The sequence below is a fragment of the Epinephelus moara genome, chromosome 19, assembly GCF_006386435.1.
Source record: "Epinephelus moara isolate mb chromosome 19, YSFRI_EMoa_1.0, whole genome shotgun sequence".
NCBI classification, from domain to species: domain Eukaryota; kingdom Metazoa; phylum Chordata; class Actinopteri; order Perciformes; family Serranidae; genus Epinephelus; species Epinephelus moara.
Window position 1 is genome coordinate 11,015,603 of NC_065524.1, and position 108,831 is coordinate 11,124,433.

General features: G+C 40.3%; 1 protein-coding gene across 1 annotated transcript; it reads left to right on the plus strand.

The window, feature by feature from the left end:
* The first annotated feature begins 9,061 nt into the window (after positions 1–9,061).
* LOC126406624 (gamma-aminobutyric acid receptor subunit pi) lies at positions 9,062–74,688 on the plus strand. The gene is made up of 10 exons (XM_050071036.1): positions 9,062–9,226; positions 26,635–26,724; positions 55,737–55,849; positions 58,973–59,040; positions 60,548–60,765; positions 64,960–65,042; positions 71,198–71,335; positions 71,507–71,659; positions 72,844–73,034; positions 73,284–74,688. The coding sequence occupies exons 2-10, from the start codon at positions 26,672–26,674 to the stop codon at positions 73,644–73,646; spliced, it is 1,380 nt and encodes a 459-aa protein (XP_049926993.1). The 5' UTR covers positions 9,062–9,226; positions 26,635–26,671; the 3' UTR covers positions 73,647–74,688.
* The last annotated feature ends 34,143 nt before the right edge of the window (positions 74,689–108,831 follow it).

The window sequence follows — 108,831 nt, forward strand, 5'->3', positions numbered from 1 at the left end:
TTTGAGGCAAGTGAGGAGGGGGGGGGGGGGGGGGGGTGCTGCTGTATTTTTGTTGTTAAAATATTACTTTTCAACCAAGTACTGTATAGTTTTGACACTTTTCTAGCTTGTTAAAAAAGGACATACAGTAAAATAAATAAATAAATAAATAAAAAAATCTCTCAAATTTTAGGGGTGCTGGGATTCAATTTAGGGGTGCTTCAGCACTCCCAAAAATGGGCTAGAAATGCCTATGTAGTGTACAGTGAGTTTTTAGGGTGTTTGTTGTTGAAGACAGCTGCCTGCTTCACCCCAAAATTATGCTATTAGAGAGTAAACAAAAACACATCAAGTCCTGTAACCATACGACCACAGAGGTTGGTAAATGTTGTGAAATGGTCTCTGTCAGGTTTAGGCAACAAAAGTACTTGGTTAGTTTTAGGAATAGATCTTTGGGTTAAAATAGGTATGTTACGTAAGTTCAGCTATGTAACAACCTAGGTACATACTTTCAAGTGACGCACATGACATAAGCTAAGTATGTTGCGTAAGTTAACTTACGTGCATAAGTTAAAATAACTCAGTGTTGACTTTGGTTTCACATGGGACACAAACACCAATCTCCCGGGAGAAAGTCCTGTTTTTTGACCAATCCTCTGAAAGAGACTTCATCCCTACACAGACCTTGTCGCTCTTCATACTACATCACCTGACTTCCTCTTTTGCTCTTATCATAACCACTAGAGGTTGCTGCCTGACAAAAGACCTAAATATGGGTCGTAATCATGAACTGTATAAAAAAAAATGGACCATGACATCACCTATCGGTTTGTGGACTCCCGTTTTGGAGTTTGGCATTTCAGCCATAGCCATCATGTTTGTTTTTTTTTGAGATAGGAATGACCATATTTGGACAAGAGGGTAAAGCTGAGGAGGAGGGAAGGTGGAGCCGACTCATTTACTGTGTTGAGACCTTGCAGACAGCCTGTCACTCAAATCAGCCACACCCTTAATTATGCAGAACTTTAAGCCTTAATATAATGTAAACAGGTGAGTTATTAAAAATTAATTCCTGTACAGTTGTAATGAAGGGATAATTAGCAAAAGAAACGAAAATAGTTTTTGTACCAGGCTGTAAACATGCTTATTTCTACTGTAAAGTTGTGCATTTTAACATGGGTGTCGATAGGGATTGACTGGCTTTTGGAGCCATCCTCAAGTGGCCATTAGAGGAACTGCAGTTTTTGGCACTTCTAGGCCAAAAAAGGGTGAGGGGGCTGCTGGGTTGGAATAAGCTGCTTGTACAAATGACCAAGTTAGGGGAAGACAGTCTCCAAAAACAGTAAAGTTAAGTGTCTCTTCTGGTTGCCTCATAGTTATGACAAGACTTCTGGAAGTTCCTACGTCCAGCTGTTGTTTGCTAAAAGGTAATAGTAGTAGCTTACCCCCAGCCTCTGGTCTTTATGCTAAGCTATGCTAATCACCTCCTGGCTCTTCCGTACTTAACACACAGACATCAAAGTGGCACTGATCTTCTCTTCTGACTCTTGGCAAGAAAGTGAATACATGTTAAACTATTTCTTCAAGAGAATTCTGCAGAATTTACCCCATTAATTAGGTGTTTTTTCTTTTGGAATGCACAAAATGCACACCTCCTTCAAGAAAACACAGGTGTTGGTGGTTTAAGGTCAACAGGCTGAAGGTAAGACAAATGAAAACATCAGCAAACCGCAGTCTGGGCTGAAGCTCATGTTCAGCCATTTTCAATGCATTCTTAAGTAACCAGGGCGAACACCAGGGAAGAAGATCCCAGAAAAGACCAGATAGGATTGCATCATCTAGAATTACATTTGCTCTGGCAATATCTCTAACCTACAGGGACAACAAGTCACTAACTCTCAAACTACTTTTGAGCCCTTGTGACTGTTTTTGCAAGCACAGGGTCATTTGTAACTGAGCAGCTCTGGGTGAACGGTTTGGAGTGGAGAAAAAGAAACCGAAGGTGTGAGCGCTCAAAGTGGGATGGTCTCCAGTGGACTCGGATGACTCACATTTTAGTACAATAACTTCAGCATGATTCCATTGTAGGTGTAATGTTTGCTCTCATCTTTTTATAGTGTTTTGTTTACTTCAGTCTCTGCAAAGTTGGTTTGTCAAACGGCAGTACTGTACTGTTTTGACTTGATGGATTTTATATCTGTAGCAATTTTCGTTTGAAGGTAAAATCTAGAGTATCAAATTAACAAGCTGACAGACTGACAGGTGATGTAACCTCAAGGCTATTCTGACAGGAAATGAGATAAAAAGGGATGTTACTTTTACAACATAAAAGAAAGTTTTTTCATTTCTCCAGGTAGATGTGTCTATTAGTAGCAAATCCTTATATTTGATGCTTGCCAGTCTGAATGTGTCTGGATTCTCTTTCTGCCCAATAAGCAATGTCAAGCTTTTCCTGGATATGTGTGGGCAAATGTACGTGAGTAAAACAAAGGCAGAGAGAAAGACAAAGACAGGGAGCGGGGTTGAATGAGTGAGGGATCAAATGGGGAAAATATTTACACAGAGGAGTGAGAGATGAAGGATGTCACAGGAAGGGAGAAAGGGAAGAAAACAGGAAAATGTGTTGTGGGAACCAATTAAAGTTGTGCTTCTACCTGCTCCACAGATGCTTGAATTAGTAGTGTCTATGGGTAACTTTTACAAAAATGATCACCTTCTTATGTCCCTGTTTAAAATTCATTTCTTTAATAAAAAAAGTAAGAAAGTACGTACTTTTAATGACTCAAGATCCCTTCTAGCTATGCAAAATAAATGACATGCATAGTTTAACATTATTTAGCCGGAAAGTGACACGATTTTTTAGCAGTGTAATTACTTTCTCAGCTAATGACACACCATTGCAACATGCATGTTCTGATTTATTCATCAACCCAGCACGGCTGTTTTGTGACACATCATTCTTGCTTTGTACACCGGGTTATTCCAGTTATCACAGCGCCAGTGTCGGGGAACACTCGACACAAAAACAATTTAATATGAACACACCAGAAAAATGAAAGGATAGAAACCTCAGGTGGAATGACAAGGCAGTCAGCTCCCTCTCTGACATCTGTTCCTGTGAAAGGAAAGCAAGGACGCCACTAACAGTTTACCCCAGATACCACAGTCCCCTCTGGCAGCAGCATCTGTCTAATGAGGGTGCACAGTAGCTCCTGTGAAGCCAGACATAACGGCGCTTTGATATCACGGAGTTTCCAACTTTTCAAGAAGGCACGACGTAATGAGGATGAAAAAGCTCAAATGCTAAAATGTAAGATGTCTCAGAGATCCAATGTCAAAAAATCTAATTCCACCAATCTGTATCCAGATGCTTCATCTCGTATTGCATTTGCAAAAATCTATCCGAGACTTTGCACGGGGAACATCTTGACTGTGTGCTACTAGTCAATATTTCTTTGTCTAGTTTGCAGGGTACAAGCCGAGCGCCGGGCATATAATGAATTGGACGTGGTTAAAGTTTAATGTGGTGGTTTTTGCTGGCTGCCCGTCAGGGGCTCCAACCTGACAATAAATCTAGCAGGTGTGACTGACAGATAAATAAGGGAAACTGTGGTCTTACGCCATTAAAGATAATCAATACTTCAACACCTCTTAATAGGCTACACAAGATAGTAGATAGATAGAACAAATTGTAAATGATTAATAGTTATATTGTTTATTTACTGTAAATGAATGCCAAATAAACAACTTTAAATATTCTAATGTGTAAAAATATCAATAAAACGTGGAATACAGCCATGGACAAATTATGAAACGATGGATATCTGGATAGAGACTTGTAAAATACCCCAGACCCTTCGTACATATCATATGAACACCAACTAACGACAGTGTTTGTTTGTAATTATTTTGAGTGTCATTGTGGTAATTTTCTGTCCCTCTGTAGTCATTTACATCTCTCTGTAGTCATTCTGTGTCTCTTTGTGGTCGTTTCATAGTCTTTTGATTGCCTTTTCAACAAGAAATAACAGTCACCTCACACACAGGTTTCAATGGGGCCAGGAGCCCGAGGCCTGTGCCCGGTTGGCCACATCAGTAAAATATCTATGATACTGTTAAGCCAACTACCTATCACCTTCTGACCCTGCTCTATGGTAGGGTGCTCGACACTTTTGATGAGTGTTGTTCATCAGAAATTAAACAGTCATGCTTTGTTATCAGTTAATGCTTCAGCAAAATGTTTTAAGTCTTCTCCATGGTAACCAAAGACTCCCTGTGTTTTCTTGTGGTCTGAGTCTATTGCTGTCACGTTCAGTGAACCATCATCTGCACAGACAGCTGTTTAAAATCACACAAATATCAAGCTGTTTATGTTTTTAACTTACTAACCATATCTACGTTGGCTGATCAGCTCCCAGTCTGTGTGGGTGGCAGATTCCCCTCACTCACTACAGTAGGCTGGGAAATAACATCAATGAATCAGTAAATACAAACACTGTTGATTTCTTCCCGTGGTCGTGTCATGAAAAATATTTTGTTTGAGTAAATATCTGCTGTCAGTCAGCCTGGTGAAGGCAGTTTGACCTGCCTCTGTCCTCTCAGCTCGCCAGGAGCTGCTGCAGACATACGGCTGCTTCAGTGGAAGGAGACGCTGAATGCAGGTCAGAGTGGACACAAAACTACTATCTCTAAGGGGACAATAGTAACACTTGCAACTACAACGCGTGACAAAATATGATTTTGGCGACATAACAAAATTGTTCAAGTGCACAATGTGACACTTTGTTTCCATCGAAAATAAATCATTTCTGTTGAGCGACACCCTTCAAAAGTATCTAGCGCCCAAACATGGCTGTGTTCAGAAATACTAACTCTGGCACAAACTGGACTGTCAACAAATTTGGAAGTCTTTTGGAAAGTCCCACTCAGTTTTTCATAACGCCACACTCTTGGAGCTGCAGGGCAGACTCTGGGCACTCTGTCTGGGGGGATGGAGCAGCAAAGCACCAAGTGGAGGAAATGTGTAATTGACTCAGGTGTTCATTAATTCATGTAGAAATAGAATGCAAACAACAGGATTTACAAACACACACCCATATATCAGGCTTTATGGGGGCATTTAAGATAAGATAAGATAAGATAAGATAAGATAAGATAATACTTTATTGTCTGTTTGCACAGAAATTTGTCTTGCTTGGCTGGATGGCCAATCAGATTCTGGGGGCATGCCTCCCTTGAACACTCCCTTGTATGTGGCTGCAAATGCTACTAAACCAGCTGGCTAACTAGCTTGAAACAATTGTGAGCTTAGTTTATTACTCTTAATAGACAGTGTTAAGGGCAGCAGCCAACGTTTGCGGATTTATTCAGTTACTTCTGCCACTTTTTGAATGTTTGAATGTAAAAAAAAAAGTTGATCCTCACCTAGTGTGTTGGCTGGCTAGGTAGGTAGTATGCCTGCTAAGCTAGAGGTTAAACACTAAAGAGGTCTGATACTGTGTCTGTGTATTGTGTTTATTTACAGCAGCAGCATCAGTTGGTTCAAAATATGAATATGAAGTGACATCCAGTAAAGTTCATCAGGAAAATAAATTATGAAATAACATTTCACAAATTTAATTTTTAATAATTTCCTAAGTTTCAAATTGTTAAAAAAAAAAATCTAATTTATTTAGATTTTTATTTTATTCATTATTGAAATTATTCTTTCTTACATATAGGCCTATATGACACAGTGTTTTCATGTGATTATTTATGTATTATTTTTATTTTTTTTTTAATTCAATGATGAGCTGTTTGCTTGTCCATGGTTCTAAATTATTCCAAATATAAAGTCAAGATAAATCTTACATAAAATGATTGTCAGTTAAAAAATAATGATGCTATAATAGTACAGAGATTGTTGCCATATGGATATTGATCTTCACCTTTCCAAGTGAAGGGCGGCTGATGACAAGGAACCAGCTCTGCAGAGCCTACCCTCTTGTGCGTTTGATAAATTGCGGATGAGTGATTTCTGAGGCTTTGCACTGAAATCCATCACGCAGATGGAGAGGGCAAGGTCACCTTGCAGCTGAATGAAAATGCTTTTTCAAATAGATGAATTGTTTAAAGGTAAAGATTGTATTTGTTGGAATGTTGCATAATGCATGGCCATGCTAATATCCCAGCAAGCTCTACTTGTACTGTGGTCAAATGTTAAATGATTGGACATGACAGAGACTGTGGAGATTGAAACATTACAACGACTTACTTCACTGCCACACTGAAAAAAAAGTATCTTTAGTGCTACGTATCTGTAAATACAGTAGAACTCATTGAATATGAATAATGTATCACACAGTTGACCCCTTGAGAGCTCAAGAGATCATTTGACAAATGCATAAAAGCTTTTGGTTTCAGGGTGCACCTTTAATCTGAGCTCCTCTGGTGACCTGGGTCTAAGTGATGGAACTCGGAGAACACAGCCCACATAAATCATGCATAAAACATGCACATGGCCATATAACCCTTGGTAAAACGGTTCGGTGAGAGCAGCAGCAGATGAATGAGGGCTCAGGTGGATGTGGGGAAATACCAGGATTCAAATGTGACAGAGAAGATATAAGGGGGAGATTCATCACAAGCAGACCTGTCGTTTCAGCAAAAGGTTGAGAGCTGGGTGTCCTTCAAGTTAGAGGCCTCATCTTTTCACCTCTCACATGCATAAAGAATGACACGGGGACAGTCCCCGGTTGGAATTTCAAGGATATTCAGAAGCCTGTTACACACTACAAGGACAGCAAGTGAGGGCAGGCGGCAATCATTTCTGGATGTGAATTTTATGTCTTTGTTAATTGGCGGGATTGATGAATGGACAGAGCACTAACAAGATTTTAACAGTCATGACTATACTCTATTATCTTCTACTGTTCGACACAGAGTATGTTTGAAAAAGTGAATATTTTTGCAGCCAGTCTCACAAACTACTGGACCAATCAGCTTCATATTTTGTGTGCATGTTTATGACTGTATGCTCAAGGACCTCTTGTGGTTGTGGTGATTCACAATTGTTGAAAAACCTGCTTTATTAACCGTTTTATACCGCCATACCGACTCCTCACTCCGCTTAACCGTCTGCTGGGGGCTGCAGGTTTTCAAGATATCGGCTCAGCTAAAAACAACAAGCCTTACCTAGTCTGTTGCGTGCCACATTATGGCCTTTGTGTGGCTCAAAAACTGACATCCATAGAAAAATTTGGTCTCATTTTAAACCGATGCATCTACAGATTAATGGCGCAGTACCTTGACTGTAACAGAGCCTTCCCTGATTTATCGAGCTGTAGCATACAGACAAAGTTAATACTGCTAAAAGCCCAGTATATTTCACATACAGTGCCTGTTAGCAGGAGAACTCAATCTGCTCTGTGCAATGTGCCTCAGCTTTGTCATAAAAAGATAAGGTGCATATTTTTTTAGCTTCTGGGATGCCTCTGAAATGTGCCATGGTGCGTCTGCTGGAATAACAAGAATTGTCTGGACACAATCAGCTCAGGCAGCTGCCTGGTGGAGATCTGCACTGTACTGAGTGCACTTTTCTAGTTAATATAAAGTCATATCTTTATATGATGAACAAAAATCATGGTCATGTATTTTCTGATATTTTTTTTTCTTTGCAGTGTTTATGAAAACGTACCAGGCACATTCATTCCCTTATTTATTTTTTTTTAAATTCCCTAACACTCAAAATAGAGGTGGGAGAGGGCGGCATGTGGCAAAAGTGCTAGGCCAAATTCAAACTAATGATGTCACATCCACAGAGTCTGAGTTGCCAGGTCACAGCGCTTTTGACCTTTAGACTTTTCAGCACCCTCTGGCAAAAGTAAGTTTAAAGGAGTGTGAATGTTGCTAAAATGCCACTTCCCCTGACTGTAAAACTCTCTGTGGTCATTTTGCATAACGCAAAATATTGTTTTTGAGATTTTAAGTTTATTCACAAGTTCTTTGAATACCAAGACATTTGTATTCGATTGTTTTTTTCCCGTTTTTCTCTCACTGAACTCAACCAACAAAATGCATCCAGTAAATCTCTGCTTCTTTGAAAATACAATCTATAGTGTAGCTCCATTCTGCTAATGCTTCAAAGATCCCTACGGGGAACTCATCCTGTTTTCTCTTCCTTCCACAGTATGGTCAGGGATCAAGGATCAGCTAGAGAGCAGCCTCCCTGGAGGTTGAAGCTAATACATCAATGGGTGGAAGGGATTCTTTGTCCTACTTAAGCATGCTTCAGCTGAGTGGCTTGAACCCTCTCCCGCTTGAATGGTGGTCTCTAGCACTCTCCTGCCCTACCATGCAGCCACTGAGTGGCAACAGTTATGGCACACGTATGCTAAGATCGGATCAGCTGCTGCCTGACTGACCGCCCCTCACGCCCCTTGGGGTGTTTTGGATGGAAGTGTTCCCGGTATACCACGCAGAGGCAAAGAGGTGAGGCCTAAGGAAGGTTGTCGAGCTCCATCCATCAAGGGTCAACACCTTGGCACAAGGTCCTCCATCCTGACTTATAGCCCCTGAGCGTTCTGCCCTGAATTTTTAACCCAACTTATTTTTCTCTCTAAGGAGCAGATTAGAAAGTATAATAGCTTGAAGTGCTGCTGCGAAGCGTTAAACGTGCACTGACAGGATTAATGTCACTTGATTTCTTCAAAGTACCAAAATAGAGATGGAATGATAACATACAGCATGTGTTGTGTGTCATAATAGATTATTATTCCACTGTGATTCCTTTGATTTAAAATATGTGAATCGCTGTTGAGTGTTTCAGTCAAATACTCATTAAATTTCTGGTTGTCTCATGTGAAGGTGTTGATGGAAAAAAAAAGCCTTAGTTGTGGCTTAAAATATCGCTTCCCCCCTCATACTGTAATAGGAGGGCAATGCACAGCCGACATCATCATGACAGATATTTTTGGCATTCATCTTGGGCAGCTTTGGAGACTCCAAATCAGCCGCGAGTCCATGGCGTGCGTCATTGCGCAGCGGCGCGTCCAGCCCATAGTGGTTAATGGGAATCCGCTGACGGAGCACAACCAGTTGTTGGTGCGGGCATATGTATGCGCGGATCAGCAGGTGCTGTGTTTAACAAAACTGGATGGAAGTCACGGTTACAAGCACGCCGATCTGAGGGAACATTCTCACGGTACGGACTCTTATTTCCAGGATGCGCTGACATATATGACATGCTCACGGCGATCGGCAGTCACAGGTAAAGTTCGGATTTTAACTTTATTTTCCTGGATGTTTTTTTGTTGAAATGGTGGGCGGCATCCTGTTCATGTTTGCTGCGCCTCAAATTTTGGAGACGTTTGTTGTCTTGTCGTGCGCCTTTTTCCTCACCAGCGCGCCTTTGAATAGAGCGTGCCGTCTAATTCAGGCTGGATACAAAAGTCCGCTGATGATTTCAACTTTGAAGTATGGAGTGATCTTTTGTTTAAGTCCGAAAATATCCAAAAATATGTAAAAATCTTCATGCGTAGTCTACAATTTCAGGCGTATCTCGGTGTTACTTAACAGCCAAAGGCATGGTTTGCCTCTGTGTGTGCGTGTGTGTGTGTGTGTATCCATACGCACACACGCACGCTCCCTAAATCCTGCTGCTTTCAATTAATTCTGTCTGTGTAAGCCGTTGGTGCACCAGTGCATAGATGATGCTCTTTCTTGATGTGAATGAGGGTTAGGAGGTTAACAAGTTTTTGCTTAACCACGCAAGCCACTTTGATTGATTTTTCCCCATAGGGCCATTTTTTGGAGATTGTGCTCAGTTTATAATAGGAACAACATTCCAGTATTCCAGCTGTGGTCAAGCTCATCAAGCAAACTGTAACCTTTAGGTGAGCACTGGAGGGATTTTAAGAATGATGGTTATCAAAGTGACATGAAGGTGAAGACTTTTGGTATTAATTTACTACACACCCTCAGGGTGATGTGGAACCTGCCTTATAGCGGTGTCTTTATAGGAAGTGTGTGTTACCAGGAGACTAAATGGAGAATTTATCTGGGTTAAACACTACAGCCTGTAGACATTCACAAGCCAGTCTAACCTTGTGTATTAGATAGTTCTTATCAACGGTGGTGTCTACTTTGGCCAATCTTTACCCAGCAGCTCCACATCAGATAAAAACAGTTAAGCTGTCAAGTCAACAGACAAATGCTCCCAGCAATGCTATGATTCCACTCTGATAAAAACTAATTAAAATCAACGCTAACACTCCATGAAGCCTTGTGATGAGTTTCCCCAAGTCCTCTTCTAATTTCTGAAACTATATTTACCGCGATGATAATGCCTGTAATCAGCAGAGTAAGCACAGACTGTAAGACGTACTTAATTGGTGCAGATTTTTGTTCTCTCTCTGGGTATAAACTGCCAGCTGCCTTTCAGATTTAGCTCTCACAGTGCAGGCCAGTCAACACAACCAGGCACGGAAAGGGAGAGGAATGAGATTTACATAAATAGAGTTGTGTAGAGATAATGGAAAGGCTCTCTGTTATCATCAAAACCCCAGAGCTGGGGGTGTGCTTTCTATCTCAGATAGACAACATAGAAGAATCAAAATATGGCAGCCTTAAACAACATATTGAAGTATTGGAGTGGTTTCATTTTAAGTTTTCTCGTTCCGTATTGATTTATCCCCCTCTCCTGTTTGCTTCTGTTACCTGCTTATTGACTGCTTTCTGTGGTTTATTAAGCTAAATAGGAGCGTTGCCTTGTGGAGCACATCCCATATGACAGGTGCAGACCTTATGACCCCACTTTTTGTTCCGTTTGCTTTTTGGCACTGAATTCAAAACATTTTAGACTCACCAGGTTTGTTTGCAGTGCAGGTGCATCATGGCAGCAGTTGTGTCACTCTCTGCTTTTAGTCTCATGGGTTCTTGCCTTGGCTCAAGGGCACAGCGCCATGTGTCATCGGTAATACAATCTGATGGCCTAAGTCCTTCTGGTATTGTCCATTCTCGAGCTGTCACAGTGTCCACATGTGTCTTCAGATCAACTGGATTCCCCTCAGGCTTTTCTTTTCAAAGATTACACGTAATAACATGTGAAATGTGGCCAAAGCCCAGAGGGGTGGTCATACAGGACCAGAAGCTCTCAAACAGTTACATGCAGTGTGTGAATGGGTTATTTCTGAGAGGAAAAGTTTGACGTTATTGGTCAATATGCTTTTTCACTTTCGTTCAGAAATAGCATTCTATAGATTAATAATAGCCTCTTGGATAATGCTGGCATTTTTCTACCATGTGTATTTAGTAATTTGCAATGTCCCTTCTCAAATAAATTAAACTGCGTTGTTTAACATATCCTGATACAACATTTTGTATGTTACCAAACAAATCAGTTACTGGTTATTTTAGGTTTAGGAAGAGAAGCATGGTCAGATGTCGTCACATTACGTGCATGTCGTAAAGTTACATAGGTTAGGTTTCGGAAAAGAAACGTGGTTAGGATCATCATTAAGTACCTGAAGTTACGCACTAAATGTTAAGTTATGTAATGTGATGATGTGACGATGTACCTTAAATAACTCAGAATTCCCTTGTTTCAAACAGGGCATGAAAAGTAGTCTCCTGGGGTAAAGTCCTGTGTTTATGTGACCCACCCACCACCCCAACCTGTCTCCTTACTTGGACTTTGGCACTACTTCCTTCTTTACTTCCATCAGTGCATTGGTCACGTGATTGCAGCTTTCATGAGTACATGGGTTGTATATGAAATAGGGTACATTACTTCTGGCAGGTATACATACAAACAGTGCATGAAAACAGTCTGCAATGTTACCTAACATGGAAACACAGAATTCCTCTGTACAGTGACCCATGTTATAGCATGAAAATTAATTAATCTTTGTCTCTGAAAAATCACATTTTGGTTTGGTGTGTGGCTCTGAATACTACAGTTTTCATGACCCTTCGCTGCTGTTGCTATGAAGAAAATGCCAGATATAGAAGCACAAATCAGAGCTGTAGTAAATTCCAAACACTTTGTTGTTGCAGCTGGGAATTCATCCAAAACTGAGTCAGAATCCAAAAGTGAATGAACTTTATCTTAAGATTTTTATAGTTTTCTCCACAGTGAACTTTAAAGGGATAGTGCACCCAAAAATGAAAATTCAGCCATTATCTACTCACCCTCATCCTGAGGAAGGCTCCTTGCAACTTTGCAGCTCTATAACGATTAATTAGTTAGCGTAGGCTGACCAAACGTCCTCTTTTGCCCGGACATGTCCACTTTTCACGTCCCGTCCGGGGCGTCCGGGCAGTTTTTATAAACTGATGATAATGTCCGGTTTTCCGTGTGTTTGTGCGTGTGTGTGTGTGTGTGTGTGTGTGTGTGTGTGTGTGTGTGTGTGTGTGTGTGTGTGTGAGAGTGCGGCACGGGCCACATATTTGTCTATTCTGTCCGAACCCGAACCGAGCCCGACATTATTTAATGACCAAAGCATTGAGTTTGTGTCACACAGTTGTTACAGTTACAGGCTATTTAACAGGCCGGGCGTGTTCAGCGGAGAGTGAGACCTCCGTGTTTGAGACGGGAGGCGGGAGGTCTGACGCTTCCAGCGAGAGGAGAGGGAGAAATAAAACAAAATAAGATAAAATAGGAAAACCTGTCTCCCTCTTTTATTTTATTTTCAGCGTTTAATCAAGGCGGAGGCGGGCGGCTGGAGGTTCGAGACTTCCAGCGAGGAGAGAGGTAGAAACAAACAGCCAATGTGTGTCTGTGTGTGTTATGTTCAGGTGTTGTCATGTAAATAACTGTGCCCAAGCAATAAACAGGACAGACAATAGGATTTTATTTATTTTTACACTACATTTTCACTGAAAGCTGACCGAATACAATTTATAGCTACATTTTTGACCAAACCCGCCCGACCCGTCGGGACCCGTCAGGTACCGTCGGACTCGGATCGCCACACTCTAGTGTTATGTGTCCCCTATTGGGGCCTATCTGAATTTCTGTCTTTGAGAGATATTATTTTGTAATATAACTGAATTTTCTATCCATACATATACATTTTAAATATATTAAAATTATAAGGCATCTTTGAGTAAACTGCGAGTATCATTTAAGTAGGCTATGTCGTGGTCGGCCGAGTGTCCTCTTTTTTGGAAATCAAAATATGGTCACCCTAAGTTAGCGTTTTAGGTGGATCTTTGGACAAAGCCAGGCTAGCTGTTTCTCCTGTTTTCAGTCTTTGTGCTAAGCTATCCCTATCCAATAACATTCTTCTCCTCTAACTTTTGGCAAGAGGGCCAAAAAGTGTTTTTCCTGCGATTTGGAACAATCCTTTAAACACCATCCCTACTTCATCATTATAACATCCATTTTATAGCTTTTCCATCTCCTCTGATTCCTCCTCCTCATCATCTTCACCACTATCATCACTGCTCTAATTGCAAGCCCGCAAATTCCCTCCCCATACAATACGTTTGAGCGGCAACACTGCTGACTCATCCCAATAATAATGCAGAGCGATGGACACTAGAGACCTGTCTGAGATGATGAGAAGTAGAAGTCACTCAGAGCCTGAATCGACTCGAGACTTCTAAACCCACAGATGAAACAGGGGAGGAGAGGCCTCCGCCTAGTTGAAGTCCATAGAGTCCCTAATGTTTCTGTGAGACGTTGCCCTGGCGTGTTTGAAAGAGAGAAGGAGATAGAGCAAGAAAGAAAGCAAGAGTGAAAGGTCTCTGTTGGGCTGTGTGCTGAGGAGTACACAGAGTAAAGTCACTTTTATAAAATAAGAAGTGTTGGTGAGACTGTGGCAAGAACCTTAAAGACCCTACACTGACAACATCACTTAGATTTTTTGATGACAGATGAAATTATTCTACCACACAGTGAAATACTCCATTACTCTTTCCCATCACTCTCACATTAGGGATTCTTTAAGAGCTTTTTTTGTTCCAGTATAGTTGTGGAATTTCTAAAGAAATCTATGATAAGCGAACTAGACTGAAGTTTGAGTGCATGGAAGAGTACTTTCATGTTGTGTGTATGAAGCATATTGGCTGAAATGGTGTCAGAGTCAGATATTTTTATTTTTTTCCCCTTTTCTTAGATTATGGATGGATTGTGACAGAAGGCTGTATCAAGTTCATTAATTGTTGGCATATGTTTCACCATATCTTTAGTCACCTTTGTCTCATAATTTTTCTCCTAGATTGAATAGATCAGTTACATATCATAAACTCTGGTCAAAAACTGAAAAAATCAAACTAGAGGAGCTCAAGCTGTTAGAGCAGAGATGGTCTAATGTTGCCAAGGCTTAGAAATTACTGATGCTGGTAGGTGAGATAAGACAATAATGTGCCATCTCTGGCTGAAATGCGGTCAGAGCTGATCCCTATGAGAGCATTTGTGTCTGCTTGGTAGCCTACTCAGTAGCCTATTTGCTGGTTCCCTAAGTTGAGGTATCAAAATCAGTGTTGTAAACATGTGGATTTGTTCATGCTTTAAACCTGGACTAAAGGTTACAAAAACGAGCCATAAAAAACACATAGCCTAGCAAGGAACCCAAAATACTTTTCTTATTACTACCTATTAATGATGCACGGGTTGACCTACAGCCAGCACCGTGGATCAGCTGGTTTGGTTAAGCTTCAAAATATGATCTCTCTTCACTCATAATGTCCAGTAAAAACTTTTCCCTCTGGAAATATATGCCTAACACCATGTCCTAGCAGCAAGCATCACTCTCTGTCCACACTGAATCAGCACTTCTGTAACGTCATGTAAACAGACCACAATAGTTATCAGCTGTGTGATCGAGATCATAGGCTTAAAATGCAACCAATTAAAAGATGGGTCAATAGGCAACTTGCTGTCTCTCTGTTACTTTTTAAAAGGGAAAACACATATTTTGTGATAATTTCGGGAAATGATATCCATGGGTTCCATCCATCAATGATATCATGATATCCAACAGCAAGTTGGTCATTACCAGAAACGTTCAGCCCCAGTTGGCTCTCATATGGTTGGTTAGTGCGTGCTTTAAAAAACCCTGAACCATGAATGACTACCACCTTCAGTGAATTATATTTAATTTACCCCTATGCCTGAATTGTAAGTGAAATATTCACTTTATAGTGTAAAATAACATGGGAAAAATGTGCACATAGCATGCAGGCTACACAAATTTGGCTCAAAGCTCCCCCTTGCAATGTTTTGGGTTAAAAAAAAAAGTAGTGTAAATAGGTCTTTTTTCCATTGCAAAAAAAAAAGAAAAAAACTTGTCACATTAAGAATGAGCCTACTGGTGTCCCTGTAAGCTATGCTAATAGCAGCATCCACAGCAGCTCAGTGCTACTGGAATGCAGGCATAATCAATACAATTAATTACACCTGTGGGCATAATTATTACAGTACAGTAGACCTGTGCTTCTTCTGCTACATGTCACAATGTCTGCTTTGAAAAGTCCTGTTACAACTATGTAGCACTGCTGCTTGCCTACTCACCTAGACAAAACTACTCAGTGTTTGTTTTGTAACTATTAGTAAAAGAGGGAACAAGGAAGCCATTTTGGACATGATTTGGTTGACCTATTCGGTAAGTGTATTGTATTGTTTTTAGCATGGTTAGCTAGCTGGCTAGCTAAGAGGACCACTTGTGTTAACGCTGAGATAAAAAATAAAATGTTGGCAAATGAATACAGCTGTTTTAACATGTGTCATTCTAACAAGTAATTACTAGCTTTTAGCTAGCAGAGGATATGTTAGGGTTAGTACATTGTTTACATGTGCTCTTGTTTATAGAAGCAAAGCAAAACTTTATTTGTATAGCACAATTCATTCCAGGTGGAAACACAATGTGCTTCACAGAGCATATGCCACCATAGAGGTTGCAGTTAAAAAGTGTACAATGTACATGAGCACATAAGTAAGCACAGTTAAAAATAATAATAATAATAATAATAATAATGATGATAGCAACAATAAATGTGATTTAAAAAACCCACCAAAAGTGGAGATAAAATGAAATAAATAAACAAAGTTTATTATATTATAAATAAGTTTAAAACATTAAAACCATAAAAGTCAAAATAAAAATAATAAAAAACAAATATTATTAAGACACAAGTAAAAACCATAAAATACACATAAAAATAATAAAAACCAGTAAAACCAGACTACTGAAAGGCATGGCTAAAAAGGAATGTTTTGAGTGTTGATTTATAAGATAGAAATGTTGGAGCACACTTAATATGACTGGGTAGGCTGTTCCATAGTCTAGGAGCGTAGGAGCTAAACGCAGCCTCACCAATTTTTGTGGAGACCCTGGGAGTAACCAGACGGCCTGTCCCAGTTGACCTGAGGGGTCTACCTGGCTCATAGAATAAAAGCATGTCAGACAGATATTGAGGTGCCAGACCATGCAGAGCCTTAAAAACAAGTGCTAAAATTTTAAAATCAATCCTAAATTTTACTGGGAGCCAATGTAAGGACCTTAAAACAGGTGTTATATGCTCATACTTCCTTTTTCTCATTAAAACTCTAGCAGCAGCATTTTGGAGCAGCTGCAGTCGATGAAGATGCTTTTGAGGTATTCCCGTGAGCAGTGCGTTGGAGTAGTCTAGTCGACTGGAGATAAAAGCGTGGACAAGTTTTTCACTAGTCGACTGGAGATAAAAGCGTGGACAAGTTTTTCAGCGTCACTCTGGGATAAAAAGCTCCTGATCTTTTTAATATTTCTCAAATGATAAAAACCTATTTTAATTATGTTGCTAATATGGCTCTGGAAAGTTAAGTCAGCGTCCAGAATGACGCCAAGGTTTCTAACCTGTGTGACACTTTCCAGTGACAGTTGTGACAGTTTAAAAGATATTTCCTCTCTGTGTGCCTTTGCCCCGATAACCATTATTTCTGTTTTGTCACTGTTTCACTGTAAAAAATTACTGGACATCCAGCAATCGATATCCTTGATGCATTCATTAAGAGTATCAATAAGGCTCAGGTTATCGGGAGACAGGGAAATATATCATTGAGTGTCGTCGGCTGATGGCTAGAACAATGATGGCTAGCTAACCAGACACTATATCTTTAGCTTTGGTTCCAGCTGGTTACACTTAAGACAAAGAGCAGAAATTAGCCATGTATGAAAAGCTTTTCCATTATCATTTTGTCTTGTGTTTCATCAGAACCTTTGAATATTGGATGAAAAAGAAAAAAAACCTTTTACTTCATGGATAATTTTAATAGCTGCCTCAAGTGTAACCAGTGTGCATCAGAGCCACTAGGGGAGATCAGGGGCAGTTGTAACATCTCAAATTGCACCAGTCAGAAATGAGACAGAACCATGAATGAAACTCATTATGCATCTTAAGTCCAAAACACACTGGCGGCGTCACATGACGGCGGAATCATTGACACGAGTCAAGTGCTATTTTTTTTTACAACTGACCCTGGCTTCCCTACAACAGGAATCATTCTCTGTTATACTGTGGTGACTGGTTAGCTAGTTATCACCTGTTAACAATAGCATAAACAATGTTCTCTTACACGAGCTTGAAAATCACTGCCATCATTCAGTAAGTAATGGCTATTATGAAGAGAAGTGAAAATAACTGGGGTAAAGGGTGAATTTGAGTATGGACAAGCAGCTCAGAGGCCACAAAGGTTGACATGCTATTGATGTGACTCATCCAGTATGCCTAGAATAAGTACCTTGAAGAGCGACAAGAGAGAGAAAAGCCAGAGAATTAGATGAAGTGACTCAGTTCTGCCTGACACATCTTTTCATATTCGCTCCTGCCCTTTTCAAGTCAGCTTAAAATCAAATTGCCAGCAGTTGGAGTCACAGCTGAAAGACAGGCTTCACTTTGGAGGGCTGTTACCCATTCTCCCACGTTGGAGTGTCCTTCATCATGATGGTCACTGAGCCTGGGCGGATGCAAGAGCAGATTTGACAGACGAACATGGGCTGAAGAGTGGAGATATCTGTGCATTAGATGAAACACTGCCTAACCTGGGACGCTGATAAACCATGGTCTCATCTCCTAAAATAACAAGTAAGCAAATATTTAGTGCTTTGAAGATTAGGGTCAAAACTGCAGTCGTCAATAGCCAGCTTTCTTTGTGCACAGTTTTACGTCTGAGTGTGTTTATAAGTACATTCTATTCGGAAGTTTTGTATCGTGAATGTTAAACAAGGCCACAAAAGCTTGACTGAAATCTGTAATGTATTCACTTTATTTATAAATCAAAACGTTGTCGACAGACAGTGACAGATGAATTCAATTACAACTGATAGTGAGAAAACAAAAAATAAATTATTATGTGCTTTTCCCATTTACTGTTTGATCCATCCGCTCCACTCACTGAGTAACTGGGGCATATACAGACAATGATACAATCTTACGTCCAGTCATTCTAATGATGGAAGTCAAAAACTTTGTTACAAAAGGAGCACTGATGTGAATTTTGTCATTATTTTGCCACCTTATTTTGAATCCAGGGGTGTGCTTCATTATATTAACTTAGGGCCTGTGTCAGCATTGTGTTTTCTTCTGAGTGCCAGCATCTTTTTGCATCTGTGCCGGTGATAGCCATAGCTGGAGGCATTATGTTTAGGCTAGTCCGTCCATCTGTCCATCCCATTCTCGTGAATGCAATGTGTTAAGTTCACGTAAAGATAATTTCTTCAAATTTGACACAAACATCTACTACGACTCAAGGATCAACTGATTAGACTTTGGTGCTCAGGGGTTAAAGGTTGCGGTCACTGTGACCTTGCGTCTGTCTAATTTCATGAACCTGAACCTTTCCATTTGAGGGAATTCCCTCAAATTTGATGCAAACTTCCAGTTGGACTCAAAAATGAACTGATTGGAATTTGGTGGTCAAAAGTCAAAAGGTCAAGGTCACTGTGACCTCAGAAAACCCATAGTTCAGGAATTCATACACTAATGACAAAATTTCACTTAAAAGTCTAATAGGATAAAATGATAAAGTGATGACATTTTATATCCAAAAGGTCAAAGGTCAGCTTCACTGCAACATCGTAATGTTCTGCAAAACCACATTTCTGGCCATTATTCAGTGTCATAGCTCAAGCACAGAAGGGGAGATATTTGGTTGGATACTGAGTTGGTGACACTTGTGTATCCACCTTAAAACTTTGCTGATTGTGCAGATCTTCTGTGCTGCCATTTGCTAATTTGGGTACTGTCTATCCTGAGCTGTATGATATGTCAGTCAGACACTACAACAAATACAGAAAGTAGAGTCTTTTGCTTTAATCTCAGTACACTTTGTAAGCTTGTTGTTGACTGTGTAGTAAACCCTCAAAGTACATAGCTATGTGGACACCCAACTTTATGCCTCCTTACGTCCTCTCTACTCTACTAGAAAACGGGATCACACAACATCAGTGTAACACGTAATTTAAAGTTCTGCGTTAAATCGACGCGTAGGTTACGGCGTACTCTACTCTACTAGAAAACGGGATCACACAACATCAGTATAACACGTAATTTATAGTTCTGCGTTGAATCGTCGCATAGGTTACGGTGTAGACTCCACGACGATTTGGAGCCTACGCTGTAACCTACGCCGTAGCCTAATGTGCACCTCCCCAGAATTGTAACTATACGTGTTGCAGTGACGCAGACCTCTGGTCTGTTGTGGTATACTGAAACCATTTCCCTCAGGGAAAACAAAGCTTGTATTTACTTGTAGTTCACCGATAAGAAACAATAAATTGTGAAGACAGTAAAGCCTCCACTAAAATAGCATTGTAAGTCTTGTGTGACTTATCCTTCAGGAATTTATACTTCGGGATTTATCCAGGTTTCATATGAGAAGAGGGAAAGATCGCCGGCCGCTAGGCTAATCTATACAATGTAAAATGCTGTACACTTGTGCTAATAACGTTAGCATGTTGTATTTGCTTAAAAAACGTGTTTAGTACAGGACAGTTGTTTTGTCAATGAACTTTGTGAGTTGTAATGGAGCAAAACTGTGTAACCCTAACCCTTTGTTAAATGTTGCTGTTGTCCCTGGTTTTATATGAGAAGAGGGAAAGATTGCTAGTTGCTAGGCTAATTTATACAATGTAAAATGCCATAGGCTTGTGCTAATAATGTTAGCATGTTGTATTTATGGGGAAAATGTGTCCGGATTAACACAAGTGTTAATGCTGTGAGTTGTAGTGAAGCCAATTTGTGTACTTGTTTTTCAAACTGTCTCTATTAAGCCATGTTTATGTGTGTTTTGGGTGCGTTTTGAATCAACTAAACTTTACAGCACTTCACAGAAACCTCTGCTGCTGACTAGTGTTTTGGAGGTGTAACTGCAGAGTGACACAGACACACTACCGCAGAAGTAAAAATGCTCACAATGGAATAGGTGACGTGCGTAGGCGACGTAAGTAGGGTCTGCGCACAACCATAAATCTCCTTTAAGCCTGCCTTCACTGGCTTCCTGTCTGTTTTAGGATTGATTTTAAGATTTTATTGCTTGTTAATAAGGGTTTAAAGAGTCTGGTGCCACCTTATCTAGCAGAACTATTGTATTTTCATACTCCAGTTAGAGCACTGAGGTCGACCGATCAGATGCTCTAGGATGTTCCAAGAAAAGGCCCTAAATGCCTTATCCTCTGTTGTGCTGCAATTTTCTCTATTATATTTATTTTCTCTTCTGTTCCTTATTTTTGTTTGTTTCTGTATTTATCTGTTTTTATACTTGATGACTATTAAGCACTTTGGTCAATTGCGGTTGATTTTAAATGTGCTCTACAAATAAAATTTGATTTGACTTGACTTGACTCCCACCACCCGGTAATCATTCCCCCTGCGTTGCCATGGAGGATCTTCCAATCCCATAAATGTACCTTGAGGAGAAGAGGAGTGAGGAAACACAGGTGACACTTCCTCTCACCTCTCTATCACATCTTGCAAGGAGGAGATAAGATGCAAGTGAGGGAAGCGAGTGAGATACATAGGCATAATTAAAAGCACCTCAAGACTCTAGCTGGTTAAAAGTCTGTTGCTGTATTATGTTAGTGTCTTCTCACATGCAGTTAAGTTTTCCTTTTCTTGCACTGGGGTAAAAACTAATTTGGATCAATATGTGATGGGTGATGCTGTCATCTATGCACTGAAGCATGCAAATCGTCTTTTTGCAGGATGCTCTCCAGAGTTCAATAATCCACATTAACTGCACATACTGTATCATATCACGTTACACCTTCCATCTTTTTCATTCTGTTGGTTTGTATTTTGAATGTAAAACCACTCAGATGAGAAATATTTTTACTCTACAACTATCCTCTTGACATTCCTTCCTAAAATATAAAGTGATATCAGATGCAGTCAAGCATTTGCATTGAATGCCCAGTCTAAGTTTTAAAAGGGTATCCCTCATGCCATGAATAGTTCCCCTGGTTATGCGCTGCGATGCACTGACTGAATTGCTTCCATATGAGTGGGCGTCATTCAGCCCTTTTAATGCATTACCAGGCTGCATGTGTAATCATTTATAATGGCAGTCCACAGTAGGGGTCCAAGCATAAAGTGCTGATAAAAGAAACAGAATGTCTAATACATGTAATTGAAGTATTTAACATACAAAATGGCAACTTGTAATTAGTATTTGCTGGAGCAGGAGAAAAACTGAATGTGGTCCCTATCAAAATATTTTAGAGCTGTGGATTCTCACGCTTTTTAAATGCTGAAAATACATTCCCACTAATTCCCCTAACTCTGCTGCCCGCTGAGTGCGTTTCAGTTTATACTGTCTCTAGTGCATCAGTCCAAAAGTAACACTTTCATATTTGGTTTTTAATATCCTTCATTGAGCTTAAATCACTGTGAAGTGGTGCACCCTGGGGTGTAAGTGGAGCATTTGCTCAGTCTTCTGTGACTGACAGGTCAGCCAAGAGATTGACGCAGTGGAAATATGATGACTGACCTTTTTTCTTGCTAATGTACAGCATTGAAAAAATATTGCTTTCATAGCAGCTGTTAATTTGAAAGGAGTTTAAATGATTAGGCTATACACAATGGTAATATCCTTTATTATTCATTCAGCTCACTTCCCTGGACTACCACACACAGCGTGTACGATTGGGCTGCTTCCTCAAATGAGCAATGCATGGATTTTTTTAATGTTAACCTCTCACAAGGAAAACATAAAGTCAAGTTAAATTCATTGTGCACTAATTCTAAAGATAGTTAAGGGACTGTTTAACTTACTAATACTGTAGCTGAAGACATATCACCAAGAAACAAACAATAGCCCATGAGACATCAGTTTGTCACCTTGACTTCTTGTTTGTTGCGCGTTTGCTGCTCATTGACTACTGCTTTTGTTCTGTATTTTGTACTTTAGTACTTTTTGAAACACCAACACTTGGTATCATTTGTATTTTGAATGATAACCTTTCTTTCTTGCAACTAAATGTCAGCCCATCAAACTATTTGATCATGATTTTCAATCATGACACCACTCCTACTATGTTAAAGATTGTCCTGGTAACCCAGTCAGCAGAATAAATGTTGGCATTATCTGCAAACCATGGATATCTTACATTTATATGTGTCATGTGAAGCAAATATGTTAGACCTTTATGTTTCAATGTTCTGTTGTGACAACACTTTGGTTAATGTGCGGTTAGGTTTAGGCACAAAAACCATTTAGTTAGGGTTTGGACTTAAAATACCCTTTTTATTGTTGCCACAAACACAGCTGGAAATGTCCTGAACTGTCGTTACTGTGCTAAAAACAGGTGATAGACTCCTTTCCCATTGCCTCCTGATGAGAGGCAATCTGAGCGATGTTACACACATCAAACATACAGATATGACGTGGTTTACAGACAAGTACAGTGCCAACAGTTTTATTCTGGCGACTGGGCTGGTTCTGGCCAACCTCATCAGGCTGACATAAGAGGGTCGTTGCCTTGATTAAGCCCGCCTGGGCCTTCCAGGCTGTAAAAGCTGCCCCGTGTGTTAACTCTTTCTCTCCCTTCCTACAGTAGAAATCCACCCTGTATCATTGCCTTTTGCTTTTGCATCTTCAACACAGCTCACTTGACCAACATCCATGCATGGCTTTCATTACTGACTTTGCTAATCTACACAGTTCATAGTTCATTTCAATTAACCGTAGTTTACAATTATGTTTCTCTTAAGTACAACCTTGCATAGACTCCCTGTTTGTCACATTTCCGGAGCCAGTTTCTGAAAAATGAGGGCTCATCCAAGACAATACATTGACAGGCCAATGTAAGAAACGCAGGCTAGTTTTAAAACAATTGGTCACACATTACAGCAGCAATTGGAATTTAACAGTTGAGCCCAATTTAACAGGGTTTTCTTGTGGCTTGGAGTTGTTGTACAAAATGATTGATGAAATTGATGCAGATGTGATTCTTAGGCCGGGACATTTGTTGCACTGCCATCTCTCTCCCATCATCTCCTGTCAGCTCTTAACTGTCTCATAGTGTACCTGAAATAAAGGCAAATTACAGAAAATACCGCAATGTCACATGTGATTGCAGGATTTATTGTTGCAGGATTATTTCCATGACAAAATGTGTGCTGAATTTAGACTGCACACATCATTCACATTAACAGAGTTACTCATGAGTTGTAATGCATGGCTGTTGAAGGAGCTCATCAGCAGTGAGTGACAACTTTAAACATTCCTGAACCTCTTCAGGGACACACTTGTCATTAATTGCAGTCCGTTTGACTGTGACAAAGTTGGCAGCAAAGGGACAAACAGAAAATTGCTCAGTATGTAGATAAGTTTTAATTGTAGCTGTGTGCAGTGTGTTTTGGTAGATGACTGCCCACTTGGCTACCAGAATTGTAGCTGGTAAAGTGTAGCACTGAGAATCAATGTCAGGAATGTCAGAAAAATCTAGTTTTGAACAGATATATGTAAAATCAAAAATGGATATTGTATTTTGTTACTGTGATATGCATCTGTCCAAAGCAGACTACGTAAACTACCATGATTAATTAAAGGCATTACATAAATGGTAGTAAAGTCCAGTGTCAGTTGTACTGGTAACCCTAGCAGTGGTAATGCCATGTCCACTGTAAGGAAGTAACTAGTTACATATAACAGCATTACAATTGCTTACCAAAATGTTGGTGATTACAAAGGGGATTCAGCCATATATGTTCTTTTTGCTAAAAACGCTTATAAGTGGAATGTAACATTCATTCTGTTGTTTTGCATTTTTTGCCGTGCAGGAATGTCTCCTTCTGACATATTTGGTCCCGTTGGGACATATTTGAGTGCAACACCATCATGGGTAGGATGGCTTATGAGGAGTTGTCTCTACGTCCAGGCAGCCTCCATCCATTTGGCAGTATGCGCTCAAATTTTGAGAAATGTTTTTGATCAGTTTTCTTTTTGAAATTTGCATCACCTCTTATTTGCCAGTTAAAAAGTGCATTGTTCTTAAGCTAAGTTCCCTGTACTGTCCACATTACACAGCTTGTTGTCTTGAATTCCAACACATTCTCACTCCGACCTCATCACATATTGACATTTTGTCACAGACTTTCCACGTCCAGATATTACGTGCAACGTACCCTGAGTGCTCTGTATCTTGGTGTTCTGGGCGCTGTGTTGAGTTCTGCCTGTTACGTGCATTGTCGTCTTTCAAAACACACTTACGTTTTCAGATGAAAGTTACCATTTACATGCAGTCTCTTTCAAAATAAACACAGTATGTCAATACAACACCGAAAACTGACATTTTTTCTTTTGGGTTTAGGAAAAAAAGAAACTTTTGGCTTGGTTTGGCTTTATAATCTTACGGGATACGAACACTGCTCTCCCAGGTGAAAGTCGATGTTTGTTAGACCCTTCCCCACCCCTCACGCCCGCCCTATTTGAACTTTGCTTTGCTTTAACTTTCGTTCTTGTCCTGTTAAGGAACTTTTTTTTTCCGTTGGTATCTAACACCACAAGTCACTGCCCAAGTGCCAGATTTCAAAGACTTCAGAGTGAAACTGGCTTGTGTATTCCAGAGTCTTTAAGTGGTTTTCACACTATATGACTGACCACTACGGGATCCTTCACCAAGAGGAATCCCTGATGAGTATGTCATGTGATGCATGGGTTGACCCACAACTTGGTTGGACGGAGGTGCTTATGAAAAAATATCAAAGTCAAAACATGACAAAGCAGCATCCCGAGTAAGTTATTAGGCTAATAACTTACAGAAATATTGTGTGCAATAGTCCGCCGCCCACCTTCTCCCATCCCCTCTCTCAGTCACTCTCTCTGTCAAACACACACACACACACACACACACACACAGTGGAAAACACTGCTTGTCTGTGTCCTCAACATGTGTCTTGCGCTGTCACTGGCCATAGCTCGCTGATGAAGTCCCCAACAGGTCCAGATATTCAGTATGCAAAATATCTGGGGAGCATCTGCGATGCATCTGCAAGGCTCCCTGCTCGCACCTTTGAATAATTCACATATAGCAGCACATTGTCAGGGAACTCCAAAAACTGTTGGCGAGCAGAAAATCAGGGCTTAGGCTGTGAAGTGTGAACTAGATGTGAGCAGTCTGCGACCAGCTGACCATGCATATTTATGTTTTTAGGATTTTTCAGCTTTACTGCCCAGTTTGCTGTAAAACATTTGTTAGAAAAATGATCAGAAAATAATCAAATGTAATAAGTCATCTTACTTTAATTGAGTAATTAAAATAGATTCATTGCTTATTACATTTTGAACGGGCTAACTAATAATCTGTAACTATATTTCAAAAGCAACCTTCCCAACACAGGCCATGTCTTACCTGCTACAGAACCACACGCTGCGTATTATGTAACCAAAGCTGCAGCCAAAGATGTTACATTACCACCAAAGGGTGGTACTGTATTTCAAGCCTACTCCACTGTAAAGTCACTTCTAACACCACAGCCACGGAAGCTAACTTTCAACTTTACATTAAATATTTCCATAGCCCAGCATGCCGTCCACATTAGTCAGGTCTCAGTGGTTAAGTCATTCTGGTCTCTGAAGGGTTTCTGTCTGCTTTCATCTTAAAAGAGGCATGAGGGATGGAGGGAGAGAGAGAGAGAGAGAGCATGGAGATATAGGGGAGAAGACAACTCTCTTTGAAGGAGACTGCTTTATTACTTTTCACCCAAGTCTGGAGCTTACTGTGCCAGACTTGGAGTCAGGGGGTGTCAGCAACAAGAGGTCATTGTGCTGTTAAGAGAATGTCCCTCAGGCATCTCAGTGCTGAGGCTTGCTATTGTGTGATTTAGAAATACAACTTCAAAAATTGTCCTACATTACAGTGTCCATGAGAGAATTTGTGAAAGATAAGCAAGTAACACTGTTACCTGGGTGATAGATATCATCTCAGTAAAAAAAGTATTTGTGGAAGTGTGGACTGTAAAGATTAAAAATAGGGAAGGGGGCACAAACCATCTGTGATGTGTGCTAGCTGAAGACTGTAAAAAGAAAGTGTAGGAGTCACTTGAGCAGCACAAGAATCATCTTAAGTCCATGCTGAGATGCATCCATGGATCTTGGTTTTCGAAGCAAACACTATCCGTGTTTTCTGAATCTTCTATCATCACCTACATCTCTCTAAATTGCATGTTATTGACCTTTGTGTGCTCTTATTGCAGATAAACTCCACCTGGCATCTCCACTCCCTCGGTAGCCATGGCTTTCGCTATATCTGGAGGGACCGTGTTCACCATCCTTCTCATTAGCAGGTAAGACTGCTTACGGAAATATACAACCGCTGGGATCTGCAGCCACAAAGCTATCTTAACAGGCAGGGAGCATGTAATCAACTCATGTCAGTTTTTAATTTGTAACAACACCAGCACTTTGTATGCAGTGAGCTGAAGAGGAGATAGAGAGGTACTCAGTATTATCATTTTCTCATGAACCATCAACACCAAAATAACAACTCCACGTGCATCAGACAAGAAGCATTGAAATTCCATTGCCACGTTCACGGTGCTGCTGAGCGGAGATGATGCAGCAGGATCCAGCACCACATGTATCAGTCGTTGCATACAATTGGTGTTATAATCCCTGTAGAGGTCACACAGAGAGAATGATGGGATGTTTTGGTGCACATTTGTCTGTTACCGTGAAGAGATGCCTCTCCCTTTCTTACAGTGAATTTCCAGAGCTCAGAATGCACTTTGCACATTTTAGATAAGGCAAACCGTCTGGGTCTCGCTGAATCCTGCTATAAGATATTCTCTGTATAGTGCAACGCTTCTTTGTACAATCAGCTCTGGGATTAATGTGCTGTAGCAGGTTGCCTGCCACACGAGTATGTTGCCAAATGCATGCTTTTAGTGTACACACCATATGCCAGACTTTGACCACTCCAGCATTAAATTTATTAATTAATTACATGAATCTGTGAGCTTTCAGACATCCCATACAGATTTCTCCTTTGTGTAATGACACTGTAGTCACTGCACGGTGGATATTATAACACTGATGCATGCCAGTCAAGGCTGAGAGAGCCTTAAGAATATACAATTGTACAAGTCATCTCTGTTATTTAATAATTTGTAAAAAATAAATAAATGTTGTTTTATTGTGAAAATATCAATTTAAAATGTAATTGTAGCGGCCAATATTTGCATTTTTTTTATTAAAGGTATACTGAATTTACGCATATTGGTTAACTGAGGATATACTGTGTACATTGTTAATGAGTTGCTTATTTTTTATTCCGCTAAGCTAATGGTTTGCTACAGATTCAGTACCCACTTCCAAAACTTGATATTCACAAAGATCCTCATGGGAACTGAAACCCTGATCATGAGTCTGACCAGGTACAAAGTATGTATTCAGTCTAATCTGTAGGTTCCTGTTGTATTGCAGTGGGTTTTGGCTCTGTGTCTCAGTTTGACTGAAACCAATTTAAGCAGACTCGCTATCAGCACTGAAGACATTGATTGTATACTAAAACTGGTAATTCTGGATGGGGTTTTATTATCCTTGGGTCTAGTCAGACCGGGTCAGAGTGTCCTCAGTTCTCTTTTAGTTGGCTTTGCCTTTGAATGAGCATCTGCTTTGGCCTGAGTTCCTGCTTGCAACTGGAAAACTGAACAATGTAATTTTCTTTCTGTGTCTCAGTGCAGCGATGTGCAGCCCACCATAAAAAAGGGCTCTTTTGGAAAATTTGAATTAAATCTAGTGACGAGTGACCACTTAGACTTGTGCTTTGCAGCATTTCAGCCTCAAACTTTTGCATATATGGAGGAAAAACTTTGACTTTGACAACTTTTTGTCCGTAAATGACATCCCGGAGGAATTTTAGGAAAATTTGTGCTATTTAAGGAGAAAATCCTGCTCAGTATGCGCTCTAAAATTCTTTTAAATTCCAGAGCTATACATTAATGCAACAAATGCAACAATGCAATGAATCAGAATCTTGTTTTGCTTTTAACCTTTTTAATTTAGCGTTTGATAAACAAAAGCTAATCCTGTGTAATTTATGATGGAAATTCAATGATTACAAATGTTAACAAACAACTGTATGTCTGTAATATAACTGTTATGACCTCCATGAGATTGTGTGTATGAAGACCCTGGAAAGATGATTTACTGTGACCTGTAGCCAATCAGCAAACCCTGCCAGCATGAGCTGCTCAGCTCAGAGGCCTTGATAGCTCTGGTGATTTAATGATTAGAAAACACTGCTTGCCAGTGGAATACAAATGTGTCACAACCATTTTCACTATATGGCCACATTATTGACCTGAACAGCTTTATGATGCGATCCATGACCTTGACGATGTTGAAACTGCCAGGACCCTCACCTAACAGCAAAGGAAAGCTTATAGGGGTCATGAAAGTCTCACATTCATCTAGAAGAGCAGGCTCACAGGGACATAAACGACGTGCTTGAACTCTGTAGAAAGATTAATGTCTTGCTTTATGTTGAGGATACTGTACACCACCAACGCAGCTGGATTCCATGACACTTAGGCAAATACTTGAGTGTCAAACTGGCCTCGGAAAACTTCCTCCGCTCTTGTTCATGTGGCGCTCAGTGAAAACCCTGGCAGCGTTGGAGCTTTGTTTTACTCCCCGAGTCAAAAGAACAAAGCAAGAAATTCAAGAGGATCACAGCTGAGCTTGCTATTTAAAATAGAAAAAAAAAGCTGCTGCTTAAAAAAAATTGAGTCTTTGTCATCTGAGGCAGTCAGCTATGGATCTGGCTGGCACATGAAGTATTTACTGATTGTAAACATTCAATGGTGCGAACCACATATGCTTAAAGTAATTTTAAAGCATATCCTGTTAAGTTCTTGCATGTCTCGTATGCAGTTAACAATTATAGTGGTGGAAGATTCACCACTTTTAACTCTTAGTAATTTTCCTCAGAAAGAGGTAAACAAAAGCAGGTTGCTCATTTGTTACTGGTGACTGTCGACTGTCAGCTCAAAATGACAACTGTCACGTACAGATAGTGTTAGCAGTAGTTAGCTAGCAAATCAAACTAACACTAGCTCTATGAAAATTAGGTGAAAATTCCATCTCTGGCTGACTTTTTAATGTCTGCAGCTGACTTGTGTTAGAAAAAAGAACCTTGAAAAGCAGTCCTAAATAAGGCTTTGATGGCTACATACATGATATGTATGATGCCAAAATACTGAAGCTAACTTAAGGTGCAGTGCAAGCTCTGTTTGCCATCAACTGAGCTGCTTTCCCATCAAAAGATGGTGAGGTTAGCTGAGGCCCTGTCTACACATATACAGATATATATAGATATATGTTCTTCAATGTTTTGGCCTCTTGTCCACATGAAAACAGAGTTTTAGGTCACTACAATGGAGATTTTCTAAAATGCCTTTTAAGGTGTAGATTTTTCAAAACTTGGGTGGTGTTGCTTTGTGTAAAGAGCATGCAAAGGGACTATAACAACAACTACAGACTACTAGTTTGTTTCAGTTTTGTCAGCGCTGCTTGGTCTAATGACTACTTTATAACTCAGTATCGCTGCATCACTTTTCAGACAAATTGAGCCGTCTACTGCACCCAGTGTTATTTAGTCCACCAGATATGATCAGGCCTGGTTGAACCAGCAGATTGACAGACAATTTCGGGAGTGGGATTGTTGTCGGTGAGGAAGGGAAGGAAAACTTTCACTTCTCCAGAACATCACTTCTATCTAGTCATTGTTTTGAAAATGGTAGCATTACCTTGTGCACGTTGCTATCTTCACAATGATAGGAGACTGCAGGAGACAACTAACGCTGGCAAGTGTTTGAAGTTGTTTTTCTGTTGTACTGTGTTTGTGTGTTCATGAACTTGAGGCTTCCAGTCAACAGCTGTTATCAGTTAGAATAAAGTTAAACTGTTGCCATTGTGCCTTTAAATGTGAGGATTTATTCACTGTGAGCTAGCAACAAATTAGCTCTCCAGGTCATACATTTTTAGTATTTATAAGTCATACTGGTGATTTGTGGAACAAAATGCAACTAAATAGTTGTGGTGTGGAGCCCTACAGGTACAAAGACATGCGCTTTGTCTGCTCACACTATTGTTTAATTCATCAAGTTAAAGGGCTCTAGTTTTGCAGACCGGGCGCTTCACCAACTGGGTGTGGCCAGGCGGATTTTGTAAGTTTGGCACACCGTGCACCCTGGCACAGCTACTCCTCTATCCCACCTCCGTCCCTCCTACCAGCGCAAGTCGGAAAAAGGGAGGAGAGAAGGCGTGGAGTGGGTTTTACACACATCACACCAATCAAATGAGCCCCTCTCCTCGCCCTTAAATGCGCCGCGCGAAGGCGTAATGAGAGTTTACTCAATTCGCCATGGCAGAAGAGAGCAGCAGCGTCAGACGGCCAAACTTCTCCCAGGAGGAAACTGATGTTTTGGTCCGGGAGGTCCAAGCTCGCAGTGTCCGAATATACGGAACTGCGAGCAGACCTCCACGGGCTGATGATGCAAAGGTAGCCTGGGAGGAGGTCACCACAATTGTAAATCAATGTTGCGTTTCTCTCGTGCGCGCGCGCTCTCTCTTTCTCTCTCGCAGTCTCACTCTGTTTCTTTTCTTTTGACTTTTCTAAGATGACAGATGCTGAATATATACTCCCTATCTGATGCTGTGGCTGTTTGTGGTTGGCTGAGAGGGATGTGAACTCATTAGTTTGCAGCTGTGTTAATCAAATCAGGTTGGGTTTCCATTACGCGTGCCAAACGTGCCAAACGGTGCCAATCCCCTTTGATCTGACATCAGATGTGACGGGACAGTCGATATAGAGATACATTTATGTGCTGATTGCAGATAGTTGCATTGAATAGTGGTTTTTTGGGTATTTATTGCATCGTTAATGTGCCTGATATTCTGGAAACCTGCCTGTGAGGTTTTGGTGACGTGTGCGCAATGTCCGCCGGTCAGCCAAACTCTGGCTTACACCGGCTGCGCTCCCCCTGCGTTGACAGTAGACGTGGTTTCAGCTGGCGAGCTTTTAGCGGTTTCAGCTGGCGAGCTTTTAGCGCACCTTCGGCGAAGCCTTTTGGCACAAAACTGTCACTGCAGCAAGCTGGATCTGTCAACACCTCCCCCTGCTGTGCCGCCACACCCATCTCAGCGCACCTCGGTCTGCCAAACTACCAAACTGAGCGCGCCTCGGGTTGCGCTGCTCGAAACTAGCTCTGCTCGGGGTTCGCCACCCTGCGCTGCACCGGGAAACTAGAGCCCAAACTGTTGCTGTGGTGTCGTTAAACATGAGGATTTATTCAATGTAAGCTGGAAACAAACCAACAGCTCTCAGACCCATATATATAATTATATTTTCAAGTCACATTGGTGCTCCATGGTAGCAAAATGGTAGCAGACTATAGCTCAGGAGAAAGTAGTCTGGATGGGTGGAGAAGTGTGTGTGTGTGATGTATCATGTTCATGAGTCTTTCTTTGTGTGTGTGTCTGTGAGAGGGAGAGAGCCATAGGAGAAAGTGAGAGAACCGTAACGTCTCATGCAGGTGGCTTAACAAAACTGATGTGACAATTTAAAGTGGGTATTCCCAACATGGTCATTTTATACATCGCACCCCAAGTTGTAGTGTGTATGGAGATATTTTGTAAAATGAAGGTTGAATGGACAGATTTTTTTTAACAGGGGGAAAATATCCAGGTTTTTTTTTTAATATCTGTAGACGGGGCCTGATGCTGTGGAAATTTTAAAAAGGGTAAAGGAAAACTGAAGTCCTTTTCTCGGGTGGATGCTATTTTTCTTTAAACAGTATCAGCTGCAGGACAAAACATACCACATTCTGTTTTGTGTACTTGCATAACTTTTTCTCTTAAGACAGTAATAAGGTCATTCCCAAAAGCAAGTGTTAACTAAAGTAAGAGTGACCCAGAAAATGGGTTTAGCGAGACAGTTTTTAAATGGTCCAAAAATAATCCAAAGTATTCTTCATTCATTATCCGTAACCATTTATTCTATCCAAAGTATTAAAAATGTGTTCACTTAAGATTACTTAACTCAAGTAATCTAATGGGACATGTTACAGATTACATTTTTTAGGGCACGTATTGCGTAATTTGTAGTGGGATGCATTTTGATTTAACTCTCCCAACACTGATGAGGACTAAATGTGTTTAGCAAACATAACACTATTTCAGGTAGCTAGTAAAGTATAAACTTTACCAAATTCAGTAAAGAGCTGCTAATGCTAAGCTATCCACAACAGTGAAAATACCATACACATTGGATGTGCTAGTCATAAACAGGGCTTTTTCATGTGTTTCAGCGTGAGGATAAATCAAAAGCTTTTCATGCATGCCATGGTTAGTTATGGTTGTTAAACTATAATTAATCAATCACTGTTTGAGGGAGGGGTTTTGCCTTAATAGTATAATCCATAATTAAGTCAAAAAATAATCTAAATAAATGATTCTATATAGCCGTCCTTGGATTTACAATAATCTGTAAAAGTCATTGTTCCAACAGCCACAGGGTAGAAAGGACATATTTATCATTTTGTAGCCAAACATAACTGCATTCCTCTGCAAGGCATTTAGCAGCCCACATTTACAAACCAGGCTTGATTTTTCATTTAATCTCTTTCAATAGAGGCTTAACAATATGAAGTAACACCATAATACTGTATATAGGAAGCGATGGTTTCACGGCACTGGTTACAGAAAGCATGGATAAAATTTTACTGAAGCCTATTACGGGCAGATTAAAGGCTTACAGTATGCTTTTCTTGCCTTTACTGGAGAGACACGACTTATTCCTGTATAGAAATCCATTCCATGTCAGCTTTTTTATTGATTGTCACTGGAAGGATTAGTGTAGCCCTATGCTGAGATAATTACATGACTGAATTGTCTCAAACCACCACAAAAGGGAACATTTCAGTGGCACATGAGGGGGGAGATCATCGGTTTTAGAAACTTTTGTACAATAGACTTTGTTTTTCTATATTAAAGTAAAAATAAATAGTGTTTTAGAGTACCTTAGGGACTGTTTGTTATGTATGAGGGAAAAGGGAGAAGGGAGACATGTCAAATAACATTTTAAGCACTGGGGTGAGACTTAAATAAGTTTATATTTTTATATTGGCTTAGCAAAGTGACCTGCATATTCAAATGGTTGTGTATTGTATTTATTTTTAAAACCCTCTGAACCCCCAGCCCCTTGGCAAGTTTGAAAGGTATGTTTTCTTTAAAAATTGCCAAAAATAAAGCAATCATCATAGCCAGAAACATTGGCTCCAATGGCTACATTTGGTGTGAATATATAAAAAACTGAAATTACACCTCAGCCACCATCCTATCCTCTGATGACAGCCTGTTCTCATTCTAAACTCGTCAAAAACCGCAGCGTGGTCAATGATTTCAGCGTCAGACACCAACGCCAAAGGCCACCTTTTGCAGTGGTATGATACAAATGCCGGCTGGTCGGATGGCACCTGTAGTGGCTGTATGATACCTGGACGGGTAGCGTCACTTAATATCACAGCCAGATAGTACCTGTCGTGGCAGTATGATACACCACTAGACGGTGTCAGTTGGAAACACTTCTGGTAACGACATAATATAAGGAGCTGGAGGGTCCGTGTAGGGTCCAACAAACCCTGAGGGTGTAAACAAGGTGTTTCACTGACATTGTAACTTCATTTTTTACTGTGTGCAGAAACTATACATTTCCTGTGAAAACTGAAGTATATGTCACAATGCATTACACAGGCATAAAATGACGTCAACAACAAATGCAGGAGGATAGCTACTGTAGATGTGATCATGTCATATGTAGATGTAAACGACACTGATGAAGCTACAGTATTTGACGAGTTGGGATGAGAACATGTTGCTGATGAATAAAGAACAATATGTGTCTATGAGGAATTGTTAAGGTTTTTGATTCAAAGGATTAGACAATGTCAGACCATGTCTCTTCATGCGGTTTGAAGGTATGTTGAACTGCTTCCTGGAGATCATATAAAAAAAATTGAGATTGGACTCCAACAAGTGATTTGGCACATTGATTTGGAAGAGTGATCCTCAATTTTACTACTTCTGACAAGTTAATGCTGGAGGCTGCTCTCTGATCTCACTTGTCAAGGGTCACCAAAATATACCGCTGATGTTTCAGAGCTGATGCCATGGTCCATTTAAAGCTTGACTGAAAGACAAAATACACATAAGTTCAGATTTTAGCTTTTATACTGAGTGGCTTAAAACTGCAACCACAGTTGTTGCCATCATTGCAGCTGTTGCCATAGAAACGCGAGATAACCTATGTTACTATATCCATTTGTTTGTAAGTGATTTTACTGAAAGTTTCAGGTTGGTGATGGAGGTTTGTTAGAAATAAGTTTACAGTTATTGACGGCTGAAGAACTTCCTAGTCAGGTCAAGGAAAAAGTCTTAAATAGAGAATGTTTCAGCTTTTTTATTCAAAAAACCACAGTGCCTTTTCCTCAGAGTTAAATGAGGAGGCAATTGAGATTCTTTTAAATTTAACAAAATCCTCTTTTGTCTCTACTACAGCGGCTGTTAGAAATTCCCTTGCCTCGCCTATTTGAAATCCATCATTTATCACTTTGTGCAGCAGAGAGAACTGAAAACCAGTTTTTCATGTTCATTAAGTTTAATTGTAGGTCCCCTATCTGGAACAATATCTTCCCTCTGTTGGGTTCCTCTGCCATTTCCATTTTCACAGCGGTTTGTCATGGTACCATCGTCACATATATTTTCCCTCAGCAAGGCATTCTCTCACTAGAGACCTGATTATTCTATACCGCTAAACTTTCTGAACCTCATCGGCCTCTTTATTTTGATGAGAGAAACTTGTCGTCAACTCCTAACAGAACACTGGGGAACAATAAAAACGCTTACTACCACTATGATTTGTGAAAGAATATGAGCGTTTCTTGACAGGGTTAAACATATTCTTCTGAGCCGAGTCGTCTTTAACAAATGATATGATGTTAAATTTGCATGAGGAGTTGGTTTCAGTGCCTGCTGCAGATGACAAGTGACAGATGTTCCCCATTTAGAAGTGACACATTTTTGGGCACATGATTTGAAGTCTAACGTTTCAACCACAAAAGTCATTTGAATATTGTGAATTTCATTTGCAAAGTTAGAACATGCATACATTTATTCTGCTAATCCTGTTACTGACAATCCCTCCTGAGCTATGGTGCTCTGTCCATCCCAGTATCTCCAGGATTTATGTTCACATTGGAATATTCAGCACCTCACAATTTACATCCGGTGTCAATATAGGAAATAGTGTGCCCATTATGAAGCAAAATGAAAAGTTAGATAGCTGGGGTGAGTTGGCCAGTGACATGTTCAACTTTCTTTTTCTTGGAGTTTCAACCTGTTCTATCTGTCACAGCTGCTTTGTCACACCCCTCAGCATGTGATGTTGATGCCAAAAGCACCCTTAAGCATCTTAATGTGACGAACGGGGCTTTCAACTAACTCCAATGTAAAGGAGATTGCACTTCGTGTCCTGTGTGAAGCCAAAAGTCCATGTTGTTTAAATGTGACAGAATTTACATATAGTCGTGCACTGATGTCAATCACGTTACGTTTTACGTCACATCACATTACGTAACACACAGACTTATTTTAACCCAAAACATGATGTTTTTTCTAAACCTAACCAAGTGCTTTTGTTGCCTAAACCAAACCCCAGACGTTTCACAGTGACAATCACGTTAGAATGTGTTTCAGGTGTGAGTCACATAGATTCGTTAAAGGGTGGCCTATGCATCCCTATAAGATGCCAAGTGTTGGTATTTTACAACCTCAGAATGAGAACGGATTGAGAGTTTGCACCCAATTGTAGTCCTGCAGTTATCTTTTGCTTTTATTTCAACCTACCAGTAACCCACCAAACCTTACTCAGGTGTTTTCATTGCTGGTTGTTAGATAAACTTCACAATAACTTAACGTTAACTAGCTAATTTGCCACAACCACAACTTCTCTCTAATCGAAACCGTACCATTGCTCTGTACAAATAGTGTAGAAAGATGGACTTGAAGATTAAATAACACAACAGACATTTTAAACAGTCGCAGTCTCACTCTGTTTCTTTTCTTTTGACTTTTCTAAGATGACAGATGCTGAATATATACTCCCTATCTGATGCTGTGGCTGTTTGTGGTTGGCTGAGAGGGATGTGAACTCATTAGTTTGCAACTGTTTAATCAAATCAGGTTGGGTTTCCATTACGCGTGCCAAACGTGCCAAACGGTGCCAAACCCCCTTTNTGGATCTGTCAACACCTCCCCCTGCTGCGCCGCCACACCCATCTCAGCGCACCTCGGTCTGCCAAACTACCAAACTGAGTGCGCCTCGGGTTGCGCTGCTCGAAACTAGCTCTGCGCAGGGTTCGCCACCCTGCGCCACCCTGCGCTGCGCTGCGCTGGGAAACCAGAGCCCATTGTGTTTTATATCGACGTGTACATATCTTTTCTTAATTTTTAGTTTATTTTGCCTTGTTACCTCCAATATCACTTCACCTGTGAACTCCTCTCTTGAAACACTGTTCACAAATGACCAGATTTTCCTGACTGGCTCAGTCCCGTGGTTTGATTTCTTTATCTGTGACATATACACTGGAGCGGTCAGCACTGCATCTCCTGCACCCCTTTTTGACAGCCATTGGCTGGCTTGGTTTGGTTTGGGCCGTCAGCCAAGTGCGGCAGGGATTAGCATTTCCATTACAACAAGGCTACCCACTTCAAGGTGTATCTTTAAGTTATGCTGGCTTGTCTTGACTGATGATGTTTAAAAGCAGAGTGCTGATCCAAAATTCCCTGTTACTTTTGCTGCATGTGTTTTTCCATCACGCAGCAGGGCAGGTAAAAGAAGTTCACCTGTTGGAGGTGACTTGTTTTCAGAGGTGCAGTAAGAGCCTGATGTCTGCAGCTCTTCATCAACTCTCTCTTTTACTCTTCCTCCCTGCAGTAGCATTAGACTTGCATTTATTAAAGAAGAGCTGCTAACAAAGTTCGGCTAATTCAGTGATAAACACATTTCATTTGTCGTAGATTTTTTACAGCAAAAGTCCCTCGTTATTTTGCATGTGAAAACTTTTATTGTGAAGCAGCAAAATAAGGAAATGTAGAGTTTTTGAGCAGCAACTTCTAATACAGCTGATTGCAAACATAAAACATTAAAATAAAGCAGGTATCTAATATCAGGACGCAGGAGAGAAACTAAACTCCAAACCAGCGAGTTAGAAGTTACAAGATACAAAAGTAGCTGTCACCTGCAGACAGAGGTGAGTACAGTCTTGCAACACACGCGGCTTGTCTAAGGCGGAGAAGTGGGGTCGTCAACAGTAAACTGTGGTCCTCTACCTGCTTAAAGGGCAGGCGGCCCAGCTTTTGGACCTACTTTGAAGAGGGTCCATCTCTGGCAGCTTGGTGTGGCACAATGCCTCTAAATTGAAAAATGCAAATTGGCATGGCATGGCTTGACTCAGAGTGGACAAAATTTACAGTGAAAAAGGCCCATTAGACAGCATTAAATCAAAAAACTAAGGTGTCACTTACAGCCTGCAAGCTACCATGCCAGTGTGTGGATGTGATTTTTTTTTTTTTTATGAATTTATGAAGTCAGTATCCAATGAGAAAATTTAAATAGCTAAGCCCATACAGTATATACAGTATCTCTGCAACTCCTCCAAAGCTCCATTTCATATTACAAGACTACAAAGCTGGAGCTAGGGATAAGGCTCTTATTACCATGATAACACTTTGTAGTGTCATTTTAATTAATACTAACTGAGATCTTATTTTGGTCTTCCTTTGAGCTCCTAAAATCTCAGAGCTCATGTAAAAAAAAAAGAAGATTTAATAAAGAAAGCACATGCTCGCCTTAACAAGAATGTGACTGTAGCTGTTGACTTATCCCATAGGACAGGGACTCGGAACTCAAGATCACAGAGGTTTACTTTGTATCTCCCTCACCAATGGGACCCTCTTTCTCAAGGTTAGAAGCCACTTGCAAAGAGATTGTCATGCGACTGGATGTCTCATACACCAGAGCTTTACAGGCTTCACTTCCTGATGATCCCAGGATAAAGTTCAAGAGTAACAGTGTAATTGAATCATTGTCTGAGGGCACGGAAAGTGCAAGCTGAGAAACTTCAAAGATTTTCACAGATTGGATTTTTACAGTCTGCCTGTTAATGTAATTATGATGTATAATGTAATTATGTAACCCCCATGATGGATGGTGTTGAATACCAGTGATTTCAAGGTACATGAAAAAAATCAAAAATCAATTACTCATTACATAACATTACTCTTTACATTACTTTCAGCTCTGTCAAAACATCTGCAGTATTTACCTGTTATAGAATTAAAAAACATGACATTAAAACAAGCAGTCAGCCTATGGTTTAAGAGAATTTAACACCCCAGTTGCCAGAAAAAAGGTTGGCTATATGTGCCTGCAAAATATAGATATGTTTTATTTACACATTATTATGTAGTGGATTCGTTGAAACTTTACATTTCAACAATGCTGTGGTTAACATGTGGTTAGGTTTAGGCACAAAAACTACTTGTTTATGGTTAGGGTTAGGGTTAGGTTTAGGCACAAAAACTACTTGTTTATGGTTAGGTAAAGATCGTGTTTTGGCTTAAAATACAGTGCTGGGGACACAAAGCCAGCAATAAAGGCAGCAATATCTTGGTAAAAGCAATCACTTCTTGTGGCATGATTTCCACCACCAGGTGCCACAAAACACTTGTGTTTCAAGCCTAAAAAGCTGATTGAAATACACAGACATGCTGCAACACAACACCCGTATAAAACGTTTAAGACAGTGCAACTCTGGCAGCGGGCATGAGACGAGTGCAACCACAGCAGGTTCACAGGATAGTGCCTGCTTGTTGCTCTGCCTGTCAGAGAGCATGAGCCTCGCTACCTGCCCACTCACCTCTCATTGAAAATGAATGACGAGGCGTGTCAATCACTCCCCGTCTGACAAGACCTTAACACATAGCTACTGGAGGTCTGTCCAACACAGAGAGACCAAACTGATATCAATCATCCATCAACAGCATAGCTTCTGGTAAGATAGCAAACAATATGACATCCAAAATGACCATCCCAATAACACAGCCTTGTTATTACTAAAAAAAAAAAAAAAAAAAAAAAAATCATATTTCTGTGAGACATCACTGAGTAATTCTTCATTGTCCAACACTGTCGGGTATAAACTTTAGTGAACATGGACAAATATCCTCGAACTCGTGATAAGATTTGAGAAGATTCTATCAACAAAGGCTGGAGCGTATATACAATAAAAGGAAAAATGGAAGACAAAGTTCAGATGCCTTTGATAACTTTATTTAATCCTTCAGAATTTCTAGCTTCTGCTGTAGCTTAACAAGAAAACATGCTGTTGTCTCCACAATATCCCTCTTGTTGCTTTCAGTCCCTCGTATCTCACTATGCAGTACCTCTCGGGAGCTGTATGAACTTTTTACCTGATGGCGTCATGAATTTGAGTCTTCCATCTAGTTTTTAGTTTCTGCAGGCGTATTCTGACTAAACTCTGAAGGTGGCTGATTTAACTTATTAGCTTATCTGCTCAACGTTGTGATTTTGTAGTGAAAAGCTCCATGAAGAGGATCACAGTTTTTCAGATGGTATAGTGGGAATAACCTCCAGGTGTGCTGGTAAAGGTTTTGATGAATGCAATTGCCCTTTAACAGGAAAACCAAGAAAAGTCACATCTAATAAAAGTGATACTAATGATCTACACCTTCCAGCTCATTTACCAAAATAAAATGTAACAGGTGCATTCAGAGAGAAGAATTACTCTTGCGACCTGTTGTCACAGAGCACATGCTTCAGCTTTTCAAGCCAAAGTCCTCCCTTCAAGGTTTCTTTTGCAGAATATAAATGCTTCACAGATAGCTGAGTGTGTGTGCTTTGTGCAGCATGGAGACTTAATGCAGCATGTAACTGTGATGATAGTTCTTCCTCCATAATGAATCCATCCAAACTTTGAAAAAAAGCTATATTAAACAAAATTATGCATTACAAATCCCTGCCTTAAAAATTAATCTGCACAATGATACAGTAGTAGGTTGGTGGCTTTTGGAGAATATAATTAGACTCGTATTAAACTTGCCCTGCAGATATACTCATTCTCCATACCTACCTTAATGTTTCAGCTCGGCAAAAACTCTATTAAGCGTTGCTTGACTAACCCTGGAATACCCTGGGGATCTGATTTAATGTGCTCTCTTATGGATGTGACGAAACTGCTGCCAACTCTTCTCAACTGTTATGGTCTTTGACAGCAGCTCCACTCACTTTTGACAGCCTTTAATTAGAGAGTTGGGGGTGGTGGAGGAGGTGTTTCAACCTGGACAACTGTGAACTTCAGTGTGTGGTTGATCTTCAAATGTCTCTGGCTTGACAATAGTGATTTCAGCCCTTTAACACATACCCTTATGAGTTTGGAAATACACCTTTGTTATTCCACAATTCAGTCCTGAATACAGTGCTGGTGTGTTGTGCATCCAGATTTTGGTGCAGCAGCTCTTATTAGCTGTCTATTTTTATTATTTATCTGTATCCAAACACATTTCCCGATCCTGACATTAAACATTCAAAGATTTGTTTTTTTTCCAAGGTTGGATAAAAATGTCACACGAAACTTCATTGTTGTCAGTAACATGGTTGTTTACTACATGATAGTCCTGAATTCAGCATAAATTTGCATGTTATGTGTGAACAGGTTTGGTAGAGGCATCCATTAACATGCTTGTTACTCTGTTTCATCTGGCGCTGAAAAGAAAACAGTTAATTATCCTGCTGATGGGATTTTTCTGGATGGTTAAATATTTCTTCATAACTAATGACATTTTCCTCAGTAATGGCTTAACTCTGCATGTAATGGGCTGGGAGAAAATGCTAAGAGTACTTATAGATTACCCAGAGAGGCATAAAATGTATCTTATACGATTTCCCTTAATGAAAATCCAACTCTTGGTAGGATGACGTCTACAGTTTCTGTCCACTGAACATTAAGTTTCTGTGCAATATCTCAGTCCATTTCATTCGATTAGATTTATATTCTTTAAGCAAATATTTTCAGCAAATTTCAATTCTGTCAGTAGTTCAGCTTAAGTTAGTAAGACTTCAAAACACATACGTGACAAATCTTACTACCTTCTACCACCACCCCAACTTGTCTCCTTACAGACCACTTGGGACAGCATTCTAGTTTATTCCCATCGGCACACTGGTATTGTGATCACTGCCTTCCAAAATACATGGGTTTTGCATGAATTACTGGCTCATGATTATGTGGGATATATGCAAATTTGGGTGCATTACCTCTCTTAGGAAAACATACAAACAGTTTATGGGAACAGTCTGAATTTTGAATGCAGTGTCCTGGGAGAAAGTCCTGTAACAGAAAGTCTTGTGTTTGTACCGGTCTCCATATACGGACTACCTCCTTCTTCACCCCTGTGCATTAGTCACGTGATCGCAGCCTTTCCAGTGAGCCTTGGCTCATGATTACATGGGATATATTTGAACTGTGGTGCATTAATTAGTACTCTGCGCCCTGCGCTTTTTCTGAAACCAGAACACACTAAACTAAATTGAACTGCCAGGGTTTAGATGGATGCCATGATCACAAAACACAATAACAGCCCCTTAATGACCTGACAGATGCGGGGTGTTGGGAACACAACTGAACAACAGCTTCATCAATTGCTTGCCTTATCCTGCATAGTGTGTCTTAATAAAAGAAAAGCAGCGCAGCATTAGGGACACTTTATGATCTCCTGACTAACAGACAGCTAAAGGAAATATCATTAGTTTTGTAGGGAGGTTTGGTCATAAACCAGAGAATTAAAAATTTGACCCGATGGAAGCCGTAAAAGCTAAAAGGTAGCCAAAAGATCAAGAGATCACCAGAATAATTACACCTCATCCTGAGGGGAATGTGAATGTGTCCAGTAGTTGTTGAGACATTTCACCTTTTATTTACGTTTCACACAAAACAACTAATTGCTGGTCGTGCCACAGGAACTGTCAGGAGGTCACCAAAGTCTTTAGGGTGCATTAAGTACATTTCTGAAGTTTGAAAAAAAACTCGAAATGTCATAAAAATGTTTAGAGGCTTGGCAGGGGTGAAAAAGTTGATGTACTGATATAAACAAATGTGACAGAAGGCATTGGAAAGAGACTTGGTGAATATATCATGACAAAAATGGAGCATGTGCCTGAAATGTCAGTCAAGCTTCCACTGAAGAGACAAAAACATCAGATCTGTTTGACTGTAACCTTCATCAAATGAATACATGAAACAAACCCCAATATGTTTTTTTAACATCATGTTTTCTACATTGTTTTCCAGCATTTGAGATTTGACTTATGCCCTTTTAGCTACGTCTTCCCGTTGGGTTCTCTTCCTCTGCAATGGTCTAACGAAGATTTAACTGGAGATTTAGCAGCACAAGCTGTTTATCTCAATAATCCACTCCTAATATTTCCCCAACAGTGGATTGAAATGCACACTAAACTGACTGACAGACAGACCTTACCATCCTCAGAGCTGATAGCCTGGCAATAAGGAAACATTCTTCACATTAGTAGTGTTGTCCTTTGGATGCACTCACACCCATGCAGGCATATATTTTCAGACTTCCTTCATTTTTGCACCAAAGAAGAATGTGAAACTTGGATAAATTGCTTGGCTTCTTGTGAATCCTTTTTTCAAGTCTTATCAAGCACAGCCGTCCTGTGAGTGTGGCACTGTCTCTAATTAAAACAGACATAATTCAGTCTTCCAAACCGGTCAGTAAAAAATGCGCTCAGTCAGTTCATCAACATGATGCTATACCTATAAATTGTATGGCTCATGGCTCTTTGAAGTCTGAGTTACCTCACGTCAGTTAAACCATCTTCCTAAGAGCCATTCAAATTTGCATCAGTGTTTTGCAGTCAGAGGAAATTGCATTATCTTGCAGAACTGGCCTTCATTTTCTTTAGCATTGATGGAAAATAGTAAGGGACCCGCTCGCCTGCATGACAACCCACAACCCACTCAGGAGACCGTGCACACATTCAATCAATTACTCATGGCTGATTCTCAGGCCACTATCTCGCTGTAACTGCATAAAGAGAGGTGAGCAAGAGTTTGAATCTATAAACATCAGACTGAAAGCAGACCAGCAGTGTTGGCCACCGCCTGCTAGATTTGTCTCACAGCAGGCTCACAAAAGCTGTGTTCAATCACTCTGAAAAACATTTTGTTGAATTGCACTTGTCAAATCGTGCACCGCTTGTTGTTTAGACAGCCATATGTGTGTTTTATCCTTTTATGTGTTTGCTTTGTTATTTTCTCTTTGTTGAGATGCAGTTTTTCAGTACAATGACACATTCTTACTGTTGTTCACACGAATAATACACTTACACACACATGAACTTTCACATCTTTGCAGCCCCTCGGGTGACAAACTACCTGTGGAGAGCCATGTTCACTAAAAACAGCAGCTGATGTACATGAACAACACAATTAACACACGGACATGCTGTTAAGCTTACACAAGTAATCCAGTCAATTTACTGTATGATTCAGGATACTGGTTAATTTCTGATTGTGCTGTAATTGATTAAACACTGTGTAGATATAAGAGGGCATGACATGTTGATAGTGCAAAGTGAGCAATACTTCAGCTTAATTGGCTGGGGGTGATGGAGCAGAGCACTTCATTGACAAATCTCACTCTGGCCCTTCAATAATCAGCAGAGCAGAGTTTCCAGGCCTGCATGAAATGTTAATGAAAACGAGGTCAGAATAATATAATGAAATGAGCAAAGCGCCATCTATATCTGTAATGATTAAGAAATGGTAGTTTAACATTAAAGTAGAGCTATCAGGATTTTTAAGCACATGCAGCCTTGTAATCCGGGATGAATGTAAGACAGGAATGATAAAAATTTTCCTTCCTCTGGTTAACTACAACCAGTTTGCCAAGATTATTCTACAGCAGGCGTCTTCTTATTTTTCTCCAAGTTTTGAGGCTATGAGACTAAAGTAGCCAAACCCGTATAAAAGTGCGCCATCTGAGACTCGTTTTTTTACGTAACAACTCACATGTTTTTTCGTGAGATTCAGTCTTATGAAGACAGTAAATGTTCAGTATTTGTCAGGAGGGAGTTCTTCAATTCTCTTATGTGGAGGGGCTTAGGGGAGCTGCCTGGGATAGCATGAAAGGGAGAAACAGCTGCTTTTATCCACAAAAGCCTGCGACATGAACTCAGGAGGACTTTCTTCGTGCTGCCTGCTTGCCTGCCTCTGCATCTCCGAGCCTGGAGTGGCTGAGGGGTCTGAGGGAGCCTCGAAAGTCCCTGATGAGCGAGAGAATAATCTCTGTATATGAGAGCAGCAGCGACTTTCCTCAAATCCCATTTCACAGCGGCAAAAAATGAATATTCTCAGCAAAAGAAGAAAAGAAGACATTTAATGCAACTTGACAGGCGAAGCATCCAGTGTGGAGCCAATGTTTCTAGCACACCTTGAGGATTGAGCTAATGCCGTATGTTTTACCTGTTCTCTCCAGCAGCCTGTCACCAGACAATGGATGCCTCCTCTGACTTACGTAGCTACTGTACCAAGGAAGTCACGAGGGTACCTTTCATGCTGGGAAGCAGTGTCATTTCAGCCCTGTATGGAGGGAAAATGAACCAATTTCTATGGCTTACCATTTGATCTGGGGCTGTGAATGAAGTCGCAAATGTCATTAGTTGTCACTTGAATATGAATGGGCTTGATTCTCCAACCTTGAAGGTCAACTGAGGACCTGCCTCATTTCATACGCTGTGTTGAATAGCTAATCATCATACATCCATGACCTTATTTCAATCATGATGACATAACCAACATAATTGGAACCCTCAAATTGTACCATTTAGCACATCAAGTGTGATTAAGTGCTTTGTCTTACTAATTTGATTGATTGTAAAAGGGAGAATGGTAATTTATCCTACAGCAGAATCTATACAACTGATTGACTGCAACAAAGCAGGAAACTCAACTCAGGAAAAAGTATCAGGGGACCTGTGCGTGTGCCACTTTGAGGGAATGTGTAACAAAAAAGTGATGGAGCTGCACTCTCGTCTGATTAAATCCCACTCTTTTCAGCTGATTTGTACATGCCCCCGAATGGGAAATGGTTCAATCATAATACTCCCTGTACACATACAGAACACACATGTTGTGCGCCTTTGTAAAGCTCGAGCGTCATGTCATGCCAATGGCTGCAGGGATATCTACAGCAGAGAGGAGGCTAGCTGTGGGAGTTTGGGGAATAAGAAATGACATGAATGAAAGAGAGAGGAGTGAGAAGCGGGTTGGAGATGAACGTGCTGCCGAGTGGGAGAAGGAATGGAAAAGGGGGGTCCACAGAGAGCGTTACTCAGCTCTCTACAGGGGTTATGTTCAGCTGAATTAATCTGTTGTGAAATGTGCAAGTGCTGCCCGGACTGATGCCTTGAGAGATTGGTAAGAAGAGTAAGATTGGGGGGTTGGGGGTATGTCATGAAACAGGATCTGAAAAGGCAAATTTCCCCACAGGGTTTAAGTTCTCCAGTCCAAGCCACCCTGTCACCCCAGTATTACTCTGTCTGAACCTATTTCTCCACCCACGCATCCCCCATCAAAACACAAGACACATCGGCATAGCCTATAGGCCATCAAATGTAGAGTGTATAGAGGCCATCCTGTGGTGGTGGAGGTCGCTCATGGCTGTACCACATCAGCTGGCATAGGTCTTCCTTTATATAGAGGCTTCCCCTATACTCCCTTCAACTATGGGCTGCCCCATGTTACTGCCACAATACTTCCTCATGTTGTAAAGATTATTTTAATAAATGCTTTAGATTGGGTGCCTTGGAGAAGGCAAAATGTATGCAGCACCCTTTATTTTAAAGCAAGTGGTTTGGTTGGCTACGTGTCCATATTAAGAGAACAACAGATACTGTACAGGCAATTGCTAGCAGGCTAGGTAGCATAAAATGACTTGTGAAGTAAGTGAAATGTTCACACTGGTTTGATATTAACAGCCAGATCGGACTGGACTGGTGTGCCGAATCTTACAGACTTGACTCAGTAGTTTTGTTTTTTTTGAAGGTTTTCTTATATTCAGACAGAACAGGATGTAAGGAGATGTGTTTTACCTGCTTGAGACTCAAGTCTTCCTCAAAAGTGTCATCCGACGTGCTGCTGACGTGTCATATATTAGCTGGTAGGCCTGACAGACCAATCAGAGTCTGTCAGGCCAACCCCGCCTCACCGCCTCACCAGCAACATACAATTCACACACGAAGACGAAATAAACCTGACCATGTCATTTCTGGACATGAACATTCACCACAGGGAAGACGGCAGCATCAAGATCACAGTTTACAGGAAACCCACTCACACGGACCAGTACCTCCTCTGGACATCAGAACACCCCACAGCGCACAAACTCTCAGTTATCAGAACACTGTATGAACAGGCCAGCATCATAACCAAAGATAAAGACAGACAGGAGGAGGAAAAACACATACAACATGCACTCACACTCTGCCAATATCCCAGATGGCCATAAACAAAGGAAAACAAGTCAAAAACAAAGAAAAGAAGCAAAAAGAAAGGAAAACAAAACACACAAAGAAAACAGACGACAAAAACAAAAACACAATAACCATACCATATATCAGGGGGATAACAGAGCCAATACAACGGATCATAAAAAAACATCACATCAATACAGCCGTGAAACCACACACAAAACTCCGTCAGCTACTAGTACACCCAAAGGACAAAATAGAACCGGACAAGAAATGCAGCATCATATATGAAATACCATGCAAATCATGCACAAAACATACATCAGGGAAACAGGCAGATCATTCAACACAAGGAAAAAAGAACATCAAAAAGAATGCGAAAAAGAGACAGCGGGGAGATTCACAAGGACACAAAAAGACAAAGCAGAACAGGAAAACCTCAAATCAGCCATCACTGATCACTGCAGAAGAAATAACCACATTATGGACTGGGACAGGAGCAAAATAATCACATCAGAGACCAGTAAATTCAAACGGTGGATAAAAGAGGCCATTGAGATCAGGAAGCGGGAAAGCGTCACCATCAACCGGGACGAGGGGGCATACACCCTCTCGCATACCTGGGATTCCCTAGCCTCGCGTCACCAGGCTCTTCACGTAAGGCGAAGAGCCTGGTTTCTATTCACTCTGAATTTTGTCTGGATTCTGGTTCCGGTCTAGAGAGCGGATCCAGAATTCACCAAATTCACCAAAGTAAAAGTGTTCACCAAAGTAAAACTTTAAATTCTGGCGCACCATCGATTTGGGGTGATGAGGGGTGTAAGAAAATCGATTAACTTAATGGCTTGGGGCTTTTCTTGTAAATTATGTTCTTTAAATTAAAAAGTTTCACAGCATTTTTATTAGCTTGGTGCTTTTATTTTGACGGAAAGGCGCATCCATCGAATTCCGGATCCTGTCTCACTCGCCCTGGTTCTGGTTCCTTACCAAAACAGCCACTAACGGCCCCAGACTAGGGATTCCCTACTCCAGAAAACAAACGACGCAGCTAATATATGACATGTCAGCAGCACGTCGGATGATGCTTCTGAGGAAGACTGGAGTCTCAGTCGAAACTGTCAAGCAGGTAAAACACATCTCCTTACATCCTGTTCTGTCTGAATATAAGAAAACCTTCAAATATTCTAAATAAGAAGACAGTATGAACCTTATCAATCTGACTCAGTAGTTGGTCTCGAGTGGAACATGACACCACAAATAGCATTTGACCATTTTCACGTTGCATTGAATAACATATGAGCTCTCTGTCCACATTGAACACATAAAATTAGGCCTATCAGCTGTGTACTTCAGATCAGATTATAAACATAACCAATTAAACAACTGGTAATAATAATAAAGTAGCATACTTGCTATCTTCCTATGTTTGTAACATTACTTTTTGAAACAGAAAACACATGTTTTATACAGTGATATTTACTGGAAATGACATATAATACAGCCAACAGCAAGTAGCCTAGCTTGTTATTAGCGATGGTCATTTACCTTTCAGCTTGCTGGCAAACTATCTCAAGCCAGCCGCCATCCATGTTGTTTTTGTCGTGAAATATATATTTCTCTTTTCAATCTCAAGAAACAGCCATTTTTGTTAGCAATTGCGGCCTTTCAAAGCAAGTGACAGGAAGCCTATAAATAGGAACAGGGGGTGTGACAAAAGTTCAGCTCTAAACATCATGCCTCGTCACCTGCAGCCAGTCAGGATACCTCTTTCATCGACCTGAAATCCAAAATGTTGCCTTATTGCTGCAGTTTTAATTTTCTTGACAGACTAACTCTGCCATGCCTTGTCTCGTCACCCCCAAAAACACATGAAAGCTCGAGTAAACAAACACAACGAGCGCAGCTTTGCACCTCCCACAACTCAAGATCTCAACTGAAATTTCAGTCCCCTTCATGTTGCCGTGTTCGGCTCACAGCCTGTCAGGCAGTGTGGTCTACGTTAGTCCATTCATAAACAAAGTATTCATCATGCTATCATATTGCTTATTACTAATGCAATACAAATTGGATTTAGCACTGTGACGCTGTTGACACAGGTTGTAGGTTACTTTTTAAAGTGCCAGAACATGTCATAATGACAAATGCTGGTTCAGCCGGTTTGTAGAAAATTAAACAACTTTAATCTCGTACACCGAACCGGACCAGCAAAACCGCAAATCGACCCAACTCTATTTTGAATATCCTTGGCCCATACACAAACAATGTTAAATCATGAAGTAGCTTATAGTTTGAGTAGTTAATTGACCAGGGACTTTTTACTTTTACTTGAGTAGGTTTGTCATATGGTAATTTTTACTTTTACTTTAGCTTTTTTTTTTTTTAAGTAATTGTATTTTTTTTTTACTAAAGGTTTATTGAATTTCAAATTTTTCAACAACAATCCATCTCAAAAGGCAAACCCCCCCCCAAAAAAAAAACAAGCTCCCCAAACAACACCAGACAGAAGACAGAAAAAAATGATAAATTAATAAAAAAAGGACTGACTTACACTAATAGATAAAATAGGAGCAAATAAACCATAATGATAAAAACAATAAACTGAGGTAAATCAAAATAACAGTATTAACATGACAAGTAAATGTGTCAGATTCCAACCATACCACAGTCCATAAAAGATAAGTGTCAAAAAGTGTCCATATAATAGTGTTTTGATAAATATTTCCTGTGGCTGCGCCACTGCCACATCCACCCTCCTGCATTCATTACAATCCCAACAAGAGCTATATGCACTACCAACAAATTATCTCTGTATATTTACAAATACACATAACATTTTGTAACAGACATATCAATATATGAACACCAGCCTGGTACTTAGCAAGATCACTCCCCCTATGCCCAAATAAGAGTGTTCACTGCCCCCCCTTGTAGTGAGTGGAACAGCAGAAACATTCCCCATTTATTCTTATATTATTCTACCTCATTTATTAGGCTATAGGATGAGTAATTGTATTTTTAATTGAGTAAAGATTTACCCACCAGTTCATTGTTTTGGAAAATATTGCTTTCTTTCCTAAACTGAAATGAGAGTATCAGTATCAGTCCCATGTCAGTGGATAGGAGCTGGAGCCAGGAAGCTTAGCATAAAGAGACACAGGGGGGAACAGCTAACCTGACTCTCTTCAACACTTCAGTGCTCACTAATATGTATCTCAATCGATGAACCTTTACTTAAAAAAGACATGAAATGAGAATCAGTGGTTGCAGAGTGATGTATATACTTGAACTATCTCTTCTTATATTGGTTCAAACAAGCTGCAACATGTAATTTGGTTAGCATTAGAGTTACTGTTGGGTGTATTACACCTCCCCTGCTTGCAGTCTTAATGCTAAGCTACAGCAGGCTAATCACATGGCTGTAGCTCCATACTCACACAGATACGAGACTGATATCCATCCATCCATCTATAAGTATTTCCCAAAATCTTGAACTATTCAAGTTACACAGTAATCAATTAAGCATTGTTCTGGAGCTACTGATGACCAGTTCAATAATTGGCAGTTTCTGATTTCTTCCTTTCTCTTTCATTGGTGATTACGGAGTATTTATAAGTGTTACTGGTGTTTTTATGCTAATTTCTCACTGTAGATACAGTTTAGCAAGCAGTCATATGATGGTTGTAATATTTTGACTAATTACCTTCATCATGGTGCAGTGAAGCAACTCAGACATCAATTGTTGTGAGACTGAGAAAGACACAGGGAGGCAAACGAGAGATGAGGGGAGAAATAATGACGAAGCCGGACAGGAGAGAGGCAGAGCACAATAAGCAAACCAAAGGGCTCATTACTGTGGATAGTCGAAGTCTCTGATCGTGACAGAAAGAGACAGACTGATCATTGTCTCCTGCTGGCACTTCCTCCCCACCAAGTTCAGAAGGCTAAGAAGCAATCAATTGGGACTGGCCAATTAGCACATTAGAAGATGTTGTTTACATTCACAGTGTCATGTGTCTGTGCAGATAATGTAGCTGTTTCTAGTTCCATGACAGATCAAGCCCTCAGATATCAGCTGATGGCACGTGTTAACATCCCGTTGAGCTTGAAGTTAAAGTATTAATCTGCTAGATGCACCAATGAAGTTATTCTGCATCTCTTTAGTGTCACTGTAAGTGTTTGTTACTCTGGTATTTTTGCTTTACACATACCAGAGGTCACTTGCCAGTCACTTGGTTCAATGGGATTCAATAATGTTGATTAGCATGTCACAAACGGCAAATGTAATGATACAAACGATGCACTCATCCATCCATTTTAAAAATAGCTTGCCGTGTTCAAGGTTGTGAGGGGGCTGGAGCCCATCTCAGCATGCAATGGGTCAAAGGCCGAGTGCACCCTGGACAGGCTGTCAGTCCTTATAGACAGAAAAACACACTCGTACCTACGGGCAATTCAAATATAATCTGCATGTGTTTAGTCTGTGGGTGGACACCCAGCTGGTGCGTTCACATGATGAATTCTGAGGTGACAATGCTTTTGAGCCTCAGCATGTAAAAATTATTTTTAAATCAAAATAAGATCATACATCTACAAATCGGCGCCCCACAAATTATGTTAGGTAGGAAATGAAAATCTACCGAGGTTAGCTTCAGGCGATTTAGGTTACTGTGGTTAGGTTTAGGAAAAGACATACCTTAAAAGGACTGGAAGTCTCCTGGGGAAAATCCCGTGTTTTGTGACCATTCCACGGGGACCACTTTTTTACTCCCATCAGAGCATTGGTCACGTGATCGCAGCCTTACAAAATATGTGGATCATACATAAAAATTTTTGACTCATGCTTGTGAGGATATCTTCAAATTTTGGTGCATTGCTTTTCATTGGAAAACATACAAACAGTGCGTGAGAGAGGCTTGTTTAAATTTAGCAATGTTTATGCAATTGTGTGGAAACCAAGCAATAGCTTGTGACTTAGTATGGCACAGGCCCCCTTCAGCTCAGTTGAGGGCATTCAACATGTCATCTTGTTATTCTTGATAGGCAGCCTGGTGGGCAGGTGTGTCAGGTCTGTCAGCTTGCATTCTGGGAAATTGTGCACTCCGCAGACTGTGTTTTCATCTGGGGAGAGAGGGACCCTACATTACATAAATATGAGTGATGTTTGTTTGTGTGAGTGCGTATGTGTGTGTACGGTGTGAATGTGTGTGTGTGGTTCCCACTGCGGCACGCAGCCTAAATATCCTCTTGTTTTCATGATCATGCTGCCTTGCACATGAATAACAAAGAGGAGTTGCTAATATTAGCAGCCTGTGTGATTCTGGGAGAGTTCTAAGGATCTATCCTTTTCTTTTTTTCCATTGTCAGGGCTCAGTGGATAGCGACTGTTTGGCAGGTTGGAGAGCTGAGGTCTCATCCCCGTCTGCAGGTGAAGGTTTAGACAGCCAACAGTTAGAGAGTCTGGGGATTTACAGAGATGGATTGCGTGAGAGCAGGTGAAAGCTCTTAGCGCACATCCTGGTCAAAGAAGCTGTGTTTCATTGTTACACTGTTAAATGCTGACAAACATCAAAGATGAACAGCTCTGTTGCTGTCAGTAAGTGCTGGGAAATCTATTCCATGATGTATGACAAATGTAGCTGTATGTTTCTGTATTTGCCTTGAATCCTACGCCACTGCAGATACTAGAATACACACATGAACGCTCACACAGTTACACAGATGCAAAACCATTTGTGAATGTAATGAGGGTCACAGAGGGTAACCCAGATTGATAATGCAGTGAGCCAAAGGCAGGGTGCTGCCACTACCATCACTAACATGGCTTTCCCATCCAAGTCAATTGCCTGCTGAAACAACAGGCTGCAAGCCATGTGAGTGAGACTTTATGCAGCATAGCAACAGTGTGCTGGGAGCGAGTTACCCCACTGTCTAAGCTGATTTGACACAGTCAGGTGAAACAAGTTCTGAGTTGTGTGGGGGAAGACTTTTTCTGTGCTTTTCGATTTTGCAGAAGCCTGTCTTGTTTAGAGGTTCAGCTCTCTGGCCGTGTGGTGGATTCATTCACCAGTAGAACAGCCTGTCCTCTCATGGGTAAAAAATGGAAAGGACAATTGATTCCTTTATACTTGGATTTGGACATTCAATGTGAAGTGATTTTGTAAAGAGAAAAATACTTATCGAATCTACACTATTGTACCTTTCTATGTTTCTTTCTTTTTTAACCAACCATAAGCTGTTGGTTAAAATAGACTGTTTTTTTTTTTTAGAAAACAAAAGCCCCAAGGCAACAGTTTTAGATTAAGTGAACAATTCTAAGTAATATTTGTTAAAGGCCTACACATGGGTCAAATCACACTTTCTAGCTACGCTAGCATTAGAACCTGTAATATCTCCATAACTACTGGATGGATTGGAGTGATCTTTGGTTCAAACAAACATAATCCCAAGAGGAAGTATAAATGACTTTGGTGATCCCCTGACTTTACCTCGAGCACCACCATGATGTTGACATTCTTTGGGTTTTTTTATGAAATGTCTTGACAAATATTGAATGGATTTCCATTGAATTTGGCACAGATAATCAAGGTTAGAGAATGAATCCTAATGAGTGGTTTCTTGGCTTTTCATCTAGCACCACAGCCAACCAGTTCTCATTCCTAGGTTGTCAAATACCAACACTTTGGAGTCTTATTGGGACGCACAAGATATTCTTTAGCATCTGTGTAGCTGTCTCCATTGTAACACATGGTTAGCGTTGTCATAGGGTTGCAGTTAGATTTAGGCAACAAAACTACTTGATTAAGTTTACAAAAAACATGATGTTTTGGATTAAATAAGTAAGTTACATACCTATGCAACTTATGTACCATTACGTTAAAACAATGTTTATTTTTGGTTTTACATGGGACATGAACAGTAGTCTCGTGGATGAAAGTCCATGTTTGTTTCAACCATTCAAGACATTTGCCCACCATATGCTGACTGAGTTTCTGGCTCTTTAAGTTGTTCTCATTGTCAAACATACCCATGGATGGATTTACACTGGAGTGAGTTGAAAGCCCAGTGCTTCTCATATAGATGCCAAAGAGTGGTATATAACCTAGGAGTGATAACGGGCTGTACTAGCAGGTTGATGTTGTTGGTTTAGAACAAAATGTCTCAAACACTACTGGATGGATTGTCGTTTACTTGGAACAGATATCTGTGTTCCTCTCCGGCCATCATGAGGCTTAAATATCACTTGGTCCATCACTTTGGTTTATGAATGAAGACCTCCAAAACTAATGACATTACCATCTGCTTAACAAAGATGATGAACATGGGATACAGTACCTGGTCAATATCAGTCTGTTAGTATTGTCATTGTGAACATGTTGCCATGCTAACATTAGCATTCAGCTCAAAGCACTGCTGTGTCTAAGTATAGCCTTAAAGAGCTGCTGGCATGGCTGTGGACTTTTTAGACCGTAGCTTTGTTCTATAACATGCAATGAATGTGTCTCCCTACAGGAAACTATAATGGGTTACATGCAGCATTTTATCATCAATAAATTATTACATTTGTCTTGAGACGTTTCTATAATTAACATATACAAACAAGGTCATCACCAAGTAGAAACTGTGTACCACAGGGTCACAGATAGCAGGAAAGCTACGCAAATGCTTCACAACAAAAGGACGTTGCTTTCCAGCACCTTGTGACAAGAAGTTTATAGAACAAACAGTGACACTGGCATGAGATTAAAACTACCAGTCACATAGATCCAAGTCCATTAACTTGTTTACAGTAATTAATGCACCAACATTCATTTTCAATAACATAGTGATGCTTTTAAACACGTGGCATGTGTAGCATGTTCACCCTAACGATGAATGACTGAATGTGTGGGTATTTGATGATGCTTTGTGATAAGAAAAGCATCCCGACTTGCTTCTATATTCTTGCTCTCCTTGTCACTCATTTGACTACAGCAGCATACAAGTGACAGAGGGGGCTCTGAAATGCTGCCAGCATATGGAGATGAATGTTTTCTGCCTCTGCACATGGCCTGATCTGTCTTGCCTCAGCCCCTCTTACATCATGGCACGTGCCCTGGGGCTTTCTCTACAGAGCCGGCGTTCTGTATTTAGAGCCTGATTTATGCACAAACACACATACCACTGGGGAAGACGCAATGAGTGTTCTTTTCCCCCGCCGCAATTGCCAGCAATATAATCATCTTCCCACACTTCAATGTGCCTTTAAGGATAGCATTCAGAAATAACGGGAAAACAAATCTCATGAAAGCAAATGGAAATTTTAAAGACATAACTGAATGGAAAAACAGAGAGATGGATGGTTTAAAATATTTTGAACCGGGTCAATTCAAGGTAATCAAATAATTAAAAGAAGCAGGGCTTTTATTTTGTTCTTTTATTCCTCTTCCATAGTTTTATAGATCCATGTTGCCATTTTAATCTCCTGTCTTTTCTCCCACTCAGCATGGCTTCCAAGATTTGCTCTGGAACTCAATCTACACCCTGCAGACTCCCTGAATAGTGAGACGCTCGTGAAAAGGAATCCGCCTGGTAGATGCACAACGGGAGGAGAAATGAAAAATAATTTTTTTTTTTTATTTCTGTGTTTCCCTACCTCTTTCTTTCTCTCCCTGTCTTTGTTCTAAGGTTGTTAGAGAGCTCGTTGCTCAACGCAGAAGTGAAGGAAGGAGAGATCCTGCCTCCTACCATTCAGAGGCTGATGAAAGGATACAACAAGTACCTCAGGCCTTTCTTTGACAGTAAGGAAACTGCAGACACATGCAGCCATGGAAATGACAGAACACTCGAGGGAAATGTGTGTTCAACAGAGAACGAGAGGGGCTCATATTGCAATTTTGTGCTTGCCTATCCCTTCTGAGTAATATTCGCTGACATTTAAATTTACTGCATATGTATATAATGACATGAGATGAAGTCAAATTTATCTTTGAAATTGGTTCGTCCCATGATTGTGTTTTATGTAATGAAATGATAATAAAGAAAAACAAACACTGATATGAGGCCAGTAAAAGAATGCATGATATACTTAAATCTAAATATCCATATAAATCTAAAAATATAATGTGTTAGTGGCTTAACCAGGATCCGAGCTGCTAATATGTGCTGTGATTTAGATTCCAATTTCCAGCAGGCGTCTAATTTTGTTCCAATAGAGAAGCAAAGTCTATCTCAGTGTACGCTCTCACAGGAACGATATTATGTCATTCCCTGCAAATCCCTCGCCACCGTTATTGTTCTAGGCTCTGGGAATCCGTCACAATGTGATTATGGTTTGTTTACTCGCTGTATGATTTGTAATAACACCTCGGACTTTACCAAGGCGAATGCCATTCAGCATAATCACTCCCGCCTAGGAGCATACGTTTTGTACACACTGATGGCAAAAGCACTGCAAACACATGCATTCACACACCCACGCACATGTATTTGCATTGCACTGTGAGAACTTCCAATGTTTTTTTTTATTCCCTAACCCAGAAATGCTTCACCAGATATGTGATACTTGTAGCGCTGTCATCATGCACTCCTCTGCTATGCTTTGTGTTTTTACTGCATTTTTAGCCACACATATAGTGCAAGTTAAAATATTTTTGGTACAAGGTGCAGGGTTTTACTGCTTGTCAATGTCACCTTCCAGCCAGACAGCTGCAGGCACAGCCAGCAGGTTTGCTCAGTGCAGTCGGACCAGACAATTCTGGAGCAGATCGCCCCCTTACTCAAAACTTTATCATTATTTCTAATGCTGAAGTACTGTAAGGATTAGTTTGACGTTTTGGGTAATACGCTTATTCACTTTTCTGCCCAGAGTTAGATGAGGAGATTAACACCACTCTATATGTTTGTAGGCTGATTATAAAGCTACAGCAGACAGTTGGTGTAGCTTAGTAGAAAGACTGGAAGCGGTGGAAACAGTATGGCTCTGTCCAAAGGAAAAATTCAGACCGAAGTGTTTGGTTTTCAACATAGAAATAGAATGAGAGTAGAACAGACATTCCCATTCAAAACAATGTAGCAGGATGGTTTATGTGTAGCATTGCCACTGCAACTGTTGTAGCAGGCTTGTGGCAAGTCACCAATTCACAAGTCTGAAAAGGGCACTGAAAAGGTCAGGGCCATCACACTCAGGTACGAATCAGACCTGTGGCCCTTTGCTGCTTATCACGTCGCTTTCTCTCCCACCTTTCCTGTCAAGTATTCAGCTACACTACCATTAAAAGGCAAAAACACCCAAAACATAATCATAAAAAAGTAATAATAAAAAATAAAAATACAATCTTTTAAAAGATGACCAAAGCTGTTATTTCCCTTTTTTTTTTGCAGAAATGAAAGTTGTATCTAACTTCTTATCTAACCACCAGAAATTGAATGATCATATCTCCCAAAATGGTGACCTATCCTTTTAAAGCTAAGCTCCAGTAAAAGTATATACCAAATGACTTAATTTTAAGTTTTTTGTAATTGTTTGATGCTGTGTGAAGGCATTAACTGTGAAGAAATACACAAACACTTGCTTACAGTAAATGCACGTACATGCAAATATACCCCCATACTGACAAACCTACAGTAGACACACACAAAGACATATACAGTATCTGCAATATGACAACAGGCTCATTAGACTTTCTCACAGAAATAAAGATTGATAAGTGAGCGCAGGGAGAACTGGGGAGATGAAACATAGGACAGCAGCAAAGTTACCCCTCTTTGATGGTGAATCAGGGAGAACTAATTCCCTCAAGGAGGTTCACACTCGACCGACTGCAGCTGTTGATGTGCCAGCAATGTGGGGTCTTAAGCGTTTTTGAAAAATGCTGTCCTTCAAGAACCTTTCATTATACAACACTATGCTTTATTATACAACCCTATATCCTTATGCCTCCTCAGTATACCCTGGTACCTCATATATCTCAGTCACGTGTACTGTAGTAGCCGTCTGTATGTATTAGTGGTGTAACAGTACACAAAAGTGAGGGTTTAGGAATCAAGGTTCAGTGCCACAGAGGATCTGTTTCATTTCATTTATTTTGAACTGATAGTAGCGCTAGTATCAAAGACAGATATAATCCTCCTGCTGAGAACTGAGGTAACATTTTGTTTACTGACAACTTCAGTAAACTGTTTTCATCATAAAGGGACACCTCTGTATTACACTGTACGAACACTGAACAAATGCTTCCCAAAAGGCAACAGGTCACAACAGGCTATAAAACTAAAAAGCATCTCTTATGCTATGAAATAACAAAAATACCAAACATACATAGCATAATACTTGTGTGCATTTGGAATAGTGTTTCAATCAGTTCCTTCCTTTGCTTTTATTTAACCATTCAAAGCACCCAAACATTCGGGTGATCACCACATCTTGGTGATGCCATTGGATGTGTGTAGGCATGTTCAATGTGTTACCATTTACATCCTCTTCACAGGTGGTGCATCACCATTACAGCATTCTTGTCTTCTACACAACTTTCCCTCTGTTGCTGGTGTAGCTGACCGAGAGTTCCAGCATTTCATTTGCACTTGCCATAGTTTGACTGACTCATACGCCAGTCAGCTTGTTGTGCTAGCCTCAGTGGGCGCTGCTAATGGCGTAGGGCTTAACATCTCTGGGCCGAACTCATGCTTATTAACTTTGGTTCCACATTACATGCATCAGTCTACATACCGTGTATTCCTCAGTGTTTCTGTGTGCACCTGACCTTGACCCCTGTTTCTTGACAGTGCGGTGCAAATATGCTAACCATTGATATTCATGCATTAAACGCTTACACACACAGGTATATATTCAAATGGTGGGGAATATGTAATGTGTAGACATACAACAGATGAAACATCCAGCAATTTTTCATTCTTGTTTCTAGATGGTCCTGTAACAGTGGGTATGAGCCTGGACATTGCCAGCATTGACACCATCTCAGAGATCAACATGGTAAGACAATGATTTTCATGCACAGCAACAGACCCAGAACCACACAAATAATGTGTGTGTAGTTGTTCAGTTTAGGGGTTGTTGTTTTTACCAACATCTCTTTATGCTCTGTTTACCTCACTTAACCTTTTTATCCCAAGGCTCCAAATTGTGTTTTTGTTTTAGTTCCATTGATCTACCTCTCAAGTTCCAAACAGATGTATTACACCATTTCACAATAACCATGTTGTTTTAAAAATGCTTTGATGTGAATCGTTGCAGTCAGTATTTGCCTTGAAAAACCCATTTACACAATGCTTGTTTTAGAATTCTGGAGGTGTCAAATACCAAAGCTCATTACAGAACACTAATCCAACTAATCGGTGAAATCTGTGAGGGTTTAAGTATTAACAGGCAGTAAATATGAGCACATAAATAATACAAGCCAAAATCCATCAAGAGCAACAACAAGATGCAACTGAAAGTAACTTTTAGTCAACTTTTTAAGTCAGATCACATTACTGAATCTTTTTACTTCATATGTGGCAAGGGTCAATACATTTGTAAATAAGGTGAATTGTTAATAAAAACACCATTCAATAGATCAGTCAGTAGATAAATGATTATTGATCATTTCCAGCTTTTCAGATGCGAATATTTTTAGATTTTCTTTGTTTTCAATGACAGTAAACTGCATCTTTGTGTTTAGGACTCTTGGTTGTGCAGAGCAAGCAGTTTTAAGATGTCAACTAATGCTCTGAGAAATTGTGACTCTTGAATATTTTACAGACCCAACTATTAATGGAGAAAGTAGGTGGTAGATTAAATGATAAGGAATCCAGTTGTTATTTACTGTATAATCAACTACTGACACAGGCAATAGTGAACCCCTTAGAGCCTCCTCCCCACAACTTAGGAGTAAGGCTCAACCAAACCTGATATGCAAATGTTGCTTTGATCTCAATAACAACCCACAAGGATAGATTACAACAAAGCATGGTAGCTCATTTTGCTAATAGGACATTAGGACACACGTTAGCAATAGGACACTGACATGTTGACTGACAGAAATACACCTGTCAACATCATGGGTAGCCTCAGTTTAACAGTGGACGAGATGATGGCATTCCACTGGGGCTGATTATTTCTTGTGGGTCTGAACATGTTTTCCCTCACAGCTTGTTGCCGCACAGCAGAAGAAAATGATTACGAAGCTGCACACGATGTAACATCAGGACTCTTAGAATGGATGCACAATATATGTTCATTGTCATAAAAACCTGAACAGACTTGCTGACGTGAAGCAATGCTGTGGATTACTCTTGCTTGAGGCACAGAAGGGCTCAGGGACCTGACACCATCAATACCCAACAATGCAAAAAAAAAAAGCCACTGGCTGATTAATGAAATACGGATACATGGGAGAGGCCTGGTTTGCAAAAACCTCACTTGCTTGTCAGCATATTATTGACATGCTTGTTAAATTGTCAGTTAGCTCTGTTGTGACCTTTGAGCCTGAATCCTGCAGGACTACACCGCCACCATATTCCTCCGCCAGCGCTGGACGGACGAGCGCTTGGTGTTTGAGGGCAACAAGAGCTTGAGTCTTGACGGGCGCCTGGTGGAGCTGCTCTGGGTTCCTGACACCTTCATCGTCGACTCCAAGAAGTCCTTCCTCCATGACATCACCGTGGCGAACAGGCTGATTCGCATCTTCCCCAATGGGACCGTCCTTTACGCGCTGAGGTGGGATAACGAACAAGCGTAATTGTTCATTGGTTGTTCGTTTCTTTCTGCTCCAACAGACAATGAAAAGTAAGCCAGGGAATGGAGGAGAAATTGGCCTGGGGGTGGAAGCGTGGGTTAAATTTGAGATAATGTGATTGCGCAGCAGGGAGTTATGTCAATTCTATTACTTGGGTATTGGATTTTATGAATACAAGAGCATGTGATCTGTCAATACAAAGAGCTGTGGGCTATCAAAGCAACAGCAAGGTCCCGTTAGCATCTTTCAAGCATTGATTGCTCTGTGCGCAAGGGCTTGACAAGCTCTTGGCAAGCTTCTGAAACATGAATTACCTTGGCTTTCCGATTAGACATTGGGCCAAGCAGACAGGTTATAGATAGAGAGGTTAAAGATGATCCAGCAAGTGAATGTGTTGAGCTGTTTAAAGCCTGTGATGATGGGATTTACACATCCTACTGTATTTGGTCACAGGCTTTAACCTCAGCTTGTCTATGGATTGTATAAGAGCTGTCCGTGGTGCTGATTAGACCTCCCTCACTCAATGCTTCTCAGCCTTGATCTCAGTGGTCCTGAACTTCTTTTTACACTTTAGTAGTGGTTATACATGGTCTGGCTACACAATGAAAGAGAAAAAAAGCATCACATAGGAGACATTCTCACTGTTTTAATGGCAACTTTGTGACTATCATGGGGAGAAGAATGTACGTGGGTGTCATGTTATAGTAAATTGGGCTGGGTATTCAGGCTCAGTTCAGTCTGGCCTCACAGTTAATCATGTCTCTGCACACTGTAAACATCAAGAGGGCACTGCATTGCTCTCTGGTGTGTGAGCATGCCTGTCTGCAATTTTTGATTTACGCTTTTATTTTTAACAAGTGTGTGACATTGTTATGTACAGTGTGACTCCATTTGTTGATTTATGTTGTTCTGAATGTGTGTGCCCGCCCTGGTTGTTATGGACGTTTGCCTCCAGACAGAGAACTGCACAGTTTCTGGGCTTTAACCAGACAGAGGGGATGTGGAGGAGGGTAGGGCTTTACATTCCGAGAGCAGGACTAGTGAGAGTAAAACAAGCCAAAAAAGATAGTCAGGAGAGGGATGGACACCCCGGGGAATTGGTGCTGTGAAAAGGGACAGAGTGAAGTGAGAGATGTGAGGTGTTGAAGGATAGGACAGCTGTGGTAAATGTTTCAGTGCTGCGCCAGGGGGATTACATGAGAAAGCACTGAGGTGATCGGAGTTAAAGGTTGAGCAGTTAAAAGGGCAGATTCAATTAGAATTACTGTATGCTACTTTGATGGTTCAGGAGGTCCGGTTCATATTTGGAATGGAAAATATCATAAAGCCAGAAATCAGTGATGTCAGTGAGATGGATTTTCTGAGGGTCCATCTCCACTTTCCCATTTTTAAGTCAGTTGTGCTGCAGCTCTATGATTATAAATCTTGATTATGTGAGAAATTTCTAAGGAATTGTTCGAAAGACTTCCGAGTAAAAACATTCTAGTAAAACTTTGAAGCTCTGCAACTTCTTAGCAAAGTGTGATTCTCAAGTGCTGACAGCAGTGACTCCTATGTGTTATGAAATATGGATTTAAGGTATGTCTGTCTAAAATACTGACCCCCAAGCATTGAATCAATAGCAAGCCTCCAGAGATTATGTGTCATAGCTACATCACATCAATCATCAAAACTTAATGCACACCTTGTTATGATTGAGACTGCTCATCATTAACTGTATCAAATTCTTTCATTACTCAGTATTGGCAAGAGGAAAGCTTACAGAACACACTGTACTTCCCCAGCAATTAAGTTAACAATATGAATACATGCAATTTAGTAATATTATTCATCAAAGCTTAAATAAAGCAACCATTTTAATGATTCTTATCTGTTACATGTGAATCAAATATATGTTTAATTGTTTCTATTACTAGAATATGTAAAGTGTGTAGCCCATGCCTCTGCCTCACTTCTAACTGATTAAGGAGACCTCTCTTTAATAAGCTGAGACCAAGTCTTATCAATAAGGCATTTAGACCTAATTCATATCACTCACCATTTACAACATGACATCATTTACTCATATCATATTTATATATCATACATACTTATTTTATAATTTATATAAACATAATATTAAATTGTATTCAATAGTGTCTATGCATAAAAAAAATAAAAATATTAATGTATGCATACTTTATTGCATACATTATATAGACATTACACATACTTATTTAGTTTAATTTTATTTATGAAGCCCAATATCACAGAGCACAATTTGCCGCAGAGGGGTTTTCAACATAGGACATCCCTCTGTCCTGGGACCCTCACTGTGGATAAGGACAAAAAAAAAAGATAGAACTCTCAGGAAGAGCAACAGGGGGGTGGGGGGTGTAATAATGGTAGAAGAATGACTAATTATCATATCAGTAGTAGTAGGCATCAGGCAGAACCACAGCAACAGCGCAACCACAACCCAACTGGGATCTGTGGGAACCTGCGAGACAAGGGAGCACAAAAGCTCCAGGGAACAACCTAGAGTTAGTAACATGTATTAATGAAACATTAATGTTTGCAAATGGAGAGAGAGAGAAGGAGAGAGGCTCAGTGTGTCATAGGAAGCCCCCCAGCAGACTAGGCCTACATTAGCCTAACTAGGGGCCGGTCCAAGGCAAGCCTGAGCCAGCCCTAACTATAAGCTTTATCAAAGAAGAAAGTCTTAAGTCTACTCCTAAATGTGGAGGCGGTGTCTGCATCCCAGACCGAAACTGGAAGATGTTTTTCATAAAAGAGGAGCCTGGTAGCTGAAGGCTCTGGCTCCTGTTCTACTTTTGGAGACTTTAGGGACCACGAGTAACCCTGCACTGTCAGAGCACAGTGTTGTGGTGAGATAATAGTTTACTATGAGCTCTGTAACTGAGGAGAAGGATTCTAAATTTTTAGATGTTTGTGATATTGTGCAATTATCCTGTATATGAAAAAGGTTACGTATACAGATTGCTACATCGATAAAGACCATTTCCATGGAAATGCATTGCTAGACAACAGCTTAGGTCCATGTTTACTTCCTATCAGCTGATGTTGTGCACTGAATCATTGTGACCTTGCATGAACAACAGCAATCACTTCTGAGCAGACAACTGGTAGCTGATTACAGTTGGGGAGTATGTAAAATTGGCAAACTCGTTGATTTCTGTTATCATTTTCAGCCATGACTGTAATGTCATGTTAAACACTGTAGTCCGACCCACCTGACGTTTCTGCTAGGCTTGTTTTATGTACTACTGCTAAATGATTGTTTTTCTCAGTGGTGTTTGGTTGCTTTGATATAAAAGCTTCAGTGCCCTGTCAGAAAAGGCTGTCTGACAGTAAGGTAAAGCTGTGAAAATGTTCTTAATATAGCATATACTTAAACTGATATACATTTTTTGGGGGGGTAGCCTTTGTAGGTGGATAAAAACTAACTCATTGAGGCAGGGTCTGCTCAGCACTGTTTGATTCCATGTACTTGAAGCAAGAATTTTCCACCTGCAAGTTATTGTAAATAAACATTGTGATCCAGTCTGTTCACAAACACTGCAAAACATTCCAACAGGAAATACAAAGGGACCCATTTAGAATGCGCATGTTGTTTTTGTGTCAAGTTTGAAATGGTTTGTAAGGAAAGGGTGTACATAATGTATATAGCTGTTTTCATATTTCTTTTAAAAACCTGTTTCATTTTTATTCATCATTAAATCCCTTTTTCCGCTTTGCTTTGGGCTCCTCAGCTGCTGTAACAAGTGAATTCCCCCTGTGTGGAATTAATTTAGTATGTCTTATCTTAATTTAATTCTAAGACCAAAAACGGCATAATTTTTAGAATTTTATTACCAAAATCATACTGTGAGAGGCTTTCATACATACTGACCCAGATTTACAGTATGACATCAATGCAAAGCAAAGACTTCATTCTCCTTTTCAAGTGTTCTTCAGTCATGTGCCACAGAGGGCTCGATTCATGCATAATTTTATATCCACCAAAAACTAAGACAGCCAACTCCAATTCCATCCATCAGCACATTTTTTAACCATAGAGCGGGGAAATAATTCACAAATCTACTCTATTTTTTTGTTGCAGAAATACCTGGTATATGTTGCAGCCACTGTGCTAGAATAACTGCAAAAATAACATTACTTTTTTGTTTTTGTAGGATTACCACCACCGTGGCTTGCAACATGGATCTGACCAAGTATCCCATGGACAAGCAGACCTGCACACTACAACTGGAGAGCTGTAAGGACACTTCATACTTGATAAAGAAAATCCGAACTGTGCAGCTTGAAGCTGTGGCAGTGACTTGGTGGGTGGGCGTGATGTCAAATGAATCTGATCAAACCGAAGGATCAAACAGATCACTTTCTCTCATCTTCTAAACTGCTGGTGTGTGTACGTGCCTGCGTGCATGTGTGTAAGACTGCATGGTTATGTCACACAGCAGACAGATACTGCAGGGGCAATCCTGGTCATGATGGAGTATTCTCTTGCGTTATGTTTTATTGTCATAAATTACTGTCAAGAAAATGAAGATCAAGCTGGAGGGTAAGTCATACGAAAGTTAACTATCCCTTAAAGAAATGGTTCAACTGTGTGGAAAATATGCCTCGTTACTTTCTAGCCCAGAGTTATACATGTATGAGAAGATAGATGCCTCTCTTATGTCTGTCAGTATAAGCTCAAAGCAAGAAACCATTACTTTAGCCTTAAGACAAAGCTAGGCTAGCAGTTTGCCCTGCTTCTAGTCTTTTTGCTAAGCTAAACAAATGGCCTCCTGGCTCTGGTGCCATAGTTTTAAGGTTCCCTGTGGAATTTTTGACCATTGGTCAGGCCTGAAATGTCTGATTTCACAGAAGATTTTCAAAAAAAATTGCAATGCATGTTGCAATGTTTTGAGGTGTTCTTTTTATCATAAGATTTTTTTAAGCTTTTTAAAAAATACAATTGCATTAAATGCACATTGTGACATGATGCATTTTCAGAGCCAATATTGACATAAAATAAAACAGACAGACATTAATAAAAATCTTTACAGGTCTAAAATGATCTCTTTTGTACATTAGAGCCAGTCAGGAAGATCTAGAAGGCAACACCGAGGTCCATGAGGTTGAAACAGACCTACCTGATTGTAAAGACAGTGATCAACAGTAAAATTAAGCTACATTAAAAATAAGGCAGACACTGCAGTGGTGTTAGCATCAGATGAGAGAGAAACCATCTTGCACCTTGCAGCTTCACCATCAGGTGAGGGGCAGCCTGTTGTGCCCTTCACAGCTTGACATTGGTTATACCACTTTATAGTTTGTAAAGTTAAAAAGCTCCAACAGTTACTCAGTGCAATAATATGTGTCCAGTGTTCTAAAGTGGTCTGTTAAATTTGGTTGTGTGTTTGAAATGATAAGTGTCCTCAAAATGAAAGATGTTCAAATTTGCCTGCTCCGTGCTGCAGGACAGGGCCCCACTTGGAGTAAGCTGCGGGGGGCTGCTTACACCGACACCGAATTGGCTCAACTCAGTCATTAAACCCAGTAATAACTGTTGGGTAATATTAGCTGTGTGATGCTAGCAGTCATCCCTGTCAGTGAGTGTGACTCTGTACCAGGTGCAGCAGTAGTCTTGTGATAAGCAGAGAGAGGGGCAAGAAGGGGCTGAGCAGGTCAACAAAATGAATGAGTTCTAAAGTTAAATTAGATTTTACCCATTTTAAATATTCAAACTTACAGGAAGGTTGCGGTGACTGGACAAAATTGCAAAGTTGTGCAAAATTAACAGGGAATGGCTAAATTTGCGATTGCATCATGGCAAAATCCCAGAGGGACTGATTAGCAGCACTATGGAGAATTTTTTGAGTGTCTTTAAGCTATTCACACCCACCTTTACAACACATTATTATGGATCCCACAACATGCTGCAACTGGCTAGCACTCATCACATTGATGCATTGAGGTTGGAGTGGTCAGGATTAGGCCAAAGAGGTCATTGTTAGGGTTAGTTCTAGCCAATCCCAGATAGTCTCTCAGTCTATGTCTAAAATGATGAATGAGGACAATGGGTAAGTAGGTTAAGCAAAGGACTTTTGAACAGGAGACTGGGGTTTGAGTCCCATGTGTGTCACTATTGGCTTATTGTTTCTGGACATAGTTGACTATGTTGTTGAGTTGAACAAAGCTGCTGAATCCACACTGTGTACATAAACCGTAGTGGAATAGCTGAATTCACCCATTCATGTTAATGTTTCGACACTGCCAGGACACCCAGGGATATACTGCTGGGTGTAAATAGTCAATGGTGCAAATAGCATTGTTGGCTACACACACCTGGGTGCTTCCCTCTGCCATGATGCTATATACACCTGGGTGTAAATAGCCACATTGGTTATTCGACCCCCGGCGCAAATAGCATTGTTGGTTACAAACACCTGGGTGCAAATAGCATCTGCCTTGTTTTTATATGTCAGTCCCCATTCTTTTTGTGTCACGCACACGGTTGGTGGAAGTAACATGCAATGAAACATGGTTATGGGATAACAACAGGAAGGGAAATGAAGACTGCCAACAAACAAACATGGGTGTAAACACTGCACAATTTCATTATTCAAAAAATCTTCCACAGGGCTCCATGATACACAGATTTCAGAGCAATGTTCAGTGGATGACCTTCCCATAGGCAACATAGGCATGAGAGTAAATGGCAAAAGTTTGCACATGCCATAATCTTTTATTGTTTGATACATATTATTGTTGCTAATTAGCTAACATGTTTGATTTGTAATTAGCTCTTATAGTTGTTTGTAAAAAACACAAGGGGAGGGTGCCAGATGTGCCAACACTGGTGATATTCCCATCAACAAAAAGGTTATTTCCCAAAATGTCAAACATTTTCCCCTGAGCCCTTAGGCAACATATTTTAAGGTTGGTCCTGTCACTGACAACAACCCCACCTACATTTACAAATCCTTTAAACTCATATTGATATTTTAAGTATGCAAACAGCTGCCAGTAGTGTTCACTTGTTAAAAATTCTGAAATTTGTTGACATTTTCCTGAAATAAGAGGAGTGATTTGCCTAATTTTGACATGTTTTGAATGGTTTCAAGTGTAAATGCAGTGGCAGTATGTTTATAATGTTTATAATTAAAGCAAATTGCAATTAAGCTGAAATAAGATGGCAAGATGGATTTTTTGGCAGTGCAAGGGATGGAAGAAGACGTCCCCCCCTCCCTCCTCCTTCCTCATCTTCCCTCACTCTTCTGCCATATTTGCTTTCCAAGTCGCTTCTGCTCCATGCTATTAGACGACAGCCAGCCACGCTAAGCTAAGTCTGATCCCTGCCAGAAGCCCACCAGGACCTCAGTGCCAAATAAAACATTTAACGGCAGCTCCAGTCCCACTTAGCAGACAAAAAGACATCTGGAGGTTAAAGTTAGGTAACTGAGAGGATGATGGATCCATCCTCCGCTGCTTCAATAATTCCAGGCTAAATATCTGCATCTTTCTCTCTGTCTGTCTCTCTTTTCCACCCTCTCTTACAATCTCTCTCATCCTGCTGCTCCATCTCTGCCGTTTTCTCTCTGTCTCCCTCTCCTTTCCTCCTCTCCCTCAATCTCTACCTCCCTCTTGCTCTGTCCCTTTATGAAGATGTATATTCAAGGATTTATTTCTTTTAATGCTGTGCCAAAAGTGGATCCTCTGCACAGGAAGATGGTTTAAAGAGAGCGTCGTTGTGGAAGGGTGTGGGGTGTTTAGATCGGGATTGCGGTAAAATATTTAGTGCGTTATGACAGCAGAGTCAGAAGATATGACAGTCTTTTGTGATCTTTGCTTTATTAACTTTAGGTGGTAGCTCTGGAAAAAAATGTGGATATACTTGTTTTCAAGGGGCGACAGGGCACTGCAAGGTTGATTGTACCCCCATGTAACTCTTTCCATGCTATTGCACAGCATGTCACAACCCATTTGTGTCTCTAATTTGTACTGTAATGTCAGGGCTTTAGGTCAGGAAAATAATGAGTTCTTCTAGTAAGAGGAGTACAATGAGAGAGAAAACAATGAATTTTACAGGACCTTTCAGCATCGGAGTCAACAGTGCCCTTCGTTAGGGGCCTGCTCCCAGACTATAACTAACCTTGGTCAATTATACATGGCTCCATATGGGTTTATGTAGGGAGGGCAACAGCAAATTACTGAGCATCTCATGTACAACAGATCATAGAGGTGTATTTCAGCTTCAGCCAACAGCACTTCCTCCTACTTTCCTTATTCTCTTGCTCCCTCTGCAGATAAATGAGAAAAATACACCAAAGGTTGTTAATCACACCTTTTTGTCCTTAATAAATTTCATCTTGAGAGCCATACCAGTTCTTATTAATTGATATCAATGCAACTATATTGTGCTATCAAAAGCACTGCCACACTTAGCCGTGGCATCTTTGACCATATTCATTTTGCATGCCTTCTCATTCCAAGATTTATTTGGGTTATCAGGGCTCTCGAGGGCCCAGTGCAATATGCATGATTAGTCTGTTATGGTATGATGCAAGAGTTAAGCTCTTCATCAGGACTCTTTGAAGATGTTAACATGGACACCACAAATGCATTTCCATTAGCAAATCCTGTTGGATCTCTGTGTGTCAAACTGTGTTAGAGTGAAGAACGGGAGAGTATTCTATTCTATGACTGTAACAACATACATGAAACATTAACATTGTCTTTGAAGTGTTTAAAGTGTCATGTGTTGTTTAACAGCAGATGCAGGACTTGAGAGTTGCACAGTGTAAACCTTACCCATCTGCTTCACGGGGGTAACATTACGTCTTGAACTAGATTTTCAAAGGTTTTCTCGCTCCCTTTGGTTCTTGCCAAATGTTCCTCTTGTGCTGAAATTTAGTATTAGAGGGAATTTACCACCCACTATGGGCTGCAATCCCCAACAACTCAACCATAAGAGGATCAGGCATTTGCATAGCTTGAGCAATTAACCTTCCCAGCTGTTCCCTCCATAGCTACTTTGGGGTTTAGTAAACCTATTAATGCTGTTTCTATATCATCATCATCATCATCATCATCATCGCAATAATTTGGAATTATAGTAGGTTTTGTAATGTGAAATGTTTTTTTTTGTATTTCTCACCTGCACAAGCAAACAGCTGCCTATATAAACATCCAGCAGACATGGAGCAGCATTAGCATTCATTTGAAGTGGTGATTGTGCCCACTTGACAAATGTAAGTCAGATATTCACTCTCCTTTAAGCAGGTCCAGTCGACTCCTGCAGGAAATATCTGGTTCTTTAGCTGCTAAATGCTCCGCTGTGTTAACCAGCTCGTCGCTATCTTTGTTTTACCACTATTAGCTGCTGAATAGGTGGTGTACAGAGGGTTTATCAGAGCTTTTTTTTTTTTTTGCTGAAAACAACTGTTTGCTGTCTGCAGCTAGGAATAAGGTTAATGAGCGTGGTGAGTCTGAACCAAAGCTTGCACCAAGTTGTACAACTGAGTGAAACTTAAGGACTGGGTGATAATTCTTTATGGGTTTTTTACTACAAGCAACATTTTTCATATTACACATATTTATTAAATTGATTGTTAATGTAAAGTAATTAGTGCAGCTTCATTTTATTCATTCCATTTTCGCACCTGTCTCTTTAAGCCCCACTTCCAATAAAACCCAATCTGCTCTGACTGGTGAGCATTTTCAGGGCTTGCGTGTCTCAGCATCTCTGAACTTCAGTCAGTGCAGCCGGTGAATGACTGTGATGGAGAATAGCGGCGCTTTTTAATGTGAAAAATCACTAATAAAAGCTTCTAAACACATGCAGACATGTTCCAGCAGGGATACGATCCTAAATAGGGGAGAAATTAACAACATCAGCAAACAGGATTCCAGGTTTGCCTGATGTTAGCATATAGCTACATGTAGCAATGTACTTGCAAATAGGAAATGACTTTGTATAGCAGCACTTTCTACTGTGAAAAAGCATATCAACACAACACGACCTGTCCCAGCAAGAATATGATCAAAAATCTGGGAGAAATTAATAACACTGGCAACCAAGATTTCAGGTTTTTCTGACATTAGCATGTAGCTACATGTAGCGGTGTAGGCTATGTCAAGTAAACCCTTGCAGTAGCATAGCTGTAGCAGATGACCATATAAAGGATTCCATTACAAGCTGACATCAGCTTGTCTCGAAAGTAGAAAAGAGGGTTTTGCTCACAGGAATTACTTTTATGTTCGTTAACCATATTATTTGAGACGTTGGCCACAGTTAATATGAACATCCAACACTGTAACATTATACATGACAGAAAATAATGAAAAGCATAATAAGTCCCCTTTAGGTATTTGCTGTAATCTTCCTCAGAAAGTAATTTCCATCTCTTTTCTCTCCTGCAGGGGGTTACAACGTCAATGATGTCATGTTCTACTGGACCAGAGGAAATGAGTCTGTCAGTGGTTTAGACACTCTACAGCTGGCTCAGTACACAGTAGAGGACCACTACACATCTGTCTCAGAGGCCGTTTATGAAACTGGTAACAATGCCCTTCAAAACCATTGCTTAATGTTATTCCCAAGGCTATACTAATGTTTCATCACTCATTAAATATTATTTTAAAAAAGAGCCCTTATGGGTAGGATTTCTGATTCAGAACACATTTTCTGTTATCAAGTACACTGACAGACTTTTGTCCCTCTTGTCAAAGGCAATTACCCGAAGCTGGTCTTCCACTTTGAGCTGAAGAGGAGCATTCTGTACTTCATCCTTGAGACTTATGTCCCCTCGAGCCTGCTTGTTGTCCTCTCATGGGTTTCCTTCTGGATTTCCCTGTCCTCTGTTCCAGCACGTATTTGTATAGGTATAAGACTAAGCATCCTTTTCTATACTCAAATGTGAAAAGCAAATGTCATACTGTTTTCATATCGCACCAGATCTTATCTAGGTATTGTGTGTCACTGTAGGTGCTATGTACTGTTGTTGAGAGATAAATATTTCACTATATTTCTCTTCCTCACCAGTTATCAGTAGTGTGTTTAGTACCAAACAAATGTAAGAGACTTCTACTCTCTTATGGGTGAACACAAATGTTGGTTCGGGTTTGATTTTAGAGGGCTGAGGGTTGAAGAGAGCATGTGTGACACTGTGTTATCGAGTGGGAACATCCAAACATAGATGTTGCATTGAATTAAATCCACCACTACTGCAGGGGCCTTTGAGAACACAAAGTTCCCAAAACAAACAAAACAACAAGATATGTTATTCAGTGGAGTGCTGGGTATCTGTGGTTACATGTCAAGGCTTGAATGATTCTTCCTATGGATATTTCTGTCAGCCAGTTGTGGCCTTCAGAAACATTTTTTGCAGCCTGCTGTATGTGATATGAAATGCATGCATTATATTTAGATCATCTGTGGTGGACTGTCAGGTTAGGGATGACAGTTTGTAGAAAACTGCTGGTTGCATGACAATTACTGGCACCTCCTGGGTTTCCTGGGAATTATGTTCTGTAATCTGTGCTAGTGCTGTTAGCTAAAGTTAGGAGAAAAGGCTTTAGGAAAAAAGGACTGACTTGTCAGACCTCAAGGGAGAGATTAAGTGATCTGCCTTATCTGCAAACAGGTGAACTCAGTGTTCAAGGAATTTCATGTTAATTATAGCTGCTGCACAGCGATGGGTCAATTTTGTCATTTTTTTCATGAACATTGAAGATTTATTTGGCAAGAATTTGCATGTATATGTTTACAGTACCGTTTACAGTCAAACATTTTGATGCACTGTAGGCTCAATTTTTGATAAATCAAAAATCTGAGAAACGTAGTTTTTGTAGGACAGTCTGAAGATGCTCTGTAGCAAGTTTGATGTCAACTGAGCAAAAATTGTGGGAGGAGATAGGTTTAAGAAGTTTTACAGTTTTTGAAAAAAACAGTGATGAACTTCATAATTTTTAATAGGTTAACACCAAAGATATCCTTTAATGGTCTTTTGTGTGAGTGATGGACTAATCCATATTTCACCAGTGTCTCCTTGTGTTTTTTGTGCCAGGAGTTACCACAGTACTGACCATGACCACTCTGATGATGGGCGCCCGGACATCACTGCCCAACGCCAACTGCTTCATTAAAGCCATTGATGTTTACTTAGGGATTTGCTTCAGTTTTATCTTTGGAGCGCTCATTGAGTACGCCGTGGCCCACTTCTGCACTCTCACTCACACCGACTCACACATGCTCATGGTGAGACCCTCCTGGATATCCTTTGATATTTTTTAATTGTCATTGATGTTGTTGTGGTCCCAGTCATTGTCTTCATAATGGTGGTCATTGTCACCGTTGTCATCACCATCATTATCATCATCATCATCATGTCATCATGAGCACTCAGGGGTGAGTTGAACAAGTGCTACGAGTTCTCAAATTTAGATGTACAATTTTTTTTCCCCCGATTGAAAACTCATCTGTTCTTTGGTTCTCACTCTCTTGCAGTATTCCCACCACTTGCACGACCTTGACGACGAAATGAACGGCATCATCACCACCATCGCCAATCACAACAGGGCCAAGAGACGCAAGGAGGCTGCCGCGACTCCCACGCCGGCCCCTGCCTCCCTAGAACTCACTGTCAGCCCGTCCAGCCCCTCGGGCAGTGAGCCTAAGCCCGAGGCATCGCCCCCGGAACCTACCAACTGGTGCCTCACTGCTCTGGCCACCGTCCGCAAAGTGCTCCGCTCCATAAATTGCTGTCACGTGGAGAATCCTCACCACATAGACAACTACTCCAGAGTCACCTTCCCCCTCTCTTTTGTCATGGTTAATCTGCTCTACTGGACATATTATCTGTACTTTTAGCGTCGGCTTGAGCTCAGCACGTGTCCCAGAGAGTGTGAGACAGAGAGTGTATGTAGTCAAGAAGTGTATTTTACTGTATGTATGTACAGTAAGTGTTATTTAGGTTTGTTTCAAGATGAGTGTGTAAAATTTCTGCATTTGGATTCATGAGCGAAGTAGCATACTTATATAGGGTTGTCTTCGAGGAAAAGTAATGCTTATAATTACAGCTCCATTTTTAAATATTGTATACTCAAACTGACAAAGTTTTATACAGCGGTCTTCTTAAAACTGGGCGAGATTTGATCAATGCTCATACAAACTGAGATGAAAAGAACATTGCTTAGAAAGAAAGACTTCGCGAGTTTGCATCTTTTTCGCCATAGTATATTCATTTTAGGTCTATCACTGTGCAGGTTGTTACTGTTGGACGCACAGAAGATGGAGCTGTAATTTAAGGCTTTATGGCATAATATGCTAGCATTGCTGAGGGAGAGCAAAAGCCCGCTCCACTTTCATTCCCTGTTGTGATGGATTGATTATTGAACTTTACAACTTCATCTTCCATTTCTGCCTGCAGGTACAACATTTAGAGGGAAATAGCAAAAATAATGGATGGGAGACGAGAGACGAGGGAGCAAATAACTCAACGAGGAGAGTGTGTTAAAAACTATAAACCAGTCTCCCAAGGACGATCGCTTCCGTTCGCTGTTGAAACCTCTCTGTCTTCTGTGTCCTTCTGTGAGTTATTTTTAATTCACTGAGCAGTGCTGACTCTCTTTGCCTGCATTTATTTTTTTCATTGACACTATAAATGTAGTGGCCTTTGATCCCTTCAGTTGTATTTTGGAAATCTGGCCACCATGGACAGTATTATGGCACTTGTCATCTCACAAATCTGTTCTGCAGATTCACGAGGAAGGAAATGAAACTGAAACATGATGACCAATAAATTACACGGCATAAATATCAGACCATGGAATTAATAATGATATGAATAAATAGAGTGAAATATAGATAAGATTTGAAATTATTTCTAAAATATTATTTTATTTAAAGGGGGCCTTTTATGCTTTAACATATTTTGTGTCTTATATATAGGGTTAGTGTCAGAAATTCATATTAAATGTAGTTAAAGTTTTAAATTTTGAGGTAAACGTAGGTAAAATTATCCCTCTGAGCAAAATCCTCAGGTTGCACACCTTTCTGAACACTCCACTTCCAGCAGTTTTTCAATACTCTGGCAACAGTTTGACACCAAAGTGTCACCGATTTCTTTATATGGTCATCTGCTCCAGGCATGCCGCTGCAAGTGCTCACATTATGTAGCCTTCACTGCTACATGTAGCTACATGCTAATGTCAGCAAAATATGTAATCTTGGTTGCCAGTGTTGGTAATTTCTCTCTGATTTCAGATCATATTCCTGCTAGAACATTGTCAGATTGTGAGGATTTTGGCATAGACGCTTTTATTGGTGATTTTTCACAGTTCAGGGTGCCGCTATTCTCCATTACTGCAAGTACACTGCTATATGTAGCTCCATGCTAACAGCAGGAAAACATGTAAACTTGATTATCGATGTTGTACAGTATATTTCTCTCAGATATCGGACTGTATTCCTGTTGTAACATGTCTGATTGGGTTTAGAAGCTTTAATTGGAGAATTTTCATTCCCCAGGTGAAAGTACACTGATAGTGTACATATAGCTACGTGCTAACGCCAGGGAAACATGTAATCTTTGCTGCTGATGTTATTAATTTCTCCTCAATTTCGGATCATATTTCTGTTGGAACACGTCCGGTTATCTTAAGAATCTTTTATTGGTGATTTTTGTGGCAGAAAGTGCAACTATTCTCCATTACAGTCACTTCCCTGGCTGCTATGACAGTACAGAGATGCAAATATATGAAACCTGAAAATGCTGACAAATCAGAGCAGAATGGGCTTTTTCAGGAGAGCGGCTTAAAGAGACAGGTGTAACAGAAAGAGGGTGAATGCAGGTGTTCCAGCAGAGGCAGTGTAAGGAAAATGAAGTGTTTTTTTTTTTTTTATAAAGCATATCAATATGTTCTATTAGAAACCCCAAATACAAGTATGAACCTGAAAATGGGCTTAATAGGTCCCCTTTAATCTTTTTTCTTTTTCATTATAGGTATAAAAATAACATAGTAATGGGATGTGTTTTAATAATAAATAACATTATTTTACTATTTATTGGTTGATTTGTAAATGTCACTTTATTTATTCACATGAGTTTGTATTTTAGTATGTTTCATTTACTTATTTAATGTGGACTTTGTGTTTTATATTAACTAGACATGTGTAATGCAACATTGTGACATACAGGGCAACAACACCAAGACAGACACATAATAGTGATATACACAGCACTCTTTATTTGCTGCTGGTAGTGTTTCTCTGTCTTTGTAAAACATAACACAGCAGTCAGACCTAGATGTGTTAGACACTGTAGAGTGATTTGAATATGAATGAAATGGCCAAAATATTTCAACGGGATGTCATCATCTGTGCATTATCCAAATGGAAAAAGGCCTGGATATGCTACGCTTGAGGTTTCACTTCTCTCCTCAGTTTTTAGGCTGTTGTCATCTCTCGCTGTGTGACTATTGAGTATTTCAGTTCAGGTGATATGGTATGTTTGCTACCAGTGATGTGAACCAAAGAGCCAAAGATTCCGATTTTATTTCCTTTTTCTTTCCCTTTAGTTCTTCAACTAGGAGAATTTAAGTGCATTTTCAAATATCATGTTTGTTATTGATAGGATCATTCTGAAATAGCATGCAGTCAATGAGCAGATGAACATAACACTTTACATTTCAGACAGAAAACATGATTCAGTTTAAATACAAGAATGCATGTTTATTTATTGCTGTATTCAATATTACTGTGACATATGCTCACTCATTCCATCTCATTTTTAAGAACTACCATTTGATGTGTATTAAACATTAGCTACATTTGTATCTATTTATATTTCATTGCCTTTTAATCTGTTTATGTTCCTATTTTATCTACATTCTTTCTCATGTTTTAATCTATTTTTGAATATGTCATCAACTGACAAATGTTTTGATTGCTCTCCTTGCCTGATGATAATAGAAAAGTAGGATTTACTTTTGTTTCCGTTTTTTCTGCATGGTTAGCAAGTGCAACTTTACTTTCCTCTGCTTTGCTTGATTTGTTTTTTGGAGAATCATCATAAAATGCTCAACTGAGGCTGTTGAAAGGATTAGATCTGTGATTGCTAATGATGCAGCTTTGAATTTGGGTCTCATCTGAGTCCAAAAGTGCAGGATGTTTGAACTTCTGTTCTCATTTTCAGTTATTTGAAAGGATGAGTGATCAGTGACAGTGTTCATTTGCCTTTGAGCTGTGTCTGCTCAGCAGAAGTCGGTGAGCACCAGCCAATTGAAAAAGGTTAATATGATTAAACAGACTGTCAGCTTTTATACAATATTGCACCACGGTGGTAGTTTTGATAGTCATCTTCTCAGTGAACAGTACAAGAAATGAATGCCAATATGGAGCCAAAGAACCACAAGAGCAACCACAGAGAACGTTTTTTTTTTCACTTGGTGATGAAGTTGGTCCATACACAAAGCTTAAGGGTATCAATTGTCCGATGGCTCCATGGTCGCAACTACATTATCAGCGCTGGTTTGCTCTGAACAAACAGCATTTTGGATGGTTACAGAAAACCAAGGATGGTGATAAAACATTGTAGAAACAAAGGTATGACATTTTGGGCAACATTGCCAGAGCATTTGTGGAGCAACAACAGAAAAATGGAACATGGCTACCGTTGGAGTGCCCTTTCTTTCCTGTTGTGGGACATGTCTAATAATGCCTCAAGGTGATGTTGGCTACCAACCTCACAGTTCCTGGGACATCTTCATGTGAAATGTATTTATATACTGTAGTACCATGCTGATATAGGCATCGATTTGCTTAACCTGTTGTAAATAAATAGTAACACTGTGCATGATCATTTGGTGTATGAATATGAATGATAGCAATAAAAGAGGTTAATGTGTGTATTGGTGACACTTTATACATCTTACTTATTGCATTCATGTTAGATGTGAGTAAAGACGGAAAAGCAGATTCAAAAAATGATAATTGTCCAAAATTTAAATTCAGAGTACAGTGGGACAGACTAGTTAGCCTGCAGGCATGCAAATGTGTGTGTTTGTGTGTTGCAGATGTTGAGGCAGCATGTCCCAGTGGGAGTGATGGAGAAATGAGTATTAATTCCTTGCAGCTGCATTAGCTCTGAGTCAGCAGAATACAGAATGAGAGGATGATGTGAGATCATACAGTACATACCCACACAGAATTACTTTATGGGTGAATCCTGTAAGATGTTTTCCTTAAAAAATGTACTAGGGCACTTTGCTCCTTGGCAGCTCCAAGTGAAAGCAAACATAGCTGAATTTTTCATTACTTGAAGTGTGTAGTTGTCTACAAACTAAATTTTATCTTATTGAGATAGTGTTTGTAGCTGATCCCTGGACAGATTGATTCTTTAGTTGTTTATGTTCTTGGTCAGTCCGACCATCTACAGGCCATGCACACAGTTTGTTTTGTTCAATACGCTGTGCTGTATGGAAGCAAATAAGAGAGATAAGTATTTGAATTTTGACACGCATTGAAAACTTAATATTGAACACCACAGAATTCATAGCATTTAAATATTTTATTTTGAAACCATGTATCTAAATATATCTGTTCCAAATCTACCTCTTTTAAATTAAAATATAAAATTACCTGATTTGCAATTTCAAATTGAATTTTTTTTTTTCACTGTTCACAAATTCAGAACCAAACAAATTTAAAGGCGCTGTATGTAAGAATGTGGCCAAAACGGTTACTGCACTCAAATTCAAAATACTGCCACGAGTCGTGTCCGCCCCCCCTTCCCTACAGGATCGAGGTTGCTGGACAGCGGCACGCTGGAGACTGATTTGTTTGCCCATGGGTGGCTGCCGTGGCAGGGCCGCGTCGCCGCGTCCTTGATCCATGATCTTCGGTTTTCCAGCGGGCCGTTCGAGCAAGTCCGGCTTCTCTGCTGCTAACGCTGCTGCCGGGATACAGCGGAGGAGGAGCAGGCTGCTAATGCTATGCACTGGGACACTGCTAATGCTGCTTGCCGTGCTGCTGTAGCTCAGTCATAACTGTAACTGATGCTGAGACTCAACTGACTGCGTGACTGGTAGACGGCGGTGGGTGGCGCAACAGGCCAAAACACAAATTCAAAACATAAACATGATTTGCAGAATGCAAAAAAAATTTTTAGATACAAATATTCTGGCTGTACTATTGTTGTCGGTGAGATCAGTATGTTATATGAACATTATTCCTTAGTCTCTGTGACATATTAGGAGGATTTTATGACTATTTGCTTTAGATTTCTTACATATAGCTCCTTTAAGTTTCAGAATTAAAAAATCCAAAATAAAAATAAAAATGGACTTCTATTTCTGGATCTGATTTTAACCTGATTAAAAAAAAAAAAAAAAAAAAATCTAAATCAGATTTTAATTTCAAAGAGGTGAATTTAGAGCAAATAAATTCAGAAACAAATCAATACAGTTTTAATGTGAAGCTTTCAGTGGCTGTTAAAATTCAAATACTTATAGCTTTATTTGCTTCCTGGATTTGCCATACCAAAAAAGCAACGAGGAAATATATAGTATACATTTTTAAACAAAAGTTCACTTATATCGGCAAAGTCTGATTACATAGATATTGCACATTTAAATACGTTGACATGTAGGCTAAACCAGTGTCACAAGAAATCTAGTATAATGAGGGGCCTTAATTATGAATGCCTTACAGCCTGTCAGTGTCACCTCAATTCAATGCCATTGCTGCCTGAAAGTTAAAACTGAAATGGAAATACTGTGTGCTCTAATGCCTTCTATAATCCTCATACTGTAAATCCTGATCCTCAATCAATCTCTGTAAATTCAAAAATCCCTTTAAAAAGAGATCATCGTTGGAACATGGCACATATCAAAGCTGCAGGTCTTCACCCTCTCAAGTATTCTCTACTGCAGATATTTAATGTGCAGCTTTGATCATAAATGGAGTGTCAGGTGGTCAAGGCAGTTTTCGATCATACTCTGTCAATATATGTAGTGCTGTAGCTAACCCTGCACTTCTCACATTCTCCTATTAATGTGCAGCTGACAAACTAATGCCTAATAGTATCCACTGCATATGAAAATGACTGTCAGTTTCCTGAAATAGTATCCACAATGCACCCTGACATGTCATCATACAATAATAACAAGGCAGCCACTATCAGGCCAAAGCTCCACAATGTGTCCCATAAGGAGACAGCCAATTCTCAGCCTAGCATAGATCAAACAGTTGGCTATTAACAGGTTGATTATTTACAGACAACACTTAGCCTAGTGATAGCCTGGTGATTCAATCAAATATCTTTAGATGTCTTAATAAGCAATATCCAGCCACTATGCTGGGTCATTGATCCACTTCTGATGTGGATGAACGCTCTTATTTGGTGCTATTTGATCTTGATCTCTTGAGCGCAGCTTTTAGTACAGCATCCTTACTGAAATTCTTTTCCAGGGCTATCTTGGGAAGCGACCTGGACTGGTTCTACTCCTTTCCCTCTGATAGGAGTTCTTCCGTGTCACCTGTTCCCTATATGTCTAAACTGCTGCTATTCCTTGTGGTGTGCCACAGGGTTCTGTCTTGGGTCCTCTATTAATTGCGTTGTAGCCTATATGCTTCCCTTAAGTCATATTATTAACAAATTTAAAGGCATCTCTTATAGCACTGGTGCACTGATGATATCCAGAAGCAGCCAATGTCTCTTTTGAGCCTAATGAGATTTGCACAATCGTCTGACTGGATGGCTGACAACAGCTCAACACAAATAAGACTGAGGTCCTAATCATTGCTTCAGATGGCATAGCTTCTGACACTGCTCAGTGTATTGTGTCCCTTAACTTAGCTATACAGTGTAATCTCAGAAATCTGTGTTATATTTTATCAGCATATCAAACTGTTAACCCGTACATGTGTCTTCCATTTACAAAACATTGCCAGACTCAGGTCTGTTTTATCACAACATGAGCTAAAGATGATCCTTCATGATTTTATATTGTCCCAGATAAACTACTGCAATTACCTTTTCACCTCCCTCAGCAAGTCATCCATGGACGTCTACCAGACCACTGGTAGATTGCTGCTGCAAGGCTGTTGACCAGGTCCAGCAGGACGACTCACATCACACCCATCTTATCTTCTTTAAATTGGCTTTCCATCAAGTTCAGGAATCATTCTAAGGTTCTTGTTCTCACATATAGAGCCCTACATGCTCAGTTAGACACCAGAACACATATCTGACCTGCTCCATCCTTATATCACCATATGTCACCTAGTGCTCTGACCAGGGCTTATAGGTCGTCCCTCATGCTCGACTAAAAACAAAAGGTGTCTGTGGCTTTGAAGCTGTGACTCCAACACCATGCAAGGATTGACTGGTCTGTCTGTCATTGCGTAATCACAAAGGCCACACTCCCCTCTGGAGGAAGATCAAACAGTTGGCTGTTAACAGGTTGCGTATAACAGACAACACATAACTGAATGTCTGATGATTCCATCAAATATATAAAAATGTCCAGATAAGCAATATCCAGCTGCTGTGTTGGATCATTGATCCTACTGGGCAGGGGAAAACTGACAAGACTCAACAGCAATGAACCTGAATTTCTGAAGGTATTGCGAACGGTCAGATTCAGTCAAGGTAGCATTATTAGACATGTCTATAAAACAAATGTTTGTTTAACAAGAAATAAATGCAATCAGTTGTGTCAAAATTAGGATTCAAACATATGTCAAATTGTATTGACATCTGATCTTCAGTTTTCTTTGCCTAAAAAAGGGGTGTGGCCTTGACGTTCTGCAAAGAACCCTTATGTGATGGCCTCCAGGGCTAATGGGTGAGCCAGAGGGGAAAATGAAGAGGAGGTGCAATATTAGGACTTTTTTAATGAGCTAATGAGCTACCAGGTAATGTTTTCTAGTTTACGTTTAGAAGCGCTGTTTGGTAGTTTGCTATCTCAAGGTAATGTTGCCTGCCCATGATTAGCTTGCTAGCTAGCTAAGCTATTAGCAGACACGCTAATGTAGCATGGGATTTGTTGACCCATTCCCAAATACCGAAACAAAACAGTTACAGTACAGTTACTATAAATAAACACTGAAATTACATGCAGAATTGCTGCTCAGGTATTTTGGTTCCTGCAGTAAGCAAATTGTCTTTTATCTATGAAAAGCAAACACAAAATGGTTGGTACTTCTCTTTGCAAATCACAAAATTAATCAATGTTGCATTTTAAAAAACATAATCTTTACGTGATCCAAACCCTGGACAACAAAACCAGTATAAGCAAGGAATTGCGAAGGTTTTTTTTACTTTTGATAACAAAAAAAGTTACTTTTCAAAGGTAATAATCTTGTAATGTAACAAACACTGATTGGAATGGCCACAAACAGCACAAACTATAGGCTTTCCTGTAGTGATGGTGGTTGTTACCTCAGAACCTGCCTCCATTTACCTGCCCTCCATCTGGAAAGTGCGCTGATTTGTGATGTCATATGCAAAGCAGCTATAAGCAATGTGTGCCAATACTCCTCTGAGGACTGAGCTGTTATTTGGGTTATGCACTTTGTTCAAGAAGGACATCATCATCATTTGCACAAGGAAACTTTTTTGAGCCCAAGCAATTATAAACTACAGTAAAATCTAAATGGTGTCAACCCATTGTCAAATATGTAAAAGTAACAGAACACATTGTTTGACTTCTAAAAAAGAGACTACGACAATCCCAATGAAATGACCAATGGCCTCTGGAGTGACTTTGACTGTAGACACAATGATTTTTACCATTTGCTGTTATCTTTTCTTACAGTCAGAGCGTATCTGTATCAGGGCTGTATGGCACTATGAAATATCAGTTACATCAGTGTAAAGACTGATAAGAGAGTCATATTGCGGAGTTTGTTACTCTCCCTGCAGCACAGCGAGTGTGAATGTGGTTTGAAGGAGCGTGGCTGGGAAAGTTATCAAAGCATCAAAACAGATCTCAGGGTGGCAGATTCAGCATGAGTGAGATTGATATGGCACTGGTCTCGTCAGAAAAGTCACACATAAATGTGAAATAATGGGTGCAGTCATTTTCTCCTCACAGTCCGTGGAATATCGATAGCGGTCCAATCAAACATACAGTAGCAGGAGTTAGAGGCCACGAGTAATTACAATATTACTGAGGAGATAAATGTCAAAAGTCATCCAGAATATTGACACAGAATTGATGAGACCTTTTGAAAGCATGCAAGAAATTGATGCAGTTTAAGTTTATGTGTGTGTGTGTGTGTGTGTGTGTGTGTGTGTGTGTGTGTGTGTGTTTGTGGATGATGGATTCTGGAAAGATTGCCTTAAAGCCATCCATAAGTATACCTGTGTGCAGTGGTGGTATGAATATGAGTACTATAAGTACATTCACTCAACCACTGTACTTGCACAACAATTTTAGGTACTTCAGGGTACTTGGGAATTTCCACTTCATGCTACTTTGTACTTTGTACAGATATTGTACATTTTACCACACTACATTTGTTTTGATAGCCTAGGTACTTTACAGTATGAGATTAATAATGCAAAATATAAATCATTTAATGAATTATGATATATTTATAGAGGTTAAGCTGGCCGACAGTATGTGAAGTAACCATGAACATTAATGCGTCACTAATTATAAACCATTAATATAGTATTTATGATTCTGGGTCATCCTGCATAGTGAGCACTTGTAGATGTAGATGTATGTGTGTATAGATAGATAGATAGATAGATAGATACTATCTCCTATCATATTTCTATACTGTAGTAGGGGAGAACAGGTATGGTTGTAACAACAGGATGGTTTTAACAGCACTTTCATCAGTAATGGACCCTATCATCGTGTGATAGGTTATTGTATGACCACTTCTTTTCTGACATCGCATGGGAGGTTTTATAGCTGTGTGAAGAAATGTGCAGATTACAGTCAAAATACAAATTTTTAGGTATGAAAGTATTTTTTAAATCAAGTCTATGCTTTAATTAGTACTTTTAGTGATGACATTAGAATTTAGTCACTTGTATAAGATTAGAGAGTAGTCTTGAGAATAAAAAGTGACGCATTTAATCTTTGATAATTTCAAACTATTGTGCTGCTACAGCTAGCTAAACAATGGCTGATGGGGGTGGGGATAAATGCAACACCAATTTGAAAAAAGTGTTACAACTAACCCTAATGGCAACTAAACACACATCTTCCATCTACCTTGCATGCTTGAGTGTGAAAACCTGTCTTCCCTATTGCTACTTTTACTTCAATTAAAGATCTGAGTACTTCTTCCACAGCTCTCCATGTGTCTTGTCTTGGCCTGCCAAATTACCCACTTGTTTTGATTGTGCCTACAGCTTTGATCATCAAACCCATTATTAAGCTCCACATGGCTGCTTTTAATATTAGAGAGTAAAAGGTGTGACGTGTCCATAGCCGGCTAATTCTGTAAACAGTCACACTACAAATTTAAATCAGTAAACCACTTAACCTTGTAATACCATAACATGTTCTTCTGACACAGCCAGCAGAGTGAACTGTGCTGCTCCGAGTCACCACGAGATGGCGGTGTGGAATCACATTTCACCATCAAATCCACTGCAGTGCAAAGGAGCTGCACCGTACAACAAAAGCATGAGAGCATTGAGATTCACTCACATGTTGATGCACTGAGGAAGTATCAGCTGTTATCAGAATTTATTGACAATCCCCCTTTAATGTTTTAAGCAGATTACATGTGTGAGACTTGTGTTTCTTGTTCCGCTGTTGTTTGATTCCCAGTGTTGCTCTCCTGAGGGAGCTGCAGGTGACAGTCACAGGAGGAAACCGGAAAAAATGATACTCATTAAAATAGGTTCAGCTTGGGTGATGGGATCGTTTAAGCAGATTATAAAGCTACAGTGCTGACAAGCAACTTAATGAATTTATGAGACTAAAAGATTGATCGACTGATTGATTGAATTCTGTAATATTTACTGATATTACACACAAAGATATTACTGCTTAATGCGAAAGAGCAAATTCTGAATTCATATTGCTGCTGCCTTAAAAGCAACAGTTGATTTTTTTTATCAACTGTTCATTTGTAAACAATATCTTACTGACAGTGTGAACCAAAAACAAATAACACATTATTATATTATAAGCAGTCTAATTAGTGTGGTAGCACTTCTTCTGTGCAATTGATTTTCTCACCCATAACTTCAAAACCTTTTATGCTCTTTATGCTGTTCACTAACAGATACATGTGTATTTTGCACTGTTTCCTGTTGCACACTTCACACATTTTCATATTTAACAAGATGTCCCTGAACAACATGATAAATTAATGATACTTTCAATTCCTAAAGTTTTAACGCTTCCAATAAACAATAAGTACATTACATCATGTCTAATTCTTGACGTATTAGTCACTTTGCTTCTGTTTTGGCAGCACGTAGAGCCGAACACCAGCCCAATCATCAGAAGAAAATGTTGGCATTGTGCGCTTCTGCACACCACAAATACATTACATTTGCATACATATTCATTTGGAAGATGGAGGATGGTGTGACATCTAGGTGAGATGTCTGCTAAGCTGCAGACCACTGTTTGAGACCAACAAACAACCAAACCAGTTGTGATTAAGTGAGTTATTGCTGTGATTTCAACAGCATTTTAGGCATGAAAAGCAGTTTTTTGCAAAGACATTGCTGCTTTTCCAGCTAAGATTATGCCCTTTACACCTGGTATATTATGCCCAAACAAGACCTTTTCCAAACCATGACCAAGTGTTTTTTTTTTTTGGCCTAAACATAACCACATGTTCATGGTGTTGAAAGGTAGTTTCATTTATCTGCTACATAATAACATGCAAATGTAATATATTAGTGGTTTGCAGAAATGTACAGTGCCAAAAAGAAACAATACTTCTACACTACACTTTACATTACACTTAAGGCTGTCTTTATGCATGTAACACCACTTAAAAACATGAGCTGTTACGTGGCCAGCACAGGCAGCTGGAATGCTTTAATGTTTTCTGTGTAGACAGCCAATACAGCCAAATGAAAAGAGTGAGTTTGATATTATCAGAAATCATGCCAATCAGCGTCAGTGCACATTTTCTCAAGGAAATGCTTCTTCAGATGTTTTTACTGTTGCATTTTCCTGTGTAAATTGACATCATGAAAGTTTATAATCAGTAGTGTTGCTTTAAAGCTGTGGTGGGCAGTTTAATTTTGGCGTCATTGGGCAATAATCCCATAATAACCTTAGAGCATTTTGGAATTCAAGTGGTCTGAGAGAAAACTCGACTTCTGCACCTCCTCTGGACTGTGTTTTCAGGCTATAGATAACCAGTGATGAGAGATTTTGGCCAATCACAGGTAATAAATAGAACATGTGTCAATATTGGTGAAGCGTTTCAGAAAGAAGATGTTGCTAATGCCCTTGCCTAACTGAAACCAAAAACTCATAGCTGCGGCTTCAAGTTTACATTTATGTATCACAGTATGTCCTCCACTTCATTTCCCACTACTACAGATCCCATTAGCAAGAGGAAAGCCGCCAGCAATTCTGGAAGCAGACCCCCTTTCAGTGGCCGCAGCACACCGAATCCAGCCAGGCCAAACCCCAGCTTCAGGCAACCGGACAGCCTTGAGTCCCTACCAAATCAGCAAACTTTCTGTTGCTGCCATTACACAGGTTAGACCTGATGCTGCAGCTGGCCATTAGCCTGCTGTGACACCTGTAGGGTTTGTTCAAGCTGAATATGAGCCATTTTAGCGCTAACTTTTGGTTGGCACTGTAGACAGTAGCAGTCCACAGCAGCAGAGAGTGAGGCGAACGGACTGTGGAGTGGCTAGCGAGCTGATTCTTGTCTCATTTGTGGTGTGATAAACAAAGGGGCAAATGTGCTGCGTGCAACTCTACAATGAAATAGGATAAAATAAATCAGTGTATGGGAAACACTGGGTTAGTGTATGCAGCGCATGTATGTACCCGTGGTTGTCTGGAAGGAGGAGCTTAGGACACAGAGGTGAGAGTTGGAGGGTGTATTTTCAAATTCTGCCAATTTTTGCATTCTCCAGATATCTGCTTACCCCAGCTTAAACTCCTCGATTTGCATTTGAAATATCATATACTCAAAGAAATGTCATTTTTGGTTCTAATATTATTGTGATCAAATGACAGTATAAGACCAAACTGTTGGAAAATGAGCTGAAAAAGCAGAGTTATAAAGGAGATTTCACAAAACATCAGTACCACTATGAGAGAAAGGGGGGCATATAGGACGTATATGTACCTGCGTGCACTTAATGCAGTTAATTTGACTGAGTAAAATTATTCACATATAGATTAAAACATAAAGAAGTGAAGAATGAAACTGCTCTGGCACAAGTGCCTGCAACCTGCTTGCAGCTACACCACTAAATTTAACGTTACCCACTTCTTATAGCCCATTCCATGTCAATCAGATTTCCCTGTAATTTGCAAATTTGGACCATTGGGACCATTACCCTGCAAATTGAATTTCAATCAAACCTTTTAATCTCCTGGCGTTCAGCTTACTATGCTTAACACACTCCCAAGTTTTTCACAACACTAACTTGTAGGTCTGATGATGTCCATGGGGTATTTTAGAGGCTTTCAAAGGCTTCCTGTAAAGTTGGATATAGATATTATACATGATATCTTCAGTTTAGTTTGATGCATACAGATGTAAAAATAGCCAAAAGAAACTCTAGGAGCCTGTTTTGTAATCATCTGCTATGGAATGGAAGCATCCTCATATTATTAGCCTTACTGTGTGTAAAATCTTCATCATTTCTCCACAGCTTTCCAGCTGGAGGACATTTCTCACATACCTCAGTTGTGGTATTGAAATGGACTGGATAAGAACAAACCGTTGAGGCCCATGTGGTGCTGTGACACACCACAGAAACTGTGCAGACTGTTTGACTTTTCATAGTAGGAAAAGCACAGGTGTTACTAATCACATCAACGATGGCCCGTTCTATTCAAGTATGCTAATAAGCCATGACAGTGTGACAGTGAGCCGGCATGCACAAAACCAGGACTCTGGAACTTAAGAGGCTAAATGTACTGTAATTCAGCCATCATTCATTTTATTAGTAACAATTAATACTTGTTAAAAACTGTGTTTCCCCTACAGTGAAATGTCACAATGTGTTCTTTGAAAAATTAAAGGGACACCTTTGACCTGTAGTGCTTATTATCAGTCTGGATGTTTTTGGTGTGAGCTGCTGAGTGTTGGGGATATTGTATCGGCTGTAGATATGTGTGGTCTCTCTCAAATATACCTAAATGGGACTCGGCTTGTGCGACTCAAAGCCCCCCCCACCCAAAAAAAAATAATTGAAAAACAAATCCACAGAACTTGCTGTGAGCAGTTTGATGTAGGAACTTTTTTTCTTTTTACCCATCTACACCCACCCACTATATTACTGTGCAGCGTACATCTACTGCTAGCTCACCTAGCACCACTGAGCTAGCTAGCGTTATGGCTTAGCCATTGATGCTTACTTCTCACGCTGTTACAGACACAAGCCTCTCATCCATGAGTAGATGCACGCTTCCTTCTACACCAACACATTCTCACTACAACCTCGTCACATTTCGACGTTTGGTCATGGGCTTTCCATGTCCTGATACAACTTGCAAGGTACCACAGGTGTGTTGCTTGTTGACGATCTGGGACGCCGTGTCAAGTTCTGCCTGTTAGATGCATTGTCTTCTTTCAAAATACACTTCCCTTTTCCCAGGAAGTTTACCATTTACATACATTCTCTTTCAAAATAAATGCACTACATTGGTACAATACCGCAAAATTATGTTTTTTTCCTTCAGCAACAAACGCACATGGTTATGTTAAAGCAACAATAGCACATGGTGAGGTTTAGGAAAAATAGAATAGGGTTTGGCTTTATAATCTTACGGGATGCAGGTGAAAGTCTGTTTGTTGGACCCATCCACCACCCCTCCTGCCCACCCTCGTCAGATTGCGTTTCCCCCTGATGCCACAGAACACCATTAAAATGTAACAGCGACCGACCACATATCAAAGGTCGGTGTCTGATGCTGCAAATCACTGCCCAAGTGCCAGATTTCGACAACTTCATAGTGAGACTGGGTTGTCTGCACAGTGATGCAGTTAACGGTTTGGTAGAAAGAAAGTAGTTCCTATATGAAACTGCTCACAACAAGGTCTGTGATCTTGAGTAACTGGGTCATGATTTCTGGAAAGAGACATTGCTGTTGAGTTTTTTTAAATGTATTTTTTGACACTGTGAGCACCCCAAGCTGAGTGACATCTAGTTCCATTATTTTGGAGAAGGCAGACAACTCTATGGCCAATATCTCCAACATTGAGTGACTCGCATCATAACATTCTAGACTGATAAACAGCACTGCAGCTAAGAAGAAATACATGAAATTTTGATTTGGGGCTGAACTGTCTCTTTAATGTAACATGGGGTGGGAGTAGCTCGGCCCATAGGTGCCTGGGTTGGGAAACTGAGGGTCATTGGTTCAAGTCCCCACCTGGAACAAATCTGGAGTGTGGACTAGTAGCTGGAGAGGTGCCAGTTTCTCCTCCTGGGCCCTTGAGCAAGGCGCAGAACCCCCAACTGCTTGGGGCGCCATCCATGGGCAGGCCCCTCGCTCTGACATCTCCCTATTTACTGCATGTATAGGTCCTGTTGGTGCATGTGTGTGTATTTTGGGCCTGTGTGTATATGACAACAGAGTGAAAAACTTGAATTTCCCCTCTGGGATTAAGAAAGTATTTCTCCTTCTTCTGCTGTTGTTAATGACAGCGGTTCTTTTGTTTGGCACCAGCATTTTCTGCCACTTTCCATCTGTTGAGGGATATATTGAAACTACTCTGTCACTCAAGAGGGTCCAACTGCACATATGGAGACCCCAGGCCTGTGAGCCAATGGGAGGAAAGTACGGTCCCAAATTGTGAGATCATTCTCTTCTCTGCCACAGAAGTATAAAAGCAAAAAAACTTCTTTCACTAAATTCCTCACTGCTGTCAGTGAGAAATAAACAGTATCTGCTGTGTAAAGAATCAGCTGTTAGTCAAACAGAAATCTAAGAAAGCTGCACAAATAATGAAATGTTCAGGTTTTAGTTGGCAAACAAGACTTTATCCTCTATAAAGGCATTTGTAACAAACATTAGTATTTAATATTAGCAAAGAGCGGGAAAAAACAGGCACAAACTTAATGTAGATATTAAACGTTTGCCAGCTAATGTGCTGTTAAAAATGAGCTTGTTGCACAGGGCCACATGCTAACTTTATCCCTAAGGTGTACTCCATTGTTTTCCTAAATGAAAACATTTAGGAGCACACAAAGACATTTAGGAGCACGGTGAAAATCCAAGTTAAACAGTGTGTTACATATATATTTATACTGTGTGTGTGCTCCTTTTCCTTGTGTGCAATAATGATGTGAAAACCACTGAAGGACTGTGGAAATACCCTCGTATCCAGACGCTAGGCAGGGGCCTTAAAATATTGACAAACCATTTTAAAACATTGAAACAGATTTTTCAAAAAATTTGATATATTGAAAATTGGTTTTGAAACACTGACACAGTTTTTTCAATAAAATATGTCTAGAGCTGTTTAAAACATTTGACAGTTTTTTGGATTCACTGAAGCACTGAAACAACGTTTTGAAACATTGGAACAGTTTTTAAAATGTTGACACTGCATTTTAATAAATGTGTTGTTTCTGCTATGCTTTTACTCATTGTGTGTGTGTGTGTGTGTGTGTGTGTGTGTGTGTACTATAATTGCACAAAACTTGCAGAATATGATGTTTTTCGACTTGAAATCATACAGTAGGGACATTTTGAGCCACTTTGCATAAAATCTATATGTTCTCCCTCCGCCAGCCCCAGTGGACGATGAAGTGACAGCGAGGGTCACAGTAGCTGTGCTAACATTGTTCTCAGCCGCCCTGTCGTTACTAGCTGCCATGCTAACAATAATGTTTGCTGCCTCAGTAACAGTTTTAAACATATGAATCCCCTCTCATAGGTAGGTATGGCAAATTTTCTGTAATTAATGCAAGCCCTTTGTTCAGTCCAAAATGACAGCGACTGCAGTGTTGTATTGATGAACCAATGGAGTGTCCCCTCTTATCATTATAACATCTTTGCTTATAGGCTATCATACCAATACTTCTTTCAGTGCTGTAAACCTTTCTCTCACTTTATACCAGCTGTGTCATCACAGAAAACTTCGTATGATTGGCACGTTGCTGCTTGGAATTGAGAGACTTGTAGTTTTAAACCAAGTAGCATCTTGGGGAAAAAAAGATTACAGTAGGTTGTGATCTTTACCCGTACAGTGTGCTCCGAGGGATTTTCCAGTTCACACAGATCTATTTTTGGGGACAAATATGAGTGATGAGTGATTTTGTGTTTGTCAAACCTTTTAATCTTGAGCGGAAAGGAGTTTTAAAAAAAATAGAAAATATATAGAAATAGAAATAGAAAGCCTATTTCTAACTGATAAAGTATCATCAATAGGTATGAAAGGGGCATTCTAAAAAGGCTCAGTTGTTTGCAAGCAAGGACGGCACAAGGTTTACCACTTTGTATAAAAACTGTGTGCGCAGATAGTCCAACAATTTAAGAACAACCTTTCTCAATGCACAATTGCAAGAGATTTATGGATTTCACTGTGTACAATCCATAATATCATCAAAAGACCCAGGGAAAGACTGAAAACCAATATTAAATGGCCTTGACCTATGATTCCTCAGCTGGCACTGCAGAAAAAACCAACATGACTGCATATAGGATATTAGGACACGGGCTCAGGCCACTTTGGAAAACCATTGTCAGTAAACAGTTCATTGCTGCATCGACAAATGCAAGTGAAAGCCATATATCAACAACATCCAGAGATGCTGCTGACTTCTCTGGGCCAGAGCTTATCTGAGATGAACTGATCCAAAGTGGAAAAGTTGAAAACTGTTTTTGGAAATTATGTCCTATGGGCTAAAAAGGAAAAAGACCATCCAGATTGTTACCAGCGTAAAGTTTAAAGCCAGCATCTGTGATGGTGTGGGGGTTTGTTAGTGTCCGTGGCATCATGGGTAACTTGCACATCTGTGACGGCACCATGAATGCTGAAAGGTATATGCAGGTTTTGGAGTAACATATGCTGCCATCCAAACGACGTCTTTTCAGGGACATCCTTGCTTACTCCAGCAAGACAATGCCAAGCCACATTCTTCATGTGTTACAACAGCGTGGCTTCATAGTAAAAGAGTGCAGGTACTAGACTGACCTGCCTGCCGTCCAGACCTGATTCCTATAGAAATATGTGGCCCATTATGAAGCGCAACATATGACACCAGAGAACCTGTACTGTTGAACAACTGAGGTCATATATCAAGCAAGAATAAATAAATTTCGCTTTTAAAACTTCAACAGTAAGCGTGTCCTCAGTTCCCAAACACTTACTGAGTGTTGTCAAGAGAAAAGGTGACGTAACGTACCCAGCACACAACAACAACAAAATCAGTCAACAACATGTCTCCCAGTCCATTCAGTCTTAAACCAAAAACTCAGACAGTGTCCTTCTCCTTGGTCTGGACTGCAGTCCTCTGAGGGCCAGCACACTACTGCATTAAAAGAGAGAGATGTAATCAGAACAAACCAGCAGCTGTGTCAACCAACTCACCTGGTACTACTCTCATGAGCCAACCCCCCCACACCTCTCCCCTGCATCTGACTACTAACCACACCCACCTCCACAATTAAACTGATACAGTCAGGTTTCACAGTAAGCACAGCCGGCCAGCCAGCATGAACACAAATGACTCATCTAAACAGAATGCAGTGTTAACAATGGAATTAATAAAACTTGTGCTGCTCCTGCAATGACATCCAAATGTCTGCTTTGAAACAGGCCTCAACCAAAATTATGAAAAAAGAAGAAAAAAAAGGTTCCATAAAAGGCTTGAAATACTTCTTTAATGATGCAAAATGTGCTCACTATCCACTTTGCTGTGTGGCAGGGTCACCATATGAAGAATTTAGGGTGCCACACACCCGTCACAATTTTGACGGACTTTGCACCATTGTTTGATCATAACATTATGTAACTTGCAGTGGGTTATTGTGGTATGGCAGCATCTACACCTTTTTCTTCTATTTACAGAACCCAAGTGCGTCAGAATGTGGTCACTTACCAGGTTTCTGTAAACTGAGGAAGTGGTTTCACAATTTCTGCTGTGGTTATCACGTCTCCCTCAGTTATTCAGTTCTACACAATCAAACACAACAGTCTTATCAGATGGGACTCTTTAGCACCAAATCTTATCGAATGTGTTTCCCTGCTCGTTTTCATGTGCAGCCTCAGAGCATGAACAAATCCTCATACTCACTGCCTCATCCACCTGCACACTGACACACACACACACATACACACAGACACACACCTTGCTCTATCTGCCCCCCACTCTGACCATCTATGAGATCACAGCCGAATGGCAACATTTAGCCTCTATTGAGAGCCCCCGTGCTGGGCATGCTGGAGTGATCCCTAATCTGCCCTGAGATCTGTGTTTCTCCCCATGGCCTGTGAGCACCATGTAATTGGGCTCAAATTGGAAGCAGGATCTGAGCTTGTTTATGTAACAAGCATTTGGTGTGATAAGGCCACTGTGCTGTCTGTCGCTCTGTCCGTTGGTCCGTCTCTTTTCCCTGTTGACTTGCATCCAAAGCTCCAGTGAGGCTCTGAAGCATCAGGAGTGGCCACATTATTGATGGTGTACAGTATCTAACAAACAGTAGACATTAAAAGCAAGGAGAAGTGTGTACGGTCAGGTAGCTTCAACTCTGCAATCTTTATGTCCTTATAATGTCTTTTTCTCTGTGTGTCTCTTCCTCTCCCTCTGAGTCTTCTTCCTCTTTAGCTGGATATTTTCTCAGAGGTTATTTTAGTGGAGCGGCTACGACCTGGCGGTGGATTTCAAGCCCATGTTCACGCGCTTGTTAAGCCTATTCCTCTTGGTATGTCTCTCTGCCGCTCTGTCTGCCTGTATTCTTTTGTGTCTGACCTCAGAGATCTCGCTGAGAGCCCATGATGAGTCATAGCTCAGTCTGGAGCCTCTGCATCACAGTGGGGAGTCGGGAATACACAGCAGTGCCGGCATTTTTACCAACACACACATGCACATGGATGAAGGCGGACAAACAGACAGAGGAGCAGGGAATATGACTGGAGGAGAGATTCACAAGTAACATGATGCTGCACTCGTCCAAATATGCGCAGACACACAGGGTATGTGGGAGAAGTGTGCGTGTGCATTTCAGATGAAGCCAGAGAGATGCTGCAGTAGAAGGATTGTTTTCAAAGGTGAACGCATTTGACAAGGTGTGAGCTCATGAGCCATACCTTCCAATTAAAAAAAAAAAAGAATATTCATGGACACACTCTCACACACATACATGCACACACACTCACAGACATTGTTATTCATAATAATGCCTCATCCCCAGCAGCAGATTATCTTATTGTCTAACCCTGATCCTGTAATACGCAGCACTGTGACGTTCCTGTGATCTTATTCACTTTTGCTGGAATCGTCAAGAGCCCTCCACGTCCCTGATTAATTTCACTCGGCGCTGTGATTGAAATTCACGCTACCACCTAACACACCGCTACATTAAGACAGTTTCCGCTGTTGTATCCTTGCCATCTCTCACCGCGCAGTATTTGAGTTTCATCTCTCTGTGACTAAAGAGCGTGTTTTCCATTCTCCCACCCCTGCACCTCCCGAGACTGCAGTGGGATCTCAAAAGAACAGCATGCTGTGATGTATATTTCAGCTACTTCCTTCAGCAAACCCTATCTTAAACCCCCCCCCTTTTTTTTTTTTTTTTGCTCCCGCTCTTTCTCTTCTCCCGCTTCCCTCTTGTGCTGCAGTGGTGGCTATGTAGTCGTGACATCGACCCTGAAAACTGTTTAGCTGAAGAGCTTCTGCGTCGGCGAGGCTCTTTTTTCATCTTAAACAAGTTTCCTCCGCTCCCCTGATCAATGACTTGGGTTTGAGCTATGTGATACCACGCATCAGAAGTGAATAAAGGGGTGCAGAGATGAGAGCTGTCTCCAATTTACCCAGGTGAGCCTCACTGGGAGTTTGAATGCTTGTGGCCTCCAGCAAGCGAAAGTGTAGAGATGAGTCATGATTCAGACACATTCTGGCATCATGCAAATATGCCACATGTCCTGCAGCAACACAATACAGTCCACAAATAATGCCAGGTGGTCTACTCACAGTTGCATTTACTAAACAAATCAGGTATTTAAACATGAAGCACCTGGGTCTCTGTTGTAGAACACACACTGCCTTGTGAACTCACTGTAACACTGCAGTATGACTGCACGGTAGCGAAAAAGCAATAAGCTTAAACCACCTTCTTGGATGTCAGCCTGCGCATGTCTTAGCACCTTAATACACACACACACACACACACACACCTGCAGATCAAGTTGTGGCTTTAAGTATGGATTTAAAGAGGTGCTCCAGCAATTTAATATTGCACTTTCATAAAGTTGTGGGACTTGCAAGAGACAGATTAAAAAAAAGAACAGACAAAATTGATGCAGCAGAAGTCAAGACATTCTGACATTTAGTCCTTAGCACTGGTCAAGCTCCAAAACTGCTGAATCCTACATTTCAGATGATGCAACTCAATGGCGTGTTTCGTTAGACCATCCCTGACTGATCAATGCCCACATCTAATAAACTCCGTGCTACCAGTTCTTAACAGGCTTTTATAAGATTTGAAGTCTCCCAGCTCGAGCTGAGATAACCCTGATGACATCACCGTGACATTGTCAGGGTTATTTTCTTCAAATAATGCCTTCAGTGCTGCTGAAGACGTAATACACAGGCTGGGTTGCTGGTTGCCTGGTAACCTCATGGTGACGACAAGGCTGCAGGAAGTCACCGTACCTGGAGATAGTTCGGCACAGATCCCTCCATAAAACAACAAAATGTAATTTTTACACTTTGGCTTTTTGTACAGATTAAACAGAATAAATACAGTGTGCTATTTGGTGAACTTTGAATGGTGCTGGCATGCAGATTTGTGTTCTCTGAACAGAGCCAGGCTCGCTGTTTCTCCCTTTTTCCAGTCTTTTCACTAAGCTAAGCTAAGTGACCCTTTGCTAAGCCACGCCCCTTTGTGATGGTCCAACAAGCTGTCGGAGTAAGCTTGGAGCCTCCACAGTAACTAACTGCACTCCCTGAAGAAATATTATCATATTTTTGGAAAACTGAAACAGTGATTCCAGAGAGAAGCAGACAGAGGGGTCTACAGTCTGTGTTTGAAGGATATATCCAGGATGTCAAACTGACTCAGCAGCAACAACAGGTTAAAAAGACAAAGATAGTTAGAAGCCTAACTATAGGCTACAGATCACAGTGTAAAAGTAAACCACCACATCACTGCTGATCACCACAGCGTTCATCTGCGCACAATGCGATGACACACAGCTGGTTCGATATAACTAAAATGTCCCTGCTTCCCTTCACTGGTTCCTGTACAGCAGGGTCAGACTTTTTTTTCATTGTTATAATCATTAACAAGCAAAAGCAGCATGTGTATACATTCAGTAGACTATATCTTCAGTAGCTAGCTAGCTAACCCTACACTTTTCAGGGTCTGATTTTGGTTTTGAAACAGGGAAGAAACGTAAATCTCCTTCCTACGTCTCCAGGTAACAAGTATCATTAATACACGACGTGCCCCAGGCACAACATTTAGCTCTAAATCCACAAAACCAGCCTGAAAATGAAGGAAATCTGAAACTATTGCATTAGAGTCAATGGAGGACAGCTGTGTTGTTATCGGACCCTGGTCTGAGCCATTCCGATATTATGTTATGATTGGCCAGTCCGCATCCGGGGGCGGGACTTAGCAAAGGGTGAGTTGGCTGGGGTGGGGGAGCCCTTCTGTGCAGCTGCTGTCCATTGTCAGCATGGGTTTTCTCCAGGTACTCAGGCTTACTTCCACAGTCCAAAGACGTGCAGGTTAATTGGTGACTCTAAATTTCCCGTAGGTGTGAATGTGAGTGTGAATGGTTGTCTGTCTCTATATGTCAGCCCTGCGATAGTCTGGCGACCTGTCCAGGGTGTACCCTGCATCTCGCCTGATGTCAGCTGGGATAGGCTCCAGCCCCCCTGTTATCTCTGACAGGATAAGAGGTTATTGAAAACAAATGAATGAATGACTTGATGAATCAATGGAAAACTTTTATGACCTGGTCGTCATGCTGAAAACATCCAAGCCAAAACAAGCAATGCCCACTGGCTAGAGCAGGCCTTCTCATGTTACAGCTAAACAGTACACTGAAATACGTTTCTGAAAACATTTGAGGAAAGAAATAGGCAATGCAGTAACACAATCTTGATTCATATTCGATCAGTGCTGCCTAGTTTGATCACAGTTCACGAGCAGTGACTGACATGATGGACAGCTGCATTAGAGACTCTGCAGCTCTGCTTGGTTGTTTCCAGCAGCAACAGTGGATTCTAGTGAATGCCATTAGAAGGCAAAGTAGGAGGAGAAGGGACATGATTTTTTTTTCACACATTATCTGTCTCTGTATGAATGTAGTGACAGTTTCAGCAAATATGTCAGAAAGTTATCTTTATAAACGTTACAACCTACAGCTATAATGACCCAAACCTGGAGCCTCCCATAACCTTAAAGAACAGACCTACAAGTGCTGCTTCAAGCCCAGTCATTTTGACACTGCTGTGCCATTGGGAGGCAGAAATATCCAACTTCTACACACAGCGGCTTTAAACATCCTATTTCCTCAAAGCAAGATTGCCTCACCAATTATGGTGACATTATATCTTGTGCTTCCCTTGAACTTTTCCATGCATCTCTTTTCTGCAAATTCTAGATCTACATAGAGACATGGAGTCTATGCAGACTAAAGACTTCTCACGATAAGAAAAAAGGCATCATCATTCATCATCATTCCACAAGTACTAAGACATAGTTAATCGACTACAAAAAATCTTTAAAGAAAATTAAAATTAAATTATAATACAATACTAGATTAGAGCACTGGTCCAAATGGATATTCTCTGAAGTCCACACACACACATTCCCACCACACACACACAAAGACCTGTACTTCCCATAAAGCACACAGTCACTGGCTTCTATTTTCTGCCTCTAAGTGGTCTTCCCATGATTCATAAGAGGCAAACTGAGGGATAAAAACAATCCACAGAGTCAAGCTCCTCCAGACGACTAGCTTTCAGTCTGAGGAGCTCTGTAGTAACTTCCTCTTGAGTGTTTACTGTACAGATCTTCATCTGTTTGATCCCCCAGTATCATCAAACTCTTTTAGTCTGATTATGTTTAACTAAGAAGATCCTTGTAAGGACTTGAGGAAAAAGGCACACAACTCAAAAGATGCTCATAATGGTCGGGTAGCTTTTGATCAGTCTATTTTTGGGTTTCCTCTTTATACGGCAGGGATCTTGAGTGCCCTGTCGAATATGGCATTTTTCTTGCTTTTATTTCATTTTCTATAAAAGTTTTCTTGCATAAATGAAAACTGTCGTAGCAAGGCATCATGCCATAATGAAGATCAAAGTAACACATTTTAACAGAAGAGTGTTTTCATGGAATTTTGAATCCTCCTCTTTTCATAAAATTCAAACACATATTTAAGTTTGCTGAAGGTGAGCAACAGCATCTTTCATGCCTATGCAATTTTTCATGAAGAACCTTTCAAAATGGCTTCTTCCATGTGAGACACAGAGAGGTGTGAAATGTCAAGAGACTGAAAAAAACCTCCTCAACAACACAGAAAGCAATTCCACACCTGTGGAATTCATAAGCCATCTTTGTTGCTCCACAGATACTGTTGAAATTGTCAGTGAATGCAGCACACAAGGGGGTGAGGGCAAAGAGTGGCAGCAGCAGCAGAAGAAGAAGAAGAAAAAAAAGTCTATGTTCTTGAAATCTCTCATATCACATTTCATCGGCCGTCTGCTCCATGTGTTGAGCTGGAGAAAATGGAGAAAGTGGGTTTTTATGGCATACCCCTGTAGAGTAATCAGAAGCAGTGGCTAAGCAGAAGTGACAGCAGCGGTTTGGGATTAGGGTCAGTAGCTGAACACAGCTCGCTGCTGAGAGGGAGAGAGGAAAAGGGGAGGAGGGGAGGGTGTGCCAGTGGGCAGGGGCCAGCTGGCGGAGGGATGGCCTCAAGGCCTGGGTTAAATCAGAAAGTTTCGGTCCCATATTTATCTGAAATAACATATCTGCAGCTAAGGCTGATTAACCACCCACTCGCTTGGAAAGGGAGGTGCTGTGGTTTTTGACTTGTGTGCAGGACCGCGTTAATTAGCAGGTGTCAGAGGACTTTTTATAAAGTGAAGATTATGACAGGACCCTATTTCATTTTGGACTCTGTGTGACCTTGTGCTCATTAATGGGGTGCTGCAATCAAATGTTAATGCTCCGCTGGGTTTTTGGATAATGTTCGGCCCATAACCAGGGCGCTCATGTAATGCAGCCATAAATGCTAATATTTGGCTTTGGGTGACACTCGTGATGGGTCTAAATCCTTTTGCAATCAGTTTATTTTGGGACAGACACTGTACAAGTTCAAGCAAATGGAAAAGAGTAGACCACTCTGAGATTAGAAACAGCATGAATATGCTTGGTATTAGATACTCTTTCCTCCTCCACTCTACTTACCTCCCAGTGTCTATTAGTCTTTATGTTTGTTATCTATTTTTTATTAAATCAGGTTAGTCCCACTGTGAGCACAATGACTTCATAAGGAAGAAGAATAAACTCTCTTCATGCAGTATAGCAGACAAGATGGGACAAAATGAGGGAGACAAAGAAAAAGACACACAAGAGCAACTGAAACTGCCTCTTAAGAGTGAACATAATGAAAGCCTTGACAGTCTCCGATGCATTCACCCGATATAACCCTGACAAATACTTCAAATTTGGTATGACTAGTCGGTTTTTCGATGCAGAGGAGGCAGACTTTACTGTAAAAATAACGGCTGTCATCTAGTATTCAGTCTGAAAAACTCTGAGGTGTGATGTGTGCATTTTTAGCATCTAGAAATCATTACCATATTAAGAGAAATGGTGCAGGAAAAACCATATCCCCCTCATGTCCTTTATAAAAGACGCAATGATTATCCACATGGTGACTTTATTTGCAGACATTAAATTTGCAACTGCCATGGGGGGGCTGTTTGGATGACTTGTCAACAAAGGACAGTGTTGGAAGAAGAAGAAATAAATGTTAAAGTCTGGCTTTCAGAGGTTTACTGCTGTTAACGTACAAAAGTATTATCAGCAAAAAGTGGCGTCCCTGGGGGTTGATATGATAGGTGCCCGCCCCCACACCAATAGCCCCTTGGCGAAAATATTTGGAGGTTGATATTACTGTCTGTAAAATGCTGTGATATGTTCATTTTTTTAGATCTAGCCTCTCAGGGTAGTTGTATCTTGTGAAATTAGACAACCAAAGGCATCCATTAGTATCAACCATGTCAGTGGCTTTCAAACTTAGTCTAAATTTTGGCGAGAGAACAACCGGCATTACCATTTTCAAAGGGGATCCCTTGAACTCTTAGCCTGGTAAGACCATCCTGATGACATGAGCTCAACATTCTGTATCAGTTTGGAGTGTCACCAAAACACTTTCAAGACATTTCAATCTAATCGGGCCAATCAGGGATCTGCACCATAGTTGGCAATGCAAACAGCAAATCAGGGAGTGCTTTTTAATTGATGACGTTAAATACAGGTTGTCGCTTGCAGAACAGTAATGGTGGCTCCCAAAGCAGCAAGCGCTAACTCTAACGTTAGTAGAAAACACAGCAATAAGTGAAGTTATTGCAGAAATAGAGTCAATAACAACAATTAAACAAGAACGAGAGCATGCACTCGCAGACGTTTTCACAAATTTGTGTTTTTGGTGACCGTGAATGGGGGCAGCAGCAAAACATATTTTAGCCACATAAAAATATAACCACCAAAATCAAATCAACATCAATTTAAGTGTACACTATATTTAGTATATTTTCAGGGCTTCATCTTACCGTCAGGCAGCCCTCTATAATGGGAAACTGACAAACGTATACTCTCATCAAAGCCACCAGACTCCAAAACACAGAACACAATACGTCTCTGGTCTTCTGCTGCCCCTCAATCGGGTATTGTTTTTTTTAATACTTTTTATTGTCATCGCATTTTATGCACACATTGTACATATTTTTGCAATCTACTATGGATAAGAAAAGAAAAAAGATGACAATTTCTTTCTTTTTTTTCTTTTTTTTTTGACAAGATGTGAGTAAGTGTACCACCCAGTGATATGTTAAACCAATCAATATAACAGCAAAAAACCTAAATAAATACAAAAAAAAACTGACATTTCATTTCCATGTGTTCAGTCAATCTCAGGTTCATAACAGTAAGAATTAAAAGCAAAACAAATCAAATACATCTTTGATTCTTTTTCCACCTAAGAAAATCTTATTTCATAAATCTATTTTTTCCTTTATCGAGGTCTCTCATCTACCTCAATATTAACAAGAAACAAACACATAAATAAATAAATAAATAAATAAATAAATACAATTAAAAAAAAATAAATAAATAAAAAATAAAAATTAATCGGGTATTGTGTTCTCAATAAAGGTTTAGTCATGAAGGATGCACAGTGACGTCCTTACCAGGGCTTGCCTTGCGCCTGCCCCGGGCCCAGCCGGTGTCTGTGCAATTCTCGCCTTAGGAATCCAAATGAAAATGGGTGCTGTGGGTATCCATGAGTGTCCCCTAAACTTGCAAGGGCTTATTCCAGGTAAATGATTTGCTCCTACTATCAATATACTCCTTAAAATTAAAGCGGTATATTTGTCGTCTTAAGAAAAAAGGACAACCAGCCCCTTTTGAAGAACAATGAATCACCTAACATGTATATACAGATACATAACACATTAAAACAGGATTGTTTTAGAACTCAAAATGTAAAGTGTAACTGTATTAATCTATGCACATCAGCTAATTACTAATATTAACTGTAAAATAAGAAACCAAAGAATATCAGTGTGCGATTCTTTAACTCTCCATATTGATATGTTTTCGACAACCTATATGCTTCAGCAGCATAAGTGAATTCATTAAATTCAGTTATGGCTTTGGAAGCTTCAATGTCCGGAAAATGTTCTTAAATTATCAAAAGGATAAAGTACAGAATTAAATAATCATTGATAAAGAAAGTAACAATACCATATGTACATACATTCATTAGAGGTGTTAAATTATACATCCTGAATAAAAACTATCCACCACCTGCTGCCATTTGGACCGTTGCTACTGGCACTCGCTTGCAGACAGCTCAGAGATTTAGTTTATCTGTTTTTTTTTATTTTTTCAATAATGAATTAAATTAAGAATGAAATGGTAAATTATTACTTGGAATCATTCCTCAACACCTGTAGAGCAACAGCAGCACAGAGCCATAAACACCCTGCCAGAGAATCTTCTGATCCTTTTCCTCCGAGTGTTTCTGGAGCTGGTAGCTGAGACTCCGTTAGAGCTGATGTGGGCGTCAACGGAGTCAGCCAGTAAAGGTGCAGAAGGAGCTTTACTGGAGGAACTACTGACTGAAGCTCTCTCTGATTCAGTCATGGGCACTGTGACTGAAGCTTCATCTGTTGTGAGTGCATCACTATCAGCTGAAACAGTGTTGTACAGGTCGGTTGTAGAGGCAACAGTTGAAGCTTCTGAAGAGGCAGAGGTGACTGTAGCTCAAGCTCTGTCAGCATGAATCACAGTTTTCTTTTGGCTCTCCATCAGTGTGGTTGTGGGTAACAGAGGTGTTGACTTTCTCTGTTGATTCCACAACTGGAGAGTCTTCATCACCTTCCAGCTTGCTCAGTGTTATAAATGGCTATATCAGAACTTCCCTTGGCATGATTCACCTGTTAAGATTCCGATGCAACATCTCACGGAGGAGGCTGACAAACCTCATCCTGGCCTCAAAGTTCTCCTCTGGCATGGGAACAAAGTCAAATATTATTTGAATTAATAGAGGGATGGTGTTAATTCTTTGCTTGTACAGTAAAACAAAGGCCACCTACCATCACCAGGTCATCCAGATGGATAAACCTTGTTGAGAACACCTGTTCCACTTGATGCAGCACAAGATGAAGTTACATACCTTCAGTGCTGACCCTGTGCTTTGAGCTGAATGCAGCTGGAAGCCAATTTCTCCTTGTGTCTGTATCTGTACTTTCTTGCTGTCCTCAACCTGATCTCACAGTGTTCCTGACATTTTTTTTAACAAATGAATTAGTACTTAGTGCTTAGTTAGTACTATAGCGCCCACACACTCCTCCTTTCTAAGTAACACTTCACTGTACAAAAGTCTGGTGGCCCAACCAACCTTCAAAGAAAAAAAGACCCTCAAAAAATAACATGAACTTTGTCACAAAGAGAGTAACCAAAGAATCGATGTGGCAACATTTTTTAACATTTACGGAAGGATCATGACATTTTGCAGTGTATGTGAGACTGTGCTGGTGTGTTTAGTCTCTCTCACCTGTTTGACCTCAGGTCCCTGGTGACTGCAGGTTTCTCTCTCTCACAGTTGAAAGGGACTTTTTGATGTTTTGCAAAATTCAAAGCACATGAACAATTTCATTTTGAGCTTGTTTTTGTTTCTGCTGTCTGAACAGATGATACTGAAACGATTTCTGACTGAGGTCCCAACTTATAAACCTGATGTGACTTTATTCACTTCTGTTTTATCAAATGATATGTGTAATGATTCTAACTGAAACTATAAACAATTAAAAAAAAAAAAAACAACATTTGGGTTTTTAAGTTAAGAGACAGACAGGTACTGGACAGACAGACACTTAACACTGATGCTGACAGAGTTGGGTTGGGGGGTGCTGGCACCAGACGTCAAAATGAAGTCAGATAGACTTTGGACTCTTGCACTGAACAGACGTTAAATTTTGATTTGAATGAAAATCAGGTTGATGATATTCTAAATATGAAATGATTTGGACGTTAACATTATGACGCTTTGCAGATGTTGGGTTTTGTTCTCCATTCCAGCTGGCATTCTAAAGTTTATTCACTGGTGAATCAACGTCATACACCATGGCTGAATCACTGTTGAACTATGTTTGGATTTTGAAAGATGAATCAATGTTGATTTTGTAATGTTGTTTCATAAACTGAATTCAAGTCTTTCTGAAAATTTCAATGTTGATTTATGAGAATTGTGTTAACCTTTTTACAACCATCAGAATTAAATGTTGTTTTAATGCTGTTTTAATGTTTAAACAACTGACATAATTTCAACCACATTTCAATGCTGTGTGCCAGCTGGGGTATAACTTACAACTAAATGTTGGTATTCTCCTTTAAGATGACGTTGGCATGAGACATTTGGAACCGTTTGATTTTGGTTGTTTAACAACACAACATAAAACCAATAAAATGTCAATGTCATCTGTCATCAGTATACACTGAATCTTGGTCACCTGATGACACAACATAAAGTCAACTTAATACGTCTAATTATGTTGGTGGCCAGCTGGGTTATATATTTACTGTTACCTAACAAAAAGCAACATCAATGTCATTTAGGCTATAAGGAGAGTCACTCCCCACTCCTCTCTTCTCTTGAAGGCCACTAAAAGGCCACTGACTTTTGGCTGATGACAATGCGTGGAAGTACAGTGAGGGCCTGCCCGCTGTTACTGTAGTGGGAGAGTGAGCGTTGAGTCTTGCGAATTGCGTTAGCATCATGCTGAACGAGGTGAATTATTTTAAATGCTGTCTATTGAGCGGGACCTCATCCAAAAATCATCGGACTTAAATGACTTGGTGATTAACCTGTTTGCATCCCAGAAAGGCCGTCGATGTGAGCTTCTCTTCAAATAAGTTAGGCCCAAGTAGGGCTGGGCGGTATTCGCGGTGACGGTAACTTACCGCAGTAAACATGAGCCTACTGCTTTTGTGGTTACCTCCATACCGCAGTACTCCGGCTACGGCGGCAGAGCGGGGCGCGGCGGCCAGCACCTCCCTCGCTTTGTGATGTAGGTGGCCTGGCTGACCGCACCAAACCCAGGCCCGTGGGAGAAGGGGGCCCGGGAGTCGCCGGCCCTCCCTCTTCCCTCTAACATTTATACATACTATATAACGTTTTTTACACAATAATAGATGGATTAGCAACTGTTTTACTTCTGACGATAAATAGTTTCCATCCTAGACTTGTATTGCTTTTTAAATTGTTTTATTTAAGGTGTAAAAAAGAACAGAGAAGATGATACCACGATATCATACCATGACCGCATCCCCCCAAAATAATACCATGATACTGATTTTAGGCCATGCCGCCCAGCCCTAGGCCCAAGCCCTAACCTCTTATTAAAGGAGCATTACTCCTTTCCTTTCTTTACCTTTCCTTTCTGTGTGTACAGCGGAAAATAGTCAGTGTGTGTGTGTGTGTGTGTGTGTGTGTGTGTGTGTGTGTGTGTGTGTGTGTGAGAGAGAGAGAGAGAGAGAGAGAGAGAGAGAGAGAGAGGAGAGAGAGGAAGAGAGAGCCTGATGCGTTAGCCCTCCCACCCAATTTCACCACGAGCCGCTCCTGCATATAGTATTCAATTTCCCAGGAAACAAAGAAAAGAAGCAGATCCTCACATATAGAGCTGGAACCATATTTGACATTTTTGGTTGATAATTGCTTCTAAATCACAATTGTCGTCAGCTAACTAATTTATTTTTCTGCAAACTAACTAATCAATTAAACAACTGTTCCAGCACTCAATTAATTTGTATTTAGTTGCACACATGCATTAACCATATATTTTTTTAATTTGACAAGCTGTGTTTTCTTTTAATTTATTATATAGCTTTTAATAACTAGTGCAGAATATTAATGTTAGATTTCAGTGCTCCCTCACAGAAATTGGTGTGAGACATGTCAAAGTGTGCTCTTAGATCACATTGATCAGAGCAGTGTATGAATATATGAATGTCGGATACTCGCATAAAGGGTCCCACTGGAGCGAAAACACAAGAATTTAATGATGCATCGGTGCAGCGTGGGCTGTGTGGAGACTGTAAGAACTGTGATTGGCCTTCTCTGGCAGCTGCATGCTGTCCCTTACATGTTTCCAGCAGTAGCGACTGTTTATCGCAAAGACTAATAACTTCGCCAACTTTGGAAAGCAATTTCCTCTGAAAGAGCAGGTTGAACAACCAAGTAATCTTCACCTTTTCTGTAAAGTAAGACACATTTACATTTTGTGATATAGCAGAGCTGTTCCCAGTGCAAACCTTCTCCTTGCTGTGATTGTCATTCTTCATGACAAAGTGAATACGAGCATGTAAAACTTCAGATATATAACAAATGCACAACACTGCCTGATAATGCACAACACATCCATCATGTGTTTCGGTGGCACGACAACAGCCAGCAGGTTAAATACCTCTCCGCTTGCAGTGAAATGAACAGCCTAGTGGATATTGCAGAATTGGTGGAAACAAATGGGAGCTTTACTGTACACTATAAACTGAATTGATTTTTTTTTCTGTAAATACACGTAGCATTAAAGCTTGTTACAACATCCACAATAAAAGCAGTGGAGCTTTTTGTGCCACAGTGCTAGATTTAGTGGTACATGTGTTGGATTGCCAAAACAGGAAAAAAGAATCTAACAAAAACTGAAGTAAAGCTTTCAGAGTCTGTGTCAACAGTGAAAGGGCTGATGGAAAAACACATTTATCCTCTTTCGTTAAGACAAAAACAGAGTGATGATGGGTAAAATAGAGCTGATGTAGTCTACACATAGTCTCCTTTGTTTGCAGTGATGCAGCAGAAGTGTCATCATTATTTTGACAATAACACATTGATTAGTTGTCATTTCCTTGATATTAGTAAAGAGACAGTTGAGATTTTATTGACTTGGCAATAACTGACACCATCTTCTGCTGTTGCTGTAAGGAAAAAGCATATAAGATTAAATGTGTGACTGAATCATTTGATTCCATTTTATGTGGTACTTGGAGTGCAATACCTCGAGCCAAATATCATGTTTACATTTAAATCTTATCCACCCTCATGTGTTCTGACCCAGAGAAAACAAATCAGTCATCGCTTCCACGCCGGCTGTGTCACCCTTGACTGTTACCATCTAGACAGCAATCTAAGTGAGATTTGGCAGCCGCTGGGCTGCGCTCGCCTCACCTCGCTGAATCATGATGTATGATGTTTATATAGCCATAAAATCCCCTCCAGAACCGCAATGCTCACTGCTTCCCCTAATTAAGAGCAAGTAGATATAAACATAGACACAGCCTCACACAGCGCAGGCACGCACACATACACAAGGAGGGGAAATACACAATTACATGTGTGTGACTTAACACTTGCATAAACACACAGGCGGATACAGAAAATGACACAAAGATGCACACAGCATATTATATTATATTAGATAGATATCACAGTTAGTGAGCGTCAGGTTTCCAGTCTGTAAACATCAGCAGGAACATATTAAGATGGGACAGATGCCTCCCCTGGTACTCTTTATACTCAAACACACTAATAGGAAGTTGTTGATCAATACAGTGTAAATCCTTTAATATTCCCACTCAAGTAATACTACCTGCCTGTCTCCTCAATTCATTATATGGGATTGGAGGCATCTGGGGACAGTAAAAGCAGGGTCAGTGTAATATTTATAGGTGGGGATGGGAAGGTGTTGAAAGAGCTATGATTTTATTGTCAGAGCTTGCAGTGAAGTGTGTGTGTGCTGCACAAACACCTGGTGCAGACATGCCTTCATCACACACGCACACTCAAAGGAATAAGTCCAGCTGAAGAGCAGCCCTCTCAAGATTAACTTGTCACTGAAGCTGAGGGCAACAGTCCTCAAGGGGTGTCTTATCCGTGGGCAGATTGGCCCACTGGCTGCTCCTTGTTATTTAGTAAGCTCTTATCTGCCACTCCGGACCCAGGAAAGTCAAACCAGGGTGGGCCCACATAGCTGCTATCTCCAATATGCTACCAAAAAATAAAAAAACTTGCAGCGTCATTCAATCCCAAAGCCTTAATTGTAAAGGAGCAGTGTTTCCAACGCAGCATGAACATAATCTTAAATAATTTTAGAAATGAGATTTTACATTTCAGGAACTTTTGAATTGATTTAAAATGTTATTTATTGTCATTAATTATTCAAAAGTGGATATTAATATAATGTGTTTGTGTTTTTCATACAATTTAACCGTGAAATTTGCATTCATACTATTTGTAAATGAAGTACCATTTATCTATTAATATCAGCCATTTATTTCAACCATGTGTCCATTACTCTTTGCAAACTATTTCACATCATATATCTCTTTTAGCCTACTAATTGAAACTATCCATTACTTTTACCCAGGTATTTCACATTAATTATGTTTAGCCAACTACTTTCAACCATGTGTCCATTTCTTTAAAGGGATAGTTCAACATTTTGGCAAATTCGCCTATTGCCGTAATCCCTATAGTCATATGAGTAGGTACATTACCTTTAATTGTCAGTGCGTGCTGTTCTGAGATCGGTGGGACAGAGATGCCCGCTGAAATGGAGGTAAACGGTACAGGTCCCTCTCTCCCTTAAAACTAATCAAATACACCATCAAATGACTCCAAATTAAAACTAATCAAATACACCATCAAATGACTCCAAAACGCTCTTGTGGAAAACACATGGCTTGCACATTCCCCACGCTATGAAATAATAATGTATAATTAAGTAACATTACGACACATGAAGCAAATACTCGGAACTACTTTCTTGAGTAAACCACTGGGCGGAGTGACACAGTGCGTACCTGAGACAGTGCCGTTGTTATTGCTTGTAGCCATTTGCGGTATCGTCAGCTGGACGCACCAGAAGGTTTGAGGAAAGTTTACAAGTGTT

Coding starts and splice junctions, on each gene's coding strand:
- LOC126406624 (XM_050071036.1), top strand. CDS start 26,672: ATGGCTTTCGCTATATCTGGAGGGACCGTGTTCACCATCCTTCTCATT. Junction 55,850..58,972: donor CCTCAGGCCTTTCTTTGACA/GTAAGGAAACTG, acceptor TCTTGTTTCTAG/ATGGTCCTGTAACAGTGGGT. Junction 73,035..73,283: donor CCGACTCACACATGCTCATG/GTGAGACCCTCC, acceptor ACTCTCTTGCAG/TATTCCCACCACTTGCACGA.